This window comes from Vulpes vulpes, chromosome 7, assembly GCF_048418805.1.
Source record: "Vulpes vulpes isolate BD-2025 chromosome 7, VulVul3, whole genome shotgun sequence".
NCBI lineage: Eukaryota > Metazoa > Chordata > Mammalia > Carnivora > Canidae > Vulpes > Vulpes vulpes.
The window spans coordinates 49,982,723-50,111,622 of NC_132786.1; the positions used below are offsets into that span (position 1 = coordinate 49,982,723).

Consider the following 128,900-nt stretch of genomic DNA (forward strand, 5'->3'; position numbering starts at 1 on the left):
GATTTTATTTTAGGTCATGATATCAGGGTCAGGAGTTCAAGCTTTGCATTGGGCTCTGCACTGGGCATGGAGCCTGCTTGAGACTCTCTTTCCCTCTCCCTCTGCCTCTAGCCCCCATGCTTGCTCACACTCTCTAACTAAAAGGAAAAATAAAGAAAAGAAAGAATTATCCTTAGTAACTCATAAATCAATGAAGAAATAACAAGGGAAATTAGAAAATAGTTTACTGGAATAATAATGAAGACATTGCAAAGCATGTTGGTACAGCTAAAGCCATACTTAGAGGAAAATTTATATCCTTATAACACAGGGCAGCCCTGGTGGCGCAGTGGTTTAGCGCCGCCTGCAGCCCAGGGCGTGATCCTGGAGACCCGGAATCGAGTCCCACGTCAGGCTCTCTGTATGGTACCTGTGTCTCTGCCTCTCTCTCTCTCTCTCTCTCTGTCTCTATGAATAAATAAAATTTAAAAATCTTAAAAAAATAAATAAAAATAAAATATCCTTATAACACATACACTAGAAAAGAAGAATAGCTGAAAAGGCAGTGATCTAAGCATCTATCTCAAAAAGTTGGAAAAATATCAAACTCAGAGTGGAAGAGAGGAAATTATAAAGACAAGGGGAGAAATAACTAAGTGGAAATATAAAATAAATACAGACTAGAGAGGCTTAACAAAACTAGATGTTGGTTCTTTGGAAAGACGAATAAGAGTTCTTTCTTTGGAAAGAACTAGACGTTGGTTCTTTGGAAAGTCCAAATTCCCTAGTGAGATCAAGGGAAAAAAGGCAAAAATATTCCACATCAAGAATGAAAGAGGAGACACTGTTATAGATCTTACAAATATTTAAAATATTGTAAGAAGATATTATAACCAATGTGTGAATAACTAAAAAATTTTTACCAATGGACAATTTTCCAGAAAAGCAGTTTACCTCTAAATGAACACAAAAATCTCTACAGTCCTATAACAATGAAGAAAATGGAATACATATTTTTAAACTTTCCATTTAAAACCCCAAATCCAAAAAAAAAAAAAACCCAACCCCAAACCTGAAGTCCAGATGACTTCACTGGTGAATTTTTACCAAATATTTGAGAAAGAAAAAAATGCCAGTTGTAGATAAACTTTTCCAGAGAATAGAAAAAGTGAGACACTTTCCATTTTGCCTTCTGAGGCTGGTGTTACCTTGATACCAAAACCTGACAAGAACATTATAAAAGGGGTAGAACAGGTCAGTATAACATGATGTTTTACATAAATGTAAAAAAAAAAAAAATTAAACCAACTATTAGCAAAACAAATCCAGCAGTGCCTGGTGAATACACTGGGCTATTCCAGGAAGGCAAGAACGGTTTAATATTTGGGTCACCCTAGCAGCATGGAGACAGGCCCTCTGGCTGAAGATGTATGTAACACGCAGACTTACTGAGAGCTAGGAATGGCTGCCAAGGATGTCTTCAACAGAGGATTGGGTTTGGTATAGTCAGTATAGCACAAGAATTGGAGAACCAATTCTACTATATTAGTAGAATTCTCTACTCTGGTCATGCTTACACAGACAGGGGAAGCTTCAGACAACCTAGAGACCAAATATAAGATCTGTAACTGGGACTTATTTTCAACCTAAAATGAAAGAGATAGCCCTTTCAGGGCAGAAGTTTCTTTGTGGAATAAGTTGCTTGAAGGCTTGAAGGTGACTCTTGATGCCCTGCTTGTGCTGACCACAGGAAAAAAGAGTGGGAAATTGAAGTCCCCTATAAATAAGATTGTCTCTGCCTTGACAGTAATGTTGATATAGATTTTTCTGGACCAACCATTTACACCTGGGCTGTGTTAGCCTTTGGAGGTTGGCTTGACAGCTCCCCGATGAGTTTTGGCAGAGCCAAATCCAAACAGTCACAAAATAATTTTGCCCTGGGTTTCAAGGTGGCAGACCTCCAGCTGTACACTCAAGAAAATGATGAAACTGAGTTTGGAGCCTATATCGACCAGGGGGTTCAAGTGAGAAGATTGAAACACAAGTGAACCTTGTTTGCATAGCCTTGCAACCACCTGTTTTGACACTGGTGCTAACTACACACTGGCTTGTAGAACTTCTTTATCTGCTAAAGCAACAATCCCAGCTTGATTGGACTGGGTTATCCTCAAACCCTTCCACCAGGAAGGGGACCCTATAAGTTTGAACCTATCAGCTTGAATTGATGGAAAGAACATCCAGGCGGGAGGTCACAGGTTGGGATGGGATTGAACAAAGAAGCTTCATGTGGTTTTAAGGAAGAGAAATGAGCTTGCTATCTTTTGGCCTTAAAATTCTGTGAAATTTCAGAAGTGTGAACTTTTTATTCTCCCAAAGAATGGTAATCTTCCCCTAAATCTTCCCCCAAATCTAGGGACCATAAGTCCATCCTAAGGTCGGTGCTTAAAGGCATGCTTGGAAATCATCATGTTTGTGCTACATTTTTGTTCCATGCCACACTGTTATTTTGCATGCCTGCCTCGGTGACAATGTTGTATCATGTTATAAAGGAAATGACCCAGTTCTTCAATTTGTACATCATGTCTTGCATGTGCCACACCACTTTTTCAAGACCTTTAGAAATATAATGGCCTCTGTGCTACAATGGAATCTTTGGTTTTACAGCAGAGTAAAATAGAATAAATCCATCATGGGGGTGCCTGGCTCAGTTAAGTGTCTGCCTTCAGCTTGGGTCATGATCCTGGGGTCCTGGGATTGAGCCCCACATCAGGCTCCCTGCTCATCGGGAAGTCTCCTTCTTCCTCACCCTCTGCCCCTTCCATGCTTGTGCTCCCTCTCCCTCTCTCTCTCAAATAAAGAAATAAAATCTTAAAAAAAAAAAAAATAAACCCATCATGCTTGGAACAAAAAAGAGAGAATGGTTTAACATTTGAAAAAAGATGATATTTATCACATCAACAGAATGAAGGGATAAGCATCATATTACCATCTAGATAAATGCTGAAAAAGAACTTGCCAAAATTCAATGTATATTCATGATTAGAACTTCTAGCAAATATAAATAAAACTGCTTGAATCTAATAAAATGCACCTATAAATAATCTTACACAAGCATGATTAAACGTGAGAAGCTTTCCCTCTGGAATGGAGAATGAGACAAAAATGTCCTAGCCAATTTAATAAACAAGATAAAGAAAAAGAGTATAAGAATATGAACATAAGGATAAAAACTGCTCCTATTAAAAAAAAAGCTGCTCCTATTCACAATCTGGTGTTGTACATAGACTATCCAAAAGGATCTCAACAGATTATTAAATTTAATTAGTGACTTTAGTTAGCCAAGTTATTGGATACCAATATATAAAAATTAATTGTTTCCTTCCATCATAACAAGCGAAAAATTAAGTTTTTAAATTTTTTACTTATAATTGATTGTTTTCTTATTGAGGTATAATTAACATGTTAGTTTCAAGTGTACAACATAATGATTTCATATTCGTATATACACTGCAAAAAGATCACTACAATAAATCTAGTTACCATCAGTCACCATACATAGTTACAACATTTTTTTTCTTGTGTTGAGAACTTTTAAGCTTTACTCTCTTAGCAACTTTCAGTTGTGCAATGTGTTATTAATTATAGTCACTATTCTGTACATTGTATGTGACTTACTTATTGTATAACTGGAAGTGTGTACCTTTTGACCCCCTTCACCCATTTTGCCTACTCAACTCCCCTCTCTCCTGGCAACCACCATCTGCTCTCTGTATTTATGAGCTTGGTTTTTTTGTTTGCTTTATTTTGTTTTGTTTTGATTTGTTTGTCTTGGATTCCACATGTAAGTGAAATTATATGGTATTTGTCTTTATCTGATTTATTGCACTTAGCATAATGCCTTCATGTCTTGTTTACAGCTGAGTAATATTCCATTCTGTATATATATATACACATACAATATTACAATATGTATATATACAATTTACAATATGTATATATATATATATACACACACACCACATCTGTCTTCTTTATTCATCCATCAATAAGCACTTAAGTTATCTGCATCTCTTGGCTATTGTAAATAATGCTGCAATGAATGTGGGGACGCAGACATCTTTTAGAGTTAGTGTTTCCCTGAGAAGTGAAATTTTTGGATCATATGGTAGATCTGTTCTTGATTTCTTCAGGAACCTTCATACTGTGTTCTGTAGTGGCTGCACCAACTGATGTTCCCACCACGGGTGCACGAGGGCTTCCCCTTTCCTCCACATGTTCACCAATACCTGTTATTTCATGTCTTTTTGGTGATAACCATTCTAACAAGTGTGAGGTGATATCTCAGTGTGGTTTTGATTGGCGTTTCCCCAATGGTTAGGGATGTTGAACATCTTTTCATGTATCTGTTGGCCATCTGGATATCTTTTTGGGAAAAATGTCTATTCAGTTCTTCTGCCCATTTTTAATCAGATTGTTGTTTTGCTATTGAGTTTTAAGAGTACTTTATATATTTGGATATTTGGGATAGTAACCCCTTATCAGATATGACTTGCAAATATCTTCTCCCATTCAGTGAGTTGCCTTTGCATTTTGTTGATGATTTCCTTTGCCGTGCAGAGGCTTTTTAGTTTGATGTAGTCTCACTTGTTGAGTTTTGCTTTTGGAAATTAAAAAAAAAAAAATCACCAAGACAGATGTCAAAGAGCTTACTGCCTACATTTTCTTTAAGGAGTTTTATGGTTTCAGTCTTACTTTCAAGTCTTTCAACCATTTTGCAGTTATTTTTGTAGATAGTGTAAGATGGAAGTCCAGTTTCATTCTTTTGCATGTAGCTGTCCGGTTTTCCCAACACCATTTATTGAAGAAACTCTTTTTTTCTTGTTATATATTCTCTTCCTCTTTATCATAGATTAATTGACAGGCAGTCCTAAACAAGACACAAAGTATTACTGTAAGGGAAAAGATTGACAAATATGGCTACATTAAGAATTTGTTACTCAAAAGACTCAACTTTATATAAATGATATCCTTCTCCGATTGGCTCTTTTTTTTTTGTTCCCTCACTGAAAATTATGCTCGTGAGAGTCATACTACTTTTTTAGATGCTTTAGGTCTTGTATATGGTCTGAAATTGGGGCCAAGTTTCATTTATAGAAGATGGACAGAACTCTGCCCATTGGTTTAAACATCCAGCAAGTGGTTACCACCGGGGAGGACTGAGGGGAAAGTGATCTAACCAAGAGGGCTCTGCATGGCTGGTGATTTTCCATTTCCTGTCCTAGAGATGATTAAATGAGTATGATTACTTGGGGTAATTCATTGAACCATATGACAATTTGCTCACTTTTCTGTATTTGCATTATACTTCAATAAAAAATTAAAGGATATGTATCTCCCTCTCCCTTGCAGATATGGACTAGCAATAAATGCATTGGTTCCTTTTCTCCTGAATTGTCCTCAATTTGTTCCTTTTGTCAATTGCCATCTCACCATGACCTTTAAAAATTTTTATTGGCCACCTAATGCATGCCACCTACCTTGCTAGATTCAGTTACAAATATCGTCACATTGAATCTTCACGACAGTTCTGTGAATTGGATGTCATTACAGCTGAGGCTTGGAGAGATTAAGTGATCTGTCGAAGTCAAGCAGCTAGCAAACAGCAAGCAGCAGAGCCAGGATTACAGTATGGTGTGTTTGCTGCATTCTACTGTGCTTTTAAAACCCAAAGATCAAAAATAGAAAATTCTAACACTTAGCAATTCATTCGGGACCTCATTGATCTATATAAAAAAAGCTATGAAAAAGGTATATTTAAGTGAAATGAAAAATAAATATTCTTTTCTGTGTACCTGGTATACATTGAGAGTACTTTTCAAGTTTGTGAAGCTTTTTAAAAGTGGCTGTAGGGGAAAAGGTGTGGATTTATAGTCAGGGAGCTCAAATCCCAGATTGGCTACTTCTCACTTGTGTTTTCTTGAAAAGCTCCTTAAGCTATTTGAGGCTGGATTTTTCTAATTTTGCAAAAAAAAAAAAAAAAAAAAAGAGCAAATAATAAAATCTACTGGTGGTAAGCCAAAGGAATTGTGTAGAAATCATTTGAGACCGTGGATAAACTGCAGCCAGCCTGCAAGCCTGAGAAACTGAGAGGATTAAGTTTGTAATGACCCAGGTTGCAGCAGAGAGCTGAGCTTAGTTGAGTCCTCAGTACATTATAAATGCCAGTAGAGTCTAACTTATCAGAGCCCCACATCATCATGCATGCAGTCCCCACTCCCCACCCTGCACCTGTTCCCTCACCCTTCACCCTGCGTGCCCCCACCCCCATTGCTAAAGACCCCTCCACTGCCAGTGCCATGAGAGCTGCTGTGAGGGACATGGACATCTTAGAGACTGAGCGAGGTCTAGTAACCCACCAAATGGAACTTTGGTCAACAAGATACCATTTTCATCCATCAAATTAGCAAAGACATTTCCTTCGATAACATTTAGAGTCAAAAGGGTAAGATAGGGATCCCTGGGTGGCTCAGTGGTTTAGGGCCTGCCTTCAGCTCAGGGCATGATCCTGGAGTCCCAGGATCAAGTTCCACATGAAGCTCCCTGGGAGGAGCCTGCTTCTTCCTTTGCCTGTGTCTCTGCCTCTCTCTCTCTCTCTCTCTCTCTCTGTGTCTCTCATGAGCAAATAAATAAAATCTTAAAAAAAAAAAAAGCAGAATAATTCTATTTAAAAAAAAAAAAGGTAAGATAAATTTCCTCTTGGACAACTGGAAGAGCCATGTGCCTTTCTGGAAAACCATTTGACAAGCAAACTGGAAAGAAAACATCGAGAGAAGTTTAGAAAACATGATTGTCACTGTAATTCCCCTTTTAGGAATCTATTGCTGGGAAACAGTAATATCAATCACACACTCAGACAGAACTTTGTGTCCAAGGATGTTGCAGCCTTACTTACCATGGCAAAAGTCCAAGGTAACCTAAGTGTGCAAACATGGGAGAATGATTAGGTCATCTCTTGTGCACTCATAGGGAAATTGTCAATCGCATAGAATGTGTCCCCTCAAAGTAAAATAATAAAATGGACAACTATGTATGATAATAAGCTATATGTATTATATAGTTATACTTACAAATATATATATTGTATATATATTATAAGAAACATATAACACAATAGAGCATGCTCATGAGTGAGATATTATAAAGTGAAAAAAAAAGGAGTTGCAAAACTATAAATACTGGAAAAACCCAAATGTCCATCAATAGATGAATGGATAGGGGATCCCTGGGTGGCTGAGTGGTTTGGTGCCTGCCTTCGGCCCAGGGCGTGATTCTGGGGACCCGGGATCAAGTCCCACGTCGGGATCCCTGCATGGAGCCTGCTTCTCCCTCTGCCTGTGTCTCTACCTCTCTCTCTGTGTCTCTCATGAATGAATAAATAAAATCTTTTTTAAAAAATAGATGAATGGGTAAAGAAAACGTGGAATACACATACAATGAAATAGGATTCAGCCTTAGCACTCTCCAGTGTGGACAAACATTGAAATATTGTGCTAAATGAAATGAACTGGAAGCAAAAGGACAAATACCATTAAGATTCCATTTATATGAGGCATCTAGAATGTGTAATGCAGAGAAACAGAAAACAAAAAAGAGGTTATCAGGGACAGGAGGAGCAAGGATTGGAGAGTTAGTGTTTAATGGGAACAGAGTTTCATTTTGTGATGACGAAAAAGTTCTGGAAATGGACAGTGGTGATGGTTGCACAAATTGCCAATGTCCTTCCTGCCACTGAAATGCATACTTGAAAATGCTTAAAATGATAAGTTTTATACTATGTGTATTTTACCACAATAAGAACACACAGAAGAAAATTATATACACAGATTTACCAAAAAATGTATGCTTTGAGATATTGGGTAAAATCTAAGTAAATACTGAGCTAGATCTTAATAGTTTTGTTGGTTTTATTTTAAAATATTTATTTATTTATAAGAGACACACAGAGAGGCAGAGACATAGGCAGAGGGAGAAGCAGGCTCCCCACGGGGACATTGATGCAGGACTCGATCCCAGGACCCCAGGATCATGACCTGAGCCAGAGGCAGCACTCAACCACTGAGCCACCCAGGTGGCTCTAGATGTAATCTCTGTATACTGATTGATTCATTTTTAAAAACATGGATTGATTCATACAAAAAAAGTGTTGTATTGAATACTTACTATGTGCCACTTAGCTTTCTAGGAACTGGGGGATAGAGCTTGGCAAACAAGACAAATGGCTCCTTACATTTAGTGCAAAGGATAACAGATACTGAGATTATAAGGAATTTTCTTTATTGGCTCTCTCTGTATTTTCTGAATCCTTTTCAATGAGTGCGCTATTTTTCTAAAGGTTTTATTTATTTATTTATTTATTTATTTATTTGAGAGAGAGAGAGCATGAGCAGGGGGAGGGGCAGAGGGAGAGAGAGAAGCAAGCTCCCCACTGAGCAGGGAAACCCACCAGGGCTAGATCCCAGGACACTGGGATCATGACCTGAGGTGAAGGCAGAGCCTTAACCGACTGAGCTACCCAGGTGCCCCAAGTGTGCTATTTTTATATTTGGGAAAAAACATAAGTGGAAGAAAGGAAGCATTTATGAAAAGCAATACTGGCTCAGGATGTGCTTTCTCCCTTAGTGTAAACTCATCCGCTGTCATCACCGAGAGGAGCAGGTCAGGTGATGATGGGTGAGGAGGCAGGGTGGGGTGCGGAACTTAAGGAATGAGACCTGTAGTTCCGGCTCAACCATCCTGTGCTTCTCCTTGTTAGGTGTTGCGCTTTCTGGCTTCCAGAAGCACCCAGACTGCAGTTACCCTGGCTAGTCCTGCTCACTCTCTTCCATCACAATAATAGCTTCCATCAGTGTCCAGAAGACTAAGAGCTCTGCTTTTCTGGTATCAGGATTTTTCTTCCTTTAAAAACAGTCCTGCAGTAACTTTCAAATAATGATTTTGCCCTTCTGTCTACTTCCAATAGGACATGACACATCTTCTAGAGACTCACAAAGCCGATCTGAAAATATCGGGCAGAGGTTAGTAGACTCACTGGCTCTGCACCTCTGCACGGAGAAATGGTTGCTAATTTTTGGCTCCTCTTTCAACAGAGCAAAACAGAGTAATTTCAGGGCTTTGCAATGTAGAGTCCCCAGGGGCCTCATTTCTACATGCACTCTCTGTCCCCAAAGCACTCACTCTAAGTTTTTGTTCCTTCTTGTCAGATCTTGGCCGGAATTAGGGGAAGGAGCCTGACCTGGATGAATGGAGTCTGAGTTTCTTCATCTTGGTGCACAAGCCCCCTCCACCCCTGCTCTGCGCAGAGACAGGAATCATGGGCTTCCCTCTGTGAGAGACAAGAGGCCTGTAGGTGGGACCCCCACATCTTGGCTGAAGCCCTGCTGTAATTCTTCTGTGACCTTGGGCCCAAGAATCTATTAATTTTAAGCAGTGATTTCCGCACTCTGTCAGAAACCTCTCATCATCAAACTAGACTTTAGAGGTGTGCGAGCAGCTGGTTTTAGCCTGTGAGTCTCCCGAAGCCTGAGAGCATGCTTACTTCCAGCTATTCGGTGAAGGTTTAGTTTTCCAGTATATGACGATGCATGAATAAAACCAGCTATGATGGCTTCATTTTAATCCTATTCCCAAGGCACATTTTACTCTCTCTGTCCCCCCCCCCCCCAATAAACTGATATTTTTCTTCTCCATTTCAACTCTTTTTTTTTTTTAAGATTTTATTTATTTATTCATGAGAGAGACAGAGAGAGGCAGAGACACATGCAGAGGGAGAAGCAGGCTCCCTGCAGGGAGCCCGACATGGGACTCTATCCTAGGTCTCCAGGATCACGCCCTGGGCGGAAGGCAGGTGCTAACCGCTGAGCCACCCAGGTGCCCCTCCCCCGCTACCCAAATCTCCAGCTATCAGTTCTTTCCGTGGAAAATACCTTCCCTACTCTCTTGCTACTTGTTCATGATCTAGCAGCTTAATCTAGGAAAGAAAGACTATGATTTGGTGGTTGCAAAGCACAGGCTGCCTGAGTTCAAATTCTGATCCTACCACTTTTGTAACTACTGTGTGCACCTAAGTATCACATAGAAACTATGTGACAACGGGGGGATGGGGTGACTGGGTGACGGGCACTGAGGGGGGCACTTGATGGGATGAGCACTGGGTGTTATGCTATATGTTGACAAATCGAGCTCCAAGAAAAAAAATATACAAAAAAACAAACAAACAAACAAAGAAACTATGTGACAGGGTTGTTAGGGGCAGTAATGCATGTAAAGTATCCCACATGGAACTTGGCAGTTCAAGGATTTAATACATGTTCATTGTTAGTGATGTTACCCAAAGGGGTACAAGCTGTAACATTATTTAGGTAGGCGGTTCTGTCTTCATGACCTTTGTCCAACCCAGACTTGATCTGATGGGGAGAAAAATGGATATTTGGCCTGTGGGGGAAAATCTGGAAAAATGGGTTTTTGCCCCAGAGGAAAGGTGACTGGGAAAGGTGGCAGCTCCACCCGCCCAGCAGCTACCAGCTGAGAGCACTTCCACGAGAGCCTCAGCCCCTCCAGCAGCTGGGCCACCTGCGCAGAGGGAAGTTTGGACAACCCCGGACTTGCTGAGATTCAGTGTCCCTATTTATCAGCTTTGTTATTTCTCTCTTTAAAAGGAACGAGCCAGGGGCACCCGGGTGGCTCAGTGGTTGAGCATCTGCCTTCGGCTCAGGGCATGATCCCGGGGTCCTGGGTTTGAGTCTCACATCAGGTTCCCCCCAGGGAAGCCTGGCTCCTCCCTCTGCCGATGTCTCTGCCTTTTTCTGGGTGTCTCTCATGAACAAATAAAATTTTTAAAAGCTTTAAAAAATAAAAAATAAAAATAAAAGGAAGAAACTACAACCTAGAGAGTACAGGAAATTTGCCTGGGGCCAAGCAAACTAAAAAGTGACGACACTGAGTTACGATTCTGGGTCTTTAGAGGACCAATCTAGGACCTTCAGGAGACACAGAGCTGGCTGGATCTGTTCTTCATTTCTGCTTATTTTTCCCTGCTCCCAGGGCCCTGGCTTCCTAATCCACTCCCAGCTTCCTAACCCTCTCATACCCCCAGCCCCAGAGCCCATGCTAAATGCCACAGACATAAAACATAAAGGTCTCCCCACTTCTCACAGACCTAGGGGGCTTGAGAATAAGCCACCAGCCCAGACCCAGTCCTGTGGTCTGGCCACAATATCTGGCTTAGGTGAATCCTAAGGGACCTCACTGTCTGTCAGACCTGGCAGCTTCCAAAGCACTTCCCAATGTCACCAGCCCCCTTTTTCCTTGCACTCATCTCTAGCTGGGCACTCCCACCTTGGACCTGATGTATTGCCCTCTCTAGTTGCTAGGCCATGGGGAGGCCAGCCTTATTCTGAATTCCACTGCAGTTGTTGGTGGCCTTGACACCCAGCCTGTCTCCATCTCTGGAGCTTGAACTGACCCATAGTGTCATTTCCTATCATAAACAGGCAGATTCCAGGGAGCAGTTCTTTGGCCTCTTCCTCTTTGGAAGTGTTCTTCCCAGCACTTGAAGGCTGCTTGCATCCCCCAGCTCCAGGCCTCACCCACCCGATTATAGACTCTTTCTTTACCCACTGCTTCAGAAACTAGGGTCCTCCTTCTTTCTTACTTCCCATCGTCCATTTTGTCAAAAGGACCTCTGATATTTTGCATCCATATAGCCTCAATTTGAACACAACCATGGGTTTGCTCCTGTGTCTTATTGGAATGGGATTAGACTATCCACTCCATCTGTGGCATTGGGCAAATCATTTTCCTGATATGAGGAAATTTCCTTCAATGACCTCTTTCTGCTGTAAAACTCAGAATTTAGAGCTGAAACTTCTTTTCTGTTATGTGAGGACTCTGGGAGGAGAAAGCATGGATCATGGACTAACTCTTTAGGCAGATCCATCTGTCTTCCAGGAGGAGAGTCTGAAAATTTTCTCCATCATAAAGAGCTCTAGTCTATTTCCCACCCCAATCCCTCATGCTATTGTATCAGAATGACCTTTCCTATCTCTATAAGCTAGATCATATGGGCCAGGTGTTTTTTTACCTTCAGATCTACCTTTGACACTTCTGTAAAATACCCTGAGCCTTGTACATTAAGTTACTTGCATGAAAATCATGATAATTTCCATCAGTCTGAAAGTCATTTAGAGACCTAAAACAAGAAAAATAACCTTTAAAATGAAATGTCCCTCTGATGCCATTATGCAACATTAAATCACTGGATTTCAACTATTTCAGCACTATATACTTTTTGTCTCTTGATACATACTCAAATTGTTGGCCAACTGATTAATTTTCATGGTTTCTACCTCATTTCTGCTCTTAGAGTTTAACATTTTTCTTTCTTCCTTGGTGGGGCAAAATTTGCTTCCACCATATCACAATCAGAGCCTCATTAACTTAATAACACACGCATTTAACAAACTCTTGCAATCTCCATTTACTCAAATGCTTTTATGATAAAGCATATGAGACCCATATGCTTTTTGGGTTTTCACAACCCAAACATCTGTTTGAAATGGAAAGTTAAATCATCCCACGTTTATAGGTATGTTGATTGGTAGAAAAATATGAATCATTGCCCGGATTATTTTTTTAACCCAATTTACTACTATATTTTTCTCTAAAGAGATTGACTCACTAAGACTATTTCATCCTCTGAGGAACACAGTGAACTTAATTTCCCAATCACTAGAGCATCTGCATGAGGCCATATAACCAGCATTCACAAATGGAATATAGTGGAAGTGAAATGGGTCCTGAGGGGCTAAGGAAGTGCTGCCCCACGTCCCCCATCGGCTGACTGGATGACACTGGGATGATCTCGAAATCCTGTGTTGACAGTGGAGAGGGAGGAAAGATGCCACGTCCCTGAATTATTATGGAGAAGGCCACATGCTTACTCCCTGATTAAACGTGAGGTGAACCACTAGAGTTCTGGGACTGTTGATATGGTTAGCAGACCTGGCTGACACATTTCTCTTCTCCTTCATGTTGAAGAGCTTATACACTGCAGAGTCTTTGGAGTAAACAGCCTGGCTACATACCACAAAGATGGTGCTTTACAAGTGACTTACGACACCCCTACTGCTTACTCTGCCTTCACTTTAAGTCATATAAGTTACATCTCCTCAGCAGAATTAGAAGGGGGCTCAAGGTCATGGACACCTTCTCTCCCTTCCACTTATCTCTGCTGCTCATCCACGGTGGCCAGTCCACCTGCTGAACTTGGGAAGCTTGTCAACATGGCTGCCTACTTAGCCAATTTCACAAAAACGGCAAAATGGTTCTCTGGTGTGACTCAGCCTCAGAAACCAAAACAAACCATCCATATCTAGCCCTTTCACTGCTTTCAGATCACTCAATAAACATAATCTGGTTTCTTTCAAAATAATATGGTTATCTAATTTCCTTCATTAGTAGCTAGTTAAGCAGAGCTTCTGGCTTCCCACGACCCAATTTGCTGGGTCCCTGAGCTCATTTAAGGCTTCTCCTCTTACTCTTAAGGTCAGTCACAATCTTACTTCTGTAATGTAACCTCTGGCTTGAAATATATTTCCTTTTTTTTTCTGTTATTTAAGAAAAATAAATGTCTTGGATCCCCCTTCACTATTTCCAGCCTACTGATCCTTAACACTCATCTCTGTCTCTTTCAGTACTATCCCTTGAAAATGTACCTCAAATTGTTTCTTCAAAGTAAGAGCTCAATGATATACAGATCTACTGTTTCTCTTTCCCAAGACCATAGTTGTTATCAGCTGTTTTTCTGAACCTCCTCTCCTGCTCCAGGCCTTATCTTACAGGAATAAATTAAACACAGACCATTGATTGCTAAATCAAATCAAACAAGATAATACCCAACTTGCTCTTTTGTCTCCAATGCATCTCCTAATGTTTAAATTTCTCCATTAATCAACTAACAAATCCTCTGGTACACTTTTCCAGAACCTTTGAGATGGGAATAAAAAGGTGAGAACAGAAGACATAACAAGCTTGTGTACAAGTCATGTGTGAGTCTCGCTCGTTTACATGAAACCATTGGAGAATAAGACAGTATATAACACTAGTCATCTTGTGTATGTAAAAAGTGTATACAGAATTGTAGAGGGGAGAGATCTGTGTTTGCTGGAGTAAAGCAGAGTTTCATAAAGGTGGGATTTGGCCTTTAAGGACTGTTAGGTTAGACTAATAGGAAGAGCTAGCATTTCATATGTGGGGAATACCATGAGCAAAGGCACAGAGGCAGTAATAACACTACCCATCACAGTGGGTTCTATTTATTATGCACCTGTTACGTGCCTTGCACCATGCCACACCCTGTACATTCATGATATCTAATCTTCACAGCAATCTGGGATTATGAGATGCATATTTTACAAATAAGAGAACTCAGATTTAGAGAAGCACGAAACATCAGGATCATGATTCAATGGCTGTGCTCCACCCACTACATAGGAAGGTAGGGGCAGTTAAGAAGAAGAGTACCACTCTGGAGAGCAGAACACAGTAAACTAGGCAAGTTGGTGAGGCTCGATTATGGAGACACTGGATATTGATGGATATTGGATATTGAACAAGGGTGCTGGGCTTGACCCCATCAGTAACAGGAGACCTCCGTAGATATCTCAGCACATACACTGCATGGAAGACTTTGGAATTAGACGACATTCAGATCTTGTTCAAAGCCATACTCCATGTTAGCTGAGGGACTCTGGGAGACAGCTGAACATGCTGAGGTTCAGTCTTCTCACTTGTAAAATGTGTTTGACAGTAGCACCCATTCATAGAGAACTTAAGTGAGGTAATGTGTTTAAAGCTTCTGCTAAAGTACTTGACATACAGTAGGCGTTTAACATGTAGTACTCCTGCTACTACCACTGCTGCCAAAACAGCATTTCCAGATGATAATTTAGAGAAAAATAGCTATCGGGCTGTACCCTGGTGACATGTCATGAGGGGGCATGGAATTCTGGGAGAAGGAGAGACAGGTGAGGATGAATTTCAAACATGGCAAAGATGAGTCCATGAGACATGGTGGCTGATGTAGGGGACAAAGGAAGAGATAAGCCCAAAGAGACAAATTTGGAAGAATTGGAGAAATGTGGTAACACAGCCAGAAATTAGGCAGCGAGGGAGGTACTTAGTTTTAGTACTGGATGATGAGTTAAGTTTGGATATTTTGAGTTTGAAATCATGGTAATACATTGAGGACTATATACTAGAAACTTTAACAAAAAGGTTGACTCTGGAAACGTAGATTTGGGGATTGCTATAACAATTGTATTTATTTGTAAAACAAAAATGAACTAGAGCCCGATATAAAGAGAGAAGACCAGAGGCCTCAGACTGATATCTGGAGGTGCCTGCAGTTGGGGAACATGGGATGGGAGAGGAGCCATTGAAAGACCAAAGGAGCAGAGGGAGAGATAAGACAATCATGCAAAAGAAAAATGACAATAGTGCAGATCACAGAAGTCACAAAAAACGGAGGGGATTTTCCAAAGAAGAGAGAGAGAGATCTGCTGTGCCCAGAGCTGCTGAGGAGAGAAAAGACTGAGGGGACTGGACGGAAATTCTGCAGTTGGTGTGGTGACAGCTGGAACCCAGGACTGGGAGGAAGCAGGTGGCAGTAAAAGCCAGGGGGCACTGCCCATTCATCCATTCATTGGAGATGCTAAGTGTACAGGGAACCAGGCTGTGGCTAGAAGTTGTAGCATAAGAGACACAGGAGATTATTTTTTGTTGTTGTTTTTTGGGAGAGGCTGATACCTCTAATAATTCTCAGAGTGAGTTTCAATTCCTCTCCACCCCTTCCCAGGGCACATCTCTTCATGGACATGCCCCCTTTTCCCATCGCTAGGCCCACAGTCTTAGTGGAACCTCCAGAAACAATCTTGCCTCCTTCAGTTCTCACTTACAGCTCATCAACCTGACCCATTTGACCACAACCCCACCATTTCTGATAATATCCTGGATCCTAGGACCTTGAAACACATCAAAGATTGTTTCTCCTTCAAAGGTATCATCAGGATTGAAGATTATTTTACTTAATTTATTTTTTTTCTGGTTTGACACAGGTATCTAAAAAAGTGATAGCAATTATTATCACTGTGTGTTTTAGATCACTCCTCTCACACACACGCAAAGTTCCTTCACCTCTTACACTGTAATTCCATCATGAGCTGTACCCCCTAACTGTTATTTGGGGCATGGCCTGGGAAAAAAACTCCCCGCCCTAGCCCACTTTGTAAGTGATTCTTAGGTTCATATTTCCTCCACAAAGCCTCTCCATTTGAAGTCCTGCCCTGGTTAATCATGGGACTTCAGTGATTATTTTCCATCTTTTCCCTTCCTGAATATGACACCAGCTCAAGTGACAAACATTATGTGCCAGCGAATAATGTAGACACAGTTGCCACATTGTATAGGTAATGTTTACTCTTCCTTCTGTTGGTGGCTTCACCCAGTAAGGTAGCTTCTTTTGACATTATATCATACAGGCCAGAAACTGTGTCTAATTCAGGGTGTCTAACCTTCTGTACTCTAGTTTCCCCACCCAATGTCATATAAAGAATGGTACTTGATAAGTGCTTCTTGTTGTTGGTTTATAATGATGGTGACCCCACTCCTATTCCCTACAGGTTCCCTTTTATGGTGACAACCAGGTAGCCTTATTTCTCTTCCACCTCCTGCAAACCCACTGCAGGTGTCACTTCTTACTTGTCAGCAGCTCTGAGATCCAGTCTTCCTTTCAGACTTTCAGGACAGATCCTCTTTCTTTAATACTTGTTTCATAATATTCTCTGCTTTCCTTACATTTTTTTTTCTGCCTTTGGGGAGGTACAGCAATTATGTCCTGATCAGAAACATTCTCCACGGGCAAGCCTCTGGTTATGTACATTTTCACTTTGCTTTTCCTCCCTGCTACCCATATATTTTCATTCTAATTCCAGATACTGCAAGGCACAGTCGTATCACGGTATAACCTTGCATCCTGGACTTAAGTACCGCAGTGCTGGGTGAGTCAGCCAATAAGCTCTAGGAGTATTCCTGGAAGTCATTCTACTTTGGGATTCCCAGTAATACCTTAACTATATGTTGAAGTTACCGAAAAACACAATCTGTCCTACTCCACAAAAATAAATGCATCTATAATTTAATTTCTCCTTAACTACATCTCCAAAATGCCCATATCCAGTCTAATGACACCTGATGGGAAGAACAATGTGATGGTGGGGAGTTTGAAGTGTACAGTATGATGGACTTAAACCAATCGCTGTTGATATATTTTACCTTTGACCATTTACAAAACCTGTGACTACGTGAACACAATTCTGGGCCCCTCCTAGGGTTTTGGGAGAATGTGTCCATGCTAGTGAGGGGCTCCAAACCTAAAGCTTCATTAAATTCATGGCAAATCCACCTTTCCGTGCCACCTCTCTGAGTTTCTTTTTTCATCTGCAAAAAAAAGAATACTATTTGCTTTGCCTATTTGGGAGGTTGTTGTGGTATATATGATGAAACCACCTATGGTTTTTTTTTTGTTTTTTTTTTTTCTTTTTCCACCTATGTTTTTTAAAAGCACTTTATATTACTATTTAATGCATTATTGGAGTTTCTTCTCACATATCTTTTCTGATATTGGCTATATCTCCCCTCTTGCATCTTACAAAGACCTTGACACTCCTACCATTGAGAGTTGCAGCCTCTGTTCTTACTCTTTGAATTTGGATGAGTTTCTGACCACAGCAGAACCAATACTATGACTCCCAAAGCCAGGTCATAAAAGGTGAAAAATCTTCCACCTGGCTCTCTTGGAATGTTTACTTTTACAATCCAACAGCTGTGAGGAAGCCCAAGCTATAGAGAAGCCCACATAAAGGAGAACGAATAGCCACCTCCAACTTTCTGGCCATGTGAGGAAGCTGTCTTGAAAGTGGGTCCTCTAGCCCCAGTTAAGCTGACATTGATGGAACAAAGACATCCTGTAGAATCCTGAGCAAGATATGCGATTGTTATTGTTTTAAGACTTTAGGTTTTGGAGTGGTAAGTCTTGCAGCACTAGATAATTGATATACCCTCTATGTTTCCAATTAAACTCCTCTCCGCACACTGCAGACTGGGTTTTGTGATCACACCTTACAATTCTCTACACTGATGCCTTTTCTCATACCATTTCTTCCATTGGAATGTCCTCTTCCCATTGAAATCATATCTATCCTTGAAAGTTCTCTATGGCACTTCCTTTATGGAGCTCTCCCCTCATTGCCCCAGCTAGTTGTAATATCTTCCTCCTCTCAAATCTTGAAGAACTTTGTATCTACCATTTATATAGTATTTATTGCCAGGATGGATATTCAGAATATTTATCAAGTGGCATGGCCAACTACTGACCAATCAGAAGGGGGGCCTCCTGAATTATCGGTCCTGGGATTGCCCTCAGCCAGGCAGCAAAGTTGGTTCCACATGATCTCAGCTCCTCTTCTGACCTGTATGCACCTTCAGGACAGGGCCCCTCATATATTTTTGTGAGTATCCCATCCCCATGCAAAACATAGAGCCTTGCACCTAATGTGCTATGTACATTATTTTAAAATAATTTGCTAAGACTTAAAAAATAGATCTCTGACTAATAAAAGAGAAGGTATAGAGAAAATACCCAAAGGGAAAAGGAGCTTAAAGCTTTAAAACTGTAAATAACTGAAAAACAAGATAAAGTTTCTCAAACCAGGATCATGAAGCCACAGGATTTTTTGATCTGAGGGCTTTGACATCATCTAATTGGTACTCATGCTTGTGTGTGCAAAGAATCGCTTGGGGAAAATTAGTGTATGTGTGGAGACAATACAGATTCTGCATTCTGTATCCAGGCATTCTGAAAAAGTAGGTCTGAATGGGACTGATGAAGCCTCCTTCTTCTTTCTTTTTCTTTTTTTTTTTTTTTTCTCATTGTGGCTTTTTCTTTTAATTGAAGTATAATTAACAAAAAATATGATATTAGTTTCAGGTGTACAATATATTGATTTAGCAATTCTATACGTTACTCAATGCTTACCATGGTAAGTGTAGTCACCATCTGTCACCATACAGCACATACAGCACGATATTATTGACTATTTTCCCTATCTTGTACTTGTCATCTCCGTGACTGTGACTTACTTATTTTTTAATGGGAAGTTTTTACTTAATCTCCTTCACCTATTTTTTTTTTAAGATTTTATTTATTTTTTCATGGGAGACACAGAGAGAGAGAGAGACAGAGACACTGGCAGAGGGAGAAACAGGCTCCCTGCAAGGTGCCCAAAGTGGGACTGATCCTTGACCCCTGGGATTATGCCCTGAGGCAAAGGCAGGCACTCAACCACTGAGCCACCCAGCCATCCCCTCCTTCACCTATTTTGCCCATTCCCTCACTACCCTCTCCTCTGGCAATCTCCAATTTGTTCTCTGTATTTAAGAGTCAGATTTGCATTTTTCTGATGATTAGTGGTATTGAACAACTTTTCATGTGCCTGTTGGTCATCTGTATGTCTTCTTTGGAAAAATGTTCAGATCCTCTGCCCAATTTTAATCGATTGTTGTTTTGCTGATGAATTGTATGACTTCTCCATATATTTTGGATATTAGCCCCATATCAGATATATTAATTCTTTTAAACAATTTTATTGTTGTTGTTTTTTTTTACAGAGAGAGAGAGCACAAGCAAGGGGAGCAGCAAGCAGAGGGAGAGGGAGAAACAGACCCCCTGCTGAGCAGGGAGCCTGATGGGGAACTCGTCAATCCCAGGACCCTGGGATCATAACCTGAGCCGAAGGCAGATGCTTAATCGACTGAGTACCCAGGCGCCCAGATATATGATTTGCAAATATTGTCTTTTTCTTTTATTTTTAATGATAATAGTAGTAACTTTTTAAATTTTTACTATTGTTAGCTAATGACTTTGATGCTGGTTGATTGCCATTTTATTTAATTTTGCTTCTGAATTGCAACTCTTATGAAGTTTTCTTTGTTTTTTCTCCAAATTTTTATTTAAATTCTCGTGAGTTAACATGTAGTATAAAACTGGTTTCAGGAGTAGAATTTAGTGATTCATCACTTACATACAATACCCAGTGTGATAAAGCCTCCTTCTTTTTAAAAAAAAATTTTTTTAAGATTTTATTTATTCATGAGAAACACAGAGAGAGAGGCAGAGACAAAGGCAGAGGGAGAAGCAGGCTCTCTGCAGAATGCCTGATACAGGACTCGATCCTGGGACTCCAGGATCCCAACCTGAGCCAAAGGCAGATAGATGCTCAACCCCTGAGCCACCCAGGTGCCCCTGAAGCCTCCTTCTTAATGAGCTCTCCAAGTGACTCTGATGCAGGGTGTCGGTGGACCTCACTTTCAGAAACCCTGGCTTACTTAGACCTCCTCCGTCAGGGTCTACTTTATTCTCTCTTGCTGTAGTCATGTGCCCTTTGAAGTGGCCATGGATGCAGGACTATACCATAAAGTGGAAGAGGTAGCATAGCCAGAAGGAAGGAGAAGTTGGGAAAGCCATAACTGTAGGGCTGCCTTTGAAGGAGAAATCACTGCCTTTAATCTTTGGGTGGTGGCAAAATGAAACAAAGCACTTCACTGAGATCAGCAGGAAGACAAATAGCCTGGTTGGGGAGTCTTCTGTCTGGGGGTGTCCTTGGGTGGAGTGACCTGTTTCTTCACAGTCCAGTAAATTGTTGCTGGGCTGAATCACTTGGTGTAGTTCAGCCTCCACCCTTGGCTACCCGGTTCCTACCAGTCCAACATCTCATTTCATTTACCCACAACCCCAGAGGTAGCATGAGAACCCTAGAGTCTAACATCAGATTATATACTTCAACTCCCTACCCCCTCTTTTTTTTCCCCCTGAATAAAATCTACATAGTTCTGAATCCTTCAACTATTTGGAAATAAATCCATGGAGTCTTTACACCTTGTTCTCCCAGCTTTCCATGCTCCATATTTCAGAATCCTTCACAAAATGAGTGATCTGCCCTAAAGTCTGAGTCTCTGGATGAGGTCTCAGAGCCACTGCTTATGCCTAATCTTATGCCCTATTGTGTCGAAGAGGTGGCTGCCCAGCCTTTCAAATCTCAATATTTGCCGAGAATATAAACTGAGGAACATCCTTAAACTAAAACAGCTTTTCATCAGCAGGAAAATGCTGCTGATCATCGGAGGCAGAAAAGAAAAGCAGGTAAGCAGTGAGCGGCTACCACTGACTTCGTATGAATGATCATCAAACGTGAATTATTTGGGAGCAGCAGAATAGCCCTCGTCTATAAAATGTTAGGGCTTCCTGAAAATACTCTTTATCTCCCCAAACCCTGTGCCTTTTTAATTCTTTTTAAAATAAATACGTGCCTAGAACATAATCTAGAAACTAGCATCTCCTAAGTGATGAGACCCTGTAGAATCCGAATCCTGCAGAGTACACAGCCTTGTACAAATGTAACCACAAAGGTGGGCAAATCCCTATCATTGCCACAGACTTTCCTGGTGGCAAAACCCCAGGCTTTCTGTCATCAGTCTTTAATAATTGCACTTTGTTGATTCTGTTACAACACTCGCATTCATGTCAGCGCTGTACAAAGCGCCCCACACCATGTGCGCTTGTTTCACTCCCCAGAAAAAAATCAGGAAACAGAGGCTGTAAGAGGTTCCGTGACTCATCTAAGGTCACAGAGCTAGCGCCGACCAGGGACTCCGCCCAGAACCTTGATGCTAATTCCGGGGCCCAATCCACCATGTCCCCTGGACTTGCTCTGTGGCTGAGCCCAGCTGGCCCCACACAGCTTGTTCAAGGGAGAACCTGGACATGGGCCTCCAGGGGGCCCTGAGGATGCAGGCCTCCAACTACTCAGGGGCATAACTGGCCCAGGGCACCTGCCACTGTGCTCTGCTCTGCAATCCAACCCTGCCTTGCTGAGATCACCCTTCCCAACGGCTGCACCCCACCGATGACCAAAGTAGCAGGGTGCTGGGAATGGGCCCCTTCCTGGGAGCCACGGGACTTGTCAGGCCAGTGGGTTGGTCTCAGGGTGCCCTTTGGCCTTGCCCAGCTTTCCTCACTGCATGGGAACCGAGGAAGCATCCACTCCACCTAGCTTCCCCTCCTTCACTCAAAGTCATACATGTAGTACAGTCTGCTGGCAATCCCACCCTACCCCAGCTCCCCAAGCAAACCCTTGGCTGCTGCTTCCAGAGGCCCCAGATTATCCCAGCCTATCTCATTCCTTTGTTGTTGTTGCACGTGCAAGGTGCATCCCCACGCTCAGGAACCCAGAGGAAAACCTGGTGTTTGCTCGCTGGTGAAGCAGCAGAAGAACTAAGAAGGCAAAAGATAGAAAGATGGGGCAAATTCCAACATGCATGCCAATGCTGGCCCGAATCTGTCCTTAGACCCGGAGGAATCTTTGGGGAAAACGTTAGGCAGGCAGGTAGATGCTGCCACGGGTGTGTCTGCTTGGGCGGCCTGCTCGAAGCAATCAGGAAGAAATGGTTGTTCCTGAGCAGTGATGCTCCCTAGGCAACCCTGTCTCGCTGTGGACACAGGTTATTCCTATTGGGCCTCCTGCACTCCTTTCAGGTTTCAAAGGCCTCTGTCCTTATGATCTGCTTTTCTTAAAAATTTGTATTCAAATTTGAGTTCGTTAACATCCAGTGTGATATTAGTTTCAGGTGGACAACGCCATGATTCAACACTTGCACATAACACCCGGTGCTCCTCACACAGTGCTCCCCTCAATCCCCATTACCCCTTTCACCCATCCTCCCTCCACCTCCTCTCTGGTAACCAGCAATGTGTTCTCTAGAGTTGATAGTCTGTTTCTTGGCTCGCCTCTCCATTTTCCCTTTGCTCGTTTGTTTTGTTTCTTAAACTCAGTATGTGAGTGAAATCATATGTTATTTGCTTAAGACCTGTTTTTGTTGACCTTTGAACTGCAGGTGGCGGGGAAGAGGGGAAGTGTGTAACTATGAGACACACTCATTAAAGAGAGAACCATCCACACTGATTCCTCCCAAAAGCCATCACAGAAGGCATTAGTCTTTGTATCTGTTGTTAGAAGGAACTAGTCTGAAAAACAGATCCCACCTTCAGGAACCCACATTCTGCTCCCCTGGGTCACGGAGCAAGCATAGCATGCCACCCGAGCTTATTCACTAGGTGCATACTGAGCTCTACCTTGGCCGGGTGCTGGGTTCAGAGAGGAAATACTGTCTGATGGGGTCACTAGCACATGTCAGGGAAACAAGATAAGGAGGGGGAGGCTGTCTAGGGAGATGCTGGGATTTAGACAGTTTGATGTATTGAAAATTAACTTTTTTTTTAAATCCTGCTATTACATATATTTACCCTGGTGGCGATGCTCTCATTTTAAAAACACACAGCAATTATCCTCCAGTGGGTCAACAATTAATCCGGGTGTGGCCGGGGATCGCAGGATACTGGTCTGTGTAGTGTCAGCACCAGTACCGTCAGGCTGCAGTTGCTGGCCCTTCAGGGGGAAGGTACTGAGAGTTTTGCTCTGGGGTTGTGATCCTCAGAGTCTCCACCTCATTATCTGACAGCAGCCAGGAGCTCCAAATGGTCCCCAGTGTCCTGAGATGACCCCAGGGCAAGTGGGGGTGGGGTGGGGGGAGGAGGGAGTTAGACATCAGGGAGCAAAGTGGCACAACACCCTCGAGATCTGGGCTCTATGAAGCTACTGAGTACTTGAAGGGTGGGGTTCACCTGAATTGGGATGTGCCATATGTATAAAATACCCAATGGATTTTGAAAACCAAATTTAAAAAACAATGTAAAATATCTCATTAATCATTTTTTATATCGATTATATGTTGAAATGACATTGTTTTGGACACACTGAGATAAATAACATATGATTAAAATTAACTTCATCGGGGCGCCTGGGTGGCTCAGTTGGTTAAGTGGCTGACTTTAGCTCAGGTCATGATCTCAGGGTTCTGGGATTGAGCCCTGTGTCAGGCTCCCCGCTCGGCAGGGAGGCAGTCTGCTTCTCCCTCTCTCTCTGCATCCTCCCTGCTGCTCATGCTCTGTCTCTGTTTCTCTCTCAAATAAATAAAATTTTTAAAAAATTAACTTCATCTATTTCGTTTCACTTTTTTAATGTGGCTATTAGACAATTTAAACTTATGAGGGCAGCCTGGGTGGCTCAGTGGTTGAGTGCCTGCCTTTGGCCCAGGATGTGATCCTGGAGACTTGGGATTGAGTCCCACGTCGGGCTCCCTGCATGGAGCCTGCTTCTCCCTCTGCCTGTGTCTCTGTACCTCTCTCTCTGTCTCTCATGAATAAATAAATAAAATCCTTAAAATAAATAAATAAACTTACATATGAATCTCAGATTATAGTCACAGTGCTGCTGTAGATGTCAGATCCAGTGAGGGCAGTGATCGTGTCTGTGCTCATCCAATAACTGTCACACTCAGAATTTAACACAGCCTCAAGCACTGAAAAGAACCAAATATATAATTTGTAGAATGAATGAAAATATGAATGAGCACATGGAGATAAGTTCCTCATTTCTCTGAAGCAAGAAGCATTTCTACTCCCTCATACCCCCTTTAATGTCTGAGAAAGAGGCAGGCGATTTGTAAAAATCCACCCCTCAAATATGAATCTCCGGTCCTGGACTCCCCTGAGCGTCTATCTGATCACCTGCTCAGAAATTTCACTGAGGTGGGTACCAGACATCTCAAATTTAACATCTCCAGAGCTGAATCCTTGATATTCTTCACAAACCAGTCCTGCCCAAACCTTTCTTACCTCAATAAATGGTGCCCTGGTCTACCAGTCTTTCAGGATAAAAAAAACCCTAGTCATTCTGGAATACTCTACGTCCCCTGTTAATACCACTACCCAATCCCATCCAATCAAGAAATAAGATTTATTGGTTCTACTGCAAAATATATTACAGATGTACCCAGATTTCTCCACCATCACTGCTGCCACATTGTGACAAGCCACCTTCATCTGTCATTGGCACTCAGAAATTCTGTGAACAATCGTTATCCTTCTGGCAAAGACAAAACAATCGATGCCTGGAAAACTTTATGGTAAGATGACTTTTATTGGTATTTAACAAATGGGTTTCAGTAGAGCACATAAGCTGCAGGATGGATATAGGTGGGCACTCATCTAAATATACAGCAGCCTTCGGGCAGGTCTTAAGTTTGTCCAGACAAAAATCTGCTCTCTAGAAAAAACTCTCCATGGAGGTGGGATCCAGAGATGGGCAGGCAGAGGCTTTACCCCCATCATGTATTGGCTGTATGACCCCAGCCTTTCCTGGGTGGTGGGTACCACAGCAGAGCAAGCATCACTCCCCCTCCTAGCACAGCTTCCTGCTGTCTTTTGGGGATCTCATCAACAGTGGTTCCCCCCAGCTCAGAAGTAAGCGAAGCAAAAAAAAAAAAAAAAAAGAAGTAAGCAAAGCACACCCCTACCCTCCCCCCCACTTGAAACACACAAAACATAAAATAATAGCTTTCATCTCTGAATCACAGATAAGATGAAGGAGATATCAAACATTTATGGAAATAAATCATGGGCCCTACTCAAACACCCTCCTCCCCTAGAAACACACTGCCATCCTTCTGGTGCCTGGCTTCATCTTTGGCTCTTTCTGGTGTGATTTTTGTCTCTTCCATGTGACACCACATTTCCTAGGGGTAGCCCTCTAGTCACTCTCTCCCACTCAGTTCTGCTGTGCCAGGCCAATCTTCCAGAAGTACCATTTTCTTTAAGACATTTTCTTAAATAAGAATCTGCAATATCTCCTGTGGTTTATTCATTCATCTTTAAAAATTCATTCATCCAACCTACGTTTATATGGGGCTATATGCTGGGGATGATGATGAGCAAAACAGGCCAGTGCTAAGTCCCTAAGTCTGGATGAGCCCCATACTCTTTCCTACATTTTTTTAACATTTTACCATCTCTCAAACAGGCCATTGCTGTCATTATTTCCCCAAACAGGAGTTCCACCTTCACTCATTTTCATTCTATGAATTTCACTCATCACGAAAGGACCAATTCAAAGCCTCCCTCCTCAATACTTGTCTGAATTAGTATCTTTTATTTCCTGTACTAATTTGGTTGCTATCCTTCACTGTCTTTTTTTTTTTTTTAATGCAGTTACTTTTTCATATCTGTGGGTCTTATTCCTATAGTTAAACATAAACAGCTTGAGTGGGATTCTTCCAATGTGTGGTTGGTAGACTGTTTTGTAATATTTTTGATTAATTGCTTGATTTACACAGAAATTTACTATTTGAGAGATCTACTCCATTATCAGTGAAATTCACATATAGATTATAGTTGACCTTTGAACAACACAGGTTTGAACTGTGCAGGTCCAATAATATGTGAATTTTTTCAAAAAAAAGTTGGAAATTTTTTTGGAGAATTGCGACAATTTGAGAAAATTCAGATGAACCACACAGCCTAGGGATATCGAAAAAAGTTAAGAAAAAGGTATGTCATGAATGAGTAAAATATATGTAGAGATTAGCCTATTTTATCATTTGCTACCATAAAATATACACAAATCTATTACAAAAAGTTAAAAGTTAAAAGGTAAAATACATACCACCATTTGCAGCCAGGAGAAATGTAAACAAGCATAAAGATGCGGTTAGTAAAACTAACTGTAGTACATATTGCACTACACTAATAATTTTGTAGCCACCTCCTACAGCTCCTGGGGTGAGCTCAAGTGTACAGGTAGCCTCTTAAAACACCCTGTCATGCTAATTATCTCCATGTGGGCAGCTCATCTCTCCAGTAAATTGAATGGCAGTAAAAAGTGATCACTAACAGTTCTTGCATATTTTTCATCATATTCAGTGCAATATTTGAACACCACGGAATCCATGTGAAGCACCACTAGCGACGCTGGAAGTGCTCCCAAGAAGCAGAGAAAAGTCTTGATATTATCAAAAAAAAGTTGAATTGCTTGATATGTACTGGAGATGGTGATCTATAAGATGTGGTTGCCTGTAGTTTCAAGTAAATGAATCCAGCATAAGAACCATTATAAAAAAAAAAGAAAAGAAAAGAAAAGAAAAAAAGAAAAGAAAAGAATAAAAAAAGAAAAGAAAAGAAAATCTGTGATGCCATTGCCACAGCTACACCGGCGGCATGAAAACCTTGCACTTCTTGCCAAATATCCTTTACTTCTTATTGGGAATGTGTGAGTGTGCAACCTAGGGTGGGGGAGGGGAGCAGTGTGGGGAGGGACTGAAAGAAAGAGAGAATCTCCATGCTGAAGCTCAATCCCATGACCCCAAGACGTTAACCCGACTGAGCCACCCAGGCACCCGGAAGAATAACAGCTTTTATGCAGGCACAGGATTGTTACAGGAAAGGCATATATCTACAGCCTCCAACATGATTCAAGACAAAGCAGGGTCCTGATATGACAACGTGAAGCAGAAGGAAGGCAAATGATCTAAAGCTGAAGAATTTAATGCCAGCAAAGGATGGTTTGATCTTAGAAAGAGGTTTGGTTTAAGTAATCTCAAGATAACAGGAGAAGTGGCTTCTGCTGACCAAGAGGTACCAGATAAGTTCTCAGACACATGGAGAAAATCATGGAGGAGAAAGATCTGCCCGAACGGGTTTTTAATGCAGATGAAGGCAGAAATGCCACAAAGGACATTTATCAGTAAGGAGGAAAAGCAAGTACTAGGATTTGGGACAGGAAGGGATAGGCTAACACTCCTGCTTTGTGCAAAGGTAGTTGGGTTTATGATCAGGACTGCCGTTTTCTGGGAAGCTGTGAACCCCTAGCCTTGAAGGGAAAAGATAAACACCAGCTGTCGGTCTTTTGATTATACAGCCAGAACCCTTTTTTTCTGGATTAGTTCCATCAATACTTTGTCCCTGAAGTCAGGAAGTACCTTAGCAATAAATGACTGCCTTTTAAAGTTCCTTTGGGAAAAAAAAAAAAGGTTTTAAGATAAAGTTCCTTTCATATTGGACAACCCCCCTGGTCCCCCACAACCCCATGAATTCAACACCAAAAGTATCGGAGTGGTCCCTTGCCCCCAAACACAGCATCTCTAATTCAGACTCTAGATCAGGGGTCATAAGGACTTTTAAGGCTCATTACACACATTACTCTATAGAAAGATTCTCAAAGCTGTAGAAGAGAACCCCGGTAGAGAGAAATCATGAAAGTCTGGAAGAATTACACCATTGAAGGGGCCATTGTTGTCATAGAAAAAGCCATCAAGCCCGAAGCAACAAATTCCTGCTGGAGAAAACTGCTCAGATGCTGTGCAAGACTTCACAGGATTTACGCCAGTGCCAGTCGAGGAAATAACGAAAGAGATTATGGATATGGTAGAAAAGGGTAGGGGATAAAGGGTTTCGAGATATGGGTGTTAGAAAAATTCAAGAGCTAATAGAATACCATATCAGAGGAATTAAGAGATGGCCAGACTGAGGTGAAGGCTCCCAAACCAATGCCAGCCAACGAGGAAGAAGATGCAGAAGGGGGCAGTGCCAGGAAAATGAACATTGGCCACTCTGGCAGAAACCAATCTGATTAACTCAAGAACTGATTTTTGTCTTTTTTTTAATGACATGGACCCTTCTGTGATACAGGCACTGACACCGTAACAGTGGAAGAAGGATTGGTCCCATTTAGAAATATCTCTAGATAAATGGAAAAGCAAAAAAGGCAGGCAGAGATTACGATATATTTCTATAAATGTATACCTAGTGTGCCTGCTCCTCCTGCCTCCCCTTCTACCTCTGCCTGCCCTGGGACAGCGAGCCTAACTCCCTAAGTCTGGATGAGCTCCATCCTCCTCAGCCTACTCAACAGGAAGATGAGGAGAATCAAGTCCTTTATGATGACCCATTTTCCACTTAATGAATAATATATAATTGTCATGCCATTCCATTAAGGGTTATCTGTCATGTATGTGTATGTGGCTTCTGTGAAGATCTAACATTGGTAGGGCAAGAACTGTAGAAGACGTTCTTGTATCATCGTCCTCACCACGGCCTACGTTTTCACCGTGCAGAGCACCGTGAGCAAGACTTGGCAACGGTTAGCTTATCCTTATATAGGCAGAAGGTGAGCAGTACTTAGTAAAAAATTAATAATGCGTTAGTTTTCTTACTGTTTTATGACTGCTTTCAAAGAATTACATCACCGTAGAGCAGTATGCCTCTCTTTCATAATTGCAGAAGTTACACATGGGGCAATCATGGGTAAGTGGTTTTAAACAATGTAACGATGTTTTCAATACTGTGTTACTGTGTTATGAATATTACTATTATGCTGTGTGCCATAAAAATTTTATAGAAATTTCATTAATATATAGGCTAGGCTACTGGGAAGCAACCATAGGGGATATACAAGGCTACCGTAAAGCAATCATATCACTGCTTTTTCATTATTAATGTGTGAATCATTATACCTGTAAATAAATATGAATTTTTTACATCATATTTTCATTTTCTCATGTTTAGTGTTATTAATGTGTATTAACATCTACAGTGTTTTGGATCATATAAGACAATATTGAAGTAGGTACTGACAAATGATTCATTTTGGTTATTTTTTTTTAAGATTTTATTTATTTATTCATGAGAGACACACAGAGAGAGAGAGAGAGGCAGAGACATATGCAGAGGGAGAAGCAGGCTCCCCACAGGGAGCCTGATGTGGGACTCGATCCCAGGATCCTGGGATCACGACTTGAGCTGAAGTCAGACGCTCAACCACAGAGCTGCCCAGGTGCCCCTTCTTTATGATTTTATTAATAACATTTTCTTTTCTCTAGCTTTGCTTGTTGTAAGAATACAGTATATGATATATATAACATACAAAATATGTGTTAAGGCTTCTAGTCAACAGTAGGCTATTAGTTGAGTTTTCTGGGAGTCAGAAGTTACACACAGATTTTCAACTGTGTTTGGAAGGGTTGGCACTCCTAGCCCCTACATTATTCAAGGGTCAACTGTATTTATTTTTATCATCATACTGAATTATCCAATTGAATTTCTGTTATTTGAACTTTATATAAAGTCTTTAATCGGGAGATATTTAATATCTATTCTCTACACTGAAAAATTGTTTACAAATTCTATTTGTAAACAGGAAATATGCTTAGTCAGGATTTGCTATTTCTCTTATTATTATTATTCATTGTGTTTAATATGGCATTGAGCAAACAGGCAGTGCCTAATTAAAAAACAATCGATTGTAATCTTTCCTGTATTTCAATGGTTGATTTTCTTGTCAAACTTTGCCATTACATTCTGACTTAATTGAAAGCAAGATTGTGTTTTATTTACTCTGCATCAACAATGCCCAGGACAGCCCTGCTACCTGTTTGAAAGAAAAAGAATCAAAGAATATGATGGATAGATGGATGGATGGATGGACAAATTGAAGAATGAGTGCAATTTCTTCCAACCTAGGTATAAAAGTTGCCTGAAGAAACTGGTATATGAGCTTACCTTAAAGACTAAAAAAGCTTTAGATTTGGGAGTTGATAATAAGGGCAAACCCAAGTAAAGCAAGTGTATTAAGCAGCAGCTTGATGGATCAGAAGAGTTTGAGTTGGCAAGATATGAAGTGCCAGAAGATATGGTTGATGACTAAAAATGTGTTTAGCATACTTGTGAATCCATTAGAAGCTTTTTAAGCTCCTTGAAGGCATGGCCTGTTGATGAGTGTGTTTGCAGAGCTCAGCCCTGTGCCTGCCACAGTGAAATAATGGAATAAAAGACAAGTCATGGAGGAAGGTTGGCCCATGACTATGTCTCTGAAGTCATCTACTGAAATTGTTTTCCTGGCTCACTCCATTCTACCATACTGATTGCCCTGTCCTTTCCAACACATGACTCAGAGCCTTTGCCTTCTTTCTTCCCTTTACCTGACACTTTCCTTACTCTGCTCTGCCTCATTGACCTTCCTTCTCTTCCTTAAACATAACCTCCCTGACACCTTTGCGGTTACCATTTATTTTTTATTTTTATTTTAGTTTCAGAGGTAGAATTTCATGATTCATCAGTTGGAAATTACATTCAGTGCTCATTATGAAACATGCCCTCCTTAATGCCCATTACCAAGTTACCCCATCTCCCTACCCACTTCCAGTGACCCTTAGTTTGGTTCCTAGGGTTTAACGTCTCTTATGGTTTGCCTCCCTCTCAATTTTCATCTTATTTTATTTTTCCTTCTCCTCCCCTATGTTCATCTGTTTTATTTCATAAGTTCCACATTTGAGTGAAATAATATGGTATTTGTCTTTCTTTGACTGACTTATTTTGCTTAGCATAGTACCCTCTAGTTCCATCCATGTTGTTGCAATGCAATTGCCATTTATTCCATCACTCTGCTGGGAAAATTCTTCCCACTTGCCATCATGGCACTTGATCCCTCTTTCATTTAAATATCTTCTCAAAATCTCTTTTGGTTCCTTGAGAAGCCTTCCTTGCCAATGTATATAAGGAGTGCCTCTCTCCTGTCACTGTCAATCTCCCAAACTTTCATTTTAATTCTTTTTTTTTTTTCAGATTTTATTTACTTATTTGAGAGAGAGTGTGTGTGCATGTGTGGGAGAGAGAGACAGACACATAGACACACAGAGAGAGAATATGTTGGGGGAAGGGGCAGAGGGAGATGGACAAGCAGACTCCCCACTGAGCAGGGAGTCTGTCACAGGGCTCAATCACAAGACCCTGAGATCATGACTTGAACCAAAGGCAGATACTTAACCGACTGAGCCATGCAGGTACCCCCAACTTTTATTTTTCTATTGTTTTATTTTTCTTGATAGCACATATTGCCACCTTATATTATTTGACAGTTGTATCTTTATTGTTGACGTCTCACCCTGTTAGAATATGAGCTTTTATTCCTAAAAGTTCATATGCTGTTGGAGAATTTCCTTGTTCCCTATTTCCCTAGAACAGTGCTTCACATAGAAAATTCAATAAAATGTTGAATAAACAAATAAGTACTTTAAATACCTTACCCTGGAATTGAAGACTTTTTATACTTGTACTCCAATCTTTCTTTGGGTGACTAAGTCCTAGAACTTCAAAGGCAGAATGGACCATGTTAAGATTATCTTATCCCAGGACACCTGGGTGGCTCAGCAGTTGAGCATCTGCCTTCAGCTCAGGTTGTGATCCCAGATTTCCAGGCTCAAGTCCCACATCAGGCTCCCTGCAGGGAACCTGCTTCTCCCTCTGCCTGTGTCTCTGCCTCTCTCTGTGTGTCTCTCATGAATAAATAAATAAAACCATTAAAAAAAAAAAGAAAAAGATTATTTTATCTATTCAGGGACACCTGAGTGGCTCAGTTGGTTAGGTGTCTCACTGACTCATGATTTCTGCTCAGATCATGATCTCAGGGTATGAGATCAAACACTGCCTCGGGCTCTATACTCAGCAGGGAGCCTGCTTAAGATGCTCCCTCTTGCCCTCTAAAACAAATAAATCTTTTTTTAAAAAAAAAAAGATTGTTTTATCTATCCAAAGCATTTAAAAGATGAGAATAACAAGGCCTAACATGTAAAGCATAAATTGGAGGCCAAATCACACAGTTAATTGATGAAAGAGCCAGAATTAGAAACTTGATCTCCCATGGCCTAGCAGGCTAAACCCAGCCCACTCCCATTCTGCCATCCACCCTCCATCAGGAATCAAAGCGAGCTTTCTAAAATGCAGCTGTGACCCACCTCTGTTTGAAACTGTTCAGTGACTCTCCATCACCCAGTCCAATCAGCTGGACTGGCCAAGAGCAGCTGCCATGTTGACCCCATGTCCTTGTTCTACACTCAGGGTCATTTCATCCATCTGTACCTCCCTATATGCTCATTTGTACCTGGACTTGTTAGCATTGGCTTGATGATTCCTAGCCATTTATCCTTCAAAACTTTGTTTAAGGGGCTATTCCACCATGAGGCCTACCATTATTCCATCAACCCAAGTCCCTGAGAAATAATTAATTCCCCTCCTCTACATTAATTCTAATCCTAGTACTTACCTCTATCAGTGCAAAAGATTTTATTTACCCATTCATGAGAGACACAAAGAGAGGCAGAGATATAGGCAGAGGGAGAAGCAGGCACCTCATGGGGAGCCTGATGTGGGACTTGATCCCAGGATCCTGGGACCATGGCCTGAGCCAAAGGCAGACATCCAACCAGTGAGCCACCCACGCATCCCCATCACATACATTATAACCCACCCCACCCCCTGCGCGCGTGCGCGCGCACACACACACACACACACAGGATTACAGAATTTGGTGGACATTTGTCATTTTTTACTGTGCAATGCTCAACTCTCCTTCTATGGGGAGGGGGGAGGCGGGGGGAGGTAGGGTCACACTACCTTGTTGGCAACTACAGATGACAAAGCCTAGAGATCCTCTTTCTTTCTCTACCCTGGCAGCCAGAGTGCAGGTATAGGGCCAGAGGCTGACAATCAGAGACTCATCCTACAATTTGGAATCTTGAGCAAGTGTAACAATCACAAAGAGATTAGCTGGGATCTCCTTGTTGCACCAGCGACTGCGGTGGTACCATTCTAACAAGGCTGTTCTTGCTAAAAGATGGCTATGCTTCTTCTTGTTTCTTGGCTTAGATACCAGGCTCAGATACTGAATGTCTTGTGAGTTCTTTCCAATATTCCAGATCTATACAAATCAGCCATAATTGGTTTCTATTGCTTACAGCCAAGAAGCCAACCATTCAGTAGAGGGTAGGTGTGTTAATCCGCTCCCCACCACCACCCCCAAGCTCTCCCAGAAGCAGTGCAGTGAAGATTGTACTTCTGGAGCAGACTGCTAGGGTTTAAATCTTGACTTCTGCACTCACCAGCTATGTAGCTTCAGGCCAGTAGTTCAACCTCTTGAACCTGCAATTTCTATTAAATAGGAAGAAATGTCATGGTAGATTTAAATAAGAGTATATTTAAATCTTAGTGCATGTATACGCACTTAGTGCATGTATATGTAAACTCTTAGTGCAAAGTTCAATAAATATTTGCAGTTACTATCATGTATCCACGTATGGTGATTCAAGTAGTTCAATCTTTCTCAAAAAAAAAAAAAAAAAGTCTTTCTCCTAAACAACCTGCCTCCTCCTCCTCCCCTATTCTTTCTGAATTGTCTATTTCTTGTCATCTGAATATGTCTTGGGCACTTGGCTCCCTCATCTAAAGGGCTCAGCACCATCCCCATCTGTCTAAATCCTAAGCATTCTTCAAGGTCCCTTCAGTGAGGGATCCGCCATGGCTACTCTTCCCAGTGAATGTCCTGCCTCTTTGTTCCCATAGTGCTCTTTCCCTACACTATTTATGATAGATCGGATTCTCGGCCCCTGCTATTCACAGCCCCTTCTTGTGGAAGGATTATACGTCACCCTCATAACTTGACGGGGCCAATAAAATGTGAGCAGAAGTGGCATGTGCCCCATCCAAGCAGAGCTTTGAGAGTGATGTTGTGGCCCTCCCATTGCACTTTCTTCTTTGCCATGAGTGGCATCTCCTTTGAGAGAGGCTGTCCTTCCAACCTGGGTCCAGGAGAGATGAAAATCTGTGGAGTCTACAGATGATCTTTAGTTCAGCTGTCATGAGACTGAAAAATAAACTTTTGGGGCACTTGGGTGGCTCAGTGGTTGAGTGTCTGCCTTTGGCTCAGGTCGTGATCCTGGGGTCCTGGGATCTAGTCCCACAATTTGCTCCCTGCATGGGGCCTGCTTCTCCCTCTGCCTGTGTCTCTGCCCCTCTCTCTGTGTCTCTCATGAAAAAATAAATAAAAATCTTAAAAAAAAAAAAAAAAAGAAAGAAAAAGAAAAGAAAAGAAAAAGAAACTTTTGTTGTTATCAGCCACTGAAATTTTATTTTATTTCTTAAAGATTTTATTTATTTGACAGAGAGACAGCACAAGCAAGGGGAGCAGCAGGCAGAGGGGGAGGGAAAAGCAGGCTCCTCACTGAGCAGCAGGCCGATATGGGGCTCCATCCCAGGACTCTGGGGTCAAGACCTGAGCCAAAGGCAGACGCTTGACAGACTGAGCCATTCAGGTGCCCCAGCCACAGAAATTTTAGAGTTCATGTCCCTGTAGCAAAACCTAGCATAAGCTGACTAAGGCACCACTCATTCACATTTTTTTCTGTGTTATTTGGTATTATTATTTATCCTTAAAAATATATATCCTGTGTTCCTGGGGTATTTTCCAAAACCAATAGCCAATTTTCTGCTGACATCAACAATTCAATTCAGTTCATAACCTAGAGTCAGCACAGACTCCCAAGTTAAGGGCTCAGTCCCAAAGACTGCCCTCTTGCTTCAGATGTCAATTGCAAGTAGCGAGGCCCCACACTTATGTCCAATTTGGCTACAAATTGGGCATTCCCGTGATTCACTTCTCAGGTTCCATAATTGGCTAGCACAACTCATAGAACTCAGGGATGTTATAAAGGTTAAAAATAAACAGCAAGATGAAGAAGTTTATTGGGGCAAGGTCCAGGAAGGTCCTGAGTGTGGGAGCAGCTCTCTCCGTGGAGTTGGGGTGTGCCACCCTCTGGGCACATGAATGTGTCCACTAACTCAGAAGCTCATCAGATTTCTTCTTCTCAGAGGTGTTATGGAACTGAATCTCCAGACCCCTGCTAACTTCCTGGAAGTCAATGAGTGAGGCTGGAAGATGACCCTAGTCTGAGGCTACTCTAAATCACCTCATTAGCATAAACTCAAGCCAAAGGGACTCACGTTGAGTAACAAAAGACACTTATCACTCAGGAAATTCCAAGGGTTTTAGGGACTCCAGGCCAGGAATCAAGGACAAAGACCGAATACATTCCCTATTATTTAACAATTCCCAGTTTAACTTAAAAACCTTTGCAGATAGAAATCACGTCTTTTGTCTTATACCCACAACAGTTCCGAGCCCCAGATGGTGCCTACCAGTAAAAGCGAGTGGATGGTAAAGATGATTTTTCAATATACTTGAAAAGGAGGTAAATTAAAGCTGACCTATTAACCCAAAGTTTAGACTAGACCACTATGCTATTTTTTTTTTCATTTAACATAAAAGTTATAGACACTAAATAGCATGGGGTATATACCTCAGTAGGAACAACACCCAGGAGAAAGAGATTTCAGAAAATTACAACCATTTAAGTTTTCAGCAACCTCTCCAGATTATTACCAAAAAAGCCAAGTGCTTGGCAAAGTGGGAGCTTTGTAAATCCTGGCAAATAGAGTGACCTGAAGAAGACCCCGTGAGAGTAGAGGCATCTAAATGTTTTAAACTGTGATTCCAAATGACCAGAAGCCCAAGGTATGTGCCTGCATTTTAAATGGAAGAAGAGCCTGTCAGCTATTAAAAAAAAAAAAAAAAAAAGTATATGGATTTTAACAGTGATACAAAACCAGTCCTCTGCAAAACACCTTTTAATAGCCTTTAGCTGTGCAGAATGAGTATTATAATCAATTTTATTCAGTCAATGAGAACATTGACTATGTTCTCAATGAGAACATTGATATTTACCATATTGAACTAATTTCAAAATTCCATGTATTTCGGCCAAATACATGGGATCCCTGGATGGCTCAGTGGTTTAGCGCCTGCCTTTGGCCCAGGGTGTGATCCTGGAGTCCCGGGATCGAGTCCCATATCAGGCTCCGTGTGTGGAGCCCGCTTTTCCCTCTGCCTGTGTCTCTGCATGTCTCTCTCTCTCTCTCTCTCATGAATGAATAAATAAAATCTTTAACAAAAAAACAAAGACATCTCCTTCCATTCTGACTACGTAGGACTATTCTTGATGGAGACTCTTGGCTTCAAATTTAACCCCACAAGAATGTTTTTTTCTGAAAATCACTAAGATGTTTGTAAACTGATGGAGACTCCTGTCTTGCAGGACCGAGATCTCTATTAACCATTTGTTTTGTCCTTTCCTTAGTTTTAGGGCAGCCAGGAGTGCCTGAGGAATGTCACACATGTCCCACCTGGGAGTGGCGAGGGGGTGTTTCCAGGTGTTCGCTTGTGCTTTGCCCTCAGCTTGCTTTCTGCTCCCTCATCAGCATCACTTAAATTGTCTTCTTTAACCATTTTATTTATTATAATTTTATTTATTCATCAGACACACACACACACACACACACACAGAGAGAGAGAGAGGGAGAGGGGCAGAGACACAGGCAGAGGAGAGGCAGGCTCCATGCAGGGAGCCCAATGTGGGACTCTATCCCAGGACCCCAGGATCATGCCCTGACCCAAAGGCAGATGCTCAACCACTGAGCCACCCAGGCATCCCTTCTTTAACCATTTTTAAATTACCAGTAACAGGGGCACCTGAGCGGCTCGGTTGGTTAAGCCTTGGCCTTTGGCTAAGGTCATGATCCCAGGGTCCTGGGATGGAGCGCCACATCTGCTCATCAGGAAGTCTGCTTCTCCCTGTTCCTCTGGCCCCTCCCCCCAATTTGTGCACTCTCTCTCTCTCTCTCTCTCTTTCTCTCAAATAAGTAAATAAAATCTTTAAAAAAAATTTTTTTAATTAAAAAGCAAAATACTTTTAAGTATTTTAAGTAAGAGGCAGAGTCCAGCCTGGAACTTAAATCTTTATATTTCCAAAGTGGATATTCCTTCTATACTGCCAGAGGCTCTTAACCTAGGGACCCTCAGACCCCCATAGACAGCATGTGGTAAAGACAGGATCCCTATCTTTCATCAGATTCTCAGGGTAACCCGTGGCCTCCAGAAGGCTCAGGTGCAGGGCTTGGGACCATGTGCAGGGGCTGGGCTGGAGCAGTGAGGACGAAGGAGAGGCCAGAGCAGAACTGAGGAAGGCTGCATGTGGCTCCCCTCACCCAGTTTCAACACTTCTCTGAGCTGCTATACCAACCCCAGGGGGATTACCAGTGTCCTGTCCCCAGGAACCTGGGATGACCGATGATCTGGTCCAAGTCCCCTGCAGGCCCTGTGGTATTTTTAGGCACATTCTCTTCACTGAAGAAAGTTCAGGGCAGCCCCAGTGGCTCAGTGGTTTAGCGCCGCCTTTAGCCCAGGGTGTGATCCTAGAGAACCGGGATCAAGTCCCACCTCGGGCTCTCTGCGTGGAGCCTGCTTCTCCCTCTGCCTGTGTCTCTGTCTCTGTCTCTCTCTGTGTGTCTCTAATAAATAAATAAAATCTTAAAAAAAAAAAAAAAAAAAAGGAAACTTCAAACACTGCTGGGTGTTGTGGGCCTGCCACAGAATAGTTGGGTGGGGGTTACAGGGGGTGGGGGTCAGAGAGGCCCCAGGATCAGGGCCGGGCCTCTACCCATCACTCTCTCAAGCACACAGTGAAGGAGCAGCATTGTGACCTGACAGGAGAAGGAAGCCAGTGAGTTCTGGTTCTAGGAATGGACTAGAAATAACTATCGATGAATTACATACCAAATCTAACTTTCCTCTGGACTTGTAGGCCACAGGCTTTCCCGAGTATAACTAGGATAGAGATTGAAACCCTGTTTTTATTCATTTCCAGGAATCTGTAGAGTGCTTACTGCTACCACCAGGCACCGGGCAGGGAAGGGGGTGGTCCCTGTGTGATATAAAGGAGAATAAGACACATTCCATCTGTATGTGTGTTACACAAACAAGTCATCACAACCGAATGTGACAAGTCCTATGACAGAAACATTATAAAGAGCTGTGGGAGCGCGTCCAGAAGAAAAAGCAATTATATGTAGGGGAATGAGAAGCAGTTCTACTGGAGGTGGTGGTGACACAGCAGTTCAAAGGAATAAACGTGTACCAAGTGTCAGGCATTGTGTTGGCATGAGGGTAGGGGGTGTCTATGCGCAGATTATCCACTGTTGGGCAGCTCAAAGCTGGGCCCATAGGCCTAGAAGCACAGAATTGACAACCTGTTAAAATAGGCAACGCATCTCAAGTGCAGGCTAACACAGCTCTGGGGGCAACGCATTCTGTGTGTGTGTGTGGTGTGTCTGTGTCCTGGAGTAAGGGATGCCTGAGTTAGGTCTTGGGTAAGTAAGACTTTACAGGGTTGCATATAGAAAGAAGTATAAGCTACAAAGGCTTCCCAAAGAGAAGCAAAAGTAACAGTATTTACATTCACGAAGGGCCAAGCAGTGTACTGAGTGTTTTACAGGCATTATCTCATAGAGCAACTCACTAGCCCCTTTCTTTCTTTCTTTCTTTCTTTCTTTCTTTCTTTCTTTCTTTCTTTCTTTTTCTTTCTTTCTTGCTTTCTTTCTTGCTTTCTTTCTTTCTTTTTTAAGACATATTCATCCTTTCTTGGATCAAAGATGACACGTGATCCCCAAAAGGCCCACCATACCCCAAGCATCTCACTCTCTCTGTCCTTCTCTATCTATCCATCCACCTGCCTATCTATCTATCATCATCATCTACCTATCTATCCCAGGGTCTATTTAGGCATCAGATATAGGATTTTATTTTCTTGAGAAAGTATGGTCTTCTTCTAATAAACAGAAAACACACTTTCAAAAGTTTTGGCTTATGTATTCTTCTATTAAGTCAGCGGAGAGATTATTGAACAAAAAGAGAACACAATGTTTGGACAGCAGGGGTGTGATTAATATTTAAGTACCTTGGAAAGAGCTTTCTTCTTGATATATTTCATCTTGTCACCCTAAACTGTTTAAAGGGACACTCCAGATTTTAAAGCAGAAAAACACATTTTGTCAGAGCACTAGTGGTTTTGAGTTGGGAACTTTAGTTCGATAAACTCTGTTGACTCACTAAAGTTTACAGAAGGCTGGAGGGCTCCTGTGATGGACTTGCCAGGAATGCTCAAAGGTACAAATTCTTAAGGGAAACAATATATGCCACCACTGTACATTGAACTGGACAGTCATACATGTTTTCATATTGACCAAGGAATTATTTCCTTGACTAAAACCCACAGACGCATGATTTTTCCTGTGAAAACATCATTTCTTCTGTGAAAACAGAGGGAGCACAGGACTGTAATCTCTCGAAGAATAGGGAGAGCGAAAGGCATCAGGATGATATATTCTTTGGAATGAAGAATATTTGATTTACTTTATCCACAGGATTGGAGGGCAGGATTCCTTCCTCTTTCAGCTCTAGTATTTTGAAACTTTTTTTTTAATAAAGATTTATTTATTTATTCATGAGAGACACACACACACACAGAGAGAGAGAGGCAGAGAGAGGCAGAGACACAGGCAGAGGCAGAAGCAGGCTCCATGCAGGGAGCCAATGCAGGACTCAATCCTGGATTCCAGGATTACACCCTGAGCTGAAGGCAGCTGCTCAACTGCTGAGCCACCCAGGTGCCCCATATTTTCAAACTTTATCTGTATCCACTGTACTTCTTCCCCTCCAGTTCCAGGAAAAGGTCTTTTCCTCTGCTAGAAGCTAATAATGTTCCCTGCTTTCCAAAACGTTTGCCTGTCATCTCCTTCAGCATTGGTGTGTCTCTTCACCAACAAAGTTACAAACTAAATATTCTTAGACAGTATGTTTGCTTTAGCTAATATGATTCTTCTTTACTTTTTTAAATTGAGATATGATTGACATATAACATATACTAGTTTCAGGTGTACAGCATAATGATTGGATATATGTATATTGTGATCGAATCACCATAATAAATCTTTAACACCCATCACTACTACTATTATATTTTGTGTATTCTTAAATGCGTATTTTTCCAGATTTTAATATCTCTGGCATCAAGATGTGTGGTAGATATTTTGCAATATGGTCATTGTAGTTGCCCTCTGAATCAATGTCCTTGGGTAATCCTTTCCCATGTGGATACTAGATTTGGTCATGTGGCTTGCTTTCACCAATGGAATAGTGACAAACATAAAGTTTGAAGAACAATTGTATGTCAGGGCTTCCCCTTTGCTGGGCTTGGAGCCCTGACACCACCATTTTGGCACACATAAAGTAGCTTATTGGGGTGGGCACGTGGAAGAGAACTAAGGGGGGGGGGGTACACCTGAGTGGCTCAGCAGTTGAGCATCTGCCTTTGGCTCAAGGCATGATCCTGGGATCTAGGATTGAGTCCCACATCGGGCTCCCTGTGGGGAGCTTGCTTCTCCCTCTGCTTGTGTCTCTGCCTCTCTGCCTCTCATGAATTAATAAATAAATCTTAAAAAAAAAAAAAGGAGAGAAAAAAGGGACCCCAGCAAACAGCCTGCAGACCAAGTGAGTGAGGCCATTCCTGAGCCATCCAGCTCATTGATCTACCTACCAGCTGACTGGCTGCAAGAGAGCGCTCAGGAGAGACCAGCAGAGGAGCTACCTGGTTGAACCCAGCCCAAGTGCCAAAGCCATGAGCTAAAAATACCATGAGCTAAAAAATGGTTGTTTTTTTTAAGCTACTAGGCTTTTTTTTTTTTTTTTAAGATTTTATTTATTTGAGAGAGAGCAGGAGGATAGCATGTGTGGGGGTGGGGAGAGGCAGAAGGAGAAGGAGAAGCAGACTCCGCACTGAGTAGGGAGCCCAACCCCGGGATCATGACCTGAGCTGAAGGCAGATGTTAAGCAACAACTAAGTTTTAAGGTGATTTGCTATACAGAAAAAGTTAAGCAATATAGGGTGCATCTTCCAACTGTGATGTTGTAATTAGAGTGGGGAGCATTTTTTTCTTTCTCAGAGATACATAAAATAATGGTGCATCTTAAAATGGATTGTGACTTGGAATGGATGCCATATGGTATTATACTCACTTGGCAGATGAGAAAGCTAGGGATTAGAGAGTTTCTTGCCCAAGGTCTGGAACCAGTAAGTTGTGGAATTTGTAGCCAAGCAGTCTGACTCTAAGCCTTTGCTCTTAATCTGGAAATATTTCCATCCAGCTGGATAGGATGAACCTCCAGGAGCTCCCCAGTGGGAAGAGGGGTACACCCATGGAAGTTACTGCCTATAGAGCTATAGACTAACTCTTCCTCATAAAGTTAATGAAGTCACAGGATCAAGTGCACTTAATAAAAGGGGTGTGGGAGAAGGGAAGGTGATGGCTTCATTAGGGCTACTGGAGACCATGTGATAATAACCAGTAGTTACAGAAAGTGCCAGTTTGGTGGAAATATCCTTTTTTCCCTATTGCTGGCAGCCCAGAAAATCTGAGATTAATGGCATAAGGTGCCTGCTCTCTAGTTTCATGGGGGAGATGGATATATGCCTAGTGTTGATGTAGCCTCAAAAGAGACTGAGTAATGAGCACCTAGCCACTGATGCAACCCTTTCTTTAACCATCCACTTACCAAGAGCTGGAATTAAAAGCACATTGGCCACTATTAACTGATGTGGCTATACTTGAGATGACCATGCTCAAAAAGAGTAGATATAGAAGATTAACAATAGTTACAACTTGGCAGTTGGCAATCACAGGTGGGAGCTTGTGAGACAAGATCATTGTCAACCTGTCCCTCAGCTTGTCCCAAAGAGGACCTTGACTCTCTTTAGCTTTTCTAGAAGATGGATCAGTCAGTTTTAAATGGCAATAGATTTGGACCCAGCCAGAATTAGCTGCCACATTTTAATCAAGCCAAAATGGGATTGAGAACAACTGGTCAGAGACTCAAACTTCCCTTAGGAGATTTACTCCGCTGCAACACCAGATGGCTTTTGTTTGGGTGGCTACAGAAATGTTTGGGGGGGGGAGGAAGTGGAAAAGAGACTTACGACTGGGTTCCCAGGTCTCCCCGAGTTACAAAATGGAATCCCCAATCATGGGGTCTGGAACTTTCATTTAATGAGAAAGCTGAGGCCATGGGCTGACACCCTTCTAAGGTAGGTACCATGATTCCTGTCTTACAGAGGATGAGATGAGGCTTATGCCCAACTCCGAAGCCTATGTTTTTAACTACTGTGCAATACTGCCTACCTTCAAAGTCTTTATTTCATGGTCACAGGACAACCCTATAAATTGCAAAACTTTTTGAAATGACTAGGGACATAAGTTTTAAAAAAAATGTTAGCACTGAAAAGGACCTGAGAAATTCTTCAGTCTAGCTCATTTCCAGAGAAGAAACCTGAATTTGCTTCCCTATGTCACACAGCAGCTTTACCAGAGAGAGTAGGAATTGAGATGTAATCCCTGGTTGTGTGCCATTCCTACTCTACAGCTGTCAGCTACCTGCATTAGGGCTAGAAACCAAGGAAGAGCACATTGATGGGGAGAAAAATGTCTTGGAGGGGAAGGGATAGGAAGACAGTCAGTGACACCTGTCACAAGTTGTGGGTTGAATTGTGTCCCCCGCCACCCAAATTTATTTGTTGAAAAATCTGAATTGCCACTACCTTAAAATGTAACCTTATTTAAAGATAGGGTCTTTACAGAGGGTAATCAAGTTAATGCCGTGACAGTGGATCCTAATCCAATATGACTGGTGTCCTCATAGAAGAAGAAATGTGGACAGAGACACAAACGGAGGGAAAACCAGGTGAGGAGACATGGGGAAAAGACAGCCTTTTCCAAGCCAAAGAGAGATGCCTGAAGCAGATTCTTCCCTCACTGCTCTCAGAAGGAAGCAACACTGCCCACACCATGATTTTGAAATTCTAGCCTCTAGAATTATGATGAGACAATAAATTTCTGGGTCTAAGCTACCTGGGTTTTGTGATACTTTGGCAGCCCCAACAAACCACTCCAGCAGAGAACTTGGAAGTGTCCGAGGAGGGGTGATGGACTCGTTGGAGAAGCAAGAGAAAAAAGAAGAGGCTAAAATGACAAAATCACAGGTGAGGAGAAAGAGACCTGGCCAGAGAAGTCAAGGATTAGCCAAGTGGAAACCAACAGAAAGGGAAGTGGAGTTCATTTTTAATTTTAGATGGAGAATCTAGGTGTAGAAGGGGATTTGGGGGCACTCAGCTGCTACGGAGGCCACTGGAGTGTGGGCTGTCCTCACCGTCACTGTCCTACAGTGCCCAGCACACTTCAGGAGGCAAGTCCTTAGGGTATTACTTGCTTGAGTCAACTTGATGTGCTTGTGGCCTCCAGTGAGCACAGGCTCACACAAACCTAAGTACAAGTGGAGTCCAGTGGTTATGTGCATGCTCTGGAAGCAGAGCATCCAAGTGCAGTTTTGTCCTCTCTAGCCTTCAGCCTTGGTGCCTGTTTCCCCCTCATCCCATAAAAGGAATAATGTCACCATCAACCGCATGGGGTTATGATGAAGAGTCAAGAAGATAATGTGTGTGAAGTGTTTCAGTAAACTGTACCTGTTGTTATGAGTGGTGTTTATCATAATTTTTTAGATTTTATTTACTTAGCGAGAGCGCGTGTGCCTGTGAGTTGGGGGAGGGGCAGATGGAGAGACTCTTAACTATGCAGATCACCGATGAGTGGGGAGCCTGAGCCTGGGCTGGGCCCCACACCCATCAGATCATGATTTGATCAGAAACTAAGATTCCCATGCTTAACGGACTGAGCCACCTAGGCACCCCTTGGAGGTATTTATTATAACAATATTTCTTGTCATGCTTCAAATTCAAAGAAGTACTAGATAGCAGCCCTCCTTCCAATGCTGGGCACGAGCACCACTGTACCCGGAACCACCCTTGTTATTAGAGGTTTAGGACACGGGCAGGCCTCAGGCGCTAAGAGGAAAAATAACATCTAGGATGGGATCTGAGAAAATTCATGCCAAATGGGCATCGCAGGGATGCAGAACCCCTCAAAACCACAGCGAAGGCTGAGTAGGCTCCACCGGCTCCGAGAACTTGGCAGGTGAACATTGCCCTTGAGTAACGTTGAGTGTGCATTGTGCTCTAACTATACCCGGTTTGATTAGTCCAGGGTTGCTTCACGCCAGGGCATTGCAGAAGTCCAGACAAGAGCCTTCCCCTGCCAGGGCCTGTGGCGAAACCCCATGTGGGGACCGTGGTGAAATCGGGTTAAACGGGGCTCCGCAAGTGGGTGCCAAACAAAAATAGGCAAAGGAAGCCCTCCCGCCAGCAGGGTCCCTCCCTGCAGAAGCCCCCAACCCTCGTCCGCCGAGAAGTCAGCAGGGCAGGCCATGGGGGGGGCGGGTGGAGGATGCGAAAGGGCGTCCTCCTGTCCCCGTGGCCGCGGGACTCCAGGGCTAGCCAGGCTTCTAGGTTGAGGCTCTGCAATCTACCCTTTGCCTGTCCGTAGACTCGCTGTAAAGCCGAGGGCTGGCGAAGGGCTGAGCTAGCTCGCCGCCTCCCTGCACCCGCCAGCAGGCAGCGGGGCTCGCGCGTAGCCAGACGCGAGGCGGGCACGCGCCGGGGGCGGGGCCTGCACAGGGGCGTGGCCTGCGGGGCGGGACCTGCGGAGCGGGGCCTGTGGACGGGGCGGGGCCTGCGGATGGACGGGGCGGGGCCTGCTGGTGGGCGGGCCCTGCTGGTGGGCGGGGCCTGCGGGCGGGGCGGGGCGCGGCGGGGCGCGGCGGGCGCGGCGGGCGCACCGGCAGCAGCCTGGCTCGGCGGCGTTGGAGGCTGGGGCGCAGCCAGGGCGCAGCGGCTACGGCGGCGCCCTTAAATAGCATCCGGAGCGGGCGCTGGCCAGGCAGTGGGGCTGCGGTGACAGCCGGCGGCGTAGCGGCCCGGCCAGGCGGGGAGGTGAGTGCCCTAGCGGCGGGGAGCCGCGTCGTCTCCGGCTGCGGCGCGGCGGAGGTGCGGGGCTCGGGCTGCCCCGGCGGGCCAAGCCCGGGAGGCGGCGGCCGCAGCGGAGACGCGTGAGGCGCCCCTCGGCTCCCGGGCCCTTGCGCTGTTCCGGCCTCTGCGCCCGGCTCCCCGTGCGGCGGCGGCAGCCGAGGCCTCCGGGCCGCTTCCTGTGCTGCGCCGGGGATGCCCGGCCGCCGTTTCCCGCGGGGCTGGTGCCCGGCGGGGCCCGGGTGACGCGCGCCGCGGGACCGGCCCCCTGCCTGTGTGGCGGCGGGGACCGGCCCGGCCCGGAAGCGGGCCCCCGGGCGTGCGCCGGAGGGCTGATCCCGCGGGGCTGCAGCCGGGGGCTCCGGGCCTCGGGCATCCCTCCCGGCCCCGCGGCGGGGCTGGCCGGGCGCTCTCGGACCGCGCCCGGAGCCGGGCCGTCCTGCCACCCCGGGGTGATGGCCCCTGCGCCGAGCGCCTGCTTGCAGGAGGCTCCGCGGCAGCATCCGAAGCCCGCTGCCAAATGCAGAAATTCTCGCGGTGTCTCCCGGGGAGCGCCCGGAGCCGCTGCACGGAGCCGCGTTGGAGGCATTGATGTACCGAGCCCGGGTTTTTGTTTTTGTTTGTTTTTTTTCTTCTTCTTTTGAGATTAGGAAGCAAGAAATGACTCCTATCACCTGCAGCGTAGACGAGAGTGGTGGCCGGTGACTCTAACGGACACGTGGACTAGAACCTAGAGACGGACGGTAAACCGTGTGTGTGTTAGAGTCTCAGACCCCTTCCCCACCCCACCTACCTTCAAGGTTACGGGGCTTAATTAAGGAAGACCCTTGTTAAGAGTGCTCCCTGTCTTTTAAAAGTGAAGACTTTTAAACGTCTTCTTGATGCAGGAGTATCCCAAAGTGCCTCGGACGGTCAATACCCTTCCTTTTATTATTTATTTATTTTTTTGGCATGAGAAAAAAAAAAAAAAACCATGCAGTCTCCGTTTCTGACACAGATTTCATCTGCGATGAAATTTGCTTAACCCAAGCAAAAAGTCAGTTCAGAGATTTCTGATTGATTCTGCACTTTCAAGTAGAGACGGCAGATTAGGATGCAGAGGAGTGGGGTCGAGGAGGTCGAGCTTTTAAAGGAAATCTTGCTTCCCATCATTGTGGAGCCAGCCTTTGGAGATGATCTTTCCTGTCCTCGCTCAAATGGGAGAACCCATTCCCGGTCTGAAACTTGACTCTGTATTTGTGAAACACTGCATTAGGCCAAGGCCTTTCATAAGCTAATAAGATTCTATGACTGGAAGAGGAAAAATCCTTAAGAATAGCAAACCTCGGACCTCCCTTCCTACTTAAAATAATATGGACGTACTATAGACCTTATATCATAGACCTCTGTCTTCTGCATTTGCTATAAACAGAGACCTTTTTAAATCACCCTGCCCCTCAAAATTATAAGCATTTTGTATATGTGCTGCCGAAGCGAGCACAAAATTATAAGCATTTTGACCTGCTTCCTTCCTGTTTCTGTTATGCGTATGTTGGCAGTATTTTTATTATTATTATTATTGCAGGCAGCCTGACTAAAAAGAGATCTCTGGGCTTTTTAATTTGGGGCCTTTAAGAGATAGCTACTTGTGACAAATGCAGATGAGGACAGGTTTCTGTTTGTATCCTAGAGGTTGGAGTTTTCCTGGCTGCCTCTCTTTTGAATGAAGTTGGAAATAACTGAGGGTGTACTAGCATGCCACAGTGTCATGCTCCGTGTCCAGGCCTTACTACATCTTTCCTTCTTAATGTGGCTGTCTTGTGAAAAATGGATGTGTACAGAAGAGGGGCGGGGGAAAGATCAGATTGTTTTGTCATCACAGCTGGGGATTTCTCTTCGCTCCCTTCAAGTTTCACTTTTCTGGAAAGAGCAAGACCAGGAATACTAGTAATTTCTAGATGTTGATCCTCAGTAACCTGAGATGAATATACAATTTTTAAGGTCAGTTGCTGAATTTATGGTGCCAGTTTGCCACCTGAAGCATTATGTCCGTTATCCTTTGGCACTTACTGTCCCTTATATCCAAATTCTGTTGAGTTAGGACCCATTAATAACGTTTTATGAACAGTATTGTTTGGATGATGCACTGGGTTAGCCTCTTGTATTAGACAGAGGAACTTCCTTTAAGGCAGCTCCAAGCTGTTGGTATCCTATGGCCTAACTTGAAATCAGTAAATATCAGTTTTTACTGAAGGTGGTCCCTCCAACTTGGGCAGACAGACACCTTAGGATCACTTTTCTTTGACATTCCTGCCTGGAGAGTACATCTCACTGAACAGAGCTGATCTGAAGCTGCCAGTGGTTGAGTTTAAATTTCAATATTATCCTACTTCAAGGGGCTCTGAGAGCTTGCTTGCTTGCTCGCTTGCTTATTTATTTATTTATTTATTTGAGAGAGAGAGAGAGAGAATGAGAGTGAGCCCTAGCAGGAAGGAGAGGAAGAAGGAGAGAGAATCTGAAGCAGACTCTGCCCCGAATGCAGAGCCTGAGGCTGGGCCCCATCTCACAACCCTGAGATCATGACCTGACCTGAAACCCAGAGTCCCAGTGCTTGCTTAACTGACTGGGCCACCCAGGCGTCCCTGGAGAGCTTTTGAAGAAACATGAGTTTGTAAAGTTTATGAACGAGAACGGAGGCAATTTTACCAGTGGCTGTGACTCTGAGATTGTCACTTTATCTCCAGTTCCTTACCTAGAATGTGAAATGACAACTCATAGGAATTTCTGGTTTGTGGAAGCCCAAAGTGATAACAAAATTTGAGAAAGTTGCCCAGACCACAGTGACAAGAGAAAACTATGGCATAGTCTCTGTTAGCTTCCTTTTTCTGCTTTTTTCCACCCTGACATTTATAAGTTCTTGACCGAATTGTAACCTTTGTGAACTCAAGAGGGGACAATGAAATATGATGCGAGCCTTCCTAGAAATGGACAAAAGCAGGTGGAGGTGAGCACTCTGTTGCCCTGTGCTGCCTGTCTAGAATACCTTTGGCTGGAGGCAGATGTCTTATCTCCACAGTCTAAGATTTCAAAACTGTTGGCTCCGTGTAGGCACCTGGGCTAATTCTCTTTATGAATTAGTGCCAGTCTTCAAGCTTTAAATGAAAATGTGAAAGCTGTCTAATATATAAATCAAAATCATTTGCCTCAGAAAACCTACATATATGTGTGTATATGTATATAAAATATAAAACATATACATAGTATGTAAATATGAAAGTATTTATATTATAATAGGGATGCAGGCAGCCCAGGTGGCCCAGCAGTTTAGCGCCACCTTCAGCCCAGGGGGTGATCCTGGAAATCCAGGATCGAGTCCCACGTCAGGCTCCCTGCATGGAGCCTGCTTCTCCCTCTGCCTCTGCCTGTGTCTGTGCCTCTCTCTCTCTGTGTCTCTCATGAATAAATTAAAAAAAAAAATCTAAAAAAAAATTAATAGGGATGCATGCTTTTATTGTAAGAATTATATTGAAAGAGGAATATTATATATTATATGCTTTTTGTAACAGGAATTTATGCTTATAGAAAATTTGAGAGCTATAAAAAAAGGCCTTCAAGAGAATAAAACACTTTTTTAAAAAAGATTTTATTTATTTATTCATGAAAGACCCAGAGAGAGAGAGGCAGAGATGTAGGCAGAGGGAGAAGCAGGCTCCCCTGGGGAGCCCAATGTGGGACTCGATCCCAGGACCCTGGGATCATGACCTGCACCAAAGGCAGATGCTCAACCACTGAGCCACCCAGGTGCCCCAAGATTAAAACACTATTAACATTTTTCTGTTATTGCCAAAGAGTTTTTTTCTACATTGAGCATATAGTTTCCATTGAAGATAAAAAGTTTGATAACTTAATTTTAATCACCTAAGTTATATTGTGAACATTTCTCCATGTTGTTACCTACTTCCCAAAAGATGAGTTTTGAGGATGACTGCATAATGTGGTGTATGGGATACGTCCCAATTTATTTACCCTTCTCCTGTCGTTGGATATATATTTTTTAAAGATGTATTTATTTGAGAGAAAGAGGGCACAAGCATATGTGAGTGGGGGGAGAGAGAATCCTCAAGCCAGACTCCCCTTGGAGCCCAGAGCCCAATGTGGGCTCCATCCCAGGACCCCAAGATCGTGACCCGAGCCAATCTCAAGAGTCGGATGCTCAACTGACTGAGCCACCCAGGCACCTCTCTTGTTGGATATTTAAGAATAACTATTTCAGAAAGTTTGCCAACCTTCTTATATATTTAAATTCTCTTTTAAAAAAAAAACGATGGCATGTTCTGCTCTACAACTGTTGAAATTGACAGTGATTTGAAAATTACTTTTGTTCGGGAATGGTTTTCATGGGTTTTTGGGTGCATGTGTTCTAGTCAGAAGCTGCCGAAATAGGGGTTTCATGGTCTGGAGAGACAAATGGAAAAAATTAAGGCGTCAGAGGAGGAAATGGGGATTGCTGTTGGTACCACGTCCTCTTTTGGAAGGCCTTCTGATGAACGTGTATTGTCTGTCCACATGCCCAGTTTCAGCTGCGGAAGAGATTGGTTACTTTCCCCTCAGCTTCATTGTGAGAGAAATGTCCATATATCTGAGGCCCAAATACCTCGAATACCGCTTATTCTTTTAATAACTAGAGTAAAGAGAAAGTTGCTACAGAGCCTAGTTTCTCCCTCAAGGCTCAGCTGTCAACTACAAAGCAGAGCAGGGTCAGCTGACTAACCTGTGGCCACAGCTCGGCCAGGGGAGGCTCGGGCCATGATAGGTGGTGATAACAGCCAACAGCGCCAGTGCTCCTGAGGCGTTAGCCCACTTAATCCCCTGGACAACCCTGGAAGGTAGGGCCTACTATTCCTGTTCTACAGTGCAAGGATTAGGTCACCCACACCAAGACTTGAACCTACACAGTTAGGCCTCAGGGTCAGAGCTCCTAATTAATTGGTTCTGCTTCCTCCCTGGAGCTGGAAGGGTTCTTAGTCCCAGGAGTGTCTGGAAAATTCCGGGTTACCTATCTAGGAGCAAGCCTGAGGACAGAGCTGGTTCTTTTTCCGTGTCATTGCTCCTTGATACTTCCCTGTCTCATTTTTACACTCTGTCTTGCTACCACCAGAGCGCTGCAAACGACAACAGATTTTGATTCAGCTTGGTTCGGGGAGTGGCAAGATCACCTGCTATTCAGCTCTGGCCTTCTAAACTAGAAGAGTAAAAGGCTTTGCCTGCCCTGGAAGCTGTTCTCATAAGACTTGGCCGACAGCCGAGGTGCAAGGTTACTGCATCAAGTGTGTAGAAGGCAGAGAGCACGTGGCTGGGAACAGGGACCCAGGCTTAGCAGGGATGGCCAAGCCTCACTCACTTCAGCAAGAGATCAGCCTCACCGTGGCACACGGATTTGCTTTCTGCTGTATATCTGAGGGTACTTTTAATCAGAAAAGACTTTCTCAGCACGTTAGAGCCAAGGAAACAGAAGTGTGAATTTTCAGGGTTTGAAGGCACAGCGGGATGATCTAGTGGGTATGGGTGCCTTTTTTTTTTCCAGTACAATTTTAGGCAGAACCGCAAGACATCAAATAAAAGCAGGACTGCCACGGTTGAAGGGGGCAGGGGCGGGAACCCCAGCGTATGCACGTACGCTTGCTTCCTCTGGCTCCCTGTCTCAGGCACCTCCAAATGACCCTAGGCTCCCAGAACACTGAAATAGCCGAACTTGCTCTCTTGGCTAGACCCATTGTGTGGGAAATAGGTGACTTTGCCCAAGTTACACAACCTGTGTTCTCCTCTGGCCATCACACAGTGGATTTTGTTCCTGGGCCCTGGGCCGGTTCGGGGAATGACCAGATCTTCATGTAGTCCTTGATTTGGGCCCTGCAAACTGCTTTTCCTAAAACTACTCTTACTCTCTGTATAGTATTGCACAATACATAGTACTTCTTCCTTTTTCTCCTTGGCGTCACTGCCCAATCCATAGCCTGTCACCTCTGGTTTAGACAGCAGAGACCCTTCGTTAGAGAGAGAGAGAGAGAGAGAGAGAGAGAAAGAGAAAGGCTGATTCCTTTTCCTAATGCAGAATTCTGAGTGAATCCCTCCTCTGCCCAGAAGCCTTCCAGGGCTCCCTCCAGAAGGCCTCAAGTCTTTATTTAGCTTGGCTCTTAAAAGCTTTTAGTTTGGTTCCAACTTGCTGTTTCCCGTGCCTCTCCCAAACCACCGCATCATGGGACTTCTGGAAGGCAGACTGGAAGCACAGGGTTGCCTCAAGATCTCTGCATCCCAAGATCTCGGCCTGACTGGCCTCCCTGTGTCCTGGAAGGGCCTCATGGACCATGTGCATTAGGGTGACCTGTCTGTGATTCCTCATGCCACCCTTCTTCCTCATGGGCCTGCTCCTTAGAGACTCCAGATCACTCACCGGAACCCTAGTAGGCTGCCATTCAGCTAGCTGGGATGTGCTGGCAGCCACAACAATGGTTAAAATGCCCAAACACCCCCATATCGGTTAGAAATAGCTGCTACCCCAAGTGCCCCCACCCCTAATTCAGATTCTAGAGAGTTAATGCCTGCTCTGTCCAAGGATCTCCTGAGCATGTTCTGGGGCAGTGGCCTTCTTCTTTCCCAATTGGTTGATGCCTGGCTGTACTGGTTATTCAGTGTTTAAATAGCACCCTTCCCTCCCTCCTTCATTTGCCTTTCATGTGAGCATATCTTCGTCCCTCACATAGGCTCCTCAGCCACATTCTAGGCCTTTGGGCACTTAATAGATCTAGTCATTGCCATTTGTGTGTTCTCAGCAGCTTAACATGAGACCTTACTGCTAGTCAGCACTTAATATCGTCTGATGATTGCTTGAGAGCAGGAGACGTTCTGATGGTCAGGTGTCCTGTAGAAGGGGGTCACTGACAGGAATATACATTTCAGTGTTCCAGGTTTGTATATTATACTGGGCAAGCTTAGATCTTATAGCTAAGATCAAGGCATTGAAAATCACTAGACCGGGGATCCCTGGGTGGCGCAGCGGTTTGGCGCCTGCCTTTGGCCCAGGGCGCGATCCTGGAGACCCGGGATCGAATCCCACGTCGGGCTCCCGGTGCATGGAGCCTGCTTCTCCCTCTGCCTGTGTCTCTGCCTCTCTCTCTCTCACTGTGTGCCTATCATAAATAAAAAAAAAAAGAAAAAGAAAAAAGAAAATCACTAGACCAAAGCCTGAACTTTCATTGGGTTGACCTTAGTGTCTAGGAGTACATCTGAGGGATCTCTCTCAGGGTACGTTCAGAGCCGTTTGAACAGCAGGTGGTTGTAGGCCTTGCAGGATGTGGGCGGGAGGCAGATCAGTGTCAAGTTCTAGATAATCTTACATAACTGTACTGGAGTCTTCATTTACCTGGTATTCCTACTTAAAAACCGTACCTTGTTTCTGTGCCACTAGGGCAATCAATGGTCCAGTAGCCGTGTGTTCCTTCTGTAGGGACAGTTACCCACACTGTGCCTCCGGCAAGCCTCTGAGGTACTCCAGAACGTGGAGCTGGCAGGAAACTAGACCGTTAAGCAGTCCAACCAACTACCTCACAGAGGACAGAACCAAGGTCCAGAAAGGTGTGGCTAAGAGCCCAGAGACAATCTGGGCTCCGAAGACAGAGCCAGCTTGTGTTTTCCTCTCCTGACAGGATTCGGAGATGAGCACCACTCATGCCAGCACCTCTCCAGGGTGTAGGTGGGCCAAAGATTCTTAGCCCTTGAGGCAGGGGCTGAAGCTTGGGGCTCCCCAGGAGAGACCCCTCAGATGAGGCCAGCCTTTTAGTCTGCCATGGACCTGAGGCCTTGATTCTTTTTCCTCCACACTAGCTGTCCCAGTCCATTTGGGCTCTCATGCTTGGCCAGATGACGCCACTGGCATCGTCATGCCGTCTCCAGGACACTTCTTTCCCTCATGGGCAACGTTTAATATCTCTGTCTCCCTCTTAGATGGCAAGTGTGTGTGCAGGCTTTGGCGGGAACTGTACGCTGCCGCCTAGCTGTGGCAAGCTTTTCATGGTTCTCCAGTTAGCACTTTTATTTATTGCCTCCCATACTCAAAAACTGGCAGGCAGGTGCCCAGAGAATTTGCAGGTTCTGCTCAGTTAGTGGTCTCCAAAATGGGATACACGTGCCCCACGGTGGGGGTAGACCATCTAGGTTTCAGAGTGTATATATTAGAACTTCTGTAGATATTTATTTATTTATTTATTTATAAAAGATTTTATTTATTCATTCATGTGAGACACAAGGGTAGGGGCAGAGACATAGGCAGAGGGAGAAGCAAGTTCCCTGCAGGGAGTCTGATGTAGGACTCAATCCCAGGACCTGGGATCACGACCTGAGGCAGAGACAGATGCTCAACTGCTGAGCCACCCAGGCGTCCCTGTAGATTTTTTTTTTTTTAGCTTAGATTCATATATGTATATTTTATAATGTTTGGAAAATATTTGCAAGTGTCTAGAGTTTATAAGTGAGTGTACTTATATATTAGGGATGCATTTATTTATTATTTTGGATGCCCTACAAAAAGTTTAGAGAACCAGGGGATCCCTGGGTGGCGCAGTGGTTTGGCGCCTGCCTTTGGCCCAGGGCGCGATCCTGGAGACCCGGGATCGAATCCCACGTCGGGCTCCCAGGGCATGGAGCCTGCTTCTCCCTCTGCCTGTGTCTCTGCCTCTCTCTCTTTCTCTGTGACTATCATAAATAAATAAAAATAAAAAAAAAAAATTAAAAAAAAAAAAGTTTAGAGAACCAGAAAATTAAACTGCTTCTCTACATCAGCATGGCAAGATATCTCTAAATGCCATTTAAAAAAAGGGAGAGAGAGAGAGAACTCAGTTTGTCAGTTAAGGGGGGAGATCAAAAGTTCTTTGTGAAACTTAAGTTGTGATTCATGTCAAATTGGCCTTGGACTTAAGGAGAATCATGTTAAATACAGAGTGTGTGTGTATATATATATATTCATGAGAGATTTTATTTATTCATTTATTTAAGATTTTATTTATTCATGAGAGACACAGAGAGACAGAGACATAGGCAGAGGGAGATTTTATTTATTCATGAGAGACACAGAGAGACAGAGACATAGGCAGAGGGAGAAGCAGGCTCCCCGCAGGGAGCCCAATGTGGGACTCGATCCCAAGACCCCGGGATCATGACCTGAGCCAAAGGCAGATGCTCAACCACTGAGCCACCCGGGCGTCCCAAATCCAGAGTCTCTTGACTTTGGATCCAAAGCTTGACAATGTAGACACTGCATTAGGATGAAACTTTTATTTTTATTTTTATTTTCTTTTAAAAAGATTTTAGTTATTTGAGAGAGAGAAAAAGAACAGCTGGAGGGAGGGGCAGAGGGAAAGAGAGAAGTGGATTCCCCGCGGAGCAGGGAACCCAATATGGGGCTCCATCCCGGGACCCCGAGATCATGATCTGAGCCAAAGGCAGATAGATGCTTAATCAAGTGAGCCACACAGGTGCCTTAGGACAAAGATTTTATTAATTTTTTTCTGTTTTATTCACTCCTGTGTCCCCCGAGTCTGGAGCAATATGTGATACAGAGTACATACACGGTAAATATTCTCAAATTGAACATTTAGATCTTTTCTGTGTAACAGTTAAATATCATGCTGGGTATGGCACTTCGTGTCAATATTTAGGTTGGCTTTCTTTGTTGAAACCTTCAATCTGTTGGCAGGATGCAGCACATGTGTCAGTTTTACACTCGGCAAATCGGTTCCCAAAGCTGTAGGATCATAGCGCCGGATGGGGCTCAGAAGTGTCACCTGAATGATAAGGTAGATGTGTGCGATTTGCTGTAAAATCATTTTTAAAACAAATAGGTGTGAAATAAAACAATATTAGCAAGATACTGATCGTGATTAAAGCTGAAGCTGGGATTTTGGGCACATTTGGCCTTCTCATACTATTCTATATACTTTTGAATCCATGTAGGAATTTTCACAATAAAATTTAAACACGACATAAGGGGAAAATAGACACCCCAAAACTAGTGTCGCTTATTCAGGCAATAGCCAGATGAGACGATCTCTTTCTGCCTTCCCTTCTTTTAAACACCACGTTGTCATTTTTCAGCAGTCCTCTGCAACTTGTTGGATTCATTTTGTTTTCAGCATCCCTGGGACCAGTCATCTCCTCCCCTGGTTACCTGAACTCTCGGAGTTATTCTAGCCCTTGGCCCGCGCTGGTGGCCAAGTGCTCCCCTTCCCTCCTCCTACGATTCAGATTCAGCCGTGTTGGGATCTCACGTGTCACTTCCTCCAACACCACTGAAACTTAGAGGTTACCACAGGTCCCTGCGCTCTTCCGAGGCTCTGTTTGGCCTTGAGGAAGCCCACAGTGGAAGAAGGTTTGGTAGGTCTCCCTTCATCCTTGCTTTTCAGGGGCCTGGCAGTTGGGCGCTGAAATCTGTAACCACTCAAGGGCCCCTGTCCAGGAGCGGCCAGCCTTTCTCCATCTGCGTCGACACGTGTCTGTGGTCTGTCTCCCCCTACCCTGGGCGGCTGAGCCGAGCCCCTGGTTTCTCCATCCCTCCGAAACAGCAGTCTATTTTAAGAGGTGTAAGTAACTCTACCCAACCTGGTGTCCCTTCAGCCGTCTTATCCAGGTCACCGCTATTTGATCGTTGTGACCTCTGTGAGCAGCAAGGACTGGGCCTGGTTCTTTTCGGTCCCCTGCACCGGGCCGTGCCCCAGTGGGGACACGAGATACTCTGCAGGGGATGGGCCTCTGCTGCCAGCTGTGGCCTAGTCTGAGCAGGGCCCACGCGTCCACCACCCTGGGTCATGGCCCCGTGCTGTGTGACCAGCCAGCCGCCCCAACCCTGCCGGCCAGCCCGGGCGGGCTCTCAGGCTGTTTTCCGACCCCTGCCTGTCTCTGCAGGCTGGCACCCTGCTCTCTGGAAGCCTGCCTCCACCCTCCCGCCCATATGTAGTGCTTTCTCCCTCCCGAAGCCCTCTGCCACTTACTTCTTCATGTTCTGTCTGGATAGTGTGGTCACATCTTTTTTGCAGGTGTGTGTGTGTGTTTTAAAGATTTTATTTATTCATGAGAGGCACAGAGAGAGAGGCAGAGACACAGGCAGAGGGAGAAGCAGGCTCCCCATGGGGATCCCTGTGTGGGACTCAATCCCAGGGCCCTGGGATCACGACCTGAGCCAAAGGCAGACGCTCAACCCCTGAGCCACCAGGTGTCCCTCGCAGATGTGTTTGTTTTCACCCATACCCCAAACTCATTGAAGGCAGAGGAAGTGCCACAAGTGCTGCGACCTCATGCTGCTGGCCTTCTGGCTCAAGGGACCAGGGAGAGTGGGGTTTCCCGCCACGATTTGGTTCATTAACCTGTTGGCAGGATGCAATGGATGTGTCAATTTTACTCCTGGCAAATCAGTTCCCAAAGCTGTAGGATCGTAGTGTGGATGGGCTTTCTTTCTCAAGGGGACCCTTCTGTAGGAGTCGGTCAGTGGCTGTTCCAGAGTCCAGCAGAGGGCGGCCAATGAGGGCCCAGGGCTGTATTATCTGGGAGGGGCTTCTGTGCCATCTGTCTGGCTCCTAGAAGGTGAGTTGCCACCCTAAGCCATTTTCTGGAGCAGGTGGGATATATATATGAGGAAATGAACTGACTTGACCCAATGATATCTTTTTCATCTTGAGCAATAAGCAAATAATAACAAAGTACACAGAATGAGAAAATCACAGAACAACTACCTACATGCCACGTAGAACAGACAGTTTTGTATGTGGCCGCTTTTCTTCCTGTGTCGTGCTGTCGTCTGGAGTTCCTGGGTGGAGGTGGAATCCTGTTACTTAGTCCCGAACGGCAGGGCCATGTGGCCATCCATTGCCTTCTCTAGCGTCTTCTTGGAGATGCTCCACGGTTTTTGGTGACAGAAGGGGGTGTACATTTCCTCTGTTCCCATCCTTTCTTTATCCCCTCTGAGGCCCACACAGGCAGCAGCGGAGCTGGCACAAGATTTGGCAGCTCAGCAGGGGCACAGCCAGTATCTAGAACAGTGAGATTTCTGCATCTGAGACCAGTATTTTCTTGGACCAAAACATCTGAGGAACCCCGGGACTGTGGTACCTCCTGTGTGTGCAGTTTTTCGAACAGATGGGCCCTCCTTCCCATTCCGGGGCCCTGGGTGAAGAGGAGTTCCCGCCTTGCTGGGTCCAGCTATGGTGTGCTATGAGAACATTGGTCCTCTTTCCTACTGAGTTCTTTACCTCCAGGAGGTAGAGTGTCCTGTCTCAGGACTTGCTTTGTGGTTCATCGCAGGCCAGGGAGGTGGAGAGTCCGTTTTGGGTTCTTTCAGTGGCAGCAGGAATTACATTTCCATCTCTAGCTATTGTCCTAATAGGCTCTCCTTGTGTTGTTCGATTCACCCAGCCCATGGTGTCATGTTCTTAACATGGTCCTCTGGACAGAATTAGGGCTCTCCCTGTGCCGGATGTCACCTGAGGATGTCGCATAACCTGTGTCCTGGTGGATCCAGTTGACAAGTGGGAAGCTGAACCTACAGAAGCCTCTTCCATCTCGGTTCCTGCAGAAGAGTTGGGTCTCCAGCTCAAGTGAGACGACCAACTGAGGCCTGGTCTGCCCAGCCTGTCCCTTCTCTAACTTGCACCAGGAAACATCCTGACCCTGCCTTGTTGTAGCTTCTGAGAACTCACTTAACAGTATTAAATCAGCGTTTGAAGACCAGTGGGAAAATCTTGCTTCTCTTAGGAACTTTTTTTTTTTTTTTTTCAAATGGAAACTTCTCCTAAGTCCGTGCCACCTCACATCACCTGGATATCTTTGCTGGCCATGTCCAAACTGTAATTGTCATTTTCCCCAGTGGCTTTACATGACAGGTCTCCGTATCTATGTTGAAGAGAGAAGGGAGGAGAACTCTATGGCTTTTCCCTCTGGGGAATGCTGGGCAGGTCCTGCTTGTAGCATTCCTTACGTCTCAGATGGCCACCCATCCGGTACCATGGGTATTTCTAAGGGCTCTCCTCCCTGCAATCCCACCATTGCTTTCCAGCTCCTGGGATGTTTCTCTGGTTTGGAGGATTCTCTTTTTTGTCATAGAAGACTCACTTATAGGAGCTGGCGGCCAACCTGATGTCAGTCTCTAGACTCTAGACCCCTTCTTCTGGCATTTGCAGTTCTACTTAAGAAAGTTGTTTGCTTGCTCTCTTTCCTTCCTTATGGGCAACCTTCATCTTTCTTTCTTTTTTTTTTTTTTAATATTATTTATTTTTTTATTCATGAGAGACACAGAGAGAGGCAGAGACATAAGCAGAGGGAGAAGCAGGATCCCTGCAGGAAGCCCAATGCAGGACTCGACCCCAGGACCCCAGGATCACGCCCTGAGCCAAAGGCAGACGCTCAACCATTGAGCCACCCAGTCGACCCAACCTTGATCTTTCAAAAAGTAATCCACTGTCTCCTGTCTCAATATATGTCTCAATGTCTGCGAAGGAGAAGGGAGGACCCTAGTCCTTAGGTGACCTTGAGGTGACATTATACATAAGTGAAACAGTCTGGAAATTGAAAAACATCCCGGGAAGATGTGTGGGAGAGTATTTTTATGTAGCTTTAAATCAGTGGCTTGCAACCTTTTTTTTTTTTTTTGGTCCCCCTCCACATCACCTAGGAGGTGGTGCTTACTCTCTTCTGGCACACCGGCTCACAACGGCAGCCGCAGCCACAATGTAGGGTATACACAGAGAACACTAAAGTTTAGAAATGCTTTGAATGCCTCCTTTCTCTTTGGAGAGTCATTGTTCTATAAATACACCTTCCTGGGGCCTGTAAGCAGAGAATTGGTCAGAATCACAGAGGGTCATTCATAGCTCAGTGACTGTTAATGAAACACCTGTTCTGGGCAAAGCACTATGTCAAGCATCAGGGACATAATAAAGACAGATGGGAAGAGGCCCTGGCCTAGGAGAGGGAAGCATACACATAGGAGAAGCATACCCTCACTACAGGTGTAAAATTAGGAGGTGCTAAGGATCGCACAAGGGCTACTAATACCATACTCCTGGAATTCAGAGGAGGGCTCTTTGCTTCTGCCCATGGAGGTCATGTAAGACTTGATTAGAGAAGGTGGCCTGCTTGGGTAGGGCTGGACTTTTTACAACAGGGCCAGGGAAGGGGTTGTAGGTGAAGGAGACGGCAGGGAGGGGAATGCAGAGTGGGCATGGAGGGTAGATTCTCTCGTGGGTTCCTGGGAAGGGCAGGAGCTCAGCAGAGGAACAGAGGTGGCGGGCCCGGGACACCTGCCTTCCCAGCCCTGTTGAGACGAGGAGCAGAGCTGGCCCAGAGATACAGGGGGAGAGGATGTCCCCTTCTCCTCGCCGGGAGGAGGGTTTTCAGGACCCTGTAACAGGCATAACATAAACTTTACCCTTTGACCATCTTTAAGCATACAATTCATTGGCAGTAAGTACATTCTCAATATTGTGTAACCATCACCACTGTGGAGTTCTAGAAGTTTTCATCATCCCAAACACAAACTCTGTCCCCATGAAGCAGTAACCCCTTCTTCCCCTCCCACCCTCCACTCCAGAAGTCTCTATTTCTTTCTCTACGAATTTGCCTAATTCTGAGTCCCTAGAACCCATATCACATTTTTGAGGTTCATCCATGTTATTGGTGCCTTTCTGAATTTTCTTCTTTTTTAAAGGCTGGATAATGTTTCACTGTCTACAGGTACCACATCTTGGATGTCCCTCCATCTGTGGATGAATGTTGGGGTTCAGACCCTGATGTTTCAAAGCCCCATGTATCATGGCTCTTGTCATCCCCCGAGTTGCCTCCCACCTTGGTCTAGACGACAATCACCGTGTGTCTCTGCAGCAGCACCTGCCCCTCCGGGTCCAGAGGCTTCGCCTTCACAGACCTGGCCTCGGGTCCCATTGTCGCATGGAGCCGGGGCAGGATGTGCAACTTTTCCTGGGCCTGGTTTGCTGTGTTTGAATCAAAGCTGAGAACATCCCTGGACAGTGAGGACTATTGTGAGGATCGCATTTAGTCGTGCTTGTAATTGCTCAGCATGGGGGCTCCTAAAGAAATCGAAATTTCCAGCTGATTTCCCGCAAGGTCTTCCTTCCCTTCTCCTACCCAGCTTAACCCTGTCACTTGTTCCAGATTAACTTGCTGAAAATCCTAGCGCTGAGCTGGGGAGTTGCTTCCAGCCTTTGGGTTTGGTCCCCCCTACCCTGAAGCAGTGCGAATGTTCTGAGACCGCCCATCCCTCGAGGACCAGCCCCACCTTGTGCGTAGGAAGAGTAAATAATGTACATGCCCCAAGGGAGGGTGAGACTCAGTCATCAGGAGTCACCTGGGCTTTCATTCTGTGGGGTGTCCTCTCTGTCACCAGGGCTTTCATTCAGTGGGGCGTCCTGTGGGTCACTACCATTTGAACATCATAAGGTAGAGAAGGCTCCTTTCCTGAAAGTACCTCTGCCAGTCCTGGTCTTGGGTCCTCATAAAGGCCAAGTAACAGATTTTGGACTTTTCTAAGGCAAAGAAGTTTAACACCAGCTGGGTGTTATTTCTGGAGGCGTGACTTTACAAAGGCAAATATTGGATATTATCGTCAAAAGCTTTTAAAAGTCAGTTTAAAGGGCAGTAAAGTATGAGGTTGAGTTATATGAATATGGAGCCATCAGACAAATTTTTAAAACTATCCTAACAAGGGGCACCTGGGTGACTCAGTGGTTGAGGGTCTGCCTTCAGCTCAGGTCATGATCCCCCGGTCTTGGGATTGTATTCCTCATCGGGCTCCCTGCTCAGTGGGGAGACTCCTTTCCCTCTGCCTGTGTCTCTATTTCTCTCTCTCTCTGTCTCATGAATAAATAAAGAAAATCTTTAAACTGTCCTAACATTATACAAATGTGTTCCTGTGACTTGGGAGGATTTGTTCAGTGGTGGCCGCATATGTGACCTCACAAAATGCTTCAACTTGGAACAACTTAGATGGAAGAAATAAATGTGAAGGTATGCCACAGAAAACCACTTACCCTTAAAAAGGGGCTGTAGGGGTATGCCTAGGATCCTGTTTGAAGAAGCACGTTCAAAGAATTTTAATAAAATATCAGTGAAATGCAAATAGGGAGAAAGTGTACACTTCTCAAGTAATTTATTGTCATGTGACTTAAATATATATGTAGCTTACTGAATACAGAAACAATTAGAAGTAGACATTGGACCATCTCATCTAGTCCCTAAAAGTTTATCTGTTCAAGTTGGACACATTATATTTGGAATCTCTTGACTTGGGGGCATATATGGTAGTTGTAGCTTGATGGCCAATATGAACAGGTGAGGTATCCCCCTAATCTTACTGGTTAAAAATTAGTCTACCTTGATCCTTTAAAAGCTTTATGTCCTGGGTGCTTGGGTGGCTCAGTTGGTTAAGCGTCTGCCTTTGGCTCAGGTCATGATCCCAGGGGTCCCAGGATTGAGCCCCACGTCGGACTCCCTGCTCAGCAGGGAGCCTGCTTCTCCCTCTCCTCCCAGCTTGTGCTCTCTCTCGCTATCTCTGTCTCTCTCTCTCTCTCTCTCTCTCTCTCAAATAAATAAAAATAAAATAAAAATAAATAAATAAAAACTTTCTGTCCTACTCTTTGTAACTTTGGGGAGATGGGCAGGGGAGTGGTTTAGCATAGAATTTTCAACTTGACTTGAATATTTCAATAACTCTGCTTTCTGAAAGCAGAGCATCTCTGCTTCACTTCTTCTTTCAAATTCTTGGAAATTGAATTGGCGATCCAGTGAATCACTTTAATGAAAATTAAGTGGGTTTAGGGTTTCCTCTACTTAGTTGGGAAGAAACGCTCCAAGGTTGTGGGGGCGGGGGGGGAGTTAATTCCCCCCCCTGTGTGTGGGATCCTGAAGTTACCCTGATGGTCTTTCTCCTTCTCATGCTCACAATGAGAAGATGGGCCGAGGGCAGTGACCATGGTCAGGAGTTCCCATACAGAATAGGGTTTGGACACTATGTTTTCCTCTCTAACTGGTGGGCCCTGACAGCCCTGTGGAGCTTCTCTGCACCCCAGCTTGAGGGAGAGCCCAGCTGCTCTTTAGGTTCAAGGGGGGATGGCTTAAGCAAATCTAGCTTTAGGTCATTTGCCAGCCAGGGTTAGGGAGCACGAATCCAGTGGTTTTGGAGTGGCACATTGAAAGAACAGCACACGGTCTGGCTGCTGCTCTCTTGTTCCTCTCCGAGGCTGAGCTCTCCCCAGCCAGCACAGGACAAAGGGGGAATTTCAGCCTTCTGTAAATAGCCTATTGTATGAGGGGAGGAGGTGGGGCAAGGAATGGCAGCCTCTTGCCAGCTTGGCTTGCTGCTTTTAAGGAAAGATGTCAGGATTTCTTCATTTGCTGCTGCCGGGGCAAGGGTGCTATTTATGTGGGTTTGCTTGAAGGCTGCATTCCTCGTGAAGTATTCCATCACACTGCTATTATTCAGCTGAATGGGAGCTTGAGGAACTTTAGAAGGGAAGAAACATCCAGATCGCGCATTTTTTGGTTTGTAAATGATATGAAGAACATAAAATGCTGATGTAAGTACACATCTGCGGAATCACAGGAGCTGTGTGTGTGTATGTGTGTGCGCACGTGTGTATGCCTGCGTCCTTAGAGAATGATGTCCTTGTGAGTTACCTTTGCTCCAAGCCACTTTGTCCTGGTGTAAACAAAATTCTGGGAGGTGACCCTTTGTGTCCGGGTGGCCTTGAACCCATATGTTCAGAATCTAGCATGATGGGGCAAATGCTAGCAGTTATGTAAGACGTGGAGCGTTCACATGGAGTACAGATGCTAAGGTCTCACCATGCCACGGAATGTGAGTGCTGGAAGGACCTTTAGAAACCACCTGCTCTCATGATTCCTAAGCCGGGGTGGGGACTTGTGAGCCCCCTGTGCAAAGAGGTATGCCCGTGACTCCAGTGCAGAGGAGCAGCGGCTCTGCAGAGGCTAGGAATTGTTCGCTTAGAGGAAAAAGCATGACCTAAGAGCCAGGTCAGTGTCCCCGTCTTGGGACCCACCTCCTGGAAGGCTCTTAAATCTCCAGCCACAGCTTCCTTATGATCATCTTGTATTGCGATGTTCCCATGAGGTAGAGGACGTGAAAGCCTTCCCCAAACACTAAATCGGTGTGAGTTGTGCTGCTAGCTATACTTTGCAAAGTTTGGGTAGGTAAGTACCAGGATTTCTGTTTCTGACAGTCGTGCAAATCCAGTTTCTAGTACTTGGCCCTGTAATTTCTGCCCAGGTCTACTTAGAGGCACCCTACCCACTGGTTCTTTGCACTGGCCATGTGCCATGCTTCCCTGACCACTGTTATGTTCTCCGTCATTCTGTGGTTTTAGACTTCAACTTTATGGGAAATTCAAAAAGACCTAAGAGAGCAAACTCATTTTTTTTTGTAGGTGTGGGCGGAGGAAGGATGTGCCAGAGAAGGTAGCTACAGTGGGCTTATGGGCTCTTGAGCGAGAAATACTGACTGCTTAAGCCTTTAAGCCGATTGAATCATATTCTTAGCAAACAGCAGCATTGTTATTTGTCCAGCCTCTAAACTTCCTGAGAGGACGATGTGGAAATTTGCTTTTGAAAGAATTTAAAAAATATTCCAACTAGAATACCTCTGGAATAAGAATTAAAATCTGTCTGGGTTTTAATCATTGGTTGGCAAGTATGAGTCTTGATTCTTCTTCGAGACCTGTTGGGGGCCTGTTTGAAAGCGTGTTTATGTTCACCTGCAGCATCGAAAGGCTATTGATTGTGGCCAATTTTCTTTGAATGTAGTCTGCCTCCATTTCTAAATACCCCAAATAACCTTTTCCTTAATAGCAGTTTCATAGAAGAGAGAAGATTTAGAATGCTTTCCATTCATGTTTGAGAGTTATCCCTCATGTGGATCTAAAAGAAGGATTTGTTTTAGTTCTTTATTGGATGGATTATCGTATTTCCTATGTACAGCATTAACCAGTTGGTTCAGTGAAGTTGGTTTGCAGCTTGTCACCTGGCTGCCAGTGAGAGGCATGAATTAAACTGTTATACCTTGTCATTACCCACTAAAGATAAGAATTTAGCTGGATTTAAACCCTTAACATTACACATTAGTGTCTGATTAAATGTTCTTGCATGGGTGCTACTAAGACAGTAATTTTCTGAAGTTTTTCTTTTCTCCAAGTTTTCTTAATTTTTTTAGTTTCTTAGTTTATTTCTTATCTCTGGAGATAGACTTTTTGTCTTTCTTAGTCTAATGCTATTTTTAGCTTGGCTATTGGTGATGCTTAAAATAAGGGGAAAAATCACCAGTTTATGACGGTATTTGTTCATGGGGGAGTTATTTAAAATTCTCACACAGGGATGGGATTCTGTTGAACAGCCCCCGCAAATTCATGTGATCTAGGTTTACAGAAATGACTTCAGGGACTTTGGGGAGAGAAGAGACAAGGGCAGAGGTGTGTGTGTGTGTGTGTGTGTGTGTTGGGAAAGTCTTCCTCAGATTTGGGGTGCAGTGGGTATGAAGATGGCCAGAAGGTGGGGTGATTTGAAGAGAAGGCAGGTTTGCACATTGTACACATCAGGTTGCTGCTTGTTTGTAGGGTGACAATACTGTTTATGAAACCTGACCCCTCGGTGCCAACAGGACTGGACTTGATTTGTCTGCTTATCCTTACAGTCTCTGTATATGCATGCCTTCCTCACAGAGGCCTTGCCTTGTCCCCGAGTCCCACTGCTAGTAACACTTGTCACTTCTTGCAGACATTGCTTAGTTTTGTGCCTTCCCTCCCGCCCCCCAGCTGGTTAGCCCATTGAGAACCTGGACCAGGTCATCAGCACTGTCCTCCCAGCGGCTGGCACAGGGCCTTGCCCACACTGCGTGCTCTCATATGTTCACTGACTAGAGTAGTTCAATTCCTATGCGGTCATCTAGAATAAATCTGCTGTGAGTATACTATGGACAATCTGTTTCTTTCTTGGTCTGTCTCATGTTGGTTCGACATAACCACCCAACATCTGATCATTTATTTCACTGGTTTTTAAAAGTATGTCCATTGTCTCTTCTTATTGGGATGCCAAGCAGAAAGAAAACAGTGTCTGTTTTCAGATCTGGCCTGGCAGTGACACTGAAGCCTGTCCCTGCCCATGGGTGGAGCAGTGGGGTGACTCTGCTCCCAGCTGCTCATTGGCCCATCCTCCACCCTCTCTTCTCCTGGGAAGTCAAGTATGAATTTTGCCTGCTAGTTACCTTTAGCCCAGTGGGCAGCAGCACAGGAGTCGGCATGTGACTAATGCCCTGAGAGACCTTGGCAGGTCGGGTAAGCAGCTGAGCTCCTCCAGCCTCCGCCCCACCCCCACCCTCGCCACCTCTTCTGTTCGGCAGTGGTGTGTCACCTAGCAGTCAGCTCTTGGTGGCAGATGGCGAGTGGTTTTGTAAGTACTGGAGCTTTCTCTCCAGAATTATGACCTGAAGAAATCTTGCTTGTCTGTTCCTTCTCGATTGTTATGTAAAACCTGGAAATGTCCTGCATGTGTGCACGTGTGTGTGTGTGTGTGTGTGTGTGCGCGTGTATACACAGAGCTGTTGTAGCACAAGATTGCATGAGCTGAGCAAATACAGTGCAGTCTTGATGGCCAGTGAAAACAATGGATACTCTGCTACTCCATTAAAAAAAATTAAAATAGTGTATATTAAAATGTAAAGATTTCTATATTTGAAAAAAACTTTTCAGCTTTGTGACTTAGATATTTAAAAGAACACAGGATAAGTAGCTCATAAGTACCTTCTGAATTACAGCTAAAATGTTAGCACTTGGTGGATTGGTAGGCAGTTTTTGAGAAAAGCATTTCAGAGCATCTTCTTCCCTTTACTGCCCAGCATTCTTTACAGCATTTATTTATCAATCATCTTCTCATTAGAATCATTCTTATTTATTATCTGTACTGCACACTTTTTATGCTGATATATATAGAAATTGTCTATAACATCCACATTGAGGCTTTTATATACAGTAGGTTGTTCATCACATTTTCTTCTGTGTGTTTTAGCTTCTCAGTTTTGTTTGTAAACTCTGTAGTCAGGCATTGTGGGTTTTTTTTTTTTTTTAATTAGCTCTGTACCTTACTGTTCTGCACACAGGACTAATTACAGAGTCTTGGTAGATGAAATAATAAGGGTACCCAGCATTTATTGAGCAGTTTCTAAGCTCTCGGTGTAAATCATTTAGTCATTATAAAAGTCCTACGAGATAGGTACTATTTTCAGCCTCCATTTACACTTAGGGAAATAAAGCACAGGAGGTGAACTAATGTGTCCCAAATCCTACAGCTAATAAGCTGGGAAGATAAGATTTGGCTCTAGAATCTGGGATCTTAATGCTTTTTCTCAAATACTATGCTGCAACCTCTCTCTAGTTATTTGGTGGTTGGTTTAAAGTTTATGTGTACCCTTTTTTTTTTTCTATTTTAGCCATACCATCTGTACTAATGTAAAGGAAATGATTTGATCAGAATAGCAAACTACAGTCCCCCTGCACTTGTGTTGATGCTTTTGGTGCACAAAGAGCATGGGAAAGCAAGAGACACGTTGAAATTTAGGTTGGTCTCTTTGACCCATTGGGAGCTAGTTCTGAGATGTGTCAGATGTGGGAGTGGACAGCCGTTAGGTGGTGTGGGCTGATTTGTGCCTCCTCTCTTTTCTTCTCATTAGCCCTGATAGAGAGTTGAGTGTATCAGGGACGAAAGTGGTAACTGATGTCACCTGAGCATGTTGTGGCAGGACTTCTTCGTGAGTAAAAATCTTTTTAAATGTGGGGAGTGGAAACTTCACGCAATATGACAGAAGTAAAATGAATGTCTAAAGTGTTTTTAGAGAAATGACATTTGACCGCCAAAGAAAGAGCTGGACCATTAGACTGTGGTTTTTAACGCTTTGATGGCTCAGCCAGGCATTGAGTTGGATGATCAGCCTTTGGGAGTTCTGGAGACTAGGCTTGCCTTCCTGGAATGAATGTGACGTTTTTCTCTTTTGACAGAATTCAGCTTAGGGAACCACCAACACAGGACAATGCAAGCCCACGAGCTGTTCCGGTATTTTCGAATGCCAGAGCTGGCTGACTTCCGACAGTACGTTCGCACTCTGCCGACCAACACGCTCATGGGCTTTGGAGCTTTCGCAGCCATCACCACCTTCTGGTACGCCACGAGACCCAGAGCCCTGAAGCCACCATGCGACCTCTCCATGCAGTCTGTGGAGGTGGCGGTAAGTAGACAGGCTGGCCTGCCTGCCACGTGCGTTTTCTTTGTGTCCCCAGATTGCCAGCTGAATGCTATATTGATCCAGATCAGTCACCATCAAATATTTGCTTGCAGGGGCACTTTGTAAGCCAGAATGTGCTCAACAAACCGAAGTTTGTCAATAGGGTAATAAATGGAGGGTAGGGGTCAGAATAGAGGGCAGAGGGACCAAGGAAGTCATGTTGGTTGGGTATCTCCCTATGGTCACACAGAGGCTTCTACCCTGAGCTAGGCGCTCCAGGACGCCGGAGGATTCTGTGGGCGGGAAAGGACAGGCACAGAGTTCCTGCTCCCGGGAGCAAGGCTTATGTTCCAGCAGAGAAGAGAGCTGTCGAACAAATGTTCCAGAACGAAGGGTTTCATCTGTGTTGTATCTTATATCTGATACTTAGAACATATCCCCCAGCTTTGGGAAGGGACTCTTTGAGATTTCACCTGGAAAAGGTGAGGCTAGGAACTTGCCAGAATAACATGGCCACAGAATTTCAGGTAGGGCACGAACAAAAGCAAGGGCATTCAGGAGGTTGAGCTGTTGAGGATCGTGGTTGGAACGTAACTTGGGCAAACTATAGGCCATGCTCTCATCGTCATGAAAATGAAACCAGAGTGTGTGTTCTCTAATTAGGGCTTCATAGGTGGGATGGCACAGGGAAAGCTAAGGACCCTTTCAGGAAGATTCTTTCCTAATGTTTCTGCTCTGCCTTCCTTCCCTTTTGAATCTCTAGTACAAAACGTAGGGCGTTGAAAAGGTGAAGAAGCCACGTTCTCACTGGTGCGCTGACTCTTCGCCTCCTTTCTGCCTTGTAGTTTCTTTCTTTAGTCTACCCAAGTCAGAATTGATTTTCAGCATTTTGACTTTCAACATATGTAAAGACTATTTCTTCTTCCCCATCCTGCCCTGCTTGCCAGGCTGATGGCCACAAGGAGGAGAGGTGCCCTTCCAGTCAAAGCCCTGGCCCGTTGAGTACCTTTTTGTTATTTATAGGGTTTTAGTTCTTTGCTTTCTTTTAGGCAGTTGTTTGAATTCATGAATTTTTTTTTTGAATTCATAAATTTGAAACGCTTAAAACATATAGAAGGTATGTCAGTCTAATTCATGCCAAAATGTAAAAATAAAATGACTGAATTATTGCCAAGAAAAGTTGGCTTTGCACCTTATTTAGGAGGTAAATGTGAGTTAATATTTCACCTCAGCTGGTCACAAACCAAGAAGGAGTGGAATTCAGTTTTTCTAATAGGTTTGACATTCCTTTTCTTCTGGGGGAGGACCCAGTGTCTCATAGTAGCATTGCCATCACCATGAAAAGAGTACTTGGCAAGTGCAGATGTAAGATATTTATAATTCAGCAGTAACTGTAAATGCCTAATTCGTATTGTATGAGAAATTGTGGAGGCACTCACAGTGTGCTTTTTAAGTTCCAGCTCAGCATAAAGTCATTGTGAGACTTATTAAAAATAAGCTCTCATGTCCTCTGTAGAACAGTTTACAATTACTGCTAAGCCAAAAGAAAATTAAAATCTGTAATTCTACTGCCTTGTAGAGAGGCTTCCTGATTTTTCTCTTTGCTTATAGAAATGGATTTAGCTCTGATTTTCAGAACTTGTAGGTCTTAGGAATGAGATAGAAAATTTGCTTTGCATTTCTAAAAAAGCCCTTAAAATAGTGAATTTAAGACTAGCTTTGAATTCCAATGCTCGGTAACTATAGATGCTTTTCTATAGCTAGCATGGTCATACAGATTTCTGTGGCAGAAAGAAGCACTTAATTCACTTCATTAAGTATTCATGAAGCGCCTGTATATCTGGCATGGTGGCAGGAATGGGTTGCCAGGATAAAATATTGTTGTTTTGTTCCTACTTTGAAAACAAGTGAGCACCATTTGCCAGTCCACACCCTGATCTTATGCCCCCTGCCCCCATTTCACATTCATATTTTTACCCTCCTCTTCCCATAAACCTTACATGGGTATTAAAATGACAGGAATCTGCCCTTTTTGGTTTTGCTGCATCTCATCTCTATCCACACCGGCTGATCCCAAGCTACACCTTCTTTAAGCAGCAGCACAGAGGTTCTTGAGAAGTTACAGCTTCTAACATTTCTTTTTAAAAGTCAGGGTAGGGGCACCTGGGTGGCTCAGTCGGTTTAGTGTCTGCCTTTGGCTCAGGTCATGATCTCAGGGTCTTGGAATCGAGTTCCGCATCAGGTTCCCTGCTCAGTGAGGAACCTGCTTCTTCCTCTCCCTCTGCCTGCTGCTCCCCTTGCTTGTATTCTCTCTCTCTCTTTCTCTCTCTCTCTCTCTCTCAAATGCATAAATGAGATCTATAGCTCGTGCTATAGCCCCATGTAGGAAAGGTGGTGAGGACATAGGCTGGTAATGGGACAGAAAAGCCGGAGTTTGGAACAGAATCCAACAAGCCTTTCTTAACTTTCAAGCTTGGTTTGACCTGCACTCTGTTTAGAGGGCTCTGCCCCTGCATCCCTGGTTGCAGCTGACACCCGCCTGCAGCAGCGGGACCCAGAGGGCTGCCTTTCCTATGTGTCAGGGAGGAACTTCCAGCTGCCACAGAATTTTTCTGCCCCTGCTCCACAACTCTGAGCTGTGGATAGAAGTGAGTTTTTCTGTATCCGTGTGGCCTTTAATCACTTTCATAAGTGATGTGTGCATTTCCAGGTTTGTTTGCCTCTGCCTGTTGGCTGAGGTTAGATCCCTGTGTCCCCCTGGTGAAGACGGCCTTCACCGCAGTGACCTAAGCCCTTCGCGACTGGTGAGGGCCCAGATCACCTTGCGGCCCAGGGACAGAGGAGAGCGTGATGGAGCCCGAAGGGTCCAAAGAGGCAGAGGCTGGACCTGGCTCCTCTGCTTAGACCAGGCAGCTTTGGGCAAGTTCCCTTGACTTTCTGACCTTGAGATTCCTGGAAAACAGGAGTGACAGTATCTTCCCTCCCTCGTGGGGATGTTAAGAGAACTGCATTGAGGGGACACCTGGGTGGCTCAGTGGTTGAGCCTCTACCTTTGACTCAGGGCGTGATCCTGGAGACCCGGGATCGAGTCCCGCATCAGGCTCCCCGCAGGGAGCCTGCTTCTCCCTCTGCCTGTGTCTCTGCCTCTCTCTGTGTCTCTCATGAATAAATAAATAAAATCTTTAAAAAAAAAAAACAAAAAAAGAGGAATGCATAGATATTTGCAGAGTATCCGCCTGGCCCATACTAAGTGTCCAGTAAATGTTAGTTTTCTTCTTCTGTAAAGGCCTGATGTTTTATACACAAGAAAACAGCTGAATCCAAGAGGCAAAATTATATCGTATTGGTTTTTTTAAAGATTTTATTTATTTATGCATGAGAGACACACAGAGAGAGGCAGAGACACAGGCAGAGGGAGAAGCAGGCTCCACGCAGGGAGCCCGACCTGGGACTCGATCCCAGGACTCCAGGATCATTCCCCGGGCCGAAGGTGGGCGCTAAAGCGCTGAGCCACCCAGGGATCCCCATATTGTTAGTGGAATACCTAGAAGTCTGTTACACTGCTGTCATTAACAGGAGTTGAAAGTTACATTGCATATTATAACTGGGGCTTTTCAGGGGCCAGAGGAGGATGAATAAGGTAATAAGGAAAGTTTGGTTCTATCTAGATTAATCTGAAGAGTTGGTGGCTAGACCTTTGAACCCAGGAGCAGCTTCTTCTGCAAATGGGGATTACAGGCAGATGGATCTGAAGGTAGTGACGGAATGGAAGGAAGAAAAGGAACAGGTGGTAGAAGAGAGCCTGAGGTTCTGCACACAGGTTGGGTGTGGGGGCAGACACTGTCGAGGATGGGGTGGGAGTGAGGCCTGGGGTCGGGAGCCGGGACCCTGGAGCTGTCACAGCCTGGGCCACAGCAGCAAAAGTGGATTTCTGGTGAGCTTCTGCCTCCCCTCCTCCTCTACTCCTGCACCAGCTTGGACATAAATGGGGTCAGGGCAAAACTCGGTGTGATCGGGTCATAGGCCCACCTACCAGAGTTTAAGAGATTGAGGCAACAGACTCTTCCGAAGTGTAAATGAGAATCATTATAACTGCTGCAGGAGGTCATAAAAAGAATATGGGAATCCTTCCAACTGGTGAGAGATGTTGTCTAGGCCTTGAGATGGCTTACTTGTCAAAAGATGGATTTTGGATAGCCACTGCCAGATTATAACTTACTTAAATGATAACCCAAGTTACTTTGCTTTATTTTTAAATATTAGAGAAGGGAGTAAATTGTAGGATGCAAAAACCTTTTTTTTTCTTTTTGAAAGATTTTATTTATTCATGTGAGAGAGCACCAGCAGGGGGAGGGGCAGAGGGAGAGGTAGAAGCAGGTTCTCCCCTGAGCAGGGAGCGCGATGTGGGGCTCGATCCCAGGACCCCGGGATCATGACTTGAGCTGAAGGCAGACGCTTAATCGACTCAGCCATCCGGGAGCCCCCAAAAACTTTTTTATACCAGTAAGTCCATAGCGTTTTTAAGACTTTATTTGAAGAATATCAGAACTTAGTTTCAAATTTACCTCTGGCAACTAAACTAATTAGTCTATAACAGATTCACTGTTTAAACTTGTTAGTTATTGCTCCTTGGCTCTAGTGTGGGTTCATATCTTTCAAGATGCAGAACCAGTTCTTTGGGTCTCCCTTATCTTGCCTCCCTAAATTGGATGCGTTCCACGGCAAATGATCTAATGACATTGAGGCGAATGTTGGCTGGCTGGCCCTTTGGTGTGAAAGGTTGAGTTGACACATCCACATGGTGGGGTATATACGGTTAGCAGCTGGCCTTAGCAGTTTAGTCCTGTACCTCAGAAGGTCTGATATGGAGGATGTGGCACTCTGGATTTAATGTTCTGTGGCACGGAGCAGTTATCTGACAGGCATCCATTCAGAAGCACTTGAGCATCGGCCGAGTAATGTGTGCACAATCCCCGGGAAGGAGAGGCTGCTGCCCTCATGCAGCTTATGGGCAGGCGGGCAGTGCAGCCAAGGACTCCTTCTTTCCCTGGGAGAGGGCAAGGATTGTCCTTAAACTAAGAGCAATGTGAGCAACTTGTTCTCATACCTTAAATAAAGCAAGATCTCTGGTTCCTTCTCCCTTAAGAACTCTGAAAGGAGGGGCACATGGGTGGCTCAGTGGTTGAGTGTCTGCCTTCCACTCAGGTCATGATCCCAGGATTCCTGGGATCGAGTCCTATAGTGGGCTCCCAGCTCAGCGGGGAGCCTGCTTCTCCCTCTGCCTGTCTTGGCCTGTTTCTCTGTGTCTGTCATGAATAAATAAATAAAATATTAAAAAAAAAAAAAAAGAACTCGGAAAGGAGCAAACTGAATGTAACATACCCGGCCTATGGAAGCAATGCTCAATAAATGGCCTGGTTTTAAGTTTCGACGAAGACTCACATTGGGCTTAGACAGCCTGCCTGCCTCTGGGGTAATGACATTGGTAACACAGAGTGAAGATGACAAAGAGAGGTTGACTCAGAGAAGCAGTGAGAAGGGTGGTTGCCCGCGGCTGCAGGTGGGGGAATAGGGCGAAAAGGGCACAAATGTTCAGCTGTCAGAGGAGCGAAGTCTGAGGATCCACCTAGAGTGTCGCAGCCTTGGTTGGGAGCCCTGCATCGTCCGGTTGAGATTTGTCAAGAGAGTAGGATTGAAGGGTTTCCATGGAGAAAGAAAAAAAAAATGCGACTCTGTGGGACAATGAGCTACTCCATGGGGAGAACCTTCCCACGGTCCAGGAGCATGTGGGGTCACCTCGAGCGCTGCGGGGGCCTTGTCAATTGCATCCCAGTAGAGTGGGGAAAACCAGAAGGCGAAGTGAGGTGATGTGCTGGACAGAAGCAGCTGGGGCTGGCTCCGCGTGGGGGTGCTCATGTCCAGCTGGGCAGCGGCACCCCCCCCCACCCCCAGCGCTGTGAGGCATGGGTGCAGGGAGCTGCCGGGGCAGAGCAGCAGGAGACATTGCCTGGGAAGGACAGGTGTGCTCAGGTGGTGGAACCGCTGCCACCAGCCTGGCGGTCTGTGGCAGAGCACCTATAAGAGGGGGTGTTAGACTCCCCAACTTGAACCCGGTGGGAGGTAGCAGGGGAACAGAAGAGGAAGGGTATTAGCTGCCATCTCGTTGTTTCTGCAGTTACTCGTAAATATAGACATAAATAAAAACGAGTTTTCATCCTTGGGAAGACTCGGAATGGTCCACCAGAAGTACGTGTGGGACTTCCGGGGAATCTTCTGGTTTGATCTGTCAGCTTCATACCTGTCGATAATACTTCTGCAAATCCTTGTTTTGGAGCATTAACCTTCATTTACTTGCCATCTGTAATCACACGTTTCCAGTCAATATTGCCCACTGCTTGGGCTTCCCTGGTCTGACTCCAAATTAATTGTGCATGTGGTCAAAGATATATGCAAAGATTTGCCTTTCTTTTTCCCTAAAGATTTTATTTATTTATTCATGAGTGACAGAGAGAGAGAGGCAGAGACACAGGCAGAAGGTGGGCTGAAGGTGGCATTAAACCGCTGGGCCACTGGGGCTGCCCAAGATTTGCCTTTTTCATCTTATCCCAAGCAACTTGGCTGCTGTGGTGCTTAGAGCACTTTCAAACACGTTTTTCTGAAGCGTATGGCATCTGAGGGCATTCTCAGCAAGCAGTCCTGGCAGTTGGGGCAGTGGATGGAGAAAATGTATTTGGAAGGGTGTTCCTGTTTAGATGTATTATTCTGGGAGTGTGCAAACAGTGGCATTTTCATACCTTTGGGGTAACTTTAGCACCCCTGCTAAGACACAAGAGGCTTCTTAATCACATAGTATGAAAAAAAAAGGGGATCCGTGGGTAGCTCAGTGTTTTAGCACCTGCCTTTGGCCCAGGGTGTGATCCTGGAGACCCTGGATCGAGTCCCACGTCAGGTTCCCTGCATGGAGCCTGCTTCTCCCTCTGCCTCTGTCTCTGTGTCTGTCTGTCTCTCTCTCTCTCTCTCTCTCTGTGTCTCTCATGAATAAATAAATAAAATCTTTTTTTAAAAAAAGGTATGAAAAACCTTGCTAATTACTTTTTCTTAACTAGACTCACATTGTAGGAAGCTTAACTGAGTTAAATGGCTAAAAAGTCTCACCTATTAATTGAAAGAGACCCGTGATTTGAATGAGGTGGTAGCACTATCAGTTCTGGTCACGGGGCAGCAGTGGGTAGGTGAGTAGGCTGCAAAGTAAAGGGCAGGCATTACAGAGAACTGAAGGCAGAGTTTCTGATCTTTGTGCCAAGGCCAGCCCACAGGCTGCCTTTAGGAATTCAAAGAAAGACAGGTGATTGTTTTAGAAAAATTTATTTCTAGCTTCCATTTAAACGGTTAAATGGAAGTAACCGTTTAAATGGAAGTAAAAGCTTAATAAGTTCACTAACTAGGAACAAGGTAACACAGGCCTGAAAACACAATTTGATTTTGTACAAAGGACGCTACCTCCTCGAGGCTTCATCAAGCAGAAGTGTGTGCTGGAGTATTTATTTAAGTTTAAAAATAGCCTCCCCCCAAGCAGGGTCAACTCAGGCCAAATGAAAAATGACAAATATAAACTTTCTGAGCCTCTCGACAAAAATCCCTACTTACATTCATGTCTAGAAGGCCAGCCATGGGTGAGAATAGACACTGGTTCCCTTTAGAATAGTCAAAAGTGGAGCAGAATAACTCACATATTCTAAATGGCAGGCATGTAGAGATGCTATGGGCAGTTTTGTTTTGCTGGAACAATGTGTGTTTGTGGGATTTTGGATTTTGTGGCTCTAGACTTTCTTCCCTCTCACGGAGGTGGGAGGGTGCTATTTCCCCTTCTGTGGTTGGCCGATTTCCCCTGGTGATGACATTGAAATGTGCTCGGCAGCACAGAACTATAGTTTCTAAATACTGTGCCAGCCTCTCCATCACCCCGACGTAAGCACATCCTCCCCTTGGGATGGCAGTGGGGAGGCTCAGGAAGAAGGAAACTTTAGAGTGAATGAGGGGTACAATGGAAGCCCCTCTGAGGACCAGGGGAAAGTATTGGAGAACCAAAAAACTGAGCCTGCCACCGGTGACCTGGGCCTGGCTCCTTGAAGATGGAGATGAGCAATGTGTACGGGAGTTTGAACCCGCTTGTGATCCGCAGAGAAACCTGTTACCATACCAGATATCCACAGAGCTGGGCCCATGACCTTTTAAATGTCACCCTACAACCTCCCCCTCGGGTTGTCATCTCACCTGCGGAGTGGCTGGCATGTAGCAGGTGCTCAGGAAATCCTCACTTAGCTTCCCTCATTCCTGCACTCCGGCGACAGAACCCAGCACTGATTGTGACGTGATGGTTCTTGCCTTTCTTTACTCCTGGGCACCTCAGGAAGTCAGCTAGTTCAATGGTGAGCATGAACATTGATCCTGAGCGTTCCCCGTTATGCTGGGACGTTTACAGTTCAGCCTATCATGGGAAATCTAAGTGAGTTCTAGATGTCTTGTTGTTACCGTTTAGGAAAGACCGTTGGGAAGGTCGCCAACTGGCTGGCCTTTAAAAGCCCCGGTTCGGTATAGCAAAGATCTAGTGTTGCTGGAGATGAGAATCAATGGCCAGAGTGTCTCTCTAAGAGGTCCCTGGATGGAAGAGCGGCTTTGTGCCCGGGAAGTAGACAGTGGTGTTTTGGGCAGAATAAGATGCGTGGAGAAATCTAAGTCCTGGGAAGAGTATTTCACATGGAGGATGTTAGCAACAGCTCAAAAATAAAAACTCCAACAAAACCCAACAACAAACTCTGTGCTCAGGGCTGTGGTTCTACCTGCTGCTTTCCCCCTAGAGGTGGATTTAACATTAAAATCTAGTCAGGGGATCCCTGGGTGGCTAAGAGGTTTAGTGCCTGCCTTCGGCCCAGGGCATGATCCTGGAGTCCTGGGATCGAGTCCCACATCAGGCTCCCTGCATGGAGCCTGCTTCTCCCTCTGTCTGTGTCTCTGCCTCTCTCTCTCTCTCTCTCATGAATAAATAAATAAAATCTTAAAAAAAAAAAAAATCTAGTCACGTCTTCAATAACCTCCTTACTAGTTATACAGTTCTCTCGTGGCCTGAAGACACCTATTTTCTAGATTGAGATGGACAAGACCAGTTTATAAAGCTTGGGTATTTCCATCCCCCAGAAGTCCTCAAGGATGTGATTCCCCTTTGCATTTAAATGTGAGAGTGCACAAAATGACTCTCACCTTTGGGAGTCCTTTTTTTTTTTTCCCCCAAATACAGGTTTTCTCTGCTGTCTGAAAGTAGGCTTACAAAAGCCTAGATGACAAAGCAAGAGTCTTCCCCCACTTTCCAAAAGTTCAAGTTATGCCACTTCCCTTTTACAAAAGACTACATTGATACAGTAAGTTTTTTTTCATTAATGTAAAACTCCTCTTCGGATTTCTTCCAGTTAGTGAAAATAGGTACTAATGTGCGTCTTTCATAAAAGCCAAGTGTCATAAAGTGAACTTTCAGAGAGCGGGAGCCAGGGCCTGTATTTGTATTGGCAAGAGTTCTGTTCTTGGGAACTACCGATATGTACATGTACACCATGGTCCTGCCTTTATTGGCCCCAAGTAGAACTTGAACTTTTATTTCCTAATTCAGTCCATGTGGGAAGTCCAACCTCAGGAGGACCGTTAGCTTACCCTACAAGCCAGGAATTGCACTACTGGGTGTTTGCCCCAAAGATACAAAGGTTGTGATCCAAAGGGGCACCTGCACCCCAATGTTTATACAGTAATGTCCACAATAGCCAAATTACGGAGAGAGCCCTTACATATTTATACACACTGGAATATTATTCAGCATCAAAAAATGAAATCTTGTCATTTGCAATGACAAGGATAAAACTAGAGGGTATTATGCTAAGCAAAGTAAGTCAGAGAAAGACCATTATCATATGAGGAATTTAAGAAACAAAACAGAGGATCATAGAGGAAGGGAGGAAAAAATAAAACACGAAATCAGAGAGAGACACACCATAACAGACTCTTAATCATAGGAAACAAACAGGGTCGTTGGAGGGGAGGTGGGGATGAGGGGACAGGGTAACTGGATGATGTAGTGAGCACTGGGTGTTATATAATATTGATTAACCTCTGGCTTCTACCTCTGAAACCAATAATACGTTATATGTTAATTAATTGAATTTAAATTTCAAAAAGAGGAATATTAGCTTATGTAGATGTTGCAAAATGTACTTGTGACCACCGATTTGACCATAGTGTGTTGGACTCACCATTTTCTATTTTTTTTTAAATTGGAAAAACTAAAACCACATTAAAGAAGTGTATAGCATAATCTTCCTTGACACTCAATCTTTTTTTTTTTTTTTTAAGATTTTATTTATTCATGAGAGACAGAGAGAGAGAAGCAGAGACACAGAGAGAGAAGCAGGCTTCCTGAGGGGAGCCCCATGCGGAAATCGATCCCAGGACCCTGGGATCATGCCCTGAGCCGAAGGCAGACAGATGTTCAACCACTGAGCCACCCAGAGGTGGCCTGACACTCAGTCTTACAGAGTGATTTCCTGCACATTTCATTAGAATTGTCTGCTTAGCTCTCCCTATTTCTTGAGGACAATTGAAACCCCGGCCTCTACCCTCAATCTGTAGCTTATATCAGAAATCCAGAAGTATTATTTTTTTCATTTAAGTAGATGTTCCTAGAAATAGCGACATGTACTTGCATGACCCAGTAATGAAATGCCCTCCTTTTGAAGTGGCTTGGGTTTGTAGCACATACAGACATTTGAGCTCTGTTGGTATAGCTGTGCTTCCCAACACTCGGTACGGTCCCTCTGCTTTGTAGGTATAAATCAGGCTACTAACACCCAGTGTTTACAAATAGCATTTTTGTTCAAGAAGAATGATAGCACATACGCACATCAAAAATGATGATTCTTCAGGGGAACGGGTGATCATTTCATAGGGCAACAAATTTCAAAGCGCAGATCTTGCTTAGTGGCCCCCGCGCCCCTTTTATTCAGACTCCTCTCTTGAAATCACAGAGTGTGTAACAAATAAGTGACAATGTGACCTTTTACCCAGTTTCACTTATGCCTTAAATGGTGTGCCTTTTTGACATAGGACTCATTTACAGCTCATCCTCAAACCTTTGCTAAGTATTGTGATTGCCAATTAGAATCATCATAACTGTCTTGTCTTCAGGTTACTTGTCAAGATGATGGCTATTTGGGATGTCATTAACTTCTTTAACTTGGATTTGGCTTACTTCCATGTTTCTCAAAGTTCTGAGGATTATATACCACCAAAAAAAATGAACCTTCACCAAAGAGTTACTTAGCCAAAAAGTTTCTCATAAAATTTTACTCTAGAGCAGCAATTCTCAAAATAGGAATTTGGGAGGTTGACCTACTATCTTGAAAAGGATTTGGTCTCCATATTTCCAAAGCCAAAGTGACTCTCTTCTCAAACCTGGCCCCCATGCCCAGTCTTCTATTTTTGATTAAATGGGACTGCTATTTTTAGACCTCCTTCTTTAAAGCAGTTACTGGCCAGATCCTTTTCATTAACCCTTACTACTTCTAGTGTCACCCTTCTTTCTCCCCATTCCCGCTTGCCACTGCTCTCACCCAGGCCCACATGACTAGATTTTTCTCTGGTCCCTTCCCCTTCATGCCATTCTTCATGCTGCTTCTTAGGCTTCTTGTAGATTTCTTTCTGAAGCAGTATTCCTCAGGACTTCCCTGCTGGGACCTTAAGGCCTCCAGGCTGGTGGTTCTCACCTTCGCGTGCACCAGAATCCCCTGGAGGGCTAGCTAAAACTTCTGGGTCACACCCCCAGAGTCTCTGATTTAGTAGATCTGTTGAAGGGCTAGCTAATTTGCTTTCCTTAGAAGGGTCTGCGGTCCCCCAGACCATGCTTCAGAGATCCCAGCCCGAGGGTGAGCCTGTGCTCCGAATGCTCCGAAGATTCCAGGCTACTCTTGTCTGTTCATTCTGACTTCCTGCACCCTCTTTGCTCAGCCAGTGCTCCATGGAGCCCCTCTGGTGACATAAGGATAAGATTTGGGCTTCTTCAGAAAAAGCTCTGCGTCTTATTCACCCGATTCCCACCTGCCCCATTGACAGCTGTAGGAGTTCTCAGCGGAATGCTTGGGGAGGGCAGTATTGCTTTTGCAGAGAAATGGCTGAGTGACAGCACACATGAACGAGCGTCAGGATGAGAGATGTAGGAGGGCCCATCCTAAGGGACCTGTCTGGGCTACTAAACCGCCTGTGCCTCCTGGTCATGCTTGATAGGCAGACCAGTGGGCAGGGCTGGGCCAGTGGCCAGGAGACGGTTGTTTGTGACAGTCTGCTCCTCTCTACCAGGCACACCTCTTTTCTTAGCTTTTTTTCTTCTTCCCATTTTCTGTCATTTAATCCCTTGCTCCTTTTTCTCCTACCTTAGCCATGATGCCCTGGCTCCTTTTGGTGGGTGGCTTCCTGCATTGAAAAAGGCTTTCAGTGCTTACTGTAAAGCCACAAAATTGCTTCTGAATTTTAATCTGAGTATTTGTTGGAGAAAAGATAAAGGCTAAGAAGGACTGGCTTTGTAGTTAGGGCATGTTGTAGGGTGTCTGAGTAGTGTTCTACATATTCATATTTTGTTAAAAGATTTTATTGTTTATTTGAGAGAGAGAGGGCATGCACGCACAAGCAGGGGGAGGGGCAGAGGAAGAAGCAGAGTCCACTGAGCGGGGCTGGATTCCAGGACCCAGGATCATGACCTGAGCCAAAGGCAGACGCTTAACCAACTGAGGCCCTCAGGCGTCCCTACACATTCATATTTTATAGGACTAATTTTAATTGTTTAGCTAAAGATAACCCTGGATGTGGACACATGGTATCCCCATTTTGCAGACAGACTCAGAGATTAAGTAATAATATTGCATGAGTCTACAGAGTAGAGGTTTCCCACCATTGTACATACAAAGAATAACTTCTTTGTTTTATAAAGTATATGTTGTAATTAATCATTACATTCGGAATCGTGGCTACAGGTATTAGAAAGTGTCTGCCAAGTTAGAGAAGACCATGTAATGAGTAGAATATATCATTGGGTGATATTTGTTCTAGAAATCTATTAGTAGCTTTACATCTGATGTCAAGAACATATGAGTACATAAGAATTTCTATGGATGTAAAGCATAGAAATAAGTCTGGAAGGAAATCATCAAACTGTTACTAGGGGGACTCCTGAGTGGCTCAGCAGTTGGGCATCTGCCTTTGGCTTAGGGTGTGATTCCGGAGTTCTGGGATCGAGTCCCACATTGGGCTCCCTGCATGGAGCCTGCTTCTCCCTCTGCCTTTGTCTCTCTCTCTCTCTGTGTATCTCATGATTAAATAAAAAAATATATATTAAAAAAATGTTAATAGGGACTAGTCATTTTTTTTCTTAATATACTTCTGTACTGTTCCTTTCTTTTGGAAGTACATTTATGATAAATTGGTTGGAAAGAGAGCTTGTAGGAGGAGATAAGGATAAGAAGAATCCTAACTAAATCCTAAAAACAAAACAAAACAAATAACAAACAAGAAAAACAGAAGGAGAAAAATGGTCCATCAACATCTATCTGGAGGTCATTACCTATAAAGGGATCTCCATGTTGGGTCTTGCCCTGGAGTGCATCCCGTTTCCCCATCAGCTCTGCCTGCTTAGACCCTACTCTCTGAGACCTAGCCCTTTGCTCCTTCTTCATGAAGACTTTCCTGTCTGCTTCCTTCAGACCTCATACTAGAAACCATCTCTCCTCTTTGCAAATGGTCCTTTCTTGTAGGTTCTTACCAGAAGTTCTTATATCCTTGTCTAACTTCCCTGTTTCCTGACATTGCAAATGTGAAGACCCCTCTCTGGAATTAAAAAACAAACAAAAAACCCATGGGCTCTGACATCATAGTAGTTGAGCTTGTATTTATCAGTTTCTAAAGAACGCTTGGCATGTCCGGATACCTGGCCCCATGGTATTTCTGTGGACACAGAGTGCTGCGCAGCTCACAGGCTGAAAGCTACTACCTCCAGTGATGACTTCCGCTACTAGTCAGGCGTTGCGGTGGTTAGCAGGTGTGCTTTCTGCACCAACCAGTGAAGGCCTTGTAGAGAGGGCGCACAGTGAAAACCAGTCTGTGTACCTGTCAGTGCAGCAAATCAAAGCAGTATAGACATGTCCCTGCACCTCCATACATTTTGTAGCTGGGTGCTTGTTAACTGTCAGATGCTCTGTGAGAATCCAGAGTTCCTAACAGGCTATACTGCTGTTGACACAGAGTTAAAACAGTGGAAGTAATCTCCAAAGGAACATCGGCGTTATGGAAGTAAAACTGAATGGTGTGTTTCTACGAGAGCTTACACAAACTCAGTCCCTGTGACATTGATGGTAGGGGGGTTTTGTTTTTTTTCTTTTAAGATTTTATTCATTTATTCATGAGAGACACACAGAGAGAGAGAGAGAGAGGCAGAGACATAGAGAGAAGTAGGCTCCCTGCAGGGAGTCCGATTCGAGACGTGATCCCAGGACCCCAGGATCACAGTCTGAGCCGAAGGCAGATGTTCAACCTCTGAGCCACCCACGTATCCCGATGGTAGAGGTTTGAGAATTGTCACAGCATGTGTGACAGGTTCCCAGTCCTTCTGCTCTCTTTGACCTTATCCGGCCAGACCAGTGCTCAGAGGTCTGCTCTGTTGTTCCCTTTTCCCAGGGGCCCTCTGACACCCATTAGGTCTTAGCCTTCCTTCTCTGAGAGCCTGCACCTGACCCCAGATGAATGGGTCTGATTAGTAAATGCTGCACTTCTTTCTGTTCATTCAGCAAATATTGAGCAGCTACTCCACAGGGGCTCCCTGGAGCACATGGTAGGCATGCATGTTAGGGTTTTTATTTTTAACATTTTCTTCTAACATGCTCATGTGTCTGTCTCTTTGCACAGGGTAGCGATGGTGCTCGGAGATCCCCGCTACTGGATAGCGATGAGCCCTTGGTATATTTTTACGACGATGTCAGAACCATGTACGAAGGCTTCCAGCGGGGCATTCAGGTGTCAAGTAAGCATTTGCTGAATCTGTGTGACAAATGATTAATGATTTTCATTCAGAACAAGTGATCTTTCTTGAGGAAGTCCTTTGCTTTCATCTTCCATCTACTTCCACCTGTTCAAGTCCCCCTGTCTCCTCCTCAAACTTCTCCAGAATGAGCCCCAAAACACAAAAGCCCCTCTAGATGTCCCCCTGACAGAGCAGTCAAATATATTTTCATCAGGTTTTGTATTTTATGGATAGTTACATATATCTTAGCTCATTATTGGGCTCTGACATTTCCTGAGGTCAAAAGACATGTTTAATTGGGCCCAGTCCAACATTATCAAACGTACTCGACCATGAGACCCGTATTTTGAGAAATAAACACTGACCTCCCAAGGAAGCAATGTCCTGTGAGACACTTTGGAAACGTTGGCTCCCAAAGTAACCACACTTCCTCACTAGCGTTGGCCTAAGAGAACCACCCCACCCCACCCCAGGCCTCCTGCCTGCCTTTCCGGCCTCTCTCCCTTCCAGGAAGTGTACCTTCTGGGTACTCTTCCTCGAGTTACACTGAACTTCTTGCAACACCAGGACCCCTCCCCTTTCCCATAACCCCACACCTTTGTGCACTTGTCCTTTTCTTGATTGTAAAGCTTCTTCTTTCCTACCTTCAGCGCAGGTGCTTACTATGCTATGTGAGACCTTCTAGGGCATCTGGGTAGCTCATTCGTTAAGCATCTGCCTTCAGCTCAGGTCATGATCCTTAGGTCCTGGGACTGAGCCCCACTAAGTAGGGAGCCCACTTCTCTGAACCCTGCCCTTCCTCCCTGTTTGTGATCTCTCTCTCTCTCAAATAAATTAACTAAATCTTTAAAAAAAAAAAAAAAAAAGAAAGAAAGAAAGAAAAGAAAACCTTCTTCTTTTCTTTTTCTGTTGCTTTCATCTCCTACCTCCAGGTGAGGCATTTCCCTGCTTTCCCCAGCACCCTGTACCTATTTCTGTAATAGCCCCTCCAGGAAGCAGAGGCATTTGCCTGATGTTCTGTCCCACTGGCCAGTGCTCCTTGAACAGGGCGGCCATCTCTTTTCTCAACACTGGCACATAGCCTGACACACAGTAGGTGCTCCATCAACGTATCCTCAGTGATGGAGAGAGTACTCTCTGCTCCCCACAACCCCCTCTTTTGTTTTAGCCTCTTTATTTTGGCTTGTTCCAGGTCACTCTCTAGAAATGGTCTTTGGGATCCATGATTCCTTATTTAAATCGTTTGGTGGCTGGCTCTACTGCTAGCTGGACTGCAGTTCCCTGACGGTCAGGGACTATGTGCTGTTGCTGTTCTCTGTCTCCACAACATGTTGCATTATGATAATGTGCTCAAGAAGTGCTGTGTTTTTTACTTAATCCTAGTAGAATTGGGTTACTCTAGTATCTGCACAGGACCTAGTAATCCTGTGGCAGATTCATTGAGCCTCACTCTAAGGGTAAAACAAACCTCACTTCTATATCATGAATTTTTTTTAAAGATTTTATCTATTTATTCATGACAGACACAGAGAAAGGCAGAGACACATCAGAGGGAGAAGCAGGCTCCATGCAGGGAGCCCAATGCAGGACTCGATCCCAGGACCCCGGGTCATGACCTGAGCCAAAGGCAGATGCTCAACCACTGAGCCACCCAGGCATCCCTATATTATGAACTTCTTCAAAGTTAGTGTCAGGGTCAGGGTTTGTCTGTGATAGTAAATATCCATACACAGAGCAGCTTAACAAAAGGCCACATCAAAATATTTATAGATTAAATATAGATTAAATCTATATGTATAGATTAAATATAAATTAAATATTTATATTTTTATAAATATAAAATTTATAGATAATTAATTTGATATACATTATATATCAAATAAGTGTAGATGTGTGCGTGTGTGTATATATATGTATATAGAATCTTTATCACTACCACCAAGTGATGTGTGTGGATGTGTATACATTTGTCTCATGGTTATCAGGGAATGAATTCATCCTGGTAGTATGGTGACTTACATGATACTTCTGACTCTCCTCTCAAAGACAGTAACTTTTTTGTGTGTGTGCACTTTCTCTACTTGGAATATGAAGTCTTATATGAATGTTTCAGAGAAGTTGAAGAAAACTTAAGTTCACTCTTAACCTATACTGATAGGCCACTTTGCCTTCTTTTTTTTTTTTTCTTTCTTTTTTTTTTCCAGAGGATCTTTTTATTTTAAGCTTTATTTTTCCTAGACTACCATAAGATGAAGGCTTTATGGGAGAGCAAAAACCAAACTGTACACAGGAAGCTGCTTATAAGGAGGAGCCCTCTGCCTGTGAATCTGTAGATTCTCGTCCCTGGCTGCACTGTGGTATCACCTGGGGAGCTTTTAAAAAGTGCTGAGGCCCAGACCCCATTCCTGTCCTGTTATATCCAAAATTTTGTTTGTAGGGCCTGGGTATAGTATTTGTTTAAGTTCCCACCATCCTGGAGCTGGGGTCTGAAGACTTTTCTATAAAGGGCCAGAGAGTAAATATGGCAGGCTCCCAGGGCCATACGGTCTCTGTGAGGCCTTGCGGCTGCAGTCTTAGATAATATGTAAATGAACGAGCAAGGCTATGTTCCAATAAAACTGTATTTACAGAAACAGATGGCAGACTTGATTTGGCCGCTGCTGCCTATACATCTCCAATCCCTGTTTTTACAGAATGAAATAACATTATTTCAGATGGCCAATGTGTGAAAACAACTTCTGATGGAACTCATGCCATCCGGCCCAGTCTTTATCACAGTCCCTGTGAATGGCAGAGGGTCTGAGAATAAGGCCCTTTGTGCTCTTTCTGTTTTCATCAAGGCTGCAGTAGAGAGAGCCAAGAAGTCAGTGTGAGGCAGTGAATTTGTCCAGCCTGGGTCCTTCCTGTCCTCACCACCGACCCGCATACATGCCCCACTTCTCTTCTCCAGGGTGTGACTCGGTGTGATAGGCCCAGCCTCCTCAGGACTGCCAGTGGGGCCATGCTCTGCTTTCCCAACCTGTCCTCCAGGCCCCCAAACCAAATCAGAACACCTCTGCTGACACTTAAACCTAGAATGGGGAAGCCACAGATCTTACAGTCTAGAAACAAATGCTGATACCCTGTTAGAGGGAAGATGACAAAATGCCCTACTAGAAGGAGCTATGAGGCCCTACTTAACACAGAGGGGCCTCTGGCAGGAGAACCTGTGTGTCTAGTAAAGAGGCATTCTTGTATGTGGTCAGCTATGATCATCGGAACATGGAGACTTTTTCTTTCTTCTTCTTTTTTTTTTTTTTTTTTTTAGGTGGACGTAGCTTTTCTTTCATCAACTATAAACTGAGCATAAAGTTAGCTTGGGGTTAATCTATAGAAAGAAACTTGCATGATTCCAAATATAAATGATTCAAGTGATACTTATTACTGTCCTAGCCCTTAGTATGAATACTTAATATGGGTTTTCTTTCATCCTGTTTATTCGGTACCCAGATTAGAATCAGGACACATCCTGATATTTCTTAACTTTGACTTTCACAGATACCCCCTTATTTTCTCTTTATTTTGCATCTTTTCTTCATTTTTGTTTCTCTGCAATTAAGACTTCATCCGTGTGAGTAAAATTCTAAGTCATCAGAATTTGGGGATTTAAGAGTCCTATTTTTTCCTTTTTTTTTTTTTTTAAGATTTATTTATTTATTTATTCATGAGAGACACAGAGAGAGAGGCAGAGACATAGCAGAGGGAGAAGCAGACTCCATGCAGGGGAACCTGATGCAGGACTCAATCCCAGGAACCCAGGATCATGACCTGAGCCGAAGGCAGATGCTCAACCACTGAGCCACCCAGGCATCTCTGTATTTTCCTTTGTACATCCTGAGTTAGAATGCTTTACACTTTAGGAATCTTGTGGGAGTCTTCTGAAAAGGATTTCTTTATCATTCAGCTACTTCCCCCTTTCTGAACCACTAGGGTACAGAAGAATTCAAACTGAGTGTCCTTAAAAAGTGTATTTGCCTGATATTCTCTTATTTTTCTTACCCCATTTAAGAAACAAACAAAAAATCAGATCAGAACCCAAGGAGAACACATCTCCAGTCTGAACTCTTTATTTCTAATCTGGGGCCCAATGTCTACCTGATATTTTGTAGGATGAAGTAGAACACAAATGAGAATATTTATGCACGTTAATCCCGTTTTTTGTTTTTCACTGTATTTTTCTTTCTTTTTCTTTTCTTTTCTTTTTTTTTTTCTTTTTTTTTTTTTTTTAAGATGATGGCCCTTGTTTAGGCTCTCGGAAGCCAGACCAGCCCTACGAATGGCTTTCCTACAAACAGGTGAGTTTCCTGGCTCTGTGGGTCCTCCTGCACGCTTTGGGGCTGAAATCTTGGAGTCCCTGACCATGAGGGCTGTATGGTTGCTGCAAAGTCTGTGTGCTAGGCCGACTCAGAGCTCTGAGGTAAACGTGCAGCATCCAAAGGGAGAAGTTTTATGCAAAGATTTGGGAAAAACTGGTTAAGTAGCTTAATTGGTCCAATTTGGACTTGAATTAAGTCCAAATGCACTTTATTCTAGAATTATGTGGCTGCATGGGGGAATTGAGCATGATTCTCAGATAACGTTCTAGAAATGTGCTTGAAGCAGGTGACTCTCCTCACAGAGCCCATGGCAGGGTAGAAATTCTCCTCTGCCTGGCAGGATACTAGACAAAGTTAGAATCCCTAATATAGAGTAACTTTCTCATTTTATAGAGGAGGGAAACATCCCCCAAGGAAAAGGATGGGACTTGCCCAGGGTCCGAGCTGGTTCGTGGCAGAAACAGGACCAGAAGTGAGGTCCACATCTGGTCTGTGGCTCTTCTGTGCATCGTATGAACCTGACCAACGTGGGACAGGTGTGATGTTGAACCCCAGGGCAGCCATGGCGAGCAGCACAGATGTTCAGGGGCGGCACCTGCTTTGCTGTATAAGCACAAAGGAAGCTGGGATCCAGTGTATTTATTCTTGTCCCTCCATAATCCCAACTGATCCACAGCTGCAGCTGCTTGATGACAGACATTGCTTTTCATGTTTGTCGTGATAACAGGGCAGCTTCTCCCCATGGAAGTAAGAGCCCAAGGGTGTCTGGGAGCCCCGATGTGTCCGCTCTTGCCTTTTGTTTCTAGCACAGCTGTCCAGGAAATAGCTCCCTGCTCTAGGGCCTGGTTGTCCTGTGGTTTCATGAATACAAATGAAATTCCTCCATCCATGTTTGGTGTGAGAGGTGCTCTGGGCAGTTGACGTGCTGGGGAGGATACGTGAGGGATTGTCCCGAGGAGCCCTGAGTAGCCCCAGAGCTCACTGGCCCTTCCCGAGACTGAAACACACTCCACGTTTCCTTCCATTCCCGCATCTGAGGACGAATGAAATGCAAAGGCTTTGCTTGGGTAGCTCTTGGTAGAGAGCAGAGAGGCAAAACAGGCTCCTTTCCTGTGAGAAAAGTGATGAGCTGAGTACCCTCAGGGACCAGAGGGATTTCACCACTTTAATTTTGCTTTACCGGAGACCTCCCCCTGCCCCCCAAAAAAAAGAGTTGCTGAGGTTCCTCATTTTCACAAGTGGTAGATAAACAGTTTATGTGTGTTGGACATGTAATGTTGCGCAGTGGTCTCAAGGCCTCACAGAGTCCCCAAGTGCTGCCTGGAGTCCTTCTGTTATATGCTGGAAGGAAGGCAAAAGACAAGTCCATGGCAGATTGGATTTTTCAAGGCAGATTGAAAATCACTGCAGTTTTTGAAGGTGTTAATCTGTGTTTTGCACATTTCAGCCAAAGGATGGTGAAGATTTCAAGCTAGAGTTGAAGGCAACTCTGGATTTGTACACTTGGTTAGGTCCTTTCCTCATCCTAGTGACTGACCTTTGTGGGGCTAGGAACCCCTTTGAGGTTTTCTGGAGAAAGGAATGGAGCCTCTTCCTAGAGATATAAATGCCTGTACCTTCTCCTAAGTAGCTCTGCAAACCATGGCAGCATTTCACGGGTTCCCATCCCTGACATGTGAGCAGAGGTTGTGAAACAGGCTGTGGGTGCAAAAACAATAAGCATATTCATGCCACCCGTGCCGTCACCTCACCTGGGTGAACTCTCATTCCCATAGGCAGAACGCGGTGGTACTATGTGCCAGGACCAACAGGGTTCTGGGCAGGAACAGGCGTGGCTCTATTCCCTACAGGCATGGGTGGGATTTCAAAGTGCTCTTGAGAATTCACTAACTGAAAATAAAGAAAATAATTCCAAATTTAAGATATAAAAAATTTTATTTATTTTGTAGTTAATTTAAGGTAGGAATGGGGAGAGACTGGGGGGCAGGTTTATAGTCCTCCCTAATTCATAAGAATCTACCTATTTTAACTTGCAATAATAGTGTTTGTTTTACTTATTAGTTTTACTTAAAACTCTTACAAGTTTTTTGAAGGTGTCCCCCCAGACTATTTCTGTGTTTATAGCAAATGACAAGTTTTGGCTGCATTGCTACTCTTCATAAATACAAATATAATAATAATAATAATAATAACAACAACAATAATTCTATATCCTTGTATTACTTTTATAATTCTATAAAACTAAAGTTTAAAATAGAAAAGTGTAAGAAGCCCTGACATCCAATGATCTGTGACCTGCAGCTGTTGGAATCCTCCGATTCATCTACTTTGCAGAAGGAGCCCTATGATCAGTTCTCTTTAATAGTGAGTTCTGGAGAATTGAGCCTTGTGTTTTACAAAAATGTACAACTAAAAGAATGCCTGTTTGCTCCTCTCTCCTCTGTGCGGTGCTGCTTGCTGGCCGAGGTGTTAGACACGGTTGTCACCCAGTGAGCTTTGTTCTTTGAGTTTGACCTGATTTTTCCTGTTTATTTTCCTCCCCATTTTAGGTGGCGGAGATAGCCGAGTGTGTGGGCTCAGCGCTAATCCAGAAGGGCTTCAAGACTGCCCCAGATCAGTTCATTGGCATCTTCGCTCAGAACAGACCTGAGGTATTGACCATTAGACACCAACTGTAGGCAGTTTGAGAGTTCTCAGATGTAAGAGCCAGTTGGGGTTCACACCTACCTTTGCTCAGGACACGATTTTGTGCTTTGATCTCTACTGAGAATATATCTCTGTATTATTCCTTAGAAAGTGACAGGAAAATCCACACCAGGGCCTCCTTGGCCCCTAATGTTAAGGGGGAGAAAAATCACTTTTTTGTTTATTGGTTTTCTTTTTTCTTTTTTTTTAAACCAGTTCCCAAAACAAAAAACTTAACAAGTTATTTGAACAGATAGCTAACAAAGAATCTTCTTACCTTAAGGCTTATTTATGTCTGTGATTAGAAAAATAGCCTCAATAAATTATGAAGAAACTTGGATACATTTTTGTCCATTGCGGACTCCCCTCTTTGCTTTCTGAAAGGTAGGAGCTTTCCCTCTGATCAGGTTACAAAGTTTAAAATACCATGGGCAGCAGGGAGAGTGCCTCACCGTGAGTCAGCCTTAATGTAGACGTGCTGTCCGGCTGGCTGTCAAGGTCCCTGCGTGCTGCTTCTGTAAACCCTTGCATGAAAGGTCAGTTTAAATGAGAAGCTCTTTTGGAGCTGTTGTATATGGTGCTAGTGAACAAATTAGCGGCATAATTTGGCTTGGAAAAATTCAAGCACTAAGCTTGAAGAAATTGAATTTATTCTTGCATCCAAAAGATGTGTTAGGACAATCCCTGGGCTACTGACTATTTTATAAATTAGATTTCCTGCAGTTTTCTATATTGGTAAGGGAAACACAGCAGTTTCCACAGCTGGACCACGACCAGGCTCATGAAATCTAGTTTCTTTCATTTCAAATAAAACTCATTCAAGTGAACACATCCCAGATTTTTGTGTTAGTGGAATTTTATCATGAATCTACCACAAGAACAGGTATTCCCTTACTTCACAGAGTAAGCTCCTTCCTATATTTATCAACTAGCTTAATAAATGTTTATTGAGCACCTGCTATATGCCATGCAGTGCGAGGCACCAAATCACAACAGTGACTTGGATCCTCCCTGAAAGGTACCATGTGAGGGAAGACCAGCCCATAAGCTGACGCTTTCCCTGTAGCGTGGTAAGGTGGACACAGGGGAAAAGGATTATGGGAGCTCAGTCAAGGAGGACTTCCTGGAGGTGGCCTCCCAGTGGAGTGTTGAAGGATATGAGGGTGGGGCAGCCAAGGGAATGTCAGGAACAGCCACCTGTTTGCATCAGGTGGCATGTCTCTTGGGGAATGAGGCATTTTACTATGGTAGAGCTTGGAGGGACAGGGAAGACAGGACCACATGTGCCACATGTACCCTGCTGACAGTCTTGGACCTGACCCCGTGTTCGTAGACTGAAATTGGTGCCAGGAAAGAAAAAGGAAAAAAAGAGGTCCAGGCCAAGTGAATGTGAGTGCGTCGTGCTTCCTTCCCACGGCAGCTAAGCCTTTATCTGGACTGCATATTGGGAGTACGGCGGGGGACCCGAGAGCTGCACCTGGAGATAATGGTGCCACCAAGGATTTTGAGTGAAAGGCTGATCTCGCCATGTTTGCCTCTCAGCAGATTAGTTGCCACATAGTTGATGAGTTTAGAGGCAAGGTGACCTGTTGCTATGCCACATCTTTCCTCCACCACTTTTCTGGAGAGATTTTGCCAACACGTTTCTCTTGTTACACAAGTGTGTCCCTCCTTCCCCAGTTCCCAGATCCTACTGCACACTGCTGCCAAGTTGATCTTTTTTTTTTTAAAGGTTTTATTTATTAATTTATGTGACAGAGAGCGAGCACAAGCAGAGGGAGGGGCAGAGGGAGAAGGAGAAGCAAGCTCTCCGCTGAGCAGGAAGCCCGAAGTGGGGCTGGATCCCAGGACTCTGGGATCATGACCTGAGCCAAAGGCAGACCCTTAACCGACTGAGCCACCCAGGCACTCCAGGCTGATCTTCCACAGACCCCAGAGCCCCTGTTTCTCTGAGAAGCCCTCAGAGGTTGTGCATTCCCTGGGGAATGGAGCCGGGCACCCGCATGGCCATGGGCTTCTCCTGCCCACCCGTGGCCTTCCCTGCCAGAGAATGTGTGCCGGCCAGAGTGCTCACCTGCTTTTGGTCGTGGAGTCCCCACTGTTGGAGTCTCCTTGGCTTTCTCTCCACCTGTCCAAACCAGGCTACCCTGGCAGAGGGTGAGCTCGGTTACCTTCCCTGCAAAGGTGGTCCCACTGTGGGCTTTGTCATGCGTGTGTCCCAGTCGGTCACTCTCCTGTATCGTTAATTATCTTTTCACACATTTGCCTCGATTCTTCCAGCAAATTGCTCTTTCCTTCTAAAAAGGGGGCAGGTGTTTGCTTTTCATTATGAGTCCCTCGTGGTGCCTGGCACATAGTAGGAGACACACAGATGTTAATTTTGCTACATCTAGTGTTTCCACTTTGTTTTTGTTTTTGTCTTTTTAAAGATTTTATTTATTTATTCATGAGAGACACAGAGAGAGAGGCAGAGACACAGGCAGAGGGAGAAGCAGGCTCTACACAAGGAGCCCAATGTGGACTCGATCCTGGGACCCTGGGATCATGCTCTGAGCCAAAGGCAGATGCTCAACTGCTAAGCCACCCAGGTGCCCCTAGTATTTCCACTTTGGATCTCTCTAGAGTGTGGTTCTCCTTGGAGTGGTTCTGTGATAACGTCTTATTTTCTCTCCACGGCCTTTACTGTTCATTTAGTGGGTGATCATCGAGCAGGGATGCTTTGCGTACTCTATGGTGGTCGTTCCCCTCTATGACACCCTTGGAACAGAAGCAATCACCTACATAATTAACAAAGGTATGTTTGTGGTCTCTGGGTGGACCTTGGCCTAGTTATCAGCTAGATTTGGTAACTTCACATTTATTATATTTGATTGATAGGGATTTTATGGGTTTTTTTTTTAAGATTTGATTTGATTGATTGATTGATTTTAGGGATGCTTGGGTGACTCAGTGGTTGAGCATCTGCCTTTGGCTTAGGGCGTGATCCCCGAGTCATAAGATCAAGTCCCACATGGGGCTTCTTGCTGGAAGCCTGCTTCTCCCTCTGCCTGTGTCTCTGCCTCTCTCTGTGTGTCTATCATGAATAAATAAAATCTTTAAAAATAAAAAAGTTTATTTGAGAGAGAGTGAGCAAGATAGAGAACGAGCACGTGCACACAGACAAGGGGTGGAGGCAGAGGGAGAGGGAGAAGCAGACTCCACACTGAGCAGGGAGCCCAACAACGGGACTCCATCCCAGGACCCCAGTTTATGACCTGAGGTGAAGGCAGATGCTTAACTGACTGAGCCACCCAGGAGCCCCTGGGATTTTATGTTTAAATGCACATCTATCTTTCTATTTAAAGACTATAGTCCTTAAAATGGTAATACCTGGTGTCAGGTATTACACAGTCAGGCTTTAAATATCTCAGAGCTCATCATTCTTCATTGTATCTCTTCCTTCCCAGCTGAACTCTCTCTGGTTTTTGTTGACAAGCCAGATAAGGCCAACCTCTTATTAGACGGTGTAGAAAATAAGTTAATACCGGGCCTTAAAATCATAGTCCTCATGGACTCCTATGGCATCGATCTTTTGGAACGAGGCAAGAGGTGTGGTGTGGAAATCCTAAGCATGAAGGCCATGGAGGTGAGTCACCCGGCCCATTTCTCTGATGGGTGTCCCTGAGGCTACTTTGGTTCAAATGTGGTATCCAGTGCTACCATGCAGTCCCAGCTCTGGTTGGTCCTCTCAGCAACCCATAAAAAATCAAAGAGTGGAAACTCCTGTCTCATTACTAGAAAGAAGAATTCTACGTGCGTGCCCCACTGTGAATTCATCACATCTTACAGAAAATACCGTCATAAAACAAGTTGCAATGCTCACATATTTATCCTAGAGTAGTGACAAGCCACACCAAGAAATGCAAATTTCTGATTCAGGTGGAGACTTAAGTTTGTATGTCCTTTTTAGGCCTTCATGCCACTTACTTACTGATTCGTCTCTAAAATGGAGCCAGCTACAGAAATCTGCCTCATTATTTTTTTTTCCCAAGTTGCTTTTATAGCGTCCTGGAAAATTTCCAGCATAAGGTGTTTGATTTGGTTTATTTTTATATTAAGTTTCTTAAGATTCACATTAATCAAAGCTTTAAAGGTAACCGTTCTAGGAGAATGAGTGGGGCCCATATTTAAATTGGTTGTTTGACATCATATCGTGTAAGAAGCTGATTCTCCCAGTTGGATTTGGATTAGATAGTTTAATCCCAAGAAGCTGGTAAGAGGAGGATCTTGTCAGGTACATATTACAGGAATAGGCTAAATACAGTAAGTTGTTCTCCTTCCGGAAACATTATAAATACTTTTCTGGAACTGTTACAAATAGAGTTTCAATTTTTATTTATACTTCTCCTTCCACAAGGAATTGGGGGATACAAGCTAGGACCTATGTAATACCTTTCTGGAGGGACTTAGGAGTCATTAGAGAAACTGATTCGTTCTGACAGAGCCTTTGCCTCACACGTGTACACACTCATACACACACGCACACGTAGCAGAGAAGCGGAGTCCGTAAGAACCCGTGTGCTGTACTGTTCACTTGGGCTTTTTGCTAGCTTTTTACCTAGCGTTTCCTCACACTTGCTTTTTCACTTACAATCACCGTTCACAATAATGTCATCTTTTTCCCCATCTTTCTTCCTCCTCCCTAACCCCACCACACAGACACACATACATGTGCACACACGTGCATGCAGGAATTTTTTGGTGTTTTTTGACTGCTCGTATAATGTCATTTTAAGATTTAAAAATTTAGGTAAGTGAAGATCATTAAAAATTTAGGTAAGTGAAGTTTCTATTAAAGGCTTTATTTTATAAAAGACATTGTTTTACACTTACCTGTGTAATAGGATTCATACTTGGTCTTTAAAAATTTTGTAAGCAAAAGGTTAATATTTAAGAAGTGAATTTAAAATTGGCTTTATGGTTGATCATATGATCAAGTTTATATTTATACATATTTTTATAGGATGAAAAAGAGAAAGATTGGCATTTGGAATTTTTACTTTTTTTTTGATATTTTATTATGAAATTTTCAGACATGCAAACAAGCTGGAAGAAATTGTACAGTAGACTGCCGTACACCTACCAAGTACCCTCCAGCTAGTGTTTTAATAATTTTGCTTCATCACTTACTTGTGCATCACTCATCCCTCCATTCATTCATGAATCTATTTTTTTAATGCATTTTCATTAAGTTATATTTTTTGCCCCCCATAAATTCTTTAGCATGCTAATCATTAACTAGAATTCAGTTTTTCTTCTGGGTAAAGTTTTTGGTTTTTGGTTCTGGTATTTGGAGCCTGAAGATAGCAAATCCATTATTTATTTATGGATGCTGTACTCTTTTTCTGTCTCTTTGTGTCTGTCATGAATAAATTTTTAAAAAAATGAAATTACCATTGCTTCAGCTCTTAGTTGAATTCTTTTTTTTTTATTTTTTTTTTTATTTATTCATGAGAGACACACAGAGAGAGAGGCAGAGACACAGGCAGAGGGAGAAGCAGGCTCCATGCAGGGAGCCTGACGTGGGACTCGATCCTGGGTCCCCAGGATCAGGCCCTGGGCTGAAGGCGGCGCTAAACCGCTGAGCCACCCGGGCTACCTCCCTCTTAGTTGACTTCTAATTGGACTTCACTGTTACTGTTTTGAATCAGTGGTCTGTTATATATATAATTTAAAATGTAATTAAGATTAAAAACAGTTTAAATCTGTATACTGGCCAGAAACTCCCTGAGTCCTGAGCACACTCATCAGATTTCCACTTAATTCTAGGCATGCTCGCTCCATATGCTCATTCAAGCCATTCAGTTTTAATAGGAAAGGAATATAAATAGTTCATTAAAGAAATTAATAGTAATTAAAGTGGCCACCGAGACGCCTTTGTGCAGTGAGCTGAAGAGCATCAAAATGAACCCCTGGTGGTGATGGGGAACTGGCCACTGGGAAATGCGCCCCTCAGAAATGAACCTGCTGCTCTTCATGTCCATTGGAGAGTGGTCTTCCATCTTTTGTCATAGCCTGTTTTATAATTGGAGGTTCCCAAATCTTTTTTTTTTTAACCCACTTCATGTGGGATACAGATATTTGAGCCTCTGGCAGGTAAATTTTTTCTCTCCAGACTGAAGAAGACACTAGTTATCTCGAATTGGGTGACCACATAGCCACGCTGTGCTCAGATTTCGGGAGAATGCAGAATATCTGCCGTTCTTTGGTTTGATAAAAGATTCTGATTCCTGTCTTTTGAGTAAATCCTGTTTCAGAGGCCAGTCCTAATACCATTTATATGGTTCTATGTATGAGAGAAGACAACTGGACAACAGCTTCTGAGAACAAGGCATAAATATTTCACTTCTGGTTCATTAAACTTGCCAGTCTCTTTCATTGGAAGTGTCTCCTGGCTTTGAGGCAGCTCAAAGTGAGTCCCACGGTAAAGTCAACTTGAAGCGACTGGATGTCGCCTCACTCTCTACATTTAGAAAATGTTTCCATTCAAGATTTCTTTTTTCTTTCTCTTCTCCTTAAGGACCTGGGAAGAGCCAACAGACAGCGGCCCAAGGTAGGTTCACAGTGTCAGCGCCCCTGGTACAGCCCTTGCAATAGCTGTTTGTCTCCAAGACTAGTACAGATCTTGGGGGTTAGCTAATGGCTTACGGTCTTCTGACTTAGACTACCTTTGTTGTGTTGTTGGGTTTTTTTTATGTGCTGTAGCCCCCTGCACCTGAAGATCTCGCAGTAATTTGTTTCACCAGTGGAACTACGGGTAAGTTTTTACATGCATCTGCCTCTGAGTGGCCTCTGGAGGTCTGTACCCCCTGCTCCCTTCCTTGGATGGCGGCCTGGCAGGTGACTTAGTTGAACTACATACAAGTGGATCAAAAGAGGAAAGATGAGGGTTCAAGTGCTCTTTCCTTGTCACCATGTCAGGCTTCTCAGAATCTGAGCATGTCGTGTATGTACTCAGACACTTACGGAAGGCGACAGTAGATTCCTCCCATTTCCTGGGACAAACTGACCTTGTATTTCCAGAAATAAAAATCCCTGCGTTTTCTCCCCTACTGCTATGCACACCCTCTAAAAGTCACCCGTGTTAAAAATAAATAATAAATAAAATAAAATAAAAGTCACCCGTGTTAATAAAGGTCATTGAAAAAAATAAAAACGGTCATTGAAGATAAGAAGTTCCATAGAAAGGTTGCAGATTGTTCGGGAATTTAAGGACTCCAACATTTGGCTGTCCGGAGTATGCCTAAGGCTAGAGGCTCTGGAGACCCCAGTTATACAGGGTTCTGGGCTTCCTTAATTTCTGTCACTTTGGGATGAACTTTGTTTAACTTTGTTCTGCTCATGTGTGTTCCTCAGGCAACCCCAAAGGAGCAATGATCACTCATCGAAATATAGTGAGCGATTGTTCAGCTTTTGTGAAAGTTACAGAGGTAAACTTTTGGGATATTGTCATCTTTCTTCATGTTCATTGGTTGGCATTAGGCCTCAAGAACGAGAGTGGTAAAGGCAGCACCCCGTGCAAGGGTCATGCTGTATTTGGAGCACCATTTGAAATAGAGTTAAGATCTGAGCTTTAGTACGGTCCTGCTCTCAAATAGTTTTCCTTGTGGACCAAATCTCCAGCTCCAGCTGGAGCCCGCAAAACTGAAATGACAGACAGTAATTATTAACAACTTTTTAGGGTACAACTTAATTTGGATACTGCCCTGTAAATGTTTCTAGGAAAGGAGCAAGAAGAAATGACTCTCGTGTGCTTTTTATTTACCATTCCAGTGTGGGGAAGATACTTTCTTTTAAGTAGACAGATGAAATGTTAAATGCTACGCAGAAGGTTTCTGAATTATCCTTTTTTATTAAAGTCGATTGAACTTGCATTGTATGAGAATGCCTTGAACTTTAGTTGGTTCCCTGTAATCTGAAAGTTTGCCCACCTAGTGTCCCAGTCCACCGGGCTGCCGTAACGGAATCACACAGGCTTGAGTGGCTTTAATGACAGATATTTATTTTCTCATGGTGCGGGAGGCTGGAAGTCCATGATCAAAGTATCAGCAAACTCGGTTGCTGGTGAGGGCTTTCTTCCTGGCATGTAGCTAGCCGCCTCCTCACTGTGTCCTTCCCTGCCCTTTACTCTGTGCACCTGGAGAACGAGAAAGGGGTTTCGGGTGTTTCTTCAGCTGCTTCCAAGGACACCAGCCCTATTGGATCAGGTCCCCACCCTATGACTTCATTTCATGAGTTACTACCTGAGTTACCTCCCTAAGGGCTCCATCTCCAAATCCAGTTACATTGGGGTTTAGAGATTTAGCATGAATTTGGGGGAGGAGGGGAGATATAATTTGATCCACAGCACCAACGGTGTATTTTGAACTTGAGTTTTAGGAAAGGTACTTCTTGAACAATATAATGCCTTTCCCTCAGATCCTTTGCATGTTATATAATTTGCCTTTGCAGTCTCTAGGAGGGTTCTTCTGTAGGCCCTGATTTTCCTAACGGGAGCCTGGGCGTAATGGTTTTGGGGAATGCACATCTTTGGTGGTTACAGAAGGCCTGTCTCACTCTCGCCTATATCCATACTTTCCTAGTCCCAAATACCTTTTTTTGGCATATACTTTGTAAACAGAATTCAACATTTAGTACCTCATCTAAGCGGAATTTAAGTTTCCTAATTAATTAGCCTTCAAAGAAAACTTAAAATACACTAGTGGCTCGCTAAGGCAAATGATTACAGACTTTATTCAAAATGAATTATGAATGCCTGTCAAGGGCATTCTCAACTTTGTAAAACTTCTAATCTTGCTAATGCACGTTTTGGGGATGCCAAATCAGAAAATTGATATGTGCAGAAATTACGGAGCCTGGCTTCTCATTACATAATGTTTCCTTGCTGAGATGTACTAATTGGGATGCGAATCACACTTGAATAAGATTAATCTAAGATTATGGCATGTTCAGGCTATATCACGTGCCTGAGCAAACCCAGCTCAGGACTGATGCTTTCATCTGTCACCGCGTTATTATGAAGGACGGCCAGCTTCCACGCGGGGATGGGCACAGCCCGGAAGCAGTTGCACAGGCACCTAATGGGGCCTTCATTCCCTTGTCGGTGTGGCAGCAGCTGCTGTAGGCAGCCCCTGCTTTGGCCAGAATTCTTTATGTTAATAATATGAACATTCCCTGCAAACCCTCACCAGTGCCTGGCCTTAAGGAAAACCCATTCTTAGCCTTGAAATGGAAACCAGATGTCCAGCTCAGTGTAGATGCAGACCTCCATCACAATCAGCATTTTATAGGAGGGGCTGCGAGATCAGAGCTCGCACTAAACAGATCGAGATGTTGTTTTCATGGGGTAAAGTAGGCCGTTCAGGTAAAGATGTCAAACTACAATACTCAAAGTGCATTTATACCACAAATGAAAAAGACTTGGAAACCAGTTTCTCTTACCTTCTCTCTTCCTTTTCCTTTACAACATAATATGCTGTTTTATGTTGGAATAGATCTATTTCCTTTTTTTTTTTTTTAAGATTTTATTTATTCATGAGAGACACAGGCCGAGGGAGAAGCAGGCTCCCTGCTGGAGCCTGATGTGGGACTTGATCCCAGACCCCAGAATCACACCCTGAGCCAAAGGCAGACTCTGAACTGCTAAGCCACCCAGGCGTCCCAAGAATAGATCTATTTCCGCAACATAAAATGCTATGCTATGTTGGAATGGACCTTTAATTTCTTACTTAAGGTGAAATGGAGCTTGCTGGGCAGCAGGGTACCATACCTTCGAAATACTAGATGATTAAAGCACATGATCCCTCGATATTCCAATTTGGACAAAAGTTGCCTGATTTTGACTAAAAGCCCCAAGCTGGTGTACTTTAACGTGAGGCATGACCTCCACTCTAATGGAACGATTAAAGTATTAAAGTATTGCTTTTCATTTCATCCTTTGGTGAGAAATGACCACAGGTGATAAGCAAAAGCTGTTTCTATGTAGTATTAAGGTATTATGTGCTCTCTGAAATAAAACGTGAAATTACTGGGAATCTAATGCTTTTCTGCTTGCTGATGTCTTTGCTTACAGAACATAATCAGTCCTTCCCCAGATGATACTTTGATATCTTTCTTGCCTCTCGCCCATATGTTTGAAAGAGTTGTAGAGGTAGGCCTTGTTTTGTGGGTTTTTTTGTGCTTGCTGGCTTGTTTGTGTTCTGCTAAGTTATTGTGTTTTACAGAAAGTACTTGCCTTGAATGCCAGTGACACACACATATCGTTTTTACCACTTGCACACATGTATGAGCAGCTCTTGCAGGTAAGTTTCTTGTGCAGACTGTCCTCCCTAGAGAGCATTCTTTGCTCAGCCCCATTGTAGAAATGGGACCGGTCACTTAAAAAAGTATAAATGTTGGTGGGGGGAGTCTGCGTATTTGAACTTTAGTCACTCATTTTTAAGTTGGAAGCTCAGACTTTTGAAGGATGTGCTCATGAGCACAGTTGCAGAAAGACTAACTGGGAGGCAGTGGCGATGGCGGCGGTGAGAGGATGAACAAGTTCGACACGTTGAAAGATGATGACAGTGGGGACCATGATCAGAATGAAGAAAACAGCACACAGAAAGATGATGAGAAGGGAAAAACGGAATGAGACAAAAGTCAGGGCAGCAGTAAGAGGAAGGCTGTTGTCCCTGGGCCAGCAGAGCATCCCCTGCAGTACAACTATACTTTCTTGTCTCCAGAAGAACCTCCGGCTGTCCCACCAGCTCACAGAGCTATGAACAGAATATCAAACAGATTGGCACCTTTGCCTCTGTGGAGCAGTTCTGGAGGTTTTATAGCCACATGGTACGTTCCGGGGACCTGACAGGCCACGGTGACTCCCATCTCTTCAAAGAAGGAATTAAGCCCATGTGGGAGGATGACGCAAATAAAAATGATGGCAAGTGGATTGACTGCGGAAGGGCGTGGCATCCCATTGCTGGGAGAATCTTATCCTGGCCATGTTGGGTGAACAGTTCATGGTTGGGGAGGAGATCTGTGGGGCTGTGGTCTCTGTCCGGTTTCAGGAGGACATTATTTCAACATGGAATAAGACTGCCAGTGACCAAGCAACCACAGCCCGCATCCGGGATATGCTTTGGCAAGTGCTTAACCCACTTCCCAACACCATTATGGAGTACAAAACCCACACCGACAGCATCGAAATGCCAGGCAGGCTGGGCCCCGAAAGGCTCCTTTTTCAAAACCTCTGGAAGCCGCGGTTGAATGTGCCATGACCCTCTCCCTCTCTGGATGGCACCATTATTGAAGCTGGCATCATCGGAGTCTCTTGTTCTGTTGGCGTGCTACCTGGAAGATCCTTCTCTCCTGGACAAGAGGAATTGGAAGAGCATTTTATGTTTTAAGAACAGGCTGATATGCAGCAGCTACAACAACAGCTGAGATCACTTAATAAATGGTGCTAAACTTAAAAAAAAAAAAAGACTAACTGCGAAGGTAGAATTTTTACAGACACCATCCTACAAAGACTCATAAAGCTTCTGCCTCTGTAAAAAGCCTCTCTTCATTGTGCTTGTTCATGATGCACAGTTTGGCTTAAGACTCGCTTTTTTCACCAGTATTCTAAGCACCTTTGAAAAAGCAGGATGACCTTTTTTTTTTTTTCTTAAAGATTTTATTTATTTATTCATGAGAGACACAGAGGCCGAGACATAGAGGGAGAAGCAGGCTCCCCACTGAGCAGGATGCCCAACATGGGACTTGATCCCAGGACCCCAGAATCATGAATTGAGCCAAAGGCAGACGCTCAACCACTGCACCACCCAGGTGCCCCAAAGTCTGATGATCTTTAGCTGACCTTGACCTGGGCTCCTGGTATACAACCATGTGACAAGAATCATCTCTTTTGTTTCTCGGACAATTTTGGATCATATACTTCTAGGAAAAATCAGAGGGTACCATTCATTCATTCAACAAATATTTATTGAGCATCAGCTATGTGCCAGGCACTGTGCTAGGTGTCAGTGACCTAGACTAATCGGGAGGTGACTAATGGAGAGCAAGTGGCCCTTTGATTGGCTGCTGGCCTGTAGGATGCACTTACCCTAAAGGATCAACAGCCACGAGATCCTGTCTTCCATCTGTTCCCTCTGCTACTGCACACCTCAGGGGATCTTGTGAGTTTCCGAAGCAATCTCAAAATGAGTTGATAATGGACCATATATATCTAATTGCAGTTTTGGAAGTGTGCCTGGGAGGCAGGCCACCCTGAACAAAAACCCCCTCCTCCCCAGCTTGAATTTTTAAACCATAAACCATGGTGTACTGTTCTAGTGGCTTCTGCTTTCAAGCCTTGAGATCATTTGTACTTCCGTGGCATCATCTTTTGAATCTCTCTTTCTTTTTAAAATTTAAAATAGGCAGACTGTTTGTCAAGTGCATATGGCTTCCGGGTGCAATTTGCATCGGACAGGAACAAATCTATGCAGTAGATTATAGCCGAATGTCAAGCCACTCTGGCGTTTGATGCCCCAGTGTCTCAATGGCAACGTAGTCAGTGGCTTCTCAGAAATTTTTTGTTAGATTCAGATCTTTAAAATCTTTAATTTTTAAATTAAAGACACTTCAATAAGTTTGGTAAGTAGCTGGGTTTGCAAGGAGCTAAGTTTTTGTTTTGAGAATAAATTAGGCCTAAAGTTTCCAGGAGAGTAAAATATTTGGGTTACATAACACCATGTCGATTCATTCACCAGCTATTTATCATAAAGCTAAAACAGCAGAAGCTCCATGATCACCACTAAAAACAACATAGTCAGGTTTCTTACCAGCTTCTTTATCTTCAGGATGATCAAGAGAAACACTACACTTTGATGTTGTGCAATGACCAGGGAATGCAAGAACATATTTTGAAAAGCTGCCTACATATAGGAACTTCAAGATTTCTAGAAACTAGTCCGAAATGCTAAAACGGAAACTTTGTGTGTCTGTGTGTATGTTGTGCAGTCCCTGCTTTGATGATGACATGTGGGTTATTTTTGTTCACTGCCCTAGTGTGTAATGCTGTGTCATGGAGCTAAAATAGGATTTTTCCAAGGAGATATCAGGCTGCTTATGGATGACCTCAAAGCACTTCAACCCACAATCTTTCCTGTGGTCCCTAGACTGCTGAACCGGATGTTTGACCGAGTAAGTTCCAAGCACCAGATTGGGGGCAGAGCCCTGGACCTGGAGTCCGAGACTCCAGTTTGAATTGGGGCAGCCAGGTACCTTCTGTACTCCCGGTCTCGCAGAAGAGCAGTTTACCTCAGTGAGCCCTTGTAAGGATCATGAGAGAAAACTTGTGAACGTACTTTGTAAACTGGAAGGCCCAATACAGGTGTGATATGGGAGGTCATATTATTTGTACATAAACTCTTTGCAGCCTCTGTTTTCCCGTCTGCATGGTGGACTGTTACCTCCTCCCCCTGCTGCGTAGCTCATAAAGTCACTAATTGCATCACATGAGAACAGTATCTATAAAAAGGTCCTATAAATTATAATGTCCATGCACGTGTAACGTTACTTACTTAGCCACATGGAAGGAAGTGATTATGCTAAGCCAGGGTCAGAGAGAATGCCAGCCTCCTCCATGGAGAGGTCACTGTGGCATGGAGCACACACCCCGGGCAAGACCAGTGGGTGGCATGAGCAGCCAGTCTTCAGGATAAATTTGGAGTGGGAAGTTTTCATGCCCTTTGTTGTAATACAGGGCTTCTGTTACTAAGTGTGAGTACCTTCTCTCTCTCTCTCTCTCTCTCTCTCTCTCTAGTGGTCCTTTCAAAAAACTATTTAAAAACAACTTGACTGAGATAGAATTCACATTCCATATAATTTACCCATTTGAAGTGTGAAATCCAAAGATTTTTAGTATATTCACAGAGATCTGCAGTCATCACCGCAGCCCATTTTTATCACCTCAGAAAGAAACACTCTATCTGCCCTGTAGCAGTCCTTTCCTCCCCTCCACTCCCAGGCAAAATGGATCTACTGTTTGAATCTATACATGCCCCAATCCAGACTCTCCTATGAATGGAATCACGTACCGTGTCCTTTGTGACTGGCTTCCTTCAAAGGTTCATCCATGTGGTAGCATGTGACAGTACTTCAGTACTTCATCCCTTTTAGCGGCCAAGTAACATTCCACTGTATGGATAAAACGCATTCATTTATCCTTTCATGCGTTGGTGGGTATTTGGGTTGTTGTCACTTTTTGGCTATTATGCGTAATGATGCTATGAGCGTTCATAGACAGGTGTCTGTGTGGACATGTGTTTTCATTTCTCTTGGGTACTACCTAGGTGCGCAGTTGCTGAGTCACACAGTAATTCTGTGTTTAAGTATTTGAGGGAACTACCAGTCTGTTTTCCAAAGCAAGTGCGCCATATTGCCCACCCTGCAGCTCCCATCATCGAGCTGTGGATGAGGGCTCCAGTTTCTCCACATCTTCACCAACACTTGTTAGTATCTGACTTTTTGATTTGAGCCATCCTAGTCATTTTGAAACCTTCTTTTTTTTTTCTTGACTCGTTAGATTTTTGGGCAGGCAAACACCACGCTGAAGCGATGGCTACTGGACTTTGCCTCCAAGAGGAAAGAAGCAGAGCTTCGCAGTGGCATCATTAGGAACAACAGCCTGTGGGATAAACTCATCTTCCACAAGATACAGGTGACAGATTCACAACTGTTGTTTGCAGCGTAAACTAATTTGGGCTTCAGAGTTTCTATGAGGGCTCTTTTTTAAAGTGAGGCATGAAGGTGAGAGAGACTGGCACATTTTTATTAATTCTGGCACATTTCTAAAAGTTAAGGACAAAGCCCCTGTGTACATACCTCAGTATGCCACACAAATCTGAACAACACAGTGACACTGGAGGGCAGAAGAGGAGCCAGGTTATTAGAGCCTTTGTAATTTTTTTTTTTAAGTTGATTTATTTATTTGAGAGAGAACCTCAAGCAGACTCTGTGCTGAACATAGAGCCCAATGCGAGGCTTGATCTCACGACCCTGAGATCATGATCTGAGCTGAAATCAAGAGTCAGATGCTTAACCGAGCCACCCAGGGGCCCTGAGCCTTTCTAATTTTTTTTCATTTTACTTTCCTTTTTGAAACAAGTATGTTACTCTTGATGTCATTTTTTAAGACACGAGTGATAAATAATATGGAATAATAATACTATGTCCAAAAAAAAAAATCTCCCCAAATTGTGCTTGCCCCCAAATCCACTACACTCTTGTTCTAATTCCTTAAAAATATGTGCAGGTAGAGGCGTTGGCTTGTTTTTCATACCCCATTGAGAGAGAAGGGTGTAGCTTCAGGTGGAAACCAGCTCCAGGGCAGCCCAGGTGGCTCAGTGGTTTGGTGCCAACTTCCACCCAGGGCGTGATCCTGGGACCTGGGATCGAGTCCCACATCAGGCTCCCTGCATGGAGCCTGCTTCTCCCTCTGCCCGTGTCTCTGCCTCTCTCTCTCTCTCTCTCTCTCTCTCTGTCTCTCATGAATAAATAAATAAAATCTTTAAAAAAAGAGAAACAAACACACAAACAAGCCAGCTCCAGCCAGGCCTTCCACTTTTGAACGCCTGTGAGTTCTCTGGGCGAGGGTGACGCCTGCGGAGAAGGAGCTGGTGGACCAGGGCAGTGGGTTCCCAGCAGGGGAGGGGGTCTTTGGGCGGCCCTCGGACCCTCACGCACCCCTCTCCTTGCCTTGTTAGTCGAGCCTGGGAGGAAAAGTCAGGCTGATGATCACAGGAGCCGCGCCCGTGTCCGCCACCGTGCTGACGTTTCTGAGAGCAGCGCTCGGCTGTCAGGTGAGGTGGGCGTCGCCACGGCTGATTGTCTCAGGGCCTTTTCAAGCCCAGACATCTCCTTTCCGGAAGTGATCCTTAGGCGCATGGACTTCATGTTGGTTTGGAAGGCCTTGTTATTCCCCAGTTGCCCAGGGACAAGAGTGTGTGTCCATCTCTTACCCTTGGCAGGAGAGGATGCGTCCGTGGCTACCATGGACCATGTAATCTCCTCTCTGGTAAAGATCCAAACATGGAACTTGCCTTTAATCAGGCCCGAGGGCATGGGGCTGGGTGGCAGGTGACCAGCTGGCCTGCAGATCCCACGGGGGACCCGCCTTAAAGGGGGCGGGGAGGCAGCAGAGACTGGGTGACAGGATGTGTGTGCGGCCCAGCAGTGAATGGGCAGACCAAGGGGCTCCTGGGTGGGCCGTGCACGCTGTGACCTGCCAGGTCGTGTCCCTGTCCCCACCGTCGCCTGTCCGCAGGAGGGTAAATAGCAGACGGCCACAGGCAGCGGCTGAGGTCGGGTGCTGGGGTGACAACATTTGGCCATAGTGGCAGGAGTGTGGAACAGATTCACCACACAGAGCATTTAAAAAGAGGTGTCTCACGGCCAGCTGTTCCTCGGGAGCAAGTAGAACTTACCGATCGGTGTCCTTACTAATGTCTGTCTCCAGTTTTATGAAGGCTACGGACAGACGGAGTGCACTGCCGGCTGCTGCCTGACCGTGCCGGGAGACTGGACAGCAGGTAGGGACGCTCCTCCTGGCATCTCGGGACGCCACCAGCAGTTGCTGGAACTGGGTTCATCACTGGCTCCCTGGCCAGCATGAGCTCTGTGTCCCGGGTGACCAGGCCTCGGGGCGGGCAGCCTTGTAAATCGGGGATGCTCGTGGAGGAGCACGTGCACTGGGGGGCCCCGGCTGTCAAGCGGGTGACGGTCAGGATCCCCCAGATTCCGACGCAGGCCGCTGAGGGGCTGATCCCTTTTCACCAGGTTCAGAACGTTTGGCTCCATCGAGCTTTCCGGGAATTGGTCGGGGTCTCGTTATTTGCTGGCAGACGTGACTTGAGTTTACACTGGGCGCTGTGCTAGGGGTTGAGGCCACAGAGAGAAAGAACAAGTCGTTGCTCCACAAAGGCACGAAGAGGGGCAAAAACAAAAATAATCCATTGAGCAGCCATCCTGGACAAGGTTCTGTGTTCGGTGCCTAAGACGTGCCTCAAGTCCATTTCATCCCAGCAGCATGTCCCTGTGACATAAGTCCTGTTACCTCTGAGAGGAAATGATTGTTGGTTAAAAAGCTTGTAAACCATATATAAGAATTTGCACAGCATTAGTGCTTCGGAGCCAGGATTGCAACCCAGATCTGGCTGCAAAGTTTCTGCGCTTTCCTCTCTGGCACGCTGGTGGTACGTTCCACACTCTGAGAAGCGAACTCCACCCATTGATTTAGTATAGGACAAATATGAGCACTATCTAGAAACATGGATTCTCTTGCCCACACCCTCGTAACCCAGTTCTGCTGGGACTCAGACTAACAGTCCCAGAACCTTCTTCATGGTTTAATTTTTAACCCCTCGTTCCTTACCAGCCTCGAAAATTCAGAACAGTGATCACCTTATGCAAACATTACAAAAACGTAGGAGGAATTATTTGTGATGCTCTTAAAACCTATCTAACTTGTGTTCTTTTTTTGTTTGTTTGGGTTAAAAGACAACCCAATCCTGACAACTTTCAGCAGGACAGTTGAGTTAGCTGTGAAAGTAAGCACCATGCTATCTTAATAAACTTAAATCTAGGCCATCTTGGTCAGAGCGAGGTGACATTGAGAGAATAATCCAGGTTTGTCAAAGCTGTGTATTTTCTCTTCTTAGAGCAAGTAGGGATGTTAAGTCTGTGTGAGGGAGAGGTGGCAAATGAGCAGGGGCTTCAGATCGTAGGAGCCTAGTAAAAGATTTAGAAAGCTTGCTTCCGGGTATTTTGTAGAAATCTTTACAATCAACAGCCAAATTTTGTTTTAAAGATTTTATTTATTTATTCATGAGAGACTCACAGAGAGGCAGAGACAGAGACAGAGGCAGGGGGAGAAGCAGGCTCCCTGTGGGGAGCCTGATGCAGGACTTGATCCCAGGACCCCAGGATCACGCCCTGAGCCAAAGACAGACGGTCAATCACTGAGCCACCCAGGCATCCCCTCAAAAGCCACATTATTTATACTTTTAAAAGATAATTTGCTGCATCAAACTTAGGAAAGGTCCCTAAAAGAGTTTGAATGTTTGTCTCTGTTCTAGGAATAAACTCTGTGTGTTCATATACTGGGGGAGACAGGCTATCCTCGCAGCAAACAGATGTTGATACCAACTGTTCTTATTAAGAGCACACCGGCTGGCCATACTAGTAATGTGGCTGAAGGATATCAGTAGTCCTCCCAGGAATGATCATTCTTTCGTTTACCACGCAGGCCACGTCGGTTCCCCGATGCCTTGCAACCTTATAAAACTTGTTGACGTGGAAGAAATGAACTACTTGGCTGCCAAGGGCGAGGGCGAGGTGAGTGAACACAACCCCCGGGTCATTCACCTTTGGACACCCGGCCGTGACCCATGCGCGGCCACTTCCCGGCAGTGTGGCCGGGAAGCTTGATGCTATTGGTGATCCTGGGTCAGACAGGCTCCTTTTTGAAGGTACCTTTATGTGGGAGGGAGACCACCAAGGTCTCTTCCGGACAGCACCGGGACTTGGGCTGGAGCGCATGCAAAGGCTCCAGTGGGGGATCCCTGGGTGGCGCAGCGGTTTGGCGCCTACGTTTGGCCCAGGGCGCGATCCTGGAGACCCGGGATCGAATCCCACATCAGGCTCCCGGTGCATGGAGCCTGCTTCTCCCCCTGCCTGTGTCTCTGCCTCTCTCTCTCTCTCTCTCTCTGTGTGTGACTATCATAAATAAAAAAAAAAAAAAAAAAAAAAAAATTATAAAAAAAAAAAAAAAAAAAAAAGCAAAGGCTCCAGTGCCCAAGGCCTGGGGCACAGCTCCTGTCAGCTAATAGCCCAGGATACCTATTAGGGAGAGGCTAAGAGAGGGGGAGCCTGATTACTTCAGGGTGAGTTCATCCCCTTTGGGGCCTCGAGCCGGAACCTTGGGCAAGCATTAACCCTACATTAGCCCTACATTAGCCCTTGATTGCAGCTGAGGTCATTAGGACAAGAAAACAGGGACCTTGGACGTACCTTCAAGATCCCAGCCAATGTGGGTCTGGTAGCTCCTTCTGGATCATGGGATTCAGGGCTTCTTGCTAAAGGTTGAGATACACATGCACACACACACACACACACACACACACACACCAGTTTTCTCTGGAGAATTCTCCAAAAATGCTGTTAGCAGATCATCTCCCCTCACCCCCCACCCTGCAGCTGTAGAGAGATATGATTGACGTACACACTGTCTGTGTTCAAGGCTAAACAGCATAATGATTGGATGTACGTACTTTATGAAATGATTATTCCCCACCATAAGTTTCGTTCATATTCCGTCATTTCACATAAATACAAGAAAAACGGAAAAAAAAAAACAAAGATTTTTTCCTCCGTGATGAGAACTCTGAGGATCTCATCTCTTTAACTTTTAAATATCATCACATGTCAGTGTGAGCTGCGGTCGCCAGGCTGCATATCTGGTCCCTGGTGCTGACCTGGCTCCTGGCTGGACGTTTGTCCCTTTTTTATATATATTTTTTTATTTATTCATGAGAGACAGAGAGGGAGAGACATAGGCAGGGAGAGAAGCAGGCTCCCTGTGAGGGTCACAATGCGGGACTTGATCCTGGCCCAGGGATCATGACCTGAGCTGAAGGCAGACGTTCAACCGCTGAGCCACCCAGGTGTCCCCATTTGTCCCTTTCGATCTCCTTCCTCCAGCTCCCCCCACCCCGCTCACAATCTTTCTCTCTTCAGGTGTGCGTGAAAGGGCCAAATGTATTTAAAGGCTACTTGAAGGACCCAGCAAAAACAGCAGAAGTTCTGGATAAAGATGGCTGGTTACACACAGGGGACATTGGAAAGTGGCTCCCAGTAAGTGCTCCTCCCCTCCCGCCCCCATTCACAGGTGCTTTTCTTCTGCCGCAGGGAAAAAGATCCCTGTTTGCCGCACATCTGCCATGTACTAACCTCGCTTTTCCTGTGCCCGCTGAGGGCGGGCACGGGGATGGCCCTTCCACATCCCGCAGGGAACAAGTTTACACTCTTCGCGTGCTGGGGTGGGGTTTTCAGCTGAACGGTAGCAAGTATGTTTGGCTTTGATGCATGACATCAATTCCTGTTGCTGCTCCTCGTTCAAAATCCAGAGAGATCATATGGCTTTTTATACGTATCAGCGCTGGGCCTCGGTGTGAAGGCCTCAGTTCAACAAGGGTTGGCAGACACTGTGGTAGACGGCCGGGAAGGTGTGGGGGCAGGAATTTGTAAATATACGTGTTTCATAGGTTTGTCATCCCGTTAAAAATAGGATAAGCATCCCTTAGGCCAACTCCTTTGCATGTAGTCTCAGAATTGTCACAGTAGACAAATGCCAGAGTCTGTCGGAAGAGGGACAGGCATGCACAAGAAGCCCTACTCATGGGTTTGACCAATCTTGCTTGCCATGGTGACACCCGCAGCTTTTTTGAAGTTGTCGCTGTGTTGAATTGCAAGTACTAAAATGGCTAATGTAAGTTTTATTATTGTATGTTGTTCAATTTTTATAGATTTAAAGTGTGTAATACTCCCGGAGATTTTTATTGATTTGACAATGCCTCCCTGCTCCCCACCCAGTTAATTCAGACTTCAGAAACCCAAGTTATTTAGAAATACATTAAGTCCCTCTTTTCAAGTTCAGGAGGGATGAAATATCAGTTCTAATTCTGGCTCTGGCTCTAATGAACACATTTCATAATTTCCCTGGACCTCAGTCTGCTCCCTGGGGAAGTAGCACAGAACCAACATGCAGTGAGGGAACCATAGGAACTTGCCTACAGCTGACTTTTGCAAGCATAGGAATGACCCCGGGAGTGGGACAGCATGACAGTCAGCTGGGGGGTTTTGGCCACCAAAGGTGGACACGATGGTGTTTGGCTCATCTAGTGCAGAGGTAACCTTCCTGCAGTCCCTACGTGGGCAGCTGGCACCCTGGCCCAGGGGCTGGGAGCAAACCCCTCCGGCCCCCTCCCCTGCCTTGAAATGATGACAAAGGAAGGTGGCAATCAGCCTTTCTGTAGGAGCTTTACTGAGCCCTTGGTCTGCGCAGAGTGCTCTGGAGGAGAGTCTGTGTCTGTGCCCTCAAGGAGCACGACCCCTACTCGGGGAGGCATCTGTGCAGCACGCAGCCATGGGCTCCGGAGCTCCTTTCTCTCTGCTTGGCTCGCTGGCCTTGGACAAGCCGCTTGGTCTCTCCAAGCCTTGGTTTCTGTCTCCGTATAAGAGGCTGATAACTGGCCCCTGTGCAGTATTCTCAGGACCAGAGGAAAGCCTGTGAAAAGGGCCCTGTACTGTGTGTGCCTGCCACAGGGCGGGGGGCAGGGTGGAGCAGCCCCGGGCCCACCCCCAGCACCTCCCCTCTGATACACAGAATGGCACCTTGAAGATCATCGACAGGAAAAAGCACATATTTAAACTGGCACAAGGAGAATACATAGCGCCCGAGAAGATTGAAAATATCTACGTGCGAAGTGAACCTGTGGCTCAGGTATTCGTCCACGGAGAGAGCTTGCAGGTATGTGCCTTCTGCGCAGAGGGCCGTGACGGCCAGGTGCGGCGGGGCCTCGTACTCCGGAGTTCTGCGGTGCCACTCAGCTGGCCTTCTGGGGGCCGTGCCGAGTATTACTGCAGTTTCCTGCCTGGCACTGCTTATCCAGAAAGGTGTTTCTCTTTAAATCCCATGTTTTTCTTTGACCTAGCTAGAGTGGTCTGGTGTACCAAGGGAAGTTGGATAAAGGCATTAGGGAGTGGGTGAGATACTGAAACTATGAAAGGAAATAGTGATACTATGTTTAAGAAAGCCCCGAAGTTTCACTATTTCGACCCAACGTTTTTTTGTTTTGTTTTAATGATTATTTATTTATTTATTCTTGAGAGACACACAGAGAGGCAGAGACACAGGCAGAGGGAGAAGCAGGCTCCCTGTGGGGAGCACGATGTGGGACTCGATCCCCGGACCCTGGGATCATGACCTGGGCCAAAGGCAGACGCTCAACCACTGAGCCACCCAGGCATCCCAGACCCAACGTTTTTATGCTGTGTTTCCAAAGTCATTCTTGAGCAGTGGGGGTCTGAGCCAGTATAGACGAGAAGTTGAAAACCAAGGTCCTACTGTAGTGGAATGTCTTTGCCAAGACGTTGGACAGATGGTGGCAAGGAAGAGAGGGGGGTCTAGTTTCCTAAAAACTAATCTCTTTAGGATTCTTGAGATTTTTAAACACTTCTGGAAGAATATTTTCTCATCTTATAAGAAATGCACCTATTTTTCTTTGAGAGTACACCTGTTTTTCTTTGACCTGGAACTTTGATTTCTATTTAGTTTGTATTGATTTTAAAAAATGAATCTGTGAAGCAGTTACTTGATACCTTGTCTGCTTATTCGACCCTGTTTGATTAAAATATATGTATATAAATATATATGCAAAAGTAAATAAACCTCAGGGTTCCATTAGATGTTGATTCCCAGTGGTCCTTTTAAAACACTTAGTTGCAAAATTCCTGATGCCGCGCCGTCTGCTATTAGAGCAGAGAGCTCCGAACCTGGGCTCAGTGACTCCTGGGGGCTGGTAATCTGTCCTAAAGAGAAGGTCTGTAACTTCTAGCAGATTCTCCCCGGGGTCCATCGTGCAAAATGATTAAAAGAATCGCTATTTCAGAACATCTGTCTGGATCAAGCCACATAATAATTCACTTGTCTGTGTTAAAGGCATTTCTCATAGCAATTGTTGTACCAGATGTTGAGGCATTAGGTCCCTGGGCCCGAAAGAAAGGACTAGAAGGCTCCTTTGAGGAACTGTGCAGGAACAAGGTAAGGCTGGCGGCTGTGCGGTCCGTCCCTGACCCCTCGCCCAGCGTCCAGCCGCCTTCAGAGCCCTCCGACACAGCAGGCGTGTTGTCCCCTCCCCTTTCTTAGGACGTCAGAAAAGCCATCCTGGAAGACATGGTGAGGCTGGGGAAGGATTCTGGCCTGAAACCCTTTGAACAGGTAGGATTTTCATCCCCTGGCATGCACCCCAACGAAACAGTCTCTGACCTGAGGATTTCATATGAATAGGCGTGGGGACACAAGGAGTAAGCTGGGGGACGGTTGGCAGGGGAGGGATTTCTGGAACCGAGGGTGGGCCTTCTCTCCTGGAGGTGGGGATGCAAGCCCGGAGCTTGTCGAGGAGCAGCCCCTGCCCTGTGCTGAGCGAGCCCACCGGCCTGAGTCCGAGGAGGGCCTGGCCACGGGGTCTCCATCCCCTCGGACCTACGTGCTTGTAGACTCAGCCTGAGTCCACGCTTGTGTTTATTTGTAGGTCAAAGGCATTACTCTCCACCCTGAATTATTTTCTATTGACAACGGCCTCCTGACCCCAACGATGAAGGCGAAGAGGCCCGAGCTTCGGAATTACTTCAGGTCACAGATAGATGAACTTTATTCCACCATCAAAGTTTAACGCGAGGAAGAAACCACACACCTCCAGTCTCCCGCTGATGGCCTTCACGTTGGTAATTTGGACTAGCGCGCGCGTAGGAAAGGGAGCGTCCAGGTTTGACTTGTGCATTCGGGGTTCTTGTCATAGGAATATTAGAGGAAACGGAACACTGCCTTACAGTCACCCCGTGTTGCAGACCATGTTTATGGCGATACACAATTTCCAAAATGAGCCTTAAAATTGCAAAGGGGAAACTATAAATGTGCTAAGTTATTTGAGACTTCCTCAGTTTAACAAAAAAAAAAAAGGGCGGGTGAACACTTCTGTCTCCCTGTTTTTCTAACCAAGGGGTTAGGACTTTGCTATTTCTGAGATGTCTGCTACTCGCTGCAAATTCTGCAGTCGTCTGCTGCTCTGACAAGTACAGTGCACTGGAGGGAAGCTGTCCCTTAAAAACAAGAACTGTCCCAGCTGGAGAACGTCACAAGTGGACCAGAGATTCTTTTTTAATCCCTGCCTCCCACGCGCCCAGACGACCCTTCTAGAAGATGCCGGGTTCCGGAGCCCCCGTGTACCGCAGTCCCTGTGGTCCCGTTGGAGCACAAGGTTCCCGGTGCAGGAGAGAACAGATCGAGCTCAGAACAGCTCAGACACCAAGTCTCAGAGGAACGGCTGCTCACCTGAGCCAATGGATTCTGGGGCCCATGGAGCAGAATGTTCTCAGACTCTTCTCCAGACCCGATCCTCCCCACCCCCATCCCAGCCCAGGGATTAGAAAAAATCTGCCTTAGACTCTGCAGTGAAGACAAGCATTTCAAGAAGGAAATAATTACCTGGATCAACCATGCTTAACTGTGACGCCTCATTAACTGTCCACTTTATCTTCACCGAACCAGTCATTCTTCGTTTGTGATGGCCAATGGATTTTTAATGTGGTTTTCATATCAAAAGATTGTGTTGTGATTAACTGGCTTTTTCCACACACCCCCGTCCCCCAAATAAATTCTCAGGCAGGGCGTGTCTTTAAAAATAGTAAGGGAATAGATATACTCGGGTACTTATTGAAATGGACAGTAATAAACAAATGCTTTTATAATCCTACCTGGTTTTTATGAAATGTCTTTGACAAGCCAAAATTCTAGGGTGTAGCGATCTGGAAAACTCATTTCCTGGGATTAACTTCTCAAGGGATTTAAAAAAAAAAAGTTAATGTGGGAAATTAGCTGCATTTCACTTTACTGCAAGTCTTTGCCACGTGTGATCGAATTAAGTTGTCATTTATACATGGAAAGCACTTGGTTTTGGGGTTTGTGAGAGTACGTGTATTATACAAGCACAACAGGGTTTGCACTAAAGAATTGTCATCATAGTAACACTATTTGGGAGCCTAACTTCATACGTGTATTCTTAATTGCACAAAAAGTCAATAATTTGTCACCTTGGGGTTTTGAATGTTTGCTTTAAGTGTTGGCTATTTCTATGTTTTATAAACCAAAACAGAATTTCCAAAAACAATGAAGGAAACCAAAATAAATATTTCTGCATTTCAAGTGAGTGAAAGCCTCTCTTTTTCTGTAGGGGTAACATTTGAGGCAGCCTTGGACATGCACAAGTGAAGAGCTGGAAGGGCCTTGGGGTGCGGGCGAGGGGGGTGGCGGGGCTCCAATCCGCCTTCCAGCATCTTCCCCAACATTTACAGAGGCGGACTGGGGGCCTCAGGCCATGTTCTCTGGCAACAGCCCGGTGGTGTCATGCAGAAGAAAATCATGGTGTGAATAATACGGATATTCTTGGAAATGCAAATTCTCTGCTGGGAAGCTATGTTTCCGGGGACATTGGCTATGGTTGGTGGTTCTGTGGTGCCTTTAATCCTGTATATTTTAGTAAATTCCCTTACTAAGCACTGTTTTAGAAGCTGTCTTATTTATAGCAGCCAACTTTCTCTCTTTCCTTTTCCTCTTGTTTCCACACTACGCTGTCATTGTGAACATTTCCTCTTCTGTAGATGTTAATCAGTCAGCCCCTAGTTCCTTATATAGTCTGTGGGGTTGAAATCTGCCTCCCGCCTCTCTTCTTAAATCTCATGGTTGATATGGAAATGTTTGGGTTTTTCCCTCCCAAGCTCAAGCCCTGTGCACATATCTCCGGGAAGGCCTCCTCATCCATTCCGCCCTCTGCTTGAGTTCCTCCATTCCTTTCTCTTCCTCTTCCCCTGAATTGAGGAAGTGTGAGTGTCTTCACACTGGGCATGACCTTTCTTACCCCTCCCTCAGTGGGTGATCATTAAATAAATCTCATGGGAACAAACACAGTTTTGAACAAAGCATCTCTTGCCTGTCTCTGAATTCCACTGCAGGTAAATCCTGAGGTAGTATATCCATCCTCGGGACTGCTTCTCTCACTCACCATACCGTCCTCAGGGCTCATCCATGTTGTAGCACACGCCGGGATGTCCTTCCTTTTTAAGGCTGAATTCATCGTCTGCACACACCTTCTTTTTTAAGGCTGTTCATCGTCTGCACACACCACGTTTCCTTTGTCCTTTCATTTGTTGATGGACATTCGGGCTGTTTGTATCTTATAGCTCTTGAGAATTGTACTGCTGTGAACACGGGCGTACAAATATGCTTTAGTCCCTGCTTTCAATTCTCTTGGGTATGTACCTAGATGGAAAGTTGTTGGATCATGTGTATGGTAATTCTATGCTTAATTGGTTGAGGAATTGCCATATGGTTTTCCCCAGTGGCTGCACCACTTGATATTCTCACTAGCAATGCACAAGGGTTCCAATTTGTCCACATCCTGTCTATAAACCTCCTCCTGTGCGGATTTCTGCTTTTGATAACACACATCCCGATGGGTATCTCAGGGTGGTTTTGCTTTGCATTTCTGTAATGATCAGTAAGGGTGAGCATCCTTGCCTATGCTTATTGGTCATTCGTGTATCTTCTTTGGAGAAGTGTCGCTTCAAGTCCTTTGCCTGTTTTTACAAATTGGGTTGTTTGTTTTATGGAGCTATAGGGGTTCTTTATATATTCTGGGTATTAATCCCTAAACACAGCCTTTCAATTCTTAACTCTCATGGTGCCCTGTCTGGGGTCGGTGCCTGTCAATTGTGGTAGATACTCAGTGGCTCTCTCCCACAGACCAGCCCACACCTCCAAAGCCCAGTGGTCTGTGTGTCAGACCCAGCTGGAGCAGAAGAGGGTGGTTGACTCAGAATGAGGCAGTCGTTTCTTCTGTCCAGACCCCCTATGTGTGTGAAGCTTCTCTCAGGAACAGCCAGAGAGCAGGACATGGGCCCCGAGTGAGGAAGCACGAGCAGGGTAGTGCCAAACCACAGCAGCGGCTCTACCCTCAGAGCTCTTCCTGCCCCTGCAGGCCCCAGCTGCGACACACCCTCATTTGAGATCTGAACTCCGAAACGTCATTTGTTTTTAAGTATATTTGGCATTTGGTAACTATTTTTGCCTCATGTCCACTTTTTTGGTTACTTGGAATAATAATAATAATAATGAAGAAGAAGGAGAAGAAGAAGAGGAGGAGGAGGAGGAGGAGGATAAGATGCATCAGATGTTGCCACATGCCAGGCACTATACTATTCTTAGCATTTTGCACAGATGACCTGTTTTATGTTACAGCCCCAATGCTACCTACTTGTCCCCATCCTACGACGAGGAAATTCGAAGCACACAAACGACGTGGTCAGTGTCACACATCCGGACAGAATTGAAGCGAGGCAGGCTGGCTCCGGGATGAGCTTCCAACCTCATGCTGCCGGTGTTTCTTCTTGTTTACCTTTGGCAGTGAACTTCCTGACAAAACATGTCGTTGGATTATTTCTCCGCCCCGGCTGTTCTGCCTCTGAGCTTCAGGACACACGGTTTTGGTTCCTATCCCATGATTGTTCTTCATCAGAGCAGGAGCTAATACTACGTCCCAGAGTTTTGTTCTGGTTTTAGGACTTATCAAAAATTGTATAGAGTTGCCGTCTGCGATGTGGGCAAGCCCAAGACCATCAGGGACTAGAAGTGTAGTAGAACCAGCCGCTCTTATTTTAGGAGGAAGATGTGCGTGAAGCTGTGTCACAGGCATATGGTCAGTTCGTGAGATCCCTCCGATGTTCTGGAAACACCCCAGGTGGGGTACCGCGTTGCACACCCCAGTGCACTCTGCTGTGACCGTTCCTCAGGTCCCCATTCAGCCCCCCATAGAACCCAGTAGGCCCGGGCCGAGTCCACAGTGACCTGTTCCCATCAGCTAGGTGCCGGGTGCAGTTCTCTGTGCCTAGGCCCATAAACACCATCGTGTCTGGTATTTTCATGCATCTTTCTGGCAGGTGTTTCTCTCCATGGCAGCCTGAGCAGAAGGGAAGCCTGCCAGTCTGCCCCAGATACCAAGCAGTGGGGCGGTGGAGGGGGGGGACAACAAAGGGCAGCAGGTCCTGGGGGCACCTTGAGAGGTGCGCCCCCCCCCACCCGCTGCTGGGCTGAGCATCCCTCCCATTGCTCCGCATCAGTCCCTCCTTCTCAGCTGAGCAGCCCCAGGTGAGCCCGGCCCACAGGGGTGAGGCCCCCAGGGCAGCCCCTTTCCCCATGGGGTCCTGGCAGAGACCCCCAAATCAGCACATCCCTCACTCAGCACCAGACATGGGGAAATCAACCCCCTTACCTATCATCTATCATCCATCTCGGCACAAAAAGAAACCCTCATTTTTCCTGTTTGACCTTTAACTCCTCCTCACTGTTGACCTGCTTCAAAGGGTACAGAGGGGTTTTTCACAAACGTGGGTTTTTTTTTAAAGATTTTATTTGTTTATTCATGAGACTCAGAGAGAGAGACAAGCAGGTTGCCTGCGGGGAGCCCAGAGCAGGACTGGATCCCAGGACCCGGGGATCACACCCTGAGCCGAAGGCAGACGCTCAACCACAGCTGCCCAGGGGACCCCACAAACAAGTTTTATTTATTTATTCATGAGACACACACAGAGAGAGAGAGAGAGAGGCAGAGAGACACAGGCAGAAGAGCCTGATGTGGGACTGGATCCTGGGACTCCAGGATCACACCCTGGGTCGAAGGTGGGCCCTAAACCGCTGAGCCACCCAGGGATCCACAAACAAGTTTTAAATGCCACTCACTTTTGCTGAGATTTTTAATGGGGGGAGGGGAGCGGTTGTGCCAGTGGATTTTCCCTAGCAGACATTGTCCTTCCTAAATACTAAGGCTCCTGGGTTTCCCCACTAGGACCTGGGCAGACTTCCTGCTTTGCATGTGGCTGGTTCAAATGGGAGGGTGAGTCATGGGAGTGACAGTTGGGGAAGGGAGGGGTGAGCGAGGAAGGGGGCTGCCACCTGGGCACCGGCGGTGCGGAGTGGGACACGTGTGAAGCATGCGTGAAACCGGTTTGCTTGCATTCTGCATTGAGCGACGTGTGCAGACAGAGGGACTCTCCCCCAGGAGGCCTGCGCTTTCCCACACCCACTGATACTGCCCCCCTGCTGAGCTCCAGCCAGTTCCCCGCCCCACCTGGCCCCACCTGGCCAGCTCCCCAGCTCCCCAGCTCCCGAGCTCAGCTGCAGGCCCTGCACCAGAGAGGAATTCCGCCCACCTTGCCTATCCTTCTGATGCTTTGTCCCCTCCCCTATCAGTCTGTCTGCTCCCCATTCCTACTGCCCAGTTGGGGTGGCAGCCATCCCTCCCTGGGACAACTACACCAGCCTCCGTATCTCTGTACTCATCTCAACTGACTCATCTTCTTTTCCTCCACTTTGCAGCAGGCTTGAATTTTTCTAAATCACAAATCTTACCATGTGATTTCCCCAGTTGAATCATTCAGAAAGTTCCTGTTGCTCCCACATCCAAACTGCTTAATGTGTTTAGAGGGGACGGCTTCTCAGACTTTATTCTGCATCAGATCCCCTGGGGATCTTAAAAATGTAGATTTGAATTCAGTGCATTTGAAATTGGGCCTGAACTTGTGCATTTGGAATAGGCTCCTCGGGGGGATGACAATGCTGCTGGTCTGCGCACAACACTTTGAGGAGCAAGGAACCGGAGAACCCCTGCTTGTGTCCCTAGCCTCATCTTTGGCCACCTCCCCAACTCTGTTCCAGGCACACTGAACTTATTCTAGCTCCCAGAATGCATCACACTCTTGCTCACCACTGGGCTTTTGCACAGGCTCTCTCCCTAGAGCATCCTCTGGCCTGGCTGGCTCCTATTCCTTTATTCCAATTAGACTGTAGACGCCACTTCCTCTAGGAAGTCTTCTCCTATTCTCCAAGCCCAGGGCATAAAGAGTCAAGTATGTTTGTGGCCTAGCAGTGGTGTGAGGTGGAAAGGGAGGGTAGTTGGTAATGATTTTATTTATGCTAAGTGACAAGGTTAAAGAAGTGAGTGAAATGGCCTGTGAGATACAGGGCAGTAGGGAGAGGGGGGCTGGGGGAGCTGTTTACTCCTACAGAAGGTTCCAGAAAGAAGGTTTTTGTGTCACGTGGGGGAGTTGAGAGGGAAGCCTGTCTGACCTGGGCTGTCTGGCTGATGGCAGTTTGGCTCTTTTACTATTCCATTCCCAGCTGAGCAGAAAAAGATCACTGCAGCAGCTGCCCTGAACTCTATGACCAAAGTCACCAGCAGACTTGTGTGTGTTGGTTGTCAGGCCACCCAAAAGGAGTGTCAACCTGCGCAAGGTTATTACAAGGATGAAAACTGTTTTTGGAAACTTTTTTTTTTTTTTAATCACAGCTTGAGAGCAAATCATGGAGACCAGTTTCTACCATAGATACTTTATTTCTCTTATTTTCATATGAAAATCTCTTTCTGGGCAGCCCGGGTGGCTCAGCGGTTTAGCGCCGCCTTCAGCCCAGGGTGTGATCCTGGAGACCTGGGATCGAGTCCCGCAACAGGCTCCCTGCATGGAGCCTGCTTCTCCCTCTGCCTGTTGTGTCTCTGCCTCTCTCTCTCTCTGTGTCTCTTATGAATGAATAAATAAAATCGAAAGAAAGAAAGAAAGAAAGAAAGAAAGAAAGAAAGAAAGAAAGAAAGAAAGAAAGAAAGAAAGAAAGAAAAAGAAAGAAAGAAAATCTCTTCCTTTGGGATGTTCTTTCATTTCTCTTTCTCAGCTTCTGTGCTCATGTGTCCCTTTTACAAGTTTGAGTCATAACATTAATTCCTCTGGTTGGAGTCAGCTAGAGAAACCCTGGATTTTGCTAGAATGCTCCTGCCAGGGTTCCTGCACCAGACCCAGCCCTGCAGGGAGCCGGGGGAATGGAATCTGAAACATGTGACATTGCAGGTCGTGATGCAGTGGTCAGACCTATTAGCCATGTGATCTCAGCTTGGCTAGGAGCAGTGCCAGTTAGGTCTGGAAAAAGTAGGACGTTGGTTGCAGAGCAAATAAGTTTCGCAGTGGGGGATCAGAGCCAGGGAAATGTCAGGGAGCTTGTGACACACGGAGGGCTCTAACGTCACCGCAAGTTTGCCACAATGGAAAAATCTTTCTGCCCTCCAACTTTAAAATACACCAAATAAAACTTCCTTTCTGAATTGTATTTCCTCTTTTTTTTTTTTTTTTTCTGAAAGGGAATATCCAGACACTGGAGGTTTCATCCTTCCCCACCCCAGCCTGGCCCTCCCGGGATGTTTTCAGTTTTTCAGTGTCATGGTTACAGATGTGGAGCAGTTGGTCTGTTGAAAACAGATAACGACTTGAGTTTCTTCCCGAAGAGACCTGCCACGTTTAGTGGGTTATGCCTGTAATGAGCGGGTGCTGCAGGGGAGTTTAAAAAAAAAAAAACCGAAAGGAAAATTTGAGAAAGAACTTATTTGCTGGATTTTCTTTCCACAATAGGAAATCACATCCTTCGCCTTCAGGGAGACTTAGAGGGATGAGTCTGACCAACGATAGCAGAGGATACTGCACGTGGCAAGGAAAACTGGGTTGAGCAACAGGTAGTGAAGATGTGTAGTCTTGGGGTGCCTGGGTGGCTCAGGTGCTTGTGTCTGCCTTCGGCTCGGGTCATGACCTCAGGGTCCTGGGATCCTTGGATTGAGCCCCACGAGGCCCCACACTGGGGGGCCCCTGGCTCAGTGGGGAGTCTGCTTCTCCCTCTGGCCCCCCATGCATGCTCTCTCCACTCTCTCTCTCTGACATAAATAAAATATTTAAATAAAAATATTAAAAGATTTTATTGATTTATTTGAAAGGGAGAGTGCACACGCAAGAGAGTGCAAGCGGGAGAAGGGGCAGAGGCAGAGGGAGAAGCAGGCTCGATGCAGGACTCAATCCCGGGACCCCAGGATCACACCTGGGCCTAAGGCAGATGCTCAACCACTGAGCCACCCAGGCGTCCCCCCCAAATTTTTTTAATTTAAATTCAATTTAGTTAACATATACTGTATTATTAGTTTCAGGAGTAGAATTTAGTGATTCATCGGTTGCATATAACAACACCCAGTGCTCATCCCATCATGTGCCCTCCTTGTTGCCCATCACCCCGTGATCCCATTCCCCCACTTACCCATCCCATCCAGCAACCCTGTTTGTTCCCTAGAATTAAGAGTCTCTTATGGTTTGCCTCCCTTTCTCTTTGCATCTTATTTTATTTTTCCTTCCCTTCCCTTATGTTCATCTGTCTTGTTTCTTACAAAGTCTGAAAATACAAGCTCTGGTCTCCAGTTACATTTGAAACCTCCCGGCCCAGTCTTCGTCTGCCCTCTGGTGGCCGTGGTTCTGAACAGGAAATTCAACAGAAGGGCTCGCGTGAAAAGAAGCAGAGGCTAATAAGAAATGATGTTTGTTTGTTTCTTTTAATGCCAGAAATGGAATATCCATTTGTGACTTATTTTGTAAGAATACAGATTTTTGGCCAAGAGTTTTAGGAATTGCCCCAACATTGCTTTGTTGTTGTTTTTTTTTAATGTAAATTCGTTAACCTATAGTGTGTTATTAGGGTCCATGTAGAATTTAGTGCTTCATCAGTTGCAAATAACACCCAGTGCTCATCACATCACGTGCCCTCCTTAATGCCTGTCACCCAGTTACCCCGTCCCCCACCCCCGTCCCCTCCACCGACCCAGTTTGTTCCCTAGAGTTCAACGTCTCTTACGGTTTGCCTCCCTCTGTTTTTATCTTGTTTTATATTTCCTTCCCGTCCCCTATGTTCATCTGTTTTGTTTCTTAAACTCCGTGTATGAATGAAATCATGTGGTATTTGTCTTTCTCTGACTTATTTCGCTTAGCATCATACTCTCTAGTTCCATCCACATCATTGCAAATGGCAAGATTTCATCTTTTTGATGGCTGAGTAATATTCCATTGTATATACACCACATCTGCTTTATCCATTCCTCTGTCGATGGACATCTGGGCTCCTTCCATAGTCTGGCTATTGTGGACATTGCTGCTATAAACATTGGGGTGCAGGTGCCCCTTTGAATCAGTATGTTTGTATCTTTGGGGTAAATACCTAGTAGTGGAATTGCTGGGTCATAGAGGAGCTCTATTTTCAACTTGTTGAGGAACCTCCACACTGTTTTCCAGGGCTGCTGCACCAGCTTGCATTCCCACCAACAGAGTAAGAGGGTCCCCCTTTCTCCATATTCTCATCAACATCTGTCATTTCCTAACTTGTTCACTTTAGCCATTTGACAGGTGATAAGCCTATAAATATATATTTACATTTATAGACTCCATATCCCTTATCTGTTATCTTCATGATAAACCTATAAGATAAATAATAATATGTTCACTTAAATTCTTATTTAAAAATCTAATAATTCTAAAACATGAAACTAATAATACACTAACCAAATCCACAGGAAAGATACATTTCCACACGGGCATGTCCATGCCCAACCCTCTGTTCATCCCAGGGTCCAAGATGTCTTGTACTTCTTTATTTTCTGCATCTGGATATTAAAAGCAATAGTGTGTCTGTGTATGTGTGTGTTTCACTTTCCAAACATAAAAGTATGTTGTATAACCCAGGGCCTCCACCCACCCACCCACCCATGCAGGTGTCCTCCAGCTTTTCCTCTATCACCTTTTCTCTTCCAGTTGCTCACATGGCCCCACGTACCTCCAGGGGGCAGCACCCTGCTCCCTCCACTCCCGGGTGTGCAGCTCCCTCCCAACACCCTTGCTTCACCTCATCCTGGCCACTGCCCCTAATTCTTCACCACCTCCCTAGGCACTGAGACAAGGTTGTTGGCTTTCACAAACATTCACAAGAGGGTCACGGTGATGGAAAGAGCACACACAACACAGGCACCATCTGAAAATAGAAAATATGGGCCATGGCTTCCTCAAAAAGTCCTCTGCCATTGTCTTCACAGAGAGTTGACTGACCCACGTCCCCTCTGCAGCTGCCAGCCGCCAGCCCCCACGATTCTCTGACCATCCTATCATGAGCCCTGGTGTGTGCCTCTTCCCACCCCCATTGGGCCCTACACCTGGCTCTATACATTTGGGCGCTCATGAAATGGGATCTTCGCCCCAGCGGTACAAATAACCACAGAAGCTTTGAAATTGCCATTCGACCCTAAAAATCTTAGTCAAGGCTTCCACCCAACCTCTGAACAGAGCAATTGGGCATCTTTTCCTTGTTACAGTATTACCTGCTTTATCACGCTACGCATGCCCCAGAGATCCTGGAATCTGCTTCCTTTGCTCTCCCGTCCCCTTCACCCAATTTGAGAAGCACTGTTCTGAGCTGACAGTGTCACTGAGAAGGCAGCATGAGGTGAGGGAGTGGAACAAATGTGAGTTTGGTGGTAGAAGACCTAGGCTGGAATCCTGCCTTCCGTATGACTAGCTCTACCGGCCTGGGCACATTTCTCCAAGGACTTCAGTGTCCACAGCATCCATTTCCCACTTTCTCAATTTTCAAGCCCCATCCACCATCCCTGTTCTAGTGGGGATCCATGTACTTCCAGGAAGCTAGTGAGTATATTCCAATTCTTGCCACAGGAATTGGTTTAGAGGTCATGTGAATGTTCACGCTATGTATCAAAGCTGTAGCACCCAGATGTTTGGCTAAACACCAGTCTAAATGTTGCTGTGAAGGTGTTTTTGTTTTTGTTTTTTTGATGTGATTAATATTTAAATTAGTAGACTTTGAGTAGAGCAGATTATCCTCTATCATGTGGGTGGGCCTCACCCAATCAATTGAAAGCCTTCAGAGCAAAGACTAAGATTTTGCCCATGATGAAAAAATTCTGCCTCAAGGGTGCAGCCTAAAAGTTCTGCCAGAGTTTCCAGCCTACTGCCCTGCAGAATTCAGACTCAAGGCTGCAATATCAACTCTTATCTGAATTTCCAGACTGCTGGCCTGCCCCTCTCATTTCAGACTTGGCAGCCTACACGATTGATTGCATGAGGTAATTCCTTAAAATAAATCTCTCTCTCCTGTTGATGTGTGCAAATATTCCATCCAGAGTGCTGAATTTCTCCCTGTCTTAGCAGTTGGGTATTTTCTTTTTTTAAATACATATACATGAGGGCAGCCCAGGTGGCTCACAGTTTAGCGCCACCTTCAGCCCAGGGCGTGATCCTGGAGACCTGTGATCCAGTCCCACGTGGGGCTCCCTGCATGGAGCCTGCTTCTCTCTCTCTGTCTCTCTCTCTCATGAATAAATTTTAAAAAATCTTAAATACATATACATGAAAGAGATTTATTTTATTTTTATAAATATCCATACATACACATATATGGGAGATTGTGTGTGTGTGGTGTGTGTGTGTATACCTCCTGTTGATTCTGTTTTCTGTTTCCCTGGAGACCCCTGGCTAGCTCAGGTCGGTATGCCACCAAAACTGGCCCGAGTAGAGTAGAGCTTAGGCCTTTTTCTGGGATGCTGGACATAGCTACTCCCTTTCTTTGAATGGTCGAGTTCAGATGTGAGACTTGGAGCAGCTGCCAGGTCCAGCTCTGGACCCGAATCCTAAGATCTAGTGCAGGCACCACCACTTACCACCTGTGGGGCGGCTCCTTCATTTCCTCATATCTGAAGTGGCATGATAGCATTTACCACATAGGGTTATTTTTTTAAAGATCTTATTTATTTATTTGAGAGAGAGAGAGAGCCCAAGAGGAGGAAAGGCAGAGGGAGTGAGAGAAGCAGACTCCCCACTGAGCAGGGACCCCGATGCGGGGCTCGATCCCAGGACCCAGGGATCATGACCTGGGGCAAAGGCAGACGCTTCACTGACTGAGCCACTCAGGCTCCCAGCCACATAGGGTTATTGAGAGGTTTAAATGGTTTAATAAATACTAAACACTTAGAACAATTCCTGGATCATAGTAAATGCTCAAAAGGTCCAAGCAATGATGATGGTGATGGTGATGATGATGGTGCCCAGTCTGAGGAAAAAACTGATGTACACGGAGGGCAAGAAAATGGATTCAGAGTCCTCATGGCTTCTCAAACCAGGTTAAACTGAGTTTGACAGCCATCCTACCTCTGGACTTTTCAGTGACACAAACTCACAAATTCCTCTTATTTTTCAAACCTATTTGGGTTGAGTTTTTATTTCATCCAGAGGACTGGACATCCTCCTGTCATGACTGTTGGGCTGTTTCTTTTTTCAGACCCACAAACACAGGACCTACAACCCTTTCCCCAGAAAATGGAGCTTCGTGTCCACTCTCGTAAGGGTGACAGTTTCTGTGGCTTCAGGAAGCCTCTTTGTGCCCATCACCAGGATCCACCTGCTGCCGAGCCAGGGTAGTCATCGGAGGCGACCATATGAAGAAAGACTCGGAGTCTCACTGCATTTTAATCCGGGGGGCGGGGGCCTGAGACTCAGACTCAGACTCAAACCAGACTCGGACCCCGAGGCTTCGTCTACCCCGGTTTTTATTAAGAGAGCTAGCAGACTGGTTATAGGAATGATTACCTTTGGGGAGCAGAGAAAAGCATGTTTATTTCAAAAGGTAAAAGAATAGGGTATTGACCCCAGGAGGGGGGCTCGGAGGAGCCATGTCTGGAGAACAACGGGGTCAAGGGTCAGTGTGGGACTCAGGACCTCCCACGTCCCCTGTGTGCCCAGGCCCACGAGATTCAGTTCTCAGGCTCCGGAGCAGGTTCCCCGCAAGTACCCTCAATTCCTCAAAGGCAATTTTCTCTCCAATGGCAATTACCCAAGTAATTCCGGGGTGTGGTGATTTCACCGAGGAGGAACCAGGCAGGACCTACAAACAATGCAAAGATGATGGACTTAAGGAAAAATGCAAATGGAACACATGATAGGATGGCATTTCAACTCACTAGTTAGGTACAAGTCTTGAAAGCTCTAAGTGTTGACAAGTATATGCAGCCAAGGGGACTTTTAAATACTGCTGATGGGGGATATAAATTGTATCAATCGTACAAAGAAGGTGTAAAAATTGACATTATTGGGACACCTGGGTGGCTCAGTGGTTGAGGGTCTGCTTTTGGCAAAGGGTGTGATCCTGGGGCCCTGGGATCGAGTCCCACATCAGGCTCCTCACAGGGAGCCTGTTTCTCCCTCTGCCTGTGTCTCTGCCTCTCTGTGTCTCTCATGAATAAAATCTTTTTAAAAGTTGACATTATCAAATAGAGCTGAAAATGTCTTTATCCTATAAAGCGATAATATTACTACTGAGTCTGCCCTTAGAGAAACTCTTAGGCATATGTCATGGGAGGCACTAGAATGTTGAGCACTGGTTGTGAGTAAGAGGGAAAAAAACACTGAAAACAACTGATATAGCCATACACAGGGGAATGTAGAAATAAAATGTGGTATATTTACTGAAAGCATTCATTCCAAAGACAGTGAAAGAGAATGAACTATAGCTACATGCATTGATGTCGATAAATCTAAAAATCACAGCTTTGATTAAGAGCACTTGCAGAATACATACCAAATATCATTTATGTAAAGTTTAGAACCATACAGTAATTAGTACATTATTTAGGAAATTATCAAAGTAGCTCCATTTTCTGGGAAAAGGGTTGTAAGTCTTGTGGGTTTGACACAAGTCAAAAAAGTGGTTTATTGCTGGGGGAATGATAATGATTTATTTTCTAATCCAGTGGTGAGTACATGGGTGTTCCTTTTTTTTTTTTTTTTTTTTTTTTTTTTTTTTAAGAGAGAGTTGGAGGGAGAGGCAGAGGGAGAGAGAGAGAGAATCTTAAGCACAGGACACCTTGGTGGCTCAGTGGTTGGGAGTCTGCCTTTGGCCCCAGTTGTGATCCCCCGGGGTCCCAGGATGGAGTCCCACATGGAGCTCCCTGCATGGAGCCTGCTTCCCCCTCTGCCTGTATCTCTGCCCCTCTCTCTCTGTCTCTCGTGAGAGAGACAATAAATAAATAAAATCTTAAAAAAAAAAAATCTTCAGCAGACTCCATGTCCAGTGCGGAGCTGTTCCAAGGCTCAATCTCCAGACCCTGCAATCATGAGCTGAGCCTGAAATCACCAGTCAGAGGCTTCACAGACCCAGCCACCCAGGCACCCCATGGGGGTTTCTTTTTATCCTTGCATTATATACATTATAGTCCTTTGTATGCATGAAATAGGTCATAACTTTTTATTGTGTTAAAATATACACAACGTGAAATTTGGCATTTTGACCACCGTCAACTCCACTTTAGCAGCAATACTTAAGTATGTTCACGTGAGGCAGCCGGCCACCACGACCCATCTGCAGAACCCTTTCATCATCCCCAACTGTGCTTTTGGCATCACATCCAAGAAATCAGTGCCAACCTCAACGTCATGCATGAAGTTTTTGCTCTGCTTTTTTTCTAAGGGTTGTATCGTTTTCAAGTTTGGGTCTTTGATCCATTTTTAGTTCGTTTTTGTTTATGGTGTGGTAAGGGCCCAACATTTATTCTCTTAAAGATTTATTTATTTTTAAAGATTTATTTATTCATTCATGACAAACACAGAGAGAGGCAGAAGCAGGCTCCGTGCAGGGAGCAGGATGCGGATGCCGGGACCACGGACCTGAGCCAAAGGCAGATGCTCAGCCACTGAGCCACGCAGGCGTCCATGGGCCCAACATTCTTCTGCAGAATAATACATTTTTAAACTCAAAGAAAATAATAGAATATTAGCTCCAGAAGGGGCCCTCCGCATCTACAAGGAGGAAACTGGATCAGAGGTGAAATAGCACGCCCCGCTCAGAGCAAGCCAGGCTGGGGCAGGGCCGCGGCGGATCCACACCGCGCCCCGCGGGCAACGCCTCGCTCCA

The 128,900-nt window shown here is 44.8% G+C and overlaps 1 protein-coding gene and 2 pseudogenes across 23 annotated transcripts; all 3 read left to right on the plus strand.

The window, feature by feature from the left end:
- Positions 1-1,380: 1,380 nt before the first annotated feature.
- LOC112934783 (non-selective voltage-gated ion channel VDAC3 pseudogene) lies at positions 1,381-2,250 on the plus strand (annotated as a pseudogene).
- Positions 2,251-45,497: 43,247 nt separating this feature from the next.
- On the plus strand, positions 45,498-115,232 carry ACSL1 (acyl-CoA synthetase long chain family member 1). 23 transcript variants are annotated; one of them, XM_072763772.1, is made up of 24 exons: positions 45,547-45,693; positions 46,377-46,469; positions 67,253-67,380; positions 67,493-67,570; positions 67,818-68,044; positions 83,030-83,144; positions 87,414-87,478; positions 90,049-90,150; positions 92,879-92,978; positions 93,631-93,809; positions 96,744-96,776; positions 96,929-96,980; positions 97,580-97,653; positions 100,447-100,524; positions 103,259-103,393; positions 104,778-104,912; positions 105,958-106,053; positions 106,710-106,782; positions 108,498-108,586; positions 109,988-110,104; positions 111,636-111,779; positions 112,971-113,072; positions 113,178-113,249; positions 113,563-115,232. In XM_072763772.1, the coding sequence occupies exons 4-24, from the start codon at positions 67,537-67,539 to the stop codon at positions 113,701-113,703; spliced, it is 2,163 nt and encodes a 720-aa protein (XP_072619873.1). In that variant the 5' UTR covers positions 45,547-45,693; positions 46,377-46,469; positions 67,253-67,380; positions 67,493-67,536; the 3' UTR covers positions 113,704-115,232. The 23 variants fall into 23 exon arrangements, with proteins under 23 accessions (XP_072619882.1, XP_072619881.1, XP_072619890.1 ...); XM_072763777.1 differs by lacking the exon at positions 100,447-100,524 and adding an exon at positions 100,296-100,373 and having other exon boundaries at positions 45,567-45,693; XM_072763776.1 differs by lacking the exons at positions 45,547-45,693; positions 46,377-46,469 and adding exons at positions 55,295-55,328; positions 55,454-55,553.
- Positions 100,616-101,718, plus strand: LOC112934794 (eukaryotic translation initiation factor 4E type 2 pseudogene; annotated as a pseudogene).
- Positions 115,233-128,900: the final 13,668 nt, after the last annotated feature.

What these genes read in the sequence shown, in the direction of transcription:
- ACSL1 (XM_072763772.1), top strand. Translation starts at nt 67,537, where the DNA reads ATGTCACCTGAGCATGTTGTGGCAGGACTTCTTC. An exon ending in TCGCTCAGAACAGACCTGAG is followed by an intron (nt 90,151 to 92,878) that starts GTATTGACCATT and finishes CTGTTCATTTAG; the next exon opens with TGGGTGATCATCGAGCAGGG. An exon ending in CCAACAGACAGCGGCCCAAG is followed by an intron (nt 96,777 to 96,928) that starts GTAGGTTCACAG and finishes TATGTGCTGTAG; the next exon opens with CCCCCTGCACCTGAAGATCT.